The sequence below is a fragment of the Oryctolagus cuniculus genome, chromosome 17, assembly GCF_051225735.1.
Source record: "Oryctolagus cuniculus isolate XC-2025 breed Fujian yellow rabbit chromosome 17, ASM5122573v1, whole genome shotgun sequence".
In the NCBI taxonomy this organism is placed as follows: Eukaryota; Metazoa; Chordata; class Mammalia; order Lagomorpha; family Leporidae; genus Oryctolagus; species Oryctolagus cuniculus.
In genome coordinates this window covers 1,178,844-1,307,250 of record NC_142883.1, presented here as the reverse complement: position 1 = coordinate 1,307,250, position 128,407 = coordinate 1,178,844, and the positions used below count along the sequence as shown (strand labels likewise).

The 128,407-nt window shown below is 70.1% G+C and overlaps 5 protein-coding genes and 1 long non-coding RNA gene across 12 annotated transcripts in view; 3 read left to right on the top strand and 3 right to left on the bottom strand.

Moving 5' to 3' along the window:
• Positions 1–30,757: 30,757 nt before the first annotated feature.
• On the bottom strand, positions 30,758–42,261 carry LOC149121056 (uncharacterized). The gene is made up of 2 exons (XR_016224406.1): positions 41,993–42,261; positions 30,758–36,075 (listed from the first exon to the last, which is right to left on the bottom strand). It is a non-coding gene; the product is annotated as an uncharacterized LOC149121056 (long non-coding RNA).
• Positions 42,262–42,962: 701 nt separating this feature from the next.
• BAHCC1 (BAH domain and coiled-coil containing 1) lies at positions 42,963–88,765 on the top strand. Of its 3 annotated transcripts, none has more exons than XM_089318587.1 (28): positions 42,963–43,121; positions 45,935–46,313; positions 62,966–63,145; positions 69,707–69,829; positions 71,510–73,204; positions 73,316–73,421; positions 73,509–73,684; positions 73,772–73,930; positions 74,007–74,173; positions 74,260–74,593; positions 75,054–75,851; positions 78,529–78,725; positions 78,827–78,963; positions 79,193–79,321; positions 81,067–81,178; positions 81,690–81,964; positions 82,334–82,512; positions 82,583–82,884; positions 82,976–83,083; positions 83,164–83,305; positions 83,456–83,570; positions 83,658–83,733; positions 83,820–83,928; positions 84,308–84,427; positions 84,521–84,697; positions 84,815–86,004; positions 86,151–86,387; positions 87,267–88,765. In XM_089318587.1, the coding sequence occupies exons 2-28, from the start codon at positions 46,136–46,138 to the stop codon at positions 87,471–87,473; spliced, it is 7,728 nt and encodes a 2,575-aa protein (XP_089174713.1). In that variant the 5' UTR covers positions 42,963–43,121; positions 45,935–46,135; the 3' UTR covers positions 87,474–88,765. The 3 variants fall into 3 exon arrangements, with proteins under 3 accessions (XP_089174713.1, XP_069916265.2, XP_069916263.2); XM_070060164.2 differs by having other exon boundaries at positions 78,526–78,725; XM_070060162.2 differs by lacking the exons at positions 42,963–43,121; positions 45,935–46,313 and adding an exon at positions 59,700–59,901 and having other exon boundaries at positions 78,526–78,725.
• Positions 88,766–109,915: 21,150 nt separating this feature from the next.
• On the bottom strand, positions 109,916–112,610 carry ACTG1 (actin gamma 1). Of its 2 annotated transcripts, XM_089318586.1 has the most exons (7): positions 112,543–112,610; positions 112,060–112,188; positions 111,739–111,978; positions 111,614–111,654; positions 111,055–111,493; positions 110,689–110,870; positions 109,916–110,588 (listed from the first exon to the last, which is right to left on the bottom strand). In XM_089318586.1, exons 5-7 carry the CDS (start codon positions 111,488–111,490, stop codon positions 110,445–110,447), a joined length of 762 nt encoding a protein of 253 aa, XP_089174712.1. In that variant the 5' UTR covers positions 111,491–111,493; positions 111,614–111,654; positions 111,739–111,978; positions 112,060–112,188; positions 112,543–112,610; the 3' UTR covers positions 109,916–110,444. The 2 variants fall into 2 exon arrangements, with proteins under 2 accessions (XP_089174712.1, XP_069916262.1); XM_070060161.2 differs by lacking the exon at positions 111,614–111,654.
• On the top strand, positions 112,181–118,101 carry LOC138845981 (uncharacterized). The gene is made up of 3 exons (XM_089318005.1): positions 112,181–112,397; positions 112,504–112,992; positions 117,324–118,101. The coding sequence occupies exons 1-3, from the start codon at positions 112,181–112,183 to the stop codon at positions 117,962–117,964; spliced, it is 1,347 nt and encodes a 448-aa protein (XP_089174131.1). The 3' UTR covers positions 117,965–118,101.
• A 3,987-nt stretch (positions 118,102–122,088) lies between these two features.
• On the top strand, positions 122,089–125,950 carry FSCN2 (fascin actin-bundling protein 2, retinal). Of its 3 annotated transcripts, XM_051829497.3 has the most exons (5): positions 122,089–123,053; positions 124,930–125,086; positions 125,172–125,293; positions 125,393–125,560; positions 125,648–125,950. In XM_051829497.3, the coding sequence occupies exons 1-5, from the start codon at positions 122,228–122,230 to the stop codon at positions 125,851–125,853; spliced, it is 1,479 nt and encodes a 492-aa protein (XP_051685457.2). In that variant the 5' UTR covers positions 122,089–122,227; the 3' UTR covers positions 125,854–125,950. The 3 variants fall into 3 exon arrangements, with proteins under 3 accessions (XP_051685457.2, XP_051685455.2, XP_069916261.1); XM_051829495.3 differs by having other exon boundaries at positions 125,393–125,950; XM_070060160.2 differs by having other exon boundaries at positions 125,172–125,560.
• A 926-nt stretch (positions 125,951–126,876) lies between these two features.
• FAAP100 (FA core complex associated protein 100) overlaps positions 126,877–128,407 on the bottom strand; it is a 6,567-nt gene continuing 5,036 nt past the window's right edge. For both annotated transcript variants that reach the window (XM_051829494.3, XM_089318585.1), the window contains 3 exons: positions 128,102–128,218; positions 127,491–127,577; positions 126,877–127,362 (listed from right to left, as the gene is read on the bottom strand). In XM_051829494.3, coding sequence (XP_051685454.2) covers positions 127,231–127,362; positions 127,491–127,577; positions 128,102–128,218 — 336 coding nt within the window. In that variant the 3' untranslated portion in view covers positions 126,877–127,230. The remainder of the gene's footprint in view (positions 127,363–127,490; positions 127,578–128,101; positions 128,219–128,407) is intronic.

The window sequence follows — 128,407 nt, the reverse complement described above, 5'->3', positions numbered from 1 at the left end:
GGTGCAGAGCCGCGCACGCGCCTTATAACCCGCTGCTGGCTTAGCGGGTAATTTTAGTGAAATATTGTATTTCAACGAATAATTCAGAGCTGCCTTGCAGCCTTCGGGGCCGAATGTTCTAGAACTGCGGCTCCTCCCCAGGTGCACCTTCCTGCCCCGTGTCCCCCGGGGGGACGTGGCCCTAAACGGTCACGGGGTCCAACATGGTCACCTATTTCATCTCCAGTTCCCTCGTGGTCCGGCCTGCCTGTGGCTGCTCTGGACAGGGTGCCTGTCCTGGCCTCCCTGGCACGCCCACGTGAGCCACACCAGGCCTCCAGGCGCCTCCCACGTCCCCCACCCCATCTGCAGCCTCCTGGCCCCGCCTGGGCTCCTTCCCCACCCCGTGGCCCTGCCCTGCAGGTGTCTTAGGCCTGGAGCATCGTGGGGTGGAGGGAGCGCTGTGGCCATTTTCTACCCACAATACCCAGGAGCCGGCGCACCTGAGCACCAGGGCTCTGCGGCTCCGCCTGTCCCTAAGGTCTCTGGGGCGAGGAGGGGGCTGCAGAGGGTCCGGCACTGGGCGTCCGCCCGGCCTCCCGGCAGGCAGGGCTTGCAGCCCCTGTGTGTGTCCGGGTGGGTGCCGTGCCTCCACAGTGGGCACCGGGACGGCACCTGCTCTCGGGCAGTGAGTCCCTCTCTCGTCCATCACCTTCCCCTCCCCCCCAGCTCCTCATTGGGGAATGCCAGAGCCACAGCCCCATTGGAAGAATGCCCGGGAGATGGCAGGGGTGCCAGGAGAGCCCCTGGCTGGCAGGGCTCTGCCCAGCCCAGTGTACCGGGGAGGCTGAGACCTGTCCAGGCCTCAGGGTCTCGCCCCTGTACCTGCAGCTCGCCTCCAGGTCCACTGAGCAGCCCTGCCTAGCGGTCACTCCCCCGAGGGCCATCCCCACCTCTACTTATGGCTCTGGGTCCTGTGGGCAGCAGGACCAGTGTCCAGGATGGCCCTACGGTGGGTTGGGTGATGTGGGTGTCAGGGGCCTGGGGCCTGGTCCCCATCACCCCCCAGCCAGCCGGACATAGGGGTTCACACCAGCCAGATGTAGGGGTTCACACCAGCCGGACGTAGGGGTTCACACCAGCCGGACGTAAGGGTTCACACCAGCCGGACGTAGGGGTTCACACCAGCCGGACGTAGGGGTTCACACCAGCTGGACGTAGGGGTTCATACCAGCTGGACGTAGGGGTTCACACCAGCTGGTGCCAGCAGGCCCTGATGTCACTCTTTTTTGTTGGGGTCTCCTTGGTCACAGCAGGCTCGAGGCCGCCCCTGACCCAGGGGAAGGAGGGAGAGAGCCCAGGCCTGTCACCTGTCGCCTCCCAGTGCCCCCCCACCCCCGCAGAAGCCCCAGCCTAAACTGACCCAGGGCTGGCAGGCGGGCGAGGGCCTCGGCAGGTTCACAGCTGGGCTGAGCCTGCAGGGGTGGCATTAGTCGCCAGGCTGGCCAGTGATGGCCCCGTGGGGGGCAGCTGAGGCCACAGGGAAGGCAGGTGTCCTGGGCAGGGGTGGGGGGTGCTGGAGCCTTCGGGGGTGCGAGTAGCAGGGAGAGGCGGCTCCCTCTCAAAGTGTCCTCACAGGGTCTCATTGGTCCCTGAGGGGGTGGGGGCCAGGCTGGCCCTGGAGCGGTGTGGAGGACAGAGCTGGCCTGGCATAGGGGCCAGATGGGCAAAGCTCTGGAGCCTTGGCTGAGCTGGAGAAGCCGCTGTGGCTGACGTTCTGGGAAGAGGGTGTGCAGGGCAGGCCTGGCACCGGCAGGTGCTGTGGGGACAGGAGTGGCCGGCAGAGCTGCTGGAGGGCACTGAGCTGGCCGTGCCCGGGAGAGCCGCCGTGCCGCCCTCTGGGCTGGTCACCCCTGGCTCAGAGGCCTCTCCCTGGAGCCTGGTGGCCACGAGACCCTGAGCTGGAGAAGCCCCCAGCCCTGACCACACCTGCACCCCAGCTGTCCATCCTCCAGTGCCTGTCCCAGGGAGACAGAGGAGACGTGGGCCCCACCCAGCCCTCTCCAGAGCCTGGGCTGCCCTCCACCCACCCTGGGAAGGGCCAGCAGGGCGGGGCCCAAGCAGGGCACCCAGGAAGGCCTGCCAGGCCCCTTGCTGGAAGCAAGAACGGGGCGCAGGGGAGGGGCCAGGCCCAAACACCCCTCAGCCACTCCCGGGGAGTGAGGGATGGGCCAGGGCTGAGGGCTGTTTCCCACGGGCATTCAGAAGTGGCCGGGGCAGCACCCGCTCTGCTGGTCCCAGCCCTCACGCCCACCTCCACCCACGCAGCCCCCAGGGCCCCTCCTGACCTGCAGTCGGGGGGCAGGCTGTGTCCCCCAAGTTCCCATGGGGAGTGCAGGGCCTCAGAAGGCGATCCCACCACTTGCCAGGACGGCCACGCAGGAGCAGGTGGCCGGGCCCCGGAGGGCACAGACGCTCATGGGGGAGACGCGGGTGAGGCCCTGAGAGCGGAGGCAGCGCCGGCTGCTGCCCCTCCGCGCGGCCGGGAAGGAGTGGTCCTGCGTGCGGGCGTCTGGTCCCCGGGGACTCTCATGCCCTCCAGGCCACCAGATGTGCAGCTGCCACGTGTGCCCATGCCAGGCCTTCGGCACGGGCGGCACCTGCCCCGCCCCCGCCGCCTCTGTGCCCGCACCAGCTGCCAGATCGCTGAGAGACGACTTCCAGACGCCCAGGAGCCCACAGCCCTCACGCCGGAGCCGCGTGGAGCTGCTCCGTCACCATGCGGGTGGGGAAGGACAGGCCCAGTGTCCCCGGGCCCGCTGCTCATCAGCAGGGCCTGGGTCTCTTCCTGCCAGGGCAGGGGGCTGGGCCCTGTGCCTGGGAGAGCCAAAGGCAGGAGCCCCACCTCCCCAGGGGGCCCCCAGCCTCAAGGCAGAAGCATGGGGAGTCGGCTTCTCGCCCCCGCCCCCGCCTCGTCTCCCGGGCAGGGGCGCAGTTACAGAGCCCACGCAGCAGCGGGGGGGCGCCCTCCACAGGGCTGGGCCTGGGATGCAGCCCTGCATGGGCCTGTTTGGTGGAGCCGGAGGCCAAGACCCTCAGGCGGTCCCTGTTCCCTGCCCAGGGACCCTCTGCCCCGCCCCCCAAGAAGCGTGCGGGGTGGGAGCACGGAGTGCGAGGTGCTGCAGACGGGGTCGGTGCTGCAGACGGGGTCGGAGCTGCAGGGTCGGGCTCCTCTGGGAGAGGCGGCAGTGGGGTCCCAGGCGCCTGGGAGGCCTCGGCGGGAAGCCGGGGTGGGGAGGCGTCTGCAGGCCCAGCCCCCCGGTGTCCCCCACACTGCCTCTCCAGGGCAGCAGCCGAGCAGTGGAGGCACCCAGACAGGGCTTGTGCAGACGGCAGCCGGCCCCCCCCTGTCTGGGGATTCCTCGCCGACAGCCGTGCGGCCTGCGGCCCTGAGTGATGGATTGCTGGGGGGCGGGGGGGGCACGCGGGGCTGAGGGAGACGCAGCTGGGAGTCCTGGGGCAGGGCTGGGTTGTATCCAGGTTCCCCCGGGCAGCTGCAGGCCCGGCTCACTCAGCAGCCCGGCAGGCAAGGGGGGTATGTGTGCAGGAATGCGGTGGAGGGGAGGGCAGGCAGGTGACAGGGCTCTGGGAGCACAGGTGGGGGCCCTGGGGCGGCGGCCCTCACAGAGGCAGGGGCTGGGCTAGAAGAGAACGGGACAGGGGCAGGGCGGTGGGTGCGGGAGGAGCCAGCTGTGGGTCCCGGGGCCAGGTCTCCAGTTCACACCCAGACTCGTCCTCAGGACCCCTGGTGTGGGGCTTCCAGCTTCCTCATCTCCCCTCAGCCCCGGCCATGGGTCTCCCGGGGACCCCCACCCCTCCCCACCGTCCCGAGCACCTTCTGAGCCTGAGATTCCCCGGCCAAGACACAGCCACGGCAGTAAACCAAGTGAGGCCACGCAGCAGGCGCCTAAACAGTGGGGCCCTCGCCCACAGCAGCACCAGCCACAGGCACCTGCCGGGCTGAGGGAGGCTCCCTCAACCGCTCCCGACCGCCGAGCGCCTGGCAAGGCAGCCAAGGTACGCACGAGCGCAGCCGGGCCGCCCTCCGCACGCCCCCCCGTAAGTGCCCACGCCGGGGCTGAGGCCCTGCCACGGCTGCACAGCTCTGCCCCCGCCCGCCTCCAGGCCCTGCCCTCTGGCCCTGGGAGCCTCCAGCCTGGGGCAATCCAGGCCTTTCCTGGCCTCCCACGCCAGCCCCGACCCTCCATCTGACAGCCCCTTCCTCCCTACCTATCCCAAAACCCAGCTCCAGGACCTCGTCCTCCTGGAAGACTGGCCGTCTCCCTTCCCCAGGTGGTCACGCACGTCCACCCCCGAGCCCGCAGGGCCCTAGCTTGAGGCCGTCTCCACCAGGCCAGGACCAGCAGCAAACCTAAGGCCCTAGTCAGCTCAGTGCTCCAGCCACAGGGGTGCTCGGTGAGTGGGCGTGGGCGGGGGGATGGTAGAGGGTGGGTGCCTGGGTGAGCAGAACGGATGGGAAGGTGAAAGGGGTGCGGATGGATCGGTGGGTGCTTGGCTAGAAGGGCGGGAGTTGGTGGGGAGGTGTGTAGGTAAGTGCATTGGTGGGTAGATGGTCTTGTGAGTAAACTGTGGATGGACGGATGGACGGATGGACGGATGGGTGGGTGGATGGGTGGGTGGGTGGATCAGTGGATGGAAGGATGGGTGGGTGGATGGATGGATGGGTGGGTGGATGGGTGGATGGATGGATGGATGGATGGGTGGGTGGGTGGATGGATGGGTGGGTGGGTGGATGGGTGGATGGATGGGTGGATGGATGGGTGGGTGGGTGGATGGGTGGGTGGGTGGGTGGATGGATGGGTGGATGAGTGGGTGGATGGGTGGGTGGGTGGATGGGTGGATGGGTGGGTGGGTGGATGGATGGGTGGGTGGATGGGTGGGTGGATGGATGGGTGGATGGGTGGGTGGGTGGATGGATGGGTGGGTGGATGAGTGGATGGATGGGTGGATGGGTGGATGGGTGGGTGGATGGGTGGGTGGGTGGGTGGATGGATGGAAGGATGGGTGGGTGGGTGGATGGGTGGGTGGATGGGTGGGTGGGTGGATGGACGGGTGGGTAGATGGATGGGTGGGTGGATGGATGGGTGGATGGATGGATGGATGGGTGGGTGGGTGGATGGATGGATGGGTGGATGGGTGGATGGATGGGTGGGTGGGTGGGTGGGTGGGTGGGTGGATGGGTGGGTGGGTGGGTGGATGGATGGGTGGGTGGATGGGTGGGTGGGTGGGTGGATGGATGGGTGGGTGGATGGATGGAAGGATGGGTGGACAGATCGGGGGGTCAGGGAAGTTCAGGAAGGGTGACCTGCAGTGAGGGTCTCTCCAGGTGGAACCTCAAGTCCTAGCTAAGTTGTCTCATTTGCTGGTCTGACATCAGCCGAATGGTTTTGGCCCACAGAAAGTCAGACTGCTGTGCTGGGCAGGAAGCTGAGGCTGGGAGGTGGGCCTCAGGGCTGAGCTGGGCGGAGCCCGGGCAGCAGGCACTTCAGGGAGGTGAGAAGTAGGGAGAGCGCGCTCTGTCCCGCCCTGGCCACACTTCCAGGACTGCCTGTCCCTCCTGGTGACTTGGCCGGGAGCCAGGGCCCAGGACACTGGAGATTCTGCCGGCCAAGGTCTGAGTCACACCTGTCCCGGCTGCCAAGAAGGGAGACCTCGGCTCAGTGCTCCCCTGCCGGGGGCGGAGCCACACTGCTGCTGCAGGCACCATGCAGTCACCACGGCCCGGCCAGGCCCCGGGGCAGGCAGTGCCACAGCTGCAGGAGGGCGGTGTGTGTCCCCCTGGAGAGGCCCCGGTGCACAGGAAAGGACACCCCTCCCCCTTTTTAGACTTGCGGGGTCTCCACACATGCACTAGGCTGGCCAAAACCTGAGTGATGGGCGGGTCCTGGACCCCTGAGCACAGAGGGGTCCCCGGGCCCTGGTGGGGCGGGGTGGGGCGTCCGCCTGTGTGGTGGCTGCGGAATCACCTAGGCTGGCCCCCAGAGCCTGGCAGCTCCTGCAGAGTCGGGGGTGCACAGGGGGTGGGGCCCTGGCGCCGAGCTGCTTCCGCTTTCTCTAAGACCGACAGAGGTGTCTGGGGCGGGGTCCTGAGCCCTGTGGCCCCGCCCTCCCGGGGTGGGCCGCTGAGAGGGTCTGGGGCCCCCACCTGCCGCTGAGCCCTGAGCTCCGGACGACCAATCCTGTCCGTCCTTGTCCCCAGGCCCCGTGGGGTCCTGAGAAGCGGCTCCCCCGGCCTTAGGTCCTCCGGAGTCTCATGCAGGTGACGGGGACAGGAAGCCAGGTGCAGTGTCCGTCCCACCCTGGGCAGCCCCTTCACAGAGAGCCCACGGCCGTGTCCCTGGGAGATGTCCTCTGGGCCTGCAGCCAGGCAGGCGGGGGCCAGCGAGAGGCTCCTGAACAAAGACCAGGTAGGGACATCAATCAGCCGCCCGATCACAGCTCCTGCCCTGGAAGCCCCTGTAAAACAGGGCAGAAAATTGACCTGTCACGGGGATGGATGGGCGGCGATCGTGGCCGCGGCCGGCCCCACCTGCACCCGGCAGCCTCGTCCTGCGGGGGGCTGGGCCCCGCAGTCGGGCAGCCCTGGGGGAGGGGGCACTGATCCGGCCTGGGGGCCAGCTGCTGCGCCCGGCAGGCTATAAAACGGACGGAGAGCGGGAAAGTCGCCAGCAGATGGCTGGGGAAGATTTTAAAAACCGTAATCTCTTTTTATTCCCCTCTTCCCTGCAGACGGCAACCTCGCGGCACCCCTTCCTGCGCAGCGCCCGGGCTGGCGGTGACCTTGGTGCCTGGCCAGCGGCGTGGGGCGGAGGAGCCTTCAGGGACGCCCTGGTCACCTTGCAGAGCCGTGCGCTCAGAGCAGTCGGGGCAGGTGGGGGCGCGGGGAGACGGCACCAAGGTGACCCCTCGGCTCAGCCCTGGGCTGGTCTGGACACTCAGGGCCCCTGCCGTTGTCCACCCGGGCAAAAGGGCGGGGGCCTTCTGTGGCCGGCTCCCCAGGACAGTGGCTTCTCGCTGCCTGTCCCCTACCTGCTGCTCACTCTGGGGCACCTGTGTGCACTCTGTCAGCCCATTTTGCAGTCCAGCATAGAGGCCCGGGGTCCCGAGGGTGGACGGCCAAGCTGGGCCTGGAAGCTCACTCGGCTGTGGCCGGTCACTCTGCCCGTCCAGGCTCTGACCGGCCCTGCACCTGCAGGGAGGAGGCCTCAGCCCAGGAGCTGGGGTCTGAGCAGCCAGGCTGCTGGTGGGGGGAGCCAAGGAGTGCGAGGCCCCGGCCCTGGCCACCTGCACAGGATGAGGGGGCAGGAGAAGGTGTGGGGGCTGGGTCTGAGCGCCCTGCCCCTGGGACCAGTGAGCTGGAGGAGCAGAGCTGGGCGCTCGGGAGCTGGGGGCTGGGCCGGCCAGGCAGGGCCCTGGGGGAAGGGACAGGGGGGGCAGCGCTCTGCAGGGGTCACCTGTGCAAGGCTGGGGGGGGGACTGGGATGCAGTGGGGGCAGAGAAAAGCTAGAGGTGGAAACACCGCAGACATGAGGGAGAGAGCCCAGGCTCCTCCCCACTCCCTCCACTGAACGCGGCGGGTCTGCAGATGGACGTTCTGGGCCCAGCCCCAGAGCTGGGGCACGTGAGGTCTGTCCTGGTCACCGCCCAGACCCCGCACCTGGGCTGGCCCCATCCTGCCGCGCTAGCCGCACGGAGAGCCAAGGTGTGTCCTCCCTCAGGTCCCAGCTGGCCCTGAGGCCTCCTGGGGCGCTCAGGCACCTCCGTGCCCTGCTGCCAAGGCTCAGGCCGAGCTGGGAGGGTGGGCTCCCGTCCCGGGCCGAGGCCCTTCCCCTCACTCCCTGGCGCAGCCTTGGGTCTCAGGGGTCCTCTCAGACAAGGGCTCTGGCCCAGCGGGGTGCCTGTGGCAGGGTCAGCCTGTGACTGACAGCTGACGGAGGATGACCGACACGGCACATGCGTGAGCAGGGAGGCGGCGGCCTGGACACCCAGGGGTGGCGGACAGCCACCTCTGGGGGCTTGGGGGGCTCCGGGGCTCCCTGAGTGGGGAGGGTTGGAGAGGCTGGGGGCTGGCGTGCGAGCACGGGCCAGGTGGGCTGGGCTGGGGCTTTGCAGGATCCTGCGCACACCTTGGGCTGAGGCTCTGGGCGTCACCGCGTCTGTCCCCAGAGCCCCTCCCAGGCCTTGTCCATTCGCCTGGAGGCTGCCCCTCCCATACCCGGGGACCCCGTGTCCCAGGGCCACCCAGCCAGGGAACACACGCTCTCCTGCCAGGCTTCTCCCTGGGTGCTCCTGAAGCCGCCGGCGAGGGGGTGAGGACCCACCCAAGAGCCCCACAGTCTGTGTGGGGGCTCCCGGCGCTGGGGCACATCCTGGCCCTTGCGTGTGCCACCACCCTGGACGGAGGCACCAGTCACAGGAGCCGCTCTCCACCGGCCGTTCTGCTTGCGGGGGGAGGGGGAGCCCAGGGATCCCAGAGGGGACATTGTGCACCCCCGACCCTGGAGTGGCCTTTGCTGCTCACCGCGCCGGCACTGGCTGCAGCTCTGAGCCCTCAGCCACGGCCCCTGTCCACAGCTGGGAGCTGCACCCAGGGGCCCTCCGACGGTCCCACCCCCACCTCAGCCTCGCCCTTCCTCGGCGGCTCACGAGATCCAGGATGTGAAGTGCTCGTCCCACGCGGCCAGGCAGGCGTATGTGGGTCAGCCGCGGCCCTCGGGGGCCAGCTGACACAGAAAAGCCACAACCAGTGACAGCCAGCGAGCCTCGGGCCTGCACCTCACTGAGCCCCAGCCAGGCCGAGCGAGTGGACGCTGGGGCCGTGGGCCCCCCCATGGCGTGCCTGCACCAGTGGGGGGAGGGTGGGGGGAGTTGTCCAGTGTCGCCAGGGATCCCAGGCGGCTGCGTGACGGACAGCGATGGACACGTCCCCACTTAGTAGAAGATGACTTTGTTTCTCCAATTCTCCAAAATATTAATTTTTCTAACTACTGAGTCGGAGAAAGCCTCAGGGGGTCAGCGGGCTGTGGGTGGGCGGAGCCACGGCCATCGGGGGGCCGCAATGGGCAGAAGGGTGGGGGCCCTGGCACTGCGGGAGCACCTGGCCCAGCCCAGGCTCGAGCGGGCCCTCCCCGGGGTCCCCGCGCCTGCACCGGCTGCCTGCCGTGCTGGCTCCCCAAACACAACTCTGTTCCCCACAAAATAATTTAATGCAACTTAATGGCTTGAAGTTGATGTAAAAATCGCAGGCGTGTGGGGGCGGGGCGGGGCCTCGCAAGAAACCCTCGGAAAATATAATTGAGTTAATGGAGCCCTAACTGCCGCGTTCGGGGGTAATTGGCCTGCTTTCCGTCACTCGTCCATTTACATACTCCTGTTTCTTTTCGCCATTGATTTTTTTCTTCATAAAGTGGCCCACTTTACCGCAATGCTTAAAGCCCCAGTGATGAATAAAACCTCATCTTCCCACTCGTTAAAGACACAGGAATCAGCCCGGCTCGGGCCCCACGCGGCGATCTGCTTGACAATCCCAGGCTGCCGTGTTTTGGCGGAGCCAGGAGCTGGGGCAGGCAGCGGCCGCCTCCAGGCCAAGGAGCCAGGGTCGGGAGGCTGCGGAACCGGCCTCTGAGGCTTGGCCCCGGGACCTGTCCCGGCCCCCAGCCCACTGGAGCCTGGGACCCTCCAGCCCGGCCTGCCGCGTCCGCCGCTCCGCCCAGGACTGCAGGGCAAGGTCACTGGAGCTGCGTGTGTAAAGTGCACGCACCCGCAGCGAGCCAGGAACACGGTGGGCGGGAAGCGAGGAGCGGCTCTCCCCAGGCCCCGCCCCAGCCACGGCGCCTGAGAACAGCGCCGCTTGCCTTCAAGAGGTTCGTGGAAAATGGAATTAAAAGCTCAGCTTTCCGTGATGCAAAAAATTTGAAACCCGTGCAGGGAGTGTATTAAAAACGAAACTTCAGACCTGTACCTGCCAGCTGCCGCTTTTTTAAGCCGAACCTGGGAGCCAGGAACTCCATCCAGGTCTGCACGTGGGTGGCAGGGACCCCGGACCCTTGGGCCGTCCTCTGCTGCCTCCCCCGGCCATTGGAGGGGAGCTGGATCGGACGCAGAGCAGCCGGGGGATCTGAGCCAGAGCTCCGATATCGGCTGCCGGCGTGGCAAGCGGGAGCTTAACCCCCGTGTCCCCGCGCCAGCCCCCTGGGACGCCTTCCATAGCAGGACTCCTGGCGTTCCTGGTGTTGCCAGTGTCGGCATCAAGGGCTTCCCGGAACACTGGCCGACGCCGGGTCGGTCCCGAGCAGCTTCTGTGGCCGCAGCCAGCGCCCTGTGGGTGGACGGTCAGCTCAGCTCGCTCCTGGTTTTGAGCCATAAACATCACTGCAAGGGGCCTGTGCCTCACGCCAGCACGAGAAACGCCCGGGGGAGCGCACCAGGGTAACAAGGACGCACACCCCAGCTGCCGACCGTGGCTGAATGTCCACCGGGTGCGCCAGGACCACCCCTCCCACGCCCGGACCGGCGCCTGCCCGTCATCCTCGGCAAAGCTGCCCGTCAGCCATTTTGACCTTTGCCATGCGATAGGTGACAGATGGAGTCTTTTTTTTTTTTTTTTTTTTTTTGAGTTTACTTATTTGAAAGGCAGAGTGACGGACAGATCTCCCATCTGCAGGTTCAGCCCCCAGCGGCCTCGTCACAGCCAGGGCCGGGCCAGGCCCTCCAGGGTCGCCCTGGTGGGCACAGGGGCCCAGGGGCTGGGGCCGCCCTCTGCTGCTCTCCCAGGCGGTCAGCAGGGAGTTGGGTCGGAGGCAGAGCCACCGGCGCGTGTCCACCATGGACGCGGGCTCACGGGCGGCAGCCGGACAAACGGAACCTCGCTGGACTCTCATCAGCTTCACAGATAACTCAGACCAGAGAAAATGCACTCTAAGGGTGCGTTTTGGCAAACGGGTGTTTGTGCGGCCACCGCGGTGAGCACGCAGGACCCCCAGGCTCCGGGAAGCCCCTTGTCCATCGCTCCCCACCCAGCCGGTCGCGGCCGTCGCCAAAGGTGAGCTTGGTTTTCCTGGAATCCCACGGAGGACGATGCTTCAGGACATGTGTAGGAGATGAAATTTTAAAATAAGTTTATTTTGGTGCAAAAAAATTGGAAATCCATGCATAGCTTTTAAAAATGTGTCACCTACTCGACAGGCAGAGCAACAGACACGGACGGGGAGACCTCCGCCCCGCGGGTTCGCTCCCCGAAGGGCCACGACACCCAAGCAGGAGCCTGGGGCTCCGTCCGGTCCCCCGGCGGGCGCAGCGGCCCCGCACCCGGGCCTTCCTTCCCGGGCACGGGCAGACCCGGAGCCGACGTGGCCACAGCGCCTCCGGCGGGCCCCGGGCCCCTCCGAGGGTCTCTCCTGCACCGCGCGCCCGGGGCCCCACATTGCGGCTCCCGCGGGAGGAGCCCGTCAAGCGGGGCTGGGAAGCAGCGCCGACTCCTGCCCACGTCTGAGCTCACCGCCCGGGCCGGCGCCGGAGGCCCTGCACCCGAGGACCGCGGCGCCCGCCGCCGGCTCGGAGTCCTGCGGGCGCGAAGACCGATTGGTCCGGTTCAGTCACATGCTCAGTCACGTGGCAGAGGCATGGGCTCCTCTGATTGGCCATTCTGGGTCGTGGGCCCACCCCTGAGGGCGGAGCCATTACAATGACAGCCCTAGCAGGGAGGTTGTGGCGATGGCGTGCTGTCCACGCGGTGTCCCGTTGGTGTCAGGAGGCGCCTTTTAGCCTCTTAGCCCTTTGCTCCGGACCTCCTGCAGCCTTCACCCTGGAGGGCGCAGGTGCAGTCCCAGAGCCCCCCGCAGGCTGGAACCCCCGGGCCTGACCTGAGCCTGCAGAGCTGGCAGAGGGAGGCCCCAGAGGGAGGTGTGCAGCAGGTTGTGCCCAGGCTCACAGCTGCCAGCCTCCTGTTCCGGAACCTTCTGGAAGGGGGGTGGAGAGCGGGGGGGGGGTGGATGCTGAGGCCCCTCTGGCCAGGATGGCGGCAGGCAGGAAGTGGGCAGCGGTGATGTGTTGGGCCTCCTGTCCTCCCCATCTCTCCTGGGTCAGGACAGGACGGAGACCTTCGCAGCCTGGCCAGCCCTGGTGCTTCCTCTGAGAGGTGGGAACCAGAGGGCCCAGTGGGCTCAGTGAGGAAGAGGCCCAGGCTGGGAGCCTGCCGGCCACCCCCACGCCGGAGTCCCTGGACCTGAGTGCTCCTCCCTGGGGGGTGGAGCCAGCCTGTGTGGGGCCGTGGAGGCTGGGCGGAGCCAGCCCGTGTGGGGACCGTGGAGGCCGGGCGGAACCAGCCCGTGTGGGGCCGTGGTGGAACCAGCCCGTGTGGGGCCGTGAAGGCTGGGTGGAACCAGCCCGTGTGGGGCCGTGGAGGCTGGGCGGAACCAGCCCGTGTGGGGCCGGGGCGGAACCAGCCCGTGTGGGGCCGTGGAGGCTGGGTGGAAGTGGGGGAAATCTTGTAGAGAAAGCGCCACACCTGCACGCAGGCTCAACTGGAATGGGGCGTCTTTATTTGAAAGAAAAAGACATGCTCCACCTGCTGCTGCCCCCCAGACGCCCGGGACGGCCACGGCTGGGTCTCCCGTCACCTGCGGTCCCCCAGCATGCACATCAGTGGAGCCAGGACTGGACCCCAGGCACTCTGATGCGGGATGTGGCGTCCCCGACAGCGGCTTAACTGCGCCAGAGACCCTGCACTCACACAGCAAGGGGGCACGGGCACCCCAAGATGCCCGGGGCAGGACCCCAGCAGGCGAGGAGGGGGAGCTTTGCCAGAGGGGCGGAGCCAAGTGTGGCCCAGCGCCCAGCCTTAGGTCCCCTGGCACCAAACCCAGTCCCGCCCACCCCTGGGGCTGTCCCAGAATGCACCTGGCCAGGCTGGCTGCCTGCAGTGGGCAGAGGGTCTGGAGGGAAGGGAAGTCTGAGCCCCCCGCCCAGGGCCTGCAGGACTCTGCTCGCCCCACCCGGGCCCATCGGTTCAGAGGGCCTGGGAAGCCGGGCTTGGAGACCCTGCCCACATGTTGCCGGCATTCCCGGGAGCCTGGGGGGGGGGGGCGGCCTGGGGCCCAGCTGTGCCGCTGCGCTCAGGCCTCCTCAGCTCAGACACGCGCCTCCTGGGCCTGAGCCCGGCCCCCTTCCCAAGGGGGCGGGCAGGGAGTGAGGCCCCCCCAGTGAGAAGGGTGTCCTGGCATCGCCACTCCGCCCACGGCACGAGAGCGGCCACCACCCGGCAGCTGGCCAGGCCCAGACACCTCTGGGAGCGCTCCTGGAGGGCGGGGCCGTCAGCTAGGGGAGGGGCTTGGCAGACTTCCTGGGGGGCTGAGACGGGGGTGGGGTGGCTGTCTGGCCTCGCGAGCCCCTGGGCCGCCCCCTCCCACCTGCCCTGGAAAGTCTGGCAGCTGTTTTCTGGAACAACTGGAGCCCGGGGTCAACAGGAGGCCAGGAGAGAGTGGGGCCGGCGGGACCCCGCCCCCTCCAGCAGGCCAGGCCCCTCCCCGCTGCCCGGATCCCCGGAGGGTGGGGGTGGCCGGGCCGCCAACAATGTGGTTTCAATCTAATTGTCCCAAAATATTGTTACAACACACACCGCGTGCCGTCCACTCACCTGCAACTAATCAGCGGCAAAGCTACCGAAGAAATGGGTTCCACACCCGGGCAGAGCGCCCGGCCCCACCCCGGCTGCCAGGGCCTGTTTGCTGGCGGGGGTGCGAGCCGTCAGGACTCCCCCGCTGTGACCCCCTACCCCACATGTCACTGCCACCCGGAGGCTGTCCAGGACCTGGTGGCCTGTGGAGCCCGCGTCCTCTCTCCGGGGCCCCTGGGGATCCGTGGGAGTCATCTGCTTCTCCGTGAGGCAGGACGGCCTCAGACGCCACCAGGGGCCTCTGGTGACCGGGGTTTGGATGTCCCCACTTAGCCAGCGAGGACACCAAGGTCACAGAACACCCGGCCGTGCCGGCCCCGTGCTGGACACCGGGGTCCCTGACAGAGCCAGGTGGCCTGGACACAGGCCGCAGAGCCGGGGCAACAGGCTTGCCCAGGGGTGCCAGGGGCCAGCAGCCTGGCCTGGGGGGCAACAGTGTCTCTGGGGGCAGCAAAGGCAGCATGGCGATGGGTCCACTGGCCGTGGGCTGTGAAGGGCACGGTGGCCTCCACCACAGAGGGGCAGCTGGCATCCCAGGATGTGGAGTGCCCGGTGCCCACCCTCGCTGGGGGGAGGCCTGGGCTGCGTTCCCAGTGGCTGCACACAGGACAGCTCTGAGCAGACGCCAGGCCCCTGCAGCCCCACAGGCGGCGGCCACCTCCTCGGGTCTGGTCCTGGGGCCGTGGCTGCCCTCGGCCCTCACTGGCTCGGGCAGCGTCACTGCAGCCCCTCCCCCCTTCCGGGACACCTCATCCCAGGCCCTTAAGGCCCGAAGAACAGGGGACGTGGGTTCCGGTGAGGCCTGGGGGTAACCACAGGTGGCTCCTGCTTCTGAACCCAGAAACGCAGGCACGGAGCCCTGCGGGGACCCAGCCCTGCTGGCCACCGCTAGCCCTGGGGTCTCAGGCCAGTTCCTAAAGACGGGGAGCTCTCATAGACCCTGCAGGCCGGCCCAGAAGGGTTTGGGGCCTCACCATGTGGCTGGCAGTGATGAAGGGGTGCAACCCAGGCCCCTGCTCTGAGCCAGCCCCCCAGAGCCCGGGACCAGGGCAGCCCTCAGCCACAGCCACCTGCGAGCCACACCAAGGCCAAGGCCAGCCTAGGCGAGTGGTCCACACCTGGGTGATGGCGAGATCCAGACCGGGCAGGGGCGTGAGGCCACATGATACCGGAGGAGGCTCTGCCTGCACCCCCTGCGAGCCAGCGCCGGCACCGGAAGCCATGCCCGACTGGCCAGGCCCTGCTTGCCTAGGAGGCTCCAGCTTGTCCCTGTCCAGAGTGAGAAGCCACATGGACGGAATGGCCGTGTCGCCTGCTGAAGCGGGCAGAGCAGAGGCAGACGCTCGGGACCCCGGGCCTCAGAGGAGGCAGCCCCTCGCAGCCCCCTCCTCTCCCCCAGCTCACTTCTGTTGGGGGGCACAGAACACACTAGGGCCATTGGCGCCCCTTTGCGCACTGTGCCGGCCTCCCCGGGAGTCGCAGTCCTAACAGAAATCTCTCGCCAAGCAGCAGACGCACGGCCCCTTCTCCCCGCCCCCGCGGGTCTGTCTGCCCCGGACGCTGCTCGCCAGGCACGACTCCTGCTCTCTGTGCCTGGATCTCTCCCCTGCGCTGGTTCTCCAGCTCCGTCCGTGGTGGGGCAGGCGGCCGGGTTCCCCTGGAGGGTGGGCCCGGCACGTCCACCTGCCCGTCCGTCCGTGGGCACTGGCCTTGCATCTGCCTTTGGCCGCTCCCGACGGTGCTGCCACAAACCCCGGCATGCTTGTGGGCTCCTGGGACCCAGAGGCTGCCCGCTGGCCCCTGCTTGGCACACACGAGCCCAGGTGTCCCCACCTGCCCTGCCTCTTATCTGGAGGGGCCAGCAGGTGGCAGGAGTGGGGTGATCGCCTCTCGGGGGATCCCCCGGGGGCTGGCTTCAGAACCCAGCAAGTGGCAGGGCCTGGGGGAAGGGTCCCGGCCGAGCAGTGCCAGGCAGCACCTGCGGGGCCCACCCAGCGTCTCCGGGGCAGCAGGAGGATTCCCACACAGCAAAGAGCGAACAGCAGGGCTGCTCTGACCAGCAGGTGCTGGCGGAATCTGGATTTTTTTTTTTTCAAATGTTTTATTATTTATTTGAGAGGCAGAGTTACAGAGAGAGAGAGGGAGAAAGACAAGTCTTCCATCCGCTGGTTCACTCCCCAAATGGCTGCAACAGCCGGAGCTGCGCCAATCCAAAGCCAGGAGCCAGGAGCGTCCTCCGGGTCTCCCACGTGGGTGCAGGGGCCCGAGGACTTGGGCATCTTCCACTGCTTTCCCAGGCCACAGCTGAGAGCTGGATCGGAAGTGGAGCAGCCGGGACTAGAACCGGTGCCCATGTGGGATGCCGGCCCTGCAGGCAGAGGCTCAGCCCAATGCGCCCCAGCACCGGCCCCAGGAATCTGGATTTAGAACCACGGCCCTGTGCCTACCCCCACCTCGAGAGCCGTGTCCAGCCCGGAGGAGCACGGGCTCCTGTCCTCCACAGTGGACTCGCAGGCGAAGGGGAGACTGCTCCTGGGGGGGACTGGCCAGGGCCTGCGTGGGGAAGGTGTGCCCGGGGTGGGTGTAGGCGGGAGGCCAGCAGAGCCCAGGCAGAGTGGGGCCCAGGGCGGCAGCAGCCTGGAGAGCCAGGGCTGAGATCGGCCCCTGAGGGTGTGGGCTCCCCGGCTTCCCAGACGAGGGCCCTGGGAGGGGCTTCTGAGCTCTTCCCCCGCCCCTACCCGGAGCTCCAGGGAGAACTGAGGCCACGGAGAGCCGGAGAGCCCCAGGCCTGGGCCCCTCCCCGCCCCTCCTTTCCGCCAGTGCCCAGGTCTTCCAAGCACTGGGGAAGCAAATCACGGGAGGCATCGGCCAACTCCCTGGAGCCAGGCTGGGCCTCCCGAGCTGACCAGCGACGGCGAGGGCCTGCTGCGCCCCTGCATCCTCCTGGGGATGGCGCCTTGACCTCCCGCTGGCCGCAGGGCTGTGGGCCCTGAGCGTGCGCCTCTGTGCTCACAACCGGAAACGCAGCAGCTTCCAGTCAGCCCAGAGCTCGCCCCCGGGAGCGAGGGAGGCCTCGGCAGTGACCGTGCGGGCCGGCCAGGCCCGGGAGTGTCCGTGCATCAGCTGGAAGTGCGTCTCTGGAGACCAGGCCGGGCAGCAGGCTTTGGGCTGACCTTGGGCACAGTTCCCGGTACCTCGGGGATGGCCCTGTGGTGTAGCCGGCAAAGCCGCCGCCTGCAGTGCCGGCGGCACCCCACGTGGGCGCCAGCTGGTGTCCTGGCTGCTCCTCTCCTGATCCAGCTCCCTGCTACGGCCTGGGAAAGCGGCAGAAGACAGCCAAGTGCTTGGGCCCCTGCACCCATGTGGGAGGCCCAGAGGAAGCTCCTGGCTCCTGCCTGGCCCAGCCCGGCTGTTGTGATTTGGGGAGTGAACCAGCAGATAGAAGACCTTTCTCTCTCTCTCTCTCTCTGTAACCTTGCCTTCCAAATAAATCTTTTTTAAAAATCCCTGGCACCTCACCTTTCCCACCTGAGAAATGGGCACAGATGGTCCCAACTCACAAGGGTCCCTGATCGTCCCTCTCATGGGAAAGCAGTGCCCATCTGTGGAGACGAAACCTGGGGCTTTGGGTGTCTCCCAGGCTCCTGCGGGCCGGCCCGCCCTCCCTGACGTCCACACAGGCTCCCTCAGCCCACGGTCACTCCGCTGTGCAGGGCAGCTTCCGGGGCGCCCAGCGCGCGGCAGGCTCACCCTGCCCAGGGCCCAGGAGCCCAGCCTTTCCTCGCAGGAAGGTCAGGTGTCCATGGGGACGTGCCACGGCCATGGGCCTGGACCAAGAGAAGCCACCAGGGCTCCCTCCCTGCTCTGTGCTGACTCAAGGGGCGCGCTGCCCTCAGCCCTGGCCCTGCCTGCCACGTGGTGGGCATGGCGGCCTCTTCTCGGGCTCCTGGGGGACAGGCTGCTGTCGGCTCGCACCTCTGTCCCTTCTGTGGGCTTGGGCCTCTGGGGAGGGCCTGCCTGTTTCACTCTGAGCTGGCCACGGGGCCGGCAGGGAGCAGCCAGGATGGGACCCTGTGTGGGTGGGGCTGGGGTGCAGGCAGGAGTGGGGGAGGGGCCTCGGGCTGGGGCTGGGCGGTGAACCTGCAGGACCCGCCCCGCTCCTGCCCTCTGCCCCTAGCCTGAGGTGTGCAGGCCCCAGTCCATCTATAAATCTGTCTGTCCAACCACCCATCTGTCCGTCCACCTGTCCTCCCACTCATTCAACAAACGCTTCATGCAAGAAGAAACCCTGCCCCCCCAGCGTACGACTCCCGGGGGTCACTGGTCAGGGCCATCCCAGGGCAGCCAGGGACACGGCCTCGGGGCACAGACCCGAGCAGAGGGAGGCCCGGCTGCCCGGCTCCGGCTCGGCCTCTCACCCCACCCCGCAAGGCCCCTCAAGGCTACGGCTCTGGGGCTCCCAGCTGTACCTCCCTGGACTAGCACCGGGAGTCAAGGTCCCCAGCACCGGTGCCCTCTGCCTTGGAGGACCAGAAAGGCCGGGCCGCTTGTCCACAGCAGGGCTCGCGCGGGGAGGCAGGCGGCCCTGGTCGCACCCCAGCAGCCCGCCTTGCTCCTCCAAGGCTGCAGCCCAGCTGACCCTTCCCGGCCCAGCTCGCACAGCCGGGACTCTGGGGTGCTGGGCCCGGGGCTTGCCCAAGGCTGATTTTTCAGGGGTCCTCCCCTGCTCCCAGGCCCCCTCCTCCCCGCTGGCCTGATTAGCACGGAGTGCAACACCGGGAAAATTATTAATTTCCACCTCTCTAGTTTACTTCTGGGAAAGTTTGCCAATTAACTCAGCGTTCGGAGGTTCCTGGAGTAAGAGGGGAGGGAGGGGAGGCCCCGGGCGTCCTGGGGGTGGGCGGCGGCAGGTGGAGCCCGCGTGGTCAGGCAGGGCCCAAGCCGCGGCTGGGGGTGGGGGTGGCCCCAGGAGGGACTGGCACGCTGCACCCTGCCCCTCAGCCCACGGCAGCCACCCTCCTACTTCCGCTGCCCTTGCCCAGGTCTGGGGTGGGCCGGCAACTCTGGCCGAATAGGAGCCTGGTGCTGGGCCCCGGCGGCTGCAGACCCGAGACCACCAGGGCCAGGGTCTGGAGGATGTCCCGCCCGAGCCCCCAGCTCCGGCTCTGCACGCGGCGACTTCCTGTCTTGAGGGAAGCCAGCACCTGCCCTACCCCGGCGCTGCCGCCCCCACCCCCTCTGTGGCTAGGCTGCTGGGGTCGCTGTGCAGCCACAGGGGTGGACGCCGGTGCAGAAGGCAACCCAGCAGCCGCCCAGAGGGACGGCGGGACCCACATCCACGCGGGACTGCTCCCACGGCAGCCGGGCCAGCTGCCCTGGGCACTGGGGCGGAAAGTGAGCTGCTGTGTCCCACAGCCCAGGGACCCCGGGGGCCAGGCCGCCCGCAGGCCCAGAACTCCACGTAGCCAGGTCCAGGAGTCCGGCAAGGCCACCCAGTGCCGTCACCACCACTGCCCAGGAGGGCTGAGCGCCAGCCTGAGGCCGGGGCTGCCCCACGCGGTTCACCCCCCACCCCCTTCCCACCAAACCCAGGGGCTGCAGCCGCCCCTACCCCAGCAGCCCCCCTCAAGCCCCAGAAGTGCTCAGAGACGTCCACTGAACACGTTCAGGCTGCACACGGCCATGTCATCGGTTTTTACTGCATCTCAGCACGCGCGTCCCTGGAGACAAAGGTTCAGTTCCTGTTGGCCTTGAGGGCCGGGTGGACGGCGTGTGTCACGTCCATGTCCCTGGCCTGACGTGTGTGCAAACAGGAGGCAGGGCGGGGGCCGGGCTCTGCTGGCTGGCCAGGGGGTCCAGGGGATGCCTGGACAAGAGGCCTCTCCCGCTAGAGGGGGTCAGGAGGGGGCTGGCCACGGGGGCCCACTAGGAAGGACGGGCAGGAGGGAGGGCGGGCCCCGGCAGCCCCTGCACACGCACACCGGACCCCCAGAACCCTGAGGCCCAGGCCAGCCTGGGCCCTTCCTGGCCACGGCCACTTTGCAGGGTTCTTGGCCACGCACGGCAGGAGCAGCCAAGAGGCCCGAGCCCCTCCTCTTGCCACGGTTCTCCGGGGGCCCAGGAGCGAAGCCAGCCGAGCAGGTGGTGCCTGTGGTCGCTGCCAGGCAGCAGGCCCAGCCACTGCCCCTCCCCCTCCCCCAGTCCCAGGGCCAGAGTGGGGGTGGGGAGGGGGCAGCAGGCCAGCGCTCAGGGGCTGAGTCCCTCCCCAGGCCCCTTAACCTCTGAGGGCCTCTGGGCTAGCACAGAGGGGTCAGATTCCAGGAGGAGGCGGGAGGGGTGTCTCCAGGCTCACAGGAAGTGGCTTGGGGAGGGCGGGGAGCGCAGGCCCCTCCCCCACCCGCCTTGGCCCTCCTGCCCTGATGCTGCGGGAGAGGCCAGCCTCTCCCGGTCCGACACCACCTGTCCCAGGAGTGTCTAGGGACGGAAGTGGCCCCCAGGACCCTAAGGTGGACGTGACAGGGCGAGGAAGGGGCTGGGTGCCAGCGGAGGAGGGGGCTCCATCCAACAGTCGGTGGGCGCCAAGGAAGGTTCCAGAAGGCTGTGACAGCCAGAAATAATACTAGTGCCCCTCCCCCAGCACCAGGGGCTCTGGGAGACACTAAAGAGATGCCATTAATAAGCTGTCTGGGAGCCCACCGCACCCACCCGGCTGTCCCACAGGCTGGGGACAGGCCTCACTGGGAGGCCCAGGGCTGCCTCGGGCGCCCCAGCCGCTGGGGCTGGCGACCCCGGTCGGAAGTGAAGCCGGCAGGGACACCAAGCCCCCGGTGCAATGTGGGCCCAGGCTGCTGCAAGGCCTGGAGAGGAAGTTCCCAGAACCGACGCCCACTCCGCGCGGGCCACGTCCGGTGTAGGGTGGACAGAGGCCCGGCCAGACCCGGGAGAGGCCCCCGCGCGGCCCCCCACCCCTGCGGCCGGGCCCATCTCCCTGCAGAGTCCACGGCGGCCCTCACCGTCCCCGACACCGTGGAGCTGGGCAAGTGGAGAAAGGCAGGTTGGGGGAGGGGACGGTATCGAACCCTGTTTTTTTTTTTTTTTTTACTTTAAAAATTATATATTTTATGTCACAATCGCTTTTCGTTAAGACCGCAAACATCCAATTTGGCTGGGCATAATAAAATGAGCCGGAGCTCCCTTGGACGGAGCCATTCTGGTGAATTAAGTCGCGAAATCGTCTATTATATCCTTAAAGAGGAGCGCGCATTGTAAATTCGGGTTATGGGGAAGCCATACCTGGCCCCGCGGATCACCCCAAGCGGCCAGGGGCAGCGGCCACAGCAGGGGACGTAACCAAAAAAAAAGCCTACACACCCCCCCCCAACGCCACCCCGGTCTCCCCAGCTCAGCCCAGTTTGAAAAAAATCGCTGCGGACGCCCGGGGCGCAGCTCCCGGGTGGATCGCACGCAGACCGCAGAAGACGGGCCGCCACCTGCGCACCTGCGCCCCGGGGGCGCCGCGGGCGCGGACAAAGGAGCGGGCTAGGAGGGGTCCCGCCGCCCCGCACCCGTCTCCGCGCAGCCCAGACGCGGCCCTCCGGCGCGACTCGGCTTCACGCGCAGCCCCAGCTCGGACGAGGTCCGGCCCGGGGGCCTCGCTCCTGCAGAGGGGAGTTCGCGGCGGCGCGGAAGGAGGCGGACTTGTCTCAGCCCCCCGGGGAACCGCGGGCGCCGGCGGAGTCGGGCCAGGCCGCCCGAGAGCCCCGTGTCCGCTGCGTCTCCCGCCACCGCCGACTCCGTGCGTCCGGAGAAGCGAACAAAGGGAGGGGGAGGGGGCGGCCAGGGACCCCCTTCCCGTGGGGCCCCGCTCTGCGGCCGGGGCGGAGGGACCTACCTTCGCGCGGACAGCGCCCAGCACCTTGGCACAGCCTGCAGGAAGGACTCCCTGAGCGGAGGGGAGGACGAAGGACCCAGGGCCCCTTACATCCAGTTAAGGAGACCAGGAGAGGGGTCGACGGGGGACGGCGAGACGGATCGCCCGAGCGGGGAGCAGAGGGGCGAGGCTGATGTTTCTCGTGTTGAGGAAAAAAAAATCCTAAATGGAAAATGATTTATCGGTCACCACCCACGAACCGAGTAAAAACAGGGGCACCGGGGTCGGGGGCCTCCGCGGCCCGCGCGGCTTCACCGAGGCCGCGCGCTTTGGTGCACGCGGGTCTGAGCCCTGGCGCCGCCACCCGGACCGCGCGTCTGCCTCCCAGCCGCGAACTGCACACGTGGGAGGGTCCGCGCGGGGGTCCTTCCTCCGGCACCCAAGCCCCAGCCGGACACTGGGAGGCCAGGCCCGGCAGGAGGGAGGCGACAGGGCGCGCCCCGCGCCCCTCGGGACCGGGAACCACGGCCCGCCGTGCGCCCTGGGCCCTTTGTTCCAGCGGACGGGAGCGGAGGCGACCGCCGCACACGCTGGTCAGGGCGCTCGCTCGCGGCCTCCGCCCTCCGCAGCCCGGCGGGACCCGCTTCACTGCACCGGGGTTTCTCCCCACGCGGTGCAGGCCGCACCCGGGGACGGCCTCCTTTCCCCCGGAGACGTCTCCAAACGGAACCCTCCAAACGCCAGCATCATCGAAAACCCCGCTGATCCGCCAAGAAAGCGGGGCCGGAGCTGCCTTTAACCGGGGGGAGGCAGAGCCCCCCAAAATCAAGGCGTCCCTCCCCTCCCCCCACCGTCCCCCTGTGGGGAAAACCCAGTCCCTCCTAGGAGTGGGCGGGGAGTCCGTCCCCCCACTACAACCCCAGATCTCCTTTTGTTCCCAGCGGCCTTGGGGGAGGGGAGCGGCTCGGGCCAGCCCCGCGCCCCGCAGGCCCTGGGTCCCCCGAACGGCGCACGGCCGGGGCTGCTGCGGCCAACAGGGGCTCACTCCGGGGGCGCGGAGCTGCCCGCGCAGCACGGGGCCAAGCGGGCCTCCTCACACCCAGCGTCCCCCCAAAGCTGAACGTCCCTGCTGGACAGGGAACGCGGGCCTGGCGGGGCAGGGGGTGGCAGCGCGCGGCCGTCCCAGCACTGTGGCCGGGTCGGCGCGCGCGGTCTCCAGCGGAGTCCCCGGGACAGCGCCGGAGAACGGTGCGAGCGTTTCCACAGGCCCTCGGCTGCGCCCCGGCGGAAGCTTCGGGGACACCCGGGCCAGGGTCCGCCCGCCTTCCCCGCACCCCGCAGAACACGCGTGCAGCGAAAGGCGCCTACACTCCACCCGGGTTTGCGCCCGCTCCCCACCGAGAGCTCGCCCCGGGCGCGCGGCAAACAAGCAAAACGCACGTACCTGGCGGGTCTCCAAGGGCGGACCCGTGGGCCCACCGCCGGCGAGGGTGCCCCCGCAAGCCACTCCCTGGCCCGGCGGGTCGCCCCCCGCATGTCCTGCCCTCCCCGGCGACGCGCCCGCCGGGCCGCCTCTCCAGGAAGCGCGGGAAGCCGGAGACCCGGCGCGCCTTTGCCTGCGCTGCGTCCATCTTGCGGCGCCCTCCCCGTCCGCGGTCTGTGCCGAGGAGCCTCGAGGCCCAGCAGCTCCGGAGGGGGCTCCGAGGCCCGAGACGCCGCCTCCGGTCGCGGGGCCGCGGCCCCGGCCGCAGGTCCGGTCTCCGGCGCGTCCTTCTAGCTCCGGGCTCCTGCGCGCCCGGGTTCCCGGTCGTGCCGCGGAGACGCAGGCGGAGCCCTCGGGGAAAGACCCGGCGGCGGCAGCGGCCCGTGCGGGCGGGAGGGGTGTCGGACGGGGTGCCGGGCACAGGGGCGCGCGGGCGGGCTTCCCGCGCCCCGCGGCCGTAGCCCTCCGGGGGCGCCCGGCCCCGCCCACGTGGAGGCGCCGGCCCCCCGCCCGCCCGCCCGCCCTCCGCGCCCAATCGCCGCCCGCCGCAGCCGCTCCCTTTGTCTGGGCCGCGGGCGCAGGCCAATGGGGTGCCGCGGAGGCGCGGGCTGCTTGCGGCCTGGCCAATGGGCGCCCGGGGGCGTGGCGGGCGGGCACGGGTCCCGGGGACTCCCCGGCGCCCCGGTTGGCGCTCCGAGTCGGGCATCCCGGGGCTAGCGGAGCCCTCTCCGCGGTCACTAGGGCGCCGGGAGGCGGGAGGGACGGCCCAGGGCACTCGGTTCGGAGAAGCCCTTCGGGCCCCAGGCGTGCGTTTCTGCGGGGACCCTCGAGGGGAAGCAGGCGACGCAGCCATCGCCCCAAGGAGCCGAAGGCGTCGCGACCCAGCGCGTCGTGGGGTCCGGAGCTGCCCTGCCGCGCGTCTGACAGCGACGTGGCCAGGAGCGGGGCGCTCTCCGCTGACCCCTGGTAGCCACAGGGCGGGGGTCAGGCGATAAGCCAGTGTTTGCGCTGCGAAGAGCGAGTTGTGTCCGTTTTGCTCCAACAAGCCTGCAAGAGCAGGCCTGCCTGGTCCCAGGTGGAGGCCTTTGGTCACCCCGGGCCTTGTGCATCTTCCCGGTACGGTTGTCTGGAGTCGCTGAGAGGCAGGAAGCTGGACGCGGGGGTCGCGGGCGTCCCAGGAATCAGGGCAGGTTTTTCCAGCTTCCCTTGCTTTTCAAAGTTGGCCCAAGAGTGAAACCAGAAATAAACCAAAACAGAGTGGGAAGGAGAACCATCGGGGGGCGTGGGGGGCGCAGAGCTGACCCCCAGAGGTGGGTGAGCCGCTGTGTGCGGGACCAGGACTGGGACCTGCCCCGTGGCCCCTGCTGGCTGTGGCCCTGGCTGCGAGTGCAGACCCAGGCCACCTCGGCTGGAAGGGCCAGCGCCCGGGCATCGGCCTGGTCACAATCACCCCTAACAACCTCCCCTCCCGCCCTGGATCCTGGAAATGATGGAAGACTTTGAAAACCCATTACAACCAGGGAGCAAGGGCCTGGCGAGATGGGGGCAGGGCGCCAGCTGGGGCAGCCAGGGGGGCAGTGCGGGGGGGGGGGGGTTAGCCGGGTCCTGGTGGCTCTCAGCAGCTGTGGCAGACATGAGTTCTTGGCACCAACACCACCAGGAACGAGCAGGCGTCCCCGGGCCTTGGGCCTCACGTGCGCAAGGGGACCGGGGAGTTGGAATGGCCGCAGCCCACGGAAGCACCCGCGGAAGCCCGGAGGACAGGAGGCGAGCTGGGCTGCGGTCTCCTGGGGGTGGACTGCATTTCCCAGCTCTCCACGTGTCCAGCTCCTCGGGGGGGGGGCCTGTGCCCCGACCACAGCAGACGTATGGTGGGCCTGGGCCCCTGAGTGACCACAGGCGCCCGGCGCTGGCCAGCGGCAACCCTGGCCGCAGTGCTTGTGGGCACATCCACTCCACCTGGGGCTGTCCGGCCAGGGCTCGCCTGGGACGGGTCACCGCAGCAGCAGTTTATCTTAGGCCAAGTAACTGGCTCCCGACCCTTCTACCAGGATGGGAGTCACCCCCTGGCTGTGGCCTCCGGGTGGGTGCTGGGCGCTGGCCCAGGATGTCAGCAGATGACCGGGAATGTGGCGGCGAGGTGGACCTTGTCCTCGGGACGCCAGGCAGCCCCATCCCGGGAGAAGGAAGAAGTGAAGCGGCCCAGGCAGAGCTGGGCGCACTCTGCCTCCCGGAGCCGGCCCCCGCCCGCCCCGTGGAGTCCAGCCGGGCCCTGCCGGGGCGCAGTGACCCTCACGCCTGTGCTGTGGTTCGAGCCGCTGGACTTGGGAGCAGCTCCTTGTGTGGAATTCTGGGGCAGCAGCGGGCGCCCGTGACGCTCGGGAGGGTGGCGCTGGGTGGGCGGCTGCGAAGCCGAGGTCAGGAGCTGGAATCACCAGCACCCTCCTCCTCCTGGGCGGACAGGGGAAGGGGGCCGGGCTGGTGTGTGGCGGCCACTCCTGGAGAGTTGGAGCCGTGGGTCTCGGACCTCCGGCAGAAGGAGGAAACGCTGGCTCTGCTCCCAGGCCTCAAAGATCAGCTCAGGGTCAGATCATGGGGTGGGGAGCAGGAGACTCCATGCCGGGCCTGCCGGGGGGGACCCAGACGAGGCGCCCAGCGGTGGGCCGGATCTCCCCCAAAGACAGGGAAGAGGCGTGAGGACCCATGGGTCTCCAGAGGCCCGAGGCACAGCGGTAGCCGCCCAGCTGTCCCCCAGAAGCAGCTTCCGCCTCCCAAGCCCTGGCTCCTGTGGGTAGGTGTGGCCAGCTGCTCGGCCGTGACCAACAGGACGCAGAAGAAGCAACGTGTGTCCAGCCGGTGGCTGCAGGGGGCCGTCAGAACGGACGTGGAAGCCACTTGTTGAAGATGGCTGAGCAGGCCGGCGCCGCAGCTCACTAGGCTAATCCTCCGCCTGCGGTGCCGGCACCCCGGGTTCTAGTCCCGGTCAGGGCACCGGGTTCTGTCCCGGTTGCCCCTCTTCCAGGCCAGCCCTCTGCTGTGGCCAGGGAGTGCAGTGGAGGATGGCCCAAGTGTTTGGGCCCTGCACCCCATGGGAGACCAGGAGAAGCACCTGGCTCCTGGCTTCGGATCAGTGTGGTGCGCCGGCCGCGGCGGCCATTGGAAGGTGAACCAATGGCAAAGGAAGACCTTTCTCTCTGTCTCTCTCTCTCACTGTCCACTCTGCCTGTCAAGAAAAAAAAAAGCAAAAAGCAAAAAGAAGAAGAAGATGGCTGAGCAGCCAGCAGCCCAGGGAGCCTAGATGGCTGTGGGCTTAGCACCCCACCCTGCCCCCCCACACATACAGGGCACCTGCCTTGGGCGGGTCAGAGACAGAAGCCGCCAATCCTGGCCAGCAGTTGTGCCCGGGGTTTCTGTCAGGGTTCAGCCTGCACTCACTCCTGAGGAAGCCAGGGTTTCAGAGCACATGGTCTTTCAAAGCAGCATCAGTGCGGCCGGGCTGTGGCACAGCAGGTGCACCCACCGCCTGCAGTGCCGGCATCCCACGTGGGCGCTGGTTTGCCATGTGGGCGCCAGTTTGCATCCCGGCTGCTCCACTTCTGATCCAGCTCTCTGCTGTGGCCTGGGAAAGCAGCAGAAGATGCCCAAGTCCTTGGGCCCTGCACCCGCGTGAGAGACCTGGAAGAAGCTCCTGGCTCCTGGCTTCATATTGGCACAGCTCCAGCTGTTGCGGCCATCGGGGGAGGAACCAGTAGATGGAAGACCTCTCTCTCTCTCTCCCTCTCTCTCTCTCTCCCTCTCTCTCTCTGCCTCTCTCTCTCTCTGCCTCTCTCTCTCTGCCTCTCTCTCTCCCTCTCTCTCTCTCTCTCCCTCTCTCTCTCCCTCTCTCTCTCTCTGCCTCTGCCTCTCAAATACATAAACAAATCCCTTCTGTGGTTGTTTCTGCTTCCTCTTGAATCCATTTTGTATTTTTTTTTCTAGAAAATAATCTGTATTTCTGTTTATGCTGTTGATGGGGTTGTACCTGGGGTTCTATGGTTTAAACAGAAGACTCTGCCCGTGTGCCCTTGGTCTCCTCATTCCCTGCTCACACGTATGCACGCACACATGTACCCGCGCACACACACACATGCACCCATGCACACACACATGTACCCACGCACACACATGCACCCATGCACACACATGTACCCATGCACACACGTGTATCCATGCACACATGTGTACCCATGCACACACACGTGTACCCATGCACACACGTACCCATGCACACACATGTACCCATGCACACACGTGTATCCATGCACACATGTGTACCCATGCACACACACGTGTACCCATGCACACACGTACCCATGCACACACATGTACCCATGCACACACACGTGTACCCATGCACACACACATGTACCCATGCACACACATGCACCCATGCACACACACGTGTACCCATGCACACACACATGTACCCATGCACACACACATGTACCCATGCACACACATGCACCCATGCACACACACGTGTACCCATGCACACACACATGTACCCATGCACACACATGTACCCATGCATGTACACACGCACAAGGGTCTCTCTGGATTTCTCTCTTCCCACTGTCAGTTGCCTCCCCTCTCTGCTGGATCCTGTCATTGTTTTCGGGGTTCACCCCCCAGGTGGCCACAACGCCAGGAGCTGGGCGGATCCGAAGCTGGAGCCAGGAGCTTCTCCCGGGTCTCCCACGCGGGTGCAGGGCCCAGGACCTGGGCCGTCCTCCACTGCTTTCCCAGGCCACAGAGAGAGCTGGAACGGACGTGGAGCAGCCGGGACTCTAACTGGCACCCATATGGGCTGCCAGCCCTGCAGGCGGTGGCTGCACCCGCTGTGCCAGGGCCCCGGCCCCTCTCTCACCTCTGCTGGTGTTTTCTCGGCTGGCTCTTCCTCCTCCGGAGGTGACCGCTCACGTTCCTCTTGTGTGAGAGCGTCCTCGTCCTCGTCCTCGTCGTCCACACCCAGCTCAGCTCCCCCACCCCCATACCCTCCCGCCCGGCCCCTCCCCTGTGCCCTCCCGCCCGGCCCCTCCCCTGGTGCCCTCCCTCCCGGCCCCCTCCCCCGTGCCCTCCCAGCCCCCTCCCCCGTGCCCTCCCTCCCGGGCCCCTCCCCCATGCCCTCCCTCCCAGCCCCCTCCCCCGTGCCCTCCCTCCCGGCCCCCTCCCCTGTGCCCTCCCTCCCGGGCCCCTCCCCCATGCCCTCCCTCCCAGCCCCCTCCCCCGTGCCCTCCCTCCCGGCCCCCTCCCCCGTGCTCTCCCAGCCCCCTCCCCCATGCCCTCCCTCCCAGCCCCCTCCCCCACCGGTGCCCTCCCAGCCCCCTCCCCCGTGCCCTCCAGGCCCCTCTGCAGCGCAGCCTCTGGAAGGAGCCCTGCACCCACGCTTGTTTCGCTTTTCCCGATCCACCATCGCCCGAGACTTTTGTAAAACAGAACAAAACGGAGCAGAATCCCCCGCACCGCCCTCCAGGCCGCCCTGGTGCGTCGTGATTAGACCACTGTGGACGCTGCTGACGGCCCCCCGCCCCGCTCCTGAGCTGCCCTCCTGTGGACTCTGGCCAGGGGTCTGTGGCCTCAGGCGGGGAGGGCTGCTCCGCGGATCCCTGGCGTCCTGGGCCACACACTGGAACCTGCAGCCTCGCACTTCTGCGTCCACCCCAGAGACCCCCAAGGACGGGCTTCTCGGCCCTTACCTGGACCGGCAGCTCCTCCCCTCCACGGCTGCCACCTCTCCCAGCCTCCTGCTCTTTCCTGGGGTCCCCAAGGGCCCCTCCTCCTCTGTCCTGCACTGGGGCTCCTGGCCCAGCGCTGCCCCTGGGTTTCCAGCCACACCGTGGAGAAGCCACCAAAGCCCCCCCGGCCACGCCTCCTCCTCTGCGTCCCTGAGCCTGGTCACCCGCATGTGGACACTAACCACCTGCTGGCCAACGGCCTGCACGGGTGAGGCAGGCCCTGTGGAAGGAAGCGGGTCGGCTGGCAGGGCAGAGGGCAGAGCCGCGCACCCAGCGTCTGGCGGGAGCCAGCAGGGCGCGCTGGAGACAGGCAGTGTGGACTGGGGCTGCACTGGCGCAGGCAGCCGACTGCGTCCCACGGGTCAGGAGGTCATGCAGGGCCCCTCCTGGCTCCCGGATGTCTGAGGCCCGGCAGGGAGCAGCCGACAGCCGGGGACGGCTTGAGCGCCTGTCGCAGCTGTCCGGTGGCTGACTCTGGGCTTGCGCTGGGAGCCCTGGGCTGTTGCCTGGAGCCACCAGGCCCCTTCCTCTCCACGTGGCAGCCCAAGGCCTCCCTGGAGGAGGGGCCCTCGGACCCACCCCGTGCTGGGGAGTGTGTCTTGTTCCCAATCTGCTTCAGGAAGGCAAAGCGCCCCAGTTTCCGTGTGGAGTCCAAGGCCCCCGGGGTGGGGCGTGGCCTGGGCAGCATGCCCGGGAGAGCACACTTTGGGTGCTGATGTCTGGGGTTTGGGCGAGCGGTTAAGGCGTCCCTGGCCCGCTTCCAGCGCTGAAGTCCCTGATGCCACGCGAGAGACCCAGGCAGAGCCGCGACCCCCGGCTCGGCTGTCAGAGCATCCCGGGAGTGAACGAGTGGGTGGGAGGCGTCCTCTCCCCCTCCTTCCCTCTCCTGCCTGTCAAATAAAAACAGAGCTTTTTCAAGAAACCGTAAATAAGTAAATAGGTTCTGATTTCTGGCCCGGAAATTCAATTTCTTAACTCGAGTGGGTCCCAGAAAGTCCAAGTATGGGGCATATCGGGCTAAGTCTCTGCCTGCGGTGCCGGCACCCACATGGGCGCCGGTTCAAGTCCCGGCCGCTCCACTTCTGATCCAGCTCTCTGCTGTGGCCTGGGAAAGCAGTAGAAGATGGCCCAAGTCCTTGGGCCCCTGCACCCACATGGGAGACCCGGAAGAAGCTCCTGGCTCCTGGCTTCAGATGGGTGCAGCTCCGGCCGGTGCAGCCATCTGGGGAGTGAACCAGCGGATGGAAGGCCCCCCTTCCCTGTGTAACTCTGCTCCCTCCGTGACAGCCAGGGAGTGCTGTTCGCTGCAGCCAGCCTGATCCAGCAGTGGCCTGAGGGTCTGGACCCAGCAGGCCAGAGCAGCACTTCCGGGCTGGGGGAGCACGGGCAGCAGCTGGCGGAGGGGGTCATAGGCCTCCCAGTGTTGGCACTGTCCGGGGCGAGAGCCTGCCGCAGAGCCGGGGCCCCACCAGGTCGGGCTCCCACTGCCTGCACACGGCTTGGAGGCTGCTGTTGGCCCCGTGACCCCCAGACCTCGGACACCCCAGCCCGCAGGCACCCAGGCGGCTTCCAGAACTCGGCCTGCGCCGGGGCCGGCCAGGGTCCCGTCAGGTTTCAGCGGACACCAAGGAAGAAATCAGGGCTGGCGCGAGGCCCCGGGGGGAGGCGCCGGCGTCCCCTGTCCGCCTGGGCTCAAGCCCCAGCCCTGCCCTGAGCCCAGCCGGGGGGCAGCAGTGGGGGCAGGTGTCAGGGCCCCGCCCCCCACGGGGAGACCCGGGAGGAGCTCCTGGCTCCTGGCTTCGGCCTGGCCCAGCCCCAGCCGTCGCGGGCTTTGGGGGAAACGAATACTGGATGTGAATGAGACCTCTGCCTTTTCCCTCTGAAATAAACACGGTCGATTATTTTTAAAATCATGATGACTGAGCTGCTCACGGAGGTGGTTCTCACGAGAGAGCCGGGGAAACTGAGGCAGGGGCCGTGGACCCACCCAGGAGCTGCGGCCACCTGCCGGCATCTGCCCGGCGGGGCTCCGGCCCACGCGGAGGCTGGGAGCACGCCGCCCTCTGCGCGCCCGGTCCATTTGTTTGATGAATTTGTCATCACTTGAAAGGCCCGGGTTTACTCGCTCACTTCCTGTTCCAGTTCTGCTGCCAACATAACCGCAGGCAGGTTAATTGCACGTCCATCAAATGCCCGGGAGCAGCAGGGCCCGCCCCTCGGCAGGGCCCCGCCCCGCACCCGGGAGCCGCTTCCCCAGGTCCTCTTGGCCGGGTCCAGGCGGGGGTCCAGGCGGGGGCGGGAAGGGTGTTCCCCGCCAGTTCCTGCGAAAACGACGCCCCGCTGGGGAGCCCCACGGGGCAGACACGGTAGGGGTGCGTGTGCGGCCCCTGCGGCGGGAGTCGGGCTCCGTGGCGGGGACTTGCGCGCTGCGGCTGCGGCTGCGGCCCTGTCCCGGGGCGGCCGGGGCCTGGACGTCGTCCACGCTGCAGCCTCTCCTGCTCCGGTGTCCCAGGGCCGCGGTGGCTTCAAGCAACAAATATTTACGCTGCGTCCGAGGCCCGGGCATCGCCGTCTGTGGCCGCCTGGCTCCAGCTCTGGCTCCTCCCGTGGACTGAGTCCCACATCTCCCTCTCCTGTCTCTAGGACATCGCGCTGTGGCGAAGCAGGCTAAGCTTCCGCCTGCGACACCGGCATCCCGTCGGGCGCTGGGTCCCGGCCCGGCAGCGCCACTTCCGTCCGATCCGGCTCCGCGCCCGTGCGCCTGGAGAGCAGCCGAGGATCCACAGGTGCCGGGCCCTGCACCCACCTCGGGGAGGAATTCCTGGCCCGGCTTCTAGCCCAGCTCTGGCCTTTGCAGTCACCTGGGGAGTGGATGACCTCTCCCCCCCCCACACTCAAATAAATAAAATCCAGGGGGTCCTGGGGCCCCCAAAGGGGGCAGACTGGAGGCTAGCGGTGCTGGTCCCCAGCCTCTCAGGCCCCCAGCCCTCCCTGCCGGGGCCCCTGAGAAAAGTTGCCGGCCTGCACCCAGGGCTCAGTTCCCCACACGCAGGGGCTCACGGACCTGGGGGTCCCCTACTCCCCTGGCCCCCTGAACCCCACCTGTGTCTCAGTGCCCATCTCCTCCCCCAGCCATGCAGAAGTCGCCCGGCGCAGGGTGGACTGCGGGAGGGGGCGGGGCTCTGGGGGGCGGGCCCTGGCTGATGCTGCCCTGAGCCCCCCCCACGCCCTCGCGCCTGCAGGTGGGAGCTGTGTTCTCTCCTCGCTCTGGACACCCAGGAAGCCACAGCACCTCCACTCTCGGCCTCTTGGCTCCTGGGATGCAAGTCCACCTGGTACAGGTGCAGCGGACACCCAGGCACCTTCCTCCTGCTGCCCCCCGGCTCAGACCTTCACAGCGAACCCCAGGAATGCCCACGGGGGCGGGGCCAGGGAGCCTTCCCACCCTGCACTTGGGGCGTCTGTGGCTCCCCACAGCCGGACTCAGCCCCGGTCCTGACCCCGTAATGCACCTGCCTTGGAAGCAGGGTCTGTGCACACAGCACCGAGTTGGGGGGACATCAGCCTGGGGCACGGTGGCCCTGGGTCCCCGTGAGGGTGACACGGTGATGACGCTGAGATGCGCCAGCTGCACCGTGCAAAGGTGCTTAACGCCACCGAGCCGGCACCCGACACCAGCGAGGGGCTTCAGAAAGTTCACGGAAAAGTGGAATCGAAAGGTGCGTTCCACCTCCGAGCAACGGTTCAGGTCCTGGCTCCGCTTCCAGGCCGGCTGGGAGGGCCGCGGGGTCACCCGCCTGGGAGACCCTGACGGGGCTCCTGGCTCCTGGCTTTGGCCTGGCCCAGCTGCTGTGAGCATTAGGGGGGTGAACCAGCGGGTGGAAGATGGATCTCTCGCTCGTTCAAATGAATTGAAAATAAACTTTTTGGCCGGTGCCGCGGCTCACTAGGCTAATCCTCCGCCTTGCGACGCCAGCACACTGGGTTCTAGTCCCGGTTGGGGTGCCAGATTCTGTCCCGGTTGCCCCCTTCCAGGCCAGCTCTCTGCTGTGGCCAGGGAGTGCAGTGGAGGATGGCCCAGGTCCTTGGGCCCTGCACCCCATGGGAGACCAGAATAAGCACCTGGCTCCTGCCATCGGATCAGCACGGTGCGCCGGCCGCAGCGCAACAACCGCGGTGGCCATTGGAGGGTGAACCAACGGCAAAAGGAAGACCTTTCTCTCTGTCTCTCTCTCTCACTGTCCACTCTGCATGTCAAAAAATTAAAAAAAAAAAGAAAAAAGAAAAGAAACTTTTTTACAAAAAGAATTCACACAGAGCCCACTCTACCCCCTGTGGCCAAAGCTCCCACTGGCCTCACTGCCACAGTCCCAGAGCCCGAGGGACCTCCGGAATCGAGCCGCCCACCCAGCCCTTCCTGTCCCCACTGAGAGCCCCCAGCCCCTCGGCCTCCAGGGGCACCCTGCTTCCCCTTTAGAAGGGCGTGTCCCACGGGGAGCCCGAGAAGACGCTCCTGGCTCCGGGCTTCAGATCAGCGCAGCTCAGGCCATCGTGGCCATCTGGGGAGTGACCCAGCGGATGGAAGTCCTCTCTCTGGCTCTACCTCTCTCAAATAAATAAAATAAATATATATATATATAAAAAAGGGTGGTGCCCCCCAGCGCCTCACATGTGCTGTGTGACCGACACGTCCCTGTGGGGTTCCTGGCTTGTCTCTGTCCCCACTCAGCGCCTGGCTCCACTCCCTGCCCCCACACTGCGCCCCAGACACCTGTGCCATGACTCGAGGGTGGGGTGCGCAGGGCTGGTGAGTGGGGGTGGGGCGCCGGCCTGTGGGTCCCCCCTTTCCTGGGAGCTGCGGCCTCGTCTCGGGGCCCTGGGCCACCTACTGCCCTTGGAGGTCAGCTGGGGCAGCTCTGCTGGGCAGACCGTGTGGAGGAGGGAAGGTCACCCCCGGCAGAGAGAAGCCAAAGCGGACGCGGGGGGCCGGCGGCGCCGCAGCCCCAGCCCAAGCCCCCTCTGAGCAGCGAGCAGAGGCCGCGATGATTGGCAGGTGAAGAGCCAAACAGACCAATGGAGAGGCGAGCAGGCCGGCGACCACCCCTCCCCCAGGCCTGATTTATAACAAAGGCCCCACGGCGCGGGCTGCGTCGGTCAGACGTCGACAGAGACAAACGGGCCCTCGGCCCTCCATCACGCCACATGTAAAAAATAATCAAGAATGGATCGCGGACCAGAATCTGAAAAATAAACCCCCGAGCTTCCAGAATAAAGCAGGGGAGGCCCTTCCAGGCGTGGGGGTCAGCAGGGGCGTCTGCTGCAGCTGACCGGGCCCTGTCCTGCACCTGTGGCCTCCCTGGGGGGGGACACCCCCAAATCCACACCACGCGAGAACAGGCAGCGCCCTGAGAGACGTGGGGTGGCCAACTGGACAGCCTTGGGCCGGTGGCGGCCGCTCCATTTCCAATCCAGCTCCCCACTGACGCGCCCAGGGAGGCAGTGGCCGGGTATCCCACCCAAGCACTCCAGGCAACACAGGCACGCAAACCACTAGGCTAAACGCCCACCCCCAAGTTTGACCTTCAGCTCCACCCCACCGTGAGCCTCCTGAAGCCCCATGCAATGCGCGCGACAGGCGGGCACTCGGGCCGCTGGACGGAGTGAGCGCGCCCGGCTGTGCCCTTTCCAGCCCAGGCCGCACAGCAACGGCTTCTCCCACAGCCGTGCAGGCCCCAGTCGGAACCAAGGTGTTGGCTGCTTCCTCGTGGGAACTCAGAGAGGCAGTGCTTCCCACGACCCCTCCCAGCTTCCGGGGCGGTGGTGGCGGGCCTTGCTGCCCCCTGGCCGGGTCTGACTCCCGCTCCGTGCTGTCCCCCGGCTGGCCAGGTCTGACTCCTGCTTGTCCCACATCGGCCTGGAGCTGCCATTGGCATCAGGGTGGGCTTCCCTTGAGACCCTTCACGTGTGCGCAAAGCCCTCTCCCCGCTCAGCCCCGGCGTGCACGGACGTCTTGCACTGCGAGTGCGGTTTGTTCCTCCAGGGGCATGGCTGGTGCAGGCCGCAGCCCGGAGCCAGCTCAGGGGGAGCCCCAGGCCAGAGAGGAGGAACAGGGGGCCCTGGTCGGGCAGGAACGCCGCGGGTGGGCGTTATCAGATCACTGGCTCCGACTCCAGCTCTCTGCTAAGGCAGCCCTGGCCGCCGCCCGCGGTGAAAACCCGCCCTGCGTTGCCGGCTGCAGCTCCGCCCTGGCTGCGGCAGGCGTCTCAGGAGTGAGCCAGTGGAGAAGCTGCGTCTCTCTCTTTATTTGTTATAAATAAATAAAAATCAGGAGGAAGACAGGAAGGGCGCGGGGCGGGCGGGGGGACCTGCGCGGCTGGATCACACAGCTCCCGGCGCGGTGCACGGCACAGGTGTTGGCACCTTAACTGAGAAGGCAACGCCCCGAGACCCGAGCTGAGGGGAGCCCGCGGGCAGAGCAGGTGCTTGGGAGAACATACGTGTGCACACGGATGCGCACACACACCCGCAGTGCCCGAGTCCGGCCCTTAAATCCTTCGCAGTCTTCGAACCAGGGGCTCCCCGCTTCCCCCTTGCAGAACGTGCCGGCAGGTGTCAAGACAGGGGACCCCAGGGGCTGGCCGGGGCGCTCCAGGGGGCCCTGGATAGGGCCTAGCCACAGGCCTGGTGCCCGTCTGTATCTCCCCGTCTCGCAGCATCTGACGGCCGCGGCCTCACCGGTCACCCAGGGAGGTCTCGGCTTTCTGCTCCCGTGGCTGCCCAGCATCCCCCGCCCTCCCCGCCAGGCCCCAGCTGGACTCCTGCAGCCCGAGCTATAGAAAGGAAGCTGGGGCCAGGGTGGGGGACAGCAGCAGGAAAGGTGGGCAAGGACCTCAGCCCAGCACCGCGCGTCCCCAGGGCAGAGGAACCCTCCCACCTGCCACCCGGCCCTGACCCCTGGGGTGGCCAGTCTCCCAGGGACAAGACACCGAGCCCCCGGACTCCACACCCCAGGCCTGCGGGGCTGCCTCTGCCGGCTCCAAGGCTGTCGCCTCCCCTGCCCCTCGCTGTCCTGCTCGGCTGGGCCTGGCCATCTTCGCAGCTGCTCCGTCCTCATGTGGCCCCGGCCTGGCCTCCTCTGGGGCTGGAAACCTCCCGGTCTCCTCGGAAGGCCAGAAGTGAGGCGGGCAGGTGCGTCCTCACCTCCTCCCCCGCACACCTGGCAACAAAGAGCACCACGCGGCCAGCTCGGCCACGGTCCTGCAGCCCGGCCCCCCTCAGGGTCCGCCCAGGTTCCAGGTTTGCCTGGCTGGGGGCTGGGGCAGAGCAGCGGGCGACAGAGAGGACATCTGGGAAGGAGCCCCTCTGGGACCCTGGTCTGGCCGGGCCGGGACAGGAAACACCGTGGGGCGACGCCGGGATCTGAGGGGGCAGGGGAGGGGCCGGGACGGAGGGGAAGCTGGCGGTCAGCGTCCCGGGTGGCGTGGGTGTTCCCGCCTGTGGCCCCATTGCAGGGTCTGTCCTCAGGAGGACACTTGTCACGGACGGCCTCGGTGGCACCTGCCGAGCTCCCTTTGCAGGGAGGGTCACAGTCATGGGGTCCCCGTAGACGGAGCTGTGGAGGCGCCATTCAACCCACTGCAGGGCAGCCCCAAGGTCTCGGGCAGAGCTGGGCAGAGGCGGGACGGAGGGTACCACCCAGACGTGGGCGGCTCGCGGAGGAAGCCTGGTCTCGATCCCTGTGGCTCCTGGGTCGGGAAGCGTTTGCCTGTGGAGGTGGGGAGGTCCCCGGCCTGGGCCCCCTGTGCAGCTGTCCCTGGGGCCTGGGTGCTGTGAGGAGCTGTGTGGGGGGGGAAGGGTGCAGGGCCAGCCTCCGGTCCCCACGTGGCTGGCAGGTGGCACAGGGACCCAGCCTTCGGTCTGAGTTTCCACCCCAAATCTCTGACCTCTGGACCTTGGGTTTTATTCACAGAGGGTCGTCCGCCTGTCCCCCACCCTGTTCTCTCCCAGGCACCCCTCCTGAGAGGCCTTCCAGGGGCGGGAGCCTGCAGGGCCACGCTGGCAGGGCAGTGGGGTCTGTGAGGTGGGGGTGGGTGGGGCTGCGAGGGCCCAGCGCTCTGCAGGGTCCCCAGGGCCACTGATGGAGGCTCTGCCCATCAGGGCCCAAACCCCGCCTCTCTCCAGGTTCTGGGGCCGGGCAGCTGGGCCCTCGGCGGCTCGGCTTCCTGCTGCCCAGGTGGCCCAGCGGCGACTGCCGGGGCTTCCTGCTGCACCTGGGGGCTCTCAGTGCCCAGCTCTTGCTACTGGTCCAGAGAGCAGGTGACCAGCCCCCAGGGGCCTGAGGCTCCAGGCCACCTCGGCCCGTGTGACCCCTGGAGCGCAGCTGTCACCAGGCCCTCCGCTTGAAGTCCTCAGGGCTCAGCCCAGGGCAGGGGTGCCGCAGCGCTGAGGGTCAGGCGGCTGGCTCAAAGCCAGGCAGCCGGGATGGCAAGAGGCCCTGCACCCCACACCTCCCTTGGCCAGGTGCCCCGCGCAGCAGGGGTGCAGCCACTCACGGCCTGGGCACGTGGGGAGCCACAGGGGTCTGTACGGCATGGGCGGCAGCCCAGGGCCATCAGAGACCACTGCGGGGCCCGTGGGCAGGGAGGGACAGGACCCCCGACACAGCCGCTGCCTGCAGGCCGGGACACGGCGAGGGTGGTGTTTCCTGGGTGCTTTGTCTCATATCTGATGACACAGTGCGCGCTCTGCAGAAGGGGCTCTGAGCACAGAAACACGGCCAAGGACCCCGGCCCTTGTGCCCGGCCCAGCTGGTCTTCCCCGGGCGCAGGAGGGTCTGGACCAGGCGCTGCCACCCACTGCCCACAGGCAGTGCACGAGGACCCCTTCCTGCCCGGTCCCCGCCCCAGGAAGCGCCCGTGATGGCTGAGGGGGTCCCTCCGTGCCCCCAGCCTCACCTCCTCCTCCACTCGGGGCCTGGGGTCTCCCCAGTAGGGGGGACCTCCTCGGTTAGACAAACTCGATGGACGCCCAGTGCAAGCAGAAGCCAGACCAGGTCGGACTGTGTGGTCAGCTGGGCCCGGCGCGGGAGGGGCAGAATGGGGTGGGGGCCACCGTGTCTGCCAGCAGCCCCCCCCCCCCACTATTCCGGTACAAAAGTGGGGCTCACACAGCCGCCTCAGACCCGGACTCCAAAGCAAGGCCACCCCTCCCCCGCCTGCCCCCAGGCGCCAGGCACACACACAGCACCCACTCAGGGGTTAACCCAGGCCCCAAAGCGGCTCTTGTTCTGAGGCCCCCGTCCCGTGGCCACCACGGGGTGTGGGTGCGGACAAAGCCGTGTTCACGGAAGCCCGGGGCCGATGACAGTGGCACAAGGACCCCATTCTCTGCCTCCCCAGCTGTGTCCGCTCCTCTAGCCTGACATCACAGGCACCGGGTCAGACGTCCCGGGAGCCCCCAGCCCCGCCCAGGGGGCCTGCGGGGCGGGGGAGGGGGGCGGGGCGGACCTCGGAGTGGCGCGGACAGCAGCCCGCGTGAGCGCCGGTTGTTGAACCCGAGCCCGAGGGTCAGAGCCCTGCCGGCCTCTCGTCCACGGGCCGCAGCCTCCAGGAGCCGCGCCTGGAGGCCGCCCGGGCACCTCCGCCCCGGGCGTGACCCGAGCCCCCAGACCCTGGGTGAGAACGAGGGTCTGACACGCTGTGTTGGCCCCCCAGCAGGGGCGCGGAGCCGGCCAGGGGCTCCTCCCAACAGGTCCCCACACCCAGCAGCCCCGGGCCCCACCTGCAGAAAGCCCGCCCTGCGCTCGGCCGGGCCGCAGGAGCCAGGCCGGGGTGGCCGCGGTGCAGCGCCCACCCACCCCGCCGAGCGGACACCGGCACAGGGCAGGCGGCGCCGTGTTCGGGGTCAGCAGGCGCGGGGAGCCGCGGCGCGGGGAAGGAGGCTCGGCCTCGCTGGCCTCCATCGGTTTTGTTTAACGTCACCGGGCCCCGTTGTGGCGGAGCCGGGCGCTTCCCCGGGCCCTGATTTCGCGGTGCGGGCGCCCCGGGCGGGCAGGTGGGCTGCGCATTCTCCGGACGCGGGTCCCGTCCGCGCCCCGGCCGGGCCTTTGTTCCCGGCTCCCACCCAGGGGCTCGGGCGGCTTTTCCTACGTTCCCCCCACGAGGCTGCTTCCACGGAAAAGTCCTATTTAAAAAAAAAAAAAAAAAGAGGCAGAGCAAACAGTTCCCGAGAAAGGAAACCCTAGGTCCGCGCCGGCGGCTGGAGCGCGGGCTGGGGACGACGCGGGGGCGCGGGGGTCCTGGCCGCCGCCCTCGGGGGCCCTTCCCCGCCCGGCTGGGACGGCTGCACCGTGAGTCGGGGTGCATGCGTCCGTGTAGGCCAGGAACAAGCCAGACCTGCTGGACAATTTCTCATTTAATGGGGCAGCTGTCCTGCTCACCAGACGCAGGCGCGGGCGGGCGGCCGGCACTCGGGGGTCAGGTGGTCGGCCCCCGCTGCACTCAGGGGTCAGGTGGGCCCCGCCCGCCGCGCTCCCTGGATGGTTTATTTTTGGTCCCTAAGTGCTGGAGGTAACCAGGCCAAGAACTGCAGTCCCCGGAAATGCCGAGGAAGAGGAGGGGGGAGGGGAAGGAAGTGGAGGAGGGGGAGGGGGATGGGGAGGAGGTGGTCTGTGTGTCCCACCGGGAGGCCAGTGCAGGGCCGCACGAGCCCCTGGGCTCCTCTCCCGCATTCCGCATGGGACCAGCCACCCCCACCCCCGCCAGACGCTTCCTCCACAGCCGGGCCTGGTCCGGCAGGGGCAGAGGCAGGTGGCCCTGCACTTGCTAACTGGGCCGGTGGGGAGGCTGTCTCGAGGGAGCCCCTGGCGAGGGACCAGCTCCTCCGTCAGGCAGACCCCAAGGCCAACCCCGGGCCCCACCCCCAGACCCGGCAGGACCCACTGCTGATGGTGGGGCAGGGGCCGCCCCGGGACCGTGGGGGTCTCCCCAGGGACAGGACATGGGGCGCGGTGGGGGAAATCCTTGCGCAGCCCTGGGGTCTTGGGCATTTCCACCTCCTTTGGCCCCGGCCACCGGGCCGGTCACACGTCACTAATCCAGGGGCCGGGCTGGGGGGGGGGGCCTTCTGCCCTTTATGTCAGCCGCTTCAAGTGAACCCAGACGGCCCTGCCGCTACCCTGCGAGGGGCGCCCTGGTCAGGCGCTCCTGTGAACATGCGGCCTTATATTTAGCCACAAATTATGCCTCCGCGTTTAACAAGCAGGCGAGCGGGAGGGGGCTGGGCTGACCTGGTTGGACAAAACCAGCAACACAAACTCCACTCCACGAGGGCGCGGCCGGGAAGCTGTGTGTCCAACTTCAAAGGCTCCCGGCTCAGCCTACTACCAGCCAGGTCCGCACGGCCTGTCCTGCAGGCCCGCCCATGCCCCCCACCCCTGGGGAGTGCCGGGGGAGGGGGATCCCCGGGGCACGGGGCCTCCCTAGGGCGCTGTGTGACCAAAGCAGACCAGCAGAGGACAAGGGCCTCTCCACCTCTGAGGGTCCTGGGGGCTTTTCCATCCAGCCACAGCCCGGCTGGGGCAGGGGCGGTCTACAGTCCCGTCCAGGATGAGCTGGTCAGCCCGGGGAGCGACGCTGGGCACTGCTCGGCCAGGGCCAGGGCTTTCTATGGCCCTAGCCCCCAGGCTGGGGTGGGGGCGGACCTGCTCCCCCCACCCCCAAGCTCCTGCAGCGGGTGGCTCCTGGGACCTAGAACCCCTCCCTCGGGCTGGGGCACCCCCTCCCTCCCGTGGACCTGGGTCCCAGGTGCCCCGGACGGCTCAGTTCCCAGGCAGGCCGCAGCCCACTGGCCACCCGTGCCCCCAGCCTCAGCACCCATTACCCCTCTGTACCCCTGGTGGGAAGAAGTAAGACGCAGGTTTTGTCTTCAAGAAATTGTTTCTAATTTGCCCTTTGACTAATGGCCCAGGGAACAATGGCGGGGGCCGGCTCCCAGCGCGGCTGGATTTCGGGGAAGGCCCCCACTGCCTCCTATTAAAATGCGATTATTTACTTGACGATTTCCCGGTGGCCAGGGCCGCGCTGCTGTGCCCAGGAGCGGCCGAGGGGGCTCCAGGGCTGGGAGAGGCTTGGGGGTGCAGGGGCGTCCGGGCTGCGAGCGGGAAGGCGGTCTGGAGTCTCCTCCGAGGCTTTGTGTGCGCGCGGCCACGCACCTGTGACTCCCGCGTGAGCCCCGCGCACAGGCGGGGCGAGGTGCAGGGGGCCTGCCCGGCGCGGGCGGCCTCGGGGGGCGCCCGCTTGTCTGCTGCCCTGGGCACGGCCTGCGCTCGGCTCCCGCCGGCTCGCGCCCCCGGGCTGCTCCCGGAGTGTCCGCGGACCCAGCCCCACCACGGAGCCCTCTCGGCTGGGAACGCGGCCGGAAGTCGCCGCCCCGCCCGGGTCCTCCGCCCGCGGAGAGCGGGTCCGCAGCTCCCCGCGCCGCGTTCCTCTGAAATTAGAAACACGCGCAGCGCCGGGCGGCGGGGACGACGAATGCGCGGGCGCCCGCTCGCCGCGGCCTGCAGGCCGGTCCGGGCGCCGCGCTGGAGCGCACGGGCGGGGGCTCGGAGGCGCTGGGGGTCCCGGGCGCGCTCTCCATGCAGTCCCCCTCTCGTACAAAGGTTCCTAAAAGCGAAATTCAAAGCGGAGCAAAAGGCCCCCGGCCGGAGCGTCACCAGCCGGGCCGTCCGGACCGGCCAGGGGCGCCCCGCGCCGACCCCCGCGGGCCGGCCGCCCCCGCCCAAGGCCCTGGCGGCGCCATTTCTCCGGACCCGGGACCCGGCTCGGCGTGCGCGGGAAGCGGGCGGGATCCCGGCTCCTCCGTCTCGCCCCGGGGCGGCCGCTCCCGGCGCCGCCGCGCCAGCCCGGTGGTCCGCGCCCCCCGCCCGGCCCGAGCCCCCGCCCGCGCCCGCGCCTAATTCAATCGCCCGGGGCTTAATGAATAGCCGCGCGCTAATCGGATCTCCGGGCGCCTGGTGGGATTGGCGCGCCCCGCTCGCCGGCCCGGCCGCAGGGGGGGCCCCGGCCGCGGCGGGACTCGGGGCGCGCGCCCTGCCCCGCGCCCCAGGGCCGCCGGCCGCCGAGCCCCGCGCTTACCTGCGCACCCCGCGCTCCCCTCCCGGCGGGCGGGAAACCCCGGAGTCCCCGCCGGCGGCCGGGGCCCCCGCCCCAGGTCAGCGCCGGCCGCCCGCGCCCCCTCTCCCCGCCGACGCCTTTGATCCGCGGGCTCTCGGCCGCGCCGCGGCTCCCGGGCTGCCGGGGTCGGCCCGCGGGGAACCTGGAAACGGTCCCCGGCTTATCTCCTTTCATCGAGCGGCCCGGGGCGGCCTTGAAACCGCGGAGCCAGTAATTGCTTTTTTCGGGCGGCCCAGTGCGGACTGGACGACAGCCAATCAGCGCCTTGTTTACACTCGGCGACGGACAGCCCCCTGGCCGAGAGCCAGCCAATCCGAGCGGTCCCCCGGGAGCGGGGGGCGGGGCGGGACCGGCGGCGGCGGGTTAACCCTTTGCTGCCCGCGCCGGAGCGCGCTGCGCCGCGCCTCTGGTTCGCGTTTTTTATTTTTATTTTTTCTCTCCGCACCGCGGGCAGGAGGAGGAGCGCAGTGACGCCCCCGCGGCCTCGCCGCTCGTGGGACGGGAGCCGGCTGCTCCCCGCGACGCCCCGCAGAGCGGCCCGCACCCGGCGGGTGGCCGGCTCGGCCCCGCTCCCGCAGCCCGCGTCCGAGCGGGGCGGCCACCGCGGCTGCGGGGCAAGCTGCCACCTGCCAGGCGCGCGCTCGCGGGATCCCAGGTCGTCGCGATGAGGAGGAGCAGGCGCCCGCGCGCCCGCGCCCCTCGGCCGCCGCGCCGTGCGCAGAGCAGCTGCGCAGTCGCCCGGTTGAATTCGGCGCCATCGGGCTCGGGAGCAGCCCCGCGGCGCCCTGATTGGCAGCTCCCTGGCCCCGCGCCAGCCAATCGGGGGCGCTGTTTACGCCGAGCGCGCGGCACGAGCGCCGCGCCGCGCAGGGCCGGCCGGCCAATCAGCGCGCGGGCTGCGCGGGCCCGAGTGGCACGAGCTTATTAGTATGCAGGGCCGCGGCGCGCGGCGCGGGGCTGCGGGCGTGCGAGGCGCTCGGCGCGGGGCACCGCCGCAGTCGGCGGCGGGCGCGCCGACAGCCGCACAAAACAAAGTCAGACTCCCCGGGCCAATTGTGTTCCATTCACTTGTGCCCGGGACAAGCCTCCAGTAAGTAGCTGAAATTGCTTTCTTTTTTTTCCCCATTTTTATTAATTTTTTTTTATATTTTGGCTTTGGGGATGTACAATATTTTAAACAAGAGATTCAGAATTGCAATGCTGAGAAATATTTTCCCTTTAAAAAATTCCGTTATTATGGCGAGAATTTTTTTTTTTTTTTTTTTTTTTTTGTGGACTATAGGCGAGTGGTTTTGCTCGCTCTGAAAATTCGCATGGATCGGCGCAGGGCCCCCGCTACGCGCCCGAGCGCGCGCCGTCCGCACCGACTCGGGCGTGAGATAAATGATGGGGAGGCGCGGAGGTCAGCGCGCACCCCGGCCGTGCGCCCCCGGCCCCGGGCCCTGCCCGCGGGTCTCCCCGGCCGGGGTTCTGGGTTTCGTTTGGCAGACCCTAATTCACTTCCGAACCTTTTTTTTTTTTCTTTTTTCTTTTTTTTCCGGAGGACGGGACGGGAGAGGGGCCGCGCGGGGCCGGCGCCTCCGGGCGTCTTCGGGGCGCGCTCCCCGGGGGCCGCGGCGCTCGCTGCTCTCCCGGGGGCCGCACGCGCCGGTTTCGCAGGGAGCGGGTTCAGCGGCGGCGCCCCGGCGCGCGCGGCTCGGGCTCGGCCCGCAGGCCCCGCGGAGCCGCGGCCGCGGGCAGCTGCAGGGGCCGGGGTTGGGGTCCCCGGTGGGCGGCAGAAGCGGGATCGGGGCAGCTCCGGGCAGCCGGCGGGAGGAAGGGCGCGCGTCACGCCCCGGCGCCCGAGCGGAGCGCGCGGCTGGAGGCTCCGAGGCTTCCGAAGCGCGTTCGTCCGCGGGGCCGCGGGTGCCCCGGCGCTCTCGCTCCATCCCTGGCGCTGCCCGGCGCGGCGTCCCGGCCCTCGGCGGGTGGCGACGCCGCAGCTCCGGGGCTGCGTGGCCGGCGCCGGCGGGCGAGGAGCGCACAAAGGCGGGCCCCGGTGGGTCGCAGCGACCGGGCCGGGCCACAGCGGTGCCCGCGCTGCGTGTAGAGCCGGGCGGGCTGCGTCGGCCCGCAGGGGGCGGGAGGCGGACGCCGCGGCCGAGCCCGCGTCCCGAGAATCCCCGGCTGCTCCGCGGTCTCCGCGGTGCCTCCCGTGCGCCAAACAGAAACAGAAACGGCGGCCGCCGGCAGCCCCAGCCCCGCTCCGGCCCTCGGGGCCTTTGGAGCCCGGGCTGCCCGGCCTCCCTCCCTGCTCCCTGCCCCTTTGTCTGGGTCGCCGCCCTCTGGGGCTCCGAGCTGCGCGCGAAGCCCCCCGCCCCGCCCCGGGCGGCCCCTGCCCGGCGCCCCGCGGGCTCTGGCGGCCTGGCGCGCCGCGCAGGCCCGGGCGGCCGCGAGCCGGGCGGTTTGTTGGACCCGGGGACTGTGGGATCCCCGGAGGAACGGGAGCCCCGAGCCCCTTTGTGCGCGGCGGCGAGACAAAGAGGCCTCCGCGCGCAGCCCCGCGTATCCTCGACGCGAGAGCTCTGCGGATAAATATTAAAAAAAAAAAAAAGCTTATCGGCTGAGCAAATATGTGTTCACTCCGTACATAATGTTTTCGGTTATAGATTAAATCAGACAAAGCAGTCTGCAAATAGGACGCGGGAGGACCCGCTCGGCGACTTGAGTCGGTGTTTGCGAAGCGCAGACCGCCTCGGCCGCTTTGTTGCGACGGCAGCGCGGGGCGCACGCGGGGTTTTCCGCGCGGGGCGCAGCCGGCGGCGTCCAGCCTGCCCGCGTCCCTCCCGCGCTGCCGGCCGCGGAACAATGCGCGCTTAGCCGGGTAGAAAGCGGGCCGGAAGCCGCGGGGGCAGTCCTCGCGCCGATCGCGCCGGCTCCGTCCCACTGGGTCTGCGAGTGTCCCCGAGTGGACGCTCCGCGCCGCGCGGGGGTGGAGGACGAGGGAGGCGAGGGTCACTTTCTGGCGGCCCTGCCGGAGCTGGGCAGGGCGTGATGGAGGCCCCGGGGGTCTGCCCGGGCCTGGGCGGGGGCGAAGGTTGCGCAGGGCCGGGGTGGGCCTCCGCGGCTGGAGGGGCGAGCCGGGTGCGGGCCACGCGGTGACCGGCCTTCCGGGGAGCCCGGGCAGGCGCTCGGAAGACGGCCCTCGCGGCCAATTTGCGAGGTGGAAAGAAAACAATTCCTGGGTCTTGGAGCCCCCCCACCCCCCACAAAGCCCCCAATCCGCAGAGGAAGAGCCTGGGCGAATGTGATTGGGGGGCGGGGTGATTGTCCCAGCTCGCCGGGGAGCGCCGGCTGGGGGACTGCGAGCCGGGCACTGCGGCGTGGCGGCCCAGGTGATGGCCGGGGGCGGGCGCGGGGCGCCCGGGGTCCCCGCCCGGAGCGGGGGTGGGGGCGGGGGCGGTGGACTCCAAAGAATGGGCCGAGGGACGCATGGGGGGAGGGGAGGGAAGGGAAGAAGGTTATTAAAAAAAAAACTCTTGAGTTACAATCAATAAAATTACTCGCTTAATTAGCATGGTTATTCGGTTAAGCAGAATGCAGTAAAAGCCGGACCTGGGAATGGCTCGGGCGGGGGAGGGGGCGCGAACGAGGACCCGGGCCTCTTCCTCCAAGACACCTTTGGGCGGCGGGGGAGGGGAGCGGTGTGAGTGCGCGCGAGTGTGCGTGATGGCTTCGCAGACTGGGGTTTTTATCGCCCGGCGGAGCCAGTGGCCGCAGACTCCGCGGGGCCGGTGCGGGTGCGCGCGGGGCGGCGGGGAGGTCCGGCCGGCGGCGGCGGCGGCGGGGGATGGGGGAGACGGGCGGGGACCCCCGGGCGCGCGGAACCTCCGGTCACCGAGCCTCCTCTGTTTGCCTCCGCAGACCATGGACCCGCACGGCGGCCGCCCGCCCTGCGCGCGGCCGCCCGCCGAGGAGCCCAGCCCGCCGGCGTGCTGACCGGCCCGCCGCCGCCGGTCACCCGGGACACCAACGCCTCCGCGCCGCCCGCGCGCCGAGCCGCCCCAGGCCCCGGCCGCGCTGCCCCGGGGAGGAGGCGGCGGCCGGCCGGGGCCGGGGCCCGGCATGGATGGCCGCGACTTCGCGCCGCCGCCGCATCTGCTGTCGGAGCGCGGGAGCCTGGGCCACCGCAGCGCCGCCGCCGCCGCGCGCCTCGCCCCGGCCGGGCCGGCCGCGCAGCCCCCGGCGCATTTCCAGCCGGGAAAGTACTTCCCGTCGCCGCTGCCCATGGCTTCGCACACAGGTCAGTGCCCGGCCGGGGCGGGCGCGTCCGGGGCGGCTTCGGTTTCACTTCCCCGCCGCGGCCGGATCCTGGCGGGTCCGAGCGGCCTTCCGCGGGGCCTCGGCGGGGCGGCCGGAGCCGGCTGAAAACACCGCGCGGGCTCCCACCGGCTCCTGCGGGAGGGTTTTTCCGTCTTTGGTGTTTTTTTTTTTTTTCTTTTGCGTTCTACGTTCGCCTCCTTAAGGTGTCGGGGCCGGGACAACGAGGCACTTTTCTGCGGGGAACAAAACGGCTGTTGTGTCGGGGGAGGGGGCCGGCGGCGCGCGCGCGGAGGAGCAAATCCCGTTTCTATATAAAGCCCCGAAGTGTCAGGGTGAGAATGGGTTTGCAAGGGATGCGTTTGCTCTCGCCCCCGCCTCCGGCATCCTGCGAAAGCCCGCGGGGCGCGGCCGGAGCGGGGTGCGAGCGCCGCGCCCGGGACTTCGGTGCAGGCGAGTTCGCTCCACGAGGAGGAGCGCGCGGGGCGCCCCGAGCGGGAGCGGCCGCGGAGCCCCCGGGCCGGCGGCGGCGCTGGGCCTCGCGCCGAGGGCGGACGGGCGAGGGGCGGCCTGCGGGGCGCGCCCGGCGGTTTGCGGGGGGCGCGCGGGGTCGCCGCGCGTCCGTGCGCGCTGGGTTCGGAGCAGCAGAGGTGTGCTGCTCGCCGCCTGCCCTCCCCGGCTTGGCAGTACCGGTTATTATTGCTAGCTTGATGAACTGTGAATACTAATAAAATTATATCTGCTTTAATGGGATTACAATTAGCGTGTGGATTAAAACGGATGGCAGAGCGCGGCGCAGGGAGACGGTGGCCAGGGAAGGCAACCGGGAGAAAAAGCAAACTTCCTAAAAATAAATAAGTAAGCCCGAAACACAAAGGGCACCAAACCTCTGGACATTGCTACATTACTCGTGTTCCGTCAGCGTGGACCCCGGCCTGCGCGGCTGCGGCCGGTGCGGAGGTGCCGGGGCCTTCCCGGCCGCGCGGCCCTGGCCGCCGGCGCGTCTCTTTCTCTCCAGATTTACAGCTGGGAGGAAGGTCCTGGCCTGAGCAACTGGGGACTTAAAAATGTCCCCCCGCCCCCCCCCCGGGGTTATTAAGTGCGTCTTCCTGCCTGAGCCTGGGCGAGCTGCCCCTCCCCCACCAGCCCCTCCGCACACCGGGCCTCTGCCAGCGCCCTTTGTGGGGTGGGGAGGCCGGGCCTGCAGGGTGGGGGCGGGGAGGGAGCATCGCTGGCCCCTCCCGTGGCTCGCTCTCCGGTCACAGCTTGGGGGGTGGGCGCTGACCCCCCGAGGCTGCAAGGGCAGGGGATGTCTGCCTGGGGAGGCCACGCTGGAGTCCCCTGTCCAGGTCACGGCTGCCCGCCCGCCCCCGCGCGCCAGACCGAGGTGACCCCAGTCAGGTGGGGACGCCGTGGTGGCCTGGACCTTTGTCTGGCTTTTTCTGAGTGTGGCCACGTGGTTTTTGGAGCGCAGGCCACAGAGGGCCGGGCCTGCGTCCTGCCTCGGCTGCTCCTGGCCTGGACCCTCATGGGGGCTCGGGGAGCCCTGGAGGGGCTGGAGGGCCACGTGCCCCCTGCAGCCAGAGGACGCCAGGGCCCTGTTGTGCGGGGAGGCGGTCAGCCTGTCCGGGAGCCTGGCCGAGCGTCCAGTGGGAAGCCCCTGCTGCTGCCGGGAGCTGGGTTGCGGGTGCACGAGCCGTGAGGAATGGCCCGGACCCCGGACCCCAGACCGCGGACCCCTCGCTCGTGTGTGGTTCAGTGCAGAAAGGAAAAAAACTTCGTTCAGTTACTTTATCCTGTTGACTTCGCGTCGTGTGTGTGGGCCTCCACACGGCCAGTGTGCCAGGCTCCCCCCACTTCCCAGGACGGCCTGGCCAGGGGCTTCCCCTGTGTGCGGCTCCCACACGGGCCGACCCTGCTTCTCCCGGCCGAGGGATTCCCGCGGCGGCCGCTGGCCAGCACGTGCCTGCCGGCGGCCCCGGGAACCCCGGCGGGACCGAGTTTGTGTTTGTAAAAATGAAAGTGCCGCCAGCCTCGGCCTCGCCGCGCTGCTCAGTAACCTTGTCACCAAAAGGTGCCGCGAAAACGTGCGTATTTTTAGTGCAGTGTCAGATTCTGTGTCTAATGCAGATGGTCGGGAGCAAAGCTGTGAAATGGGGGGGGCAAAATCCAGGAGCACCCGGCTGCTGGGGCCCCGCCCCGCCCTCCCCCTCCCCCGCCCTTTGATCGGGAGGTGGCCCGGCCTCTCCCCCCTTCCGGCCGCCCCTGTCGGTGCATCTCTGGATGACCCCACGGTGCTGGGTGCTGCCGCGGGTCTGGTCGCAGCCCTGTGGGTGCCCCGCCCCCTCTGGTGGTCCCTGGGGCGTCAGCGCCCCCCGCCCCGCCGTCGGCTCCTGCTCAAAGTGCTTCCATCCAGAAACAAAACCAGGAAAGCCCTGGGAGGGATCCAGGTAGTTCCTCGCGGGGAGACCCCGCGAAGGCGCCGCGCCTCCTCCCTGGTGGTGGCGTTTTGTGTGTGTGTGGGGGGGTGCATTTTCGTAAATACCTCATTAACTCGGTGACACGGTGACGCGCCGTGCGGAGTCACCGACGTTAAGTAGGTGTGAAAAGCGTTGCTCGTCGAGGGCCAGGCCCACCCTGCTCCCGGGCTCCCGGCCACCGAGCCAGACATCAAAGCTCCGCCCGGGGCCGCCATCCCGGCCTCGTGTGGAATGCGGGTGCTCGCTCCGCGGGGCACGGTGCTGCCACCACGTCTGCCCGGGGTGGGGGGCGGTTCCCGCCCGAGGATCCAGGTCACGTGGGTAATGAGGCAAATTAGTGTGGCGAGCGGCCTGGTGTGCGGCGCACCCCCACACGACGCCCGGCTATTCTTAGGCGTTCCGTCTCCCCGCCAGACAGGGTCCAGCAGCCCGCACAGACAGGACGCGACTCACGGGAGGCTGCGAGAATGACATGGGTGAGGCTAAAAATACCCCTCAGAAACACACATAAAAAAGCCAAATCCAACAACAGAACGAGCTAAAAATATTCCAGGCTTTGGCAAGGAGCACGGAGTTAAATAAATTATCCGAGAGCCATTCATGGGAGCGAGTTGACTTTCTCTCTTACGGGAACTTGGTTCAAGCTAATAAAAATAATAATTTACTAGCCACTGAGCTTTGCATGAGTTTAAATTTAATTGGTGGGGCTTCTGGCATTTGTCACTTCTTGGCGATTAGTGGGCTTGCCCCGGCCTGGGGCGGGGAGGGGAGGGGTCGCCGAGGCGGGGTCCCCCAGGAGGGAGGGGAGAGGCGGGAAGGGAACCTGCGAGGCTCGGCTGTTTTAATTTGATAAATGGTCGTACACCTTTAAGAGTGTGTTTTAACAATCAAGATACACTCCAGCAAGTTGATAGGATGTTCGCTGTCAACTTACATATGTCATCAGCGCGGCTGTGAGCATAAATAACGTGCCGTCGAGCCGCACCGGGCCTCCCGCGGCACCCGGCAGGCGGCACCGCTCTCCCTCCCAAAGCAGCACGGCAGCGGCGAGAACCTGGGGCCTGGGTCTTGGGGGAGCCCGGGGTCTCCCCACCGGGACTGGGGCCTCCGAGGCGGAGCCCCGCCCAGCCGGCCTGTCCAGGCGGCAGGTGTCAGCGGGCAGCCGCTGCCCGCAGAGCTGTCCTTGCCCCCGGCGTGGGGTCCCGGTGACCCCCTTGTGTACTTCCCTTATCCTGGGCTGCTCCCCAGCCAGAAGCCCACCTGCCTCCCCTGACTACACTTCCCAGAATGCCCCTGGACTGGGCCCAGGGTCCCAGCACCGCCTGCATCCCTGAGCAGGGCCTGGCCGGGACAGATGGACAGATGGACTTCTCCCCCGGCCTTGACCCCAGCGTCCCCTTGCCCTTCCTCCTGGAAGAGGCCTGCTCCTCCCTCCCGTAAGTGTGCAGGCCCCCACCAGGGAGCCGCCCTCTGCCTGGTCGTCCCAGCCGGGGGCACACAGCTGCTGCAGGCGTCCCTTCCAGGGCACCCGTGGCTCCACGGGCTGTGAGCGGCTGCCCCGCGCGCGGCCGGCCCAACGGGTGACTGCCTCCTGGGGCTCCCCAGCCCCCGTTAACTCCTGGGGCCCGTTTCCCCCCACCAGAGTGACGCGTACCCAGCAGAGCCCCTAGCCCCAGGCAGCGCGCGGTGTCCGCACAGCTGGGCGAGGAAGGCCTCGGGTGTGGGGCCGTGCCGCGCCTCGGCTGGGCCCTGCTGCCGGCCGACGTTTCTATGGGATAATGTACCGTTCAGATCACGCAGGCCTATTTGTCAGTGGGCTGCCCCTGGTGTGGTCGTGTATAATACCACTGCCTCCCTCAGCCCTGCCAGCAGCTGCACCCCAGCACCTGGGGCTGGGTGGGTCCCGGGTGGCGGGGAGGTTGGCCCTGGGCCTGCCCCAGCCTCGGGCCTGGAGGGGAGGCGTCCAGGGCCCAAGCTGGGAGCCAGTGGCTGCAGCCGTCTGAGCCCTTAGGTGCCAGAGTGGACCAGCCGGGGATCGGCTTCTGCAGGCTGACCTGGGACAGTGGACGGAGCGGACAGGGTGTCGGGCCCCCCACGCTCCGGGGTCTGGGCTGGGGGCGTCGCTTCCCCGAGTGTTCTCGGAGGACCCGGTGCACCTGGGACCAGAGGCAGCCCCTCCCCCGTCTGTGCAGGCACAGACGTGGTTTTCTTTTTTCTTTTTTTAAGATTTTATTTTATTTGAGAGTTAGAGAGAGAGAGGTCTTCCTTCCGCTGGTTCACTCCCCAGATGGCCGCTATGGCCGGAGCTGCACCGATCTGAAGCCAGGAGCCAGGAGCCAGGTGCCTCCTCCTGGTCTCCCACACGGGTGCAGGGCCCGAGCACTTGGGCCATCTTCCACTGCCCTCCCGGGCCACAGCAGAGAGCTGGCCTGGAAGAGGAGCAGCCGGGACTAGAACCAGCGCCCACATGGGATGCCGGCGGCACATGCGGAGGATTAACCCAGGGCGCCGGCCCCACAGACGTGGTTTTCAGGACGTTTCCGGAGTGGGGGAGGGCAGCGGGGTGGTTTGTGCTGCGGTAGAGGCCTGTGCGCGGGCGGGTCCCTGGCAGGGGCAGCGCTGGGGGTGGCTTGTTGGGGCGCCCCACCGCAGAGAGGGTCGACGGCCGCGGGAGCTGAGGAATGAGCCTGCTGCTGGGGGGAGCCGGGGCTTGGGGTCCCCCCACCTGCCCGTCCTGGGGCATTTGGAGGACTTCCTTCCTCTGCTGGAATGGCTCAGGGGCAGGCGCCATGGACAGGCCACTGGAGGCCAGCGTGCTGGGAGCAGAGCTGGCTGGGGGTGGGGCGGGCAGACCCCAGGAGGATGGGGCGGGGGCTGAGCCGGGAGGACTGGGGGCAGCCGCACCGGAGACCCCAGGGACCCGAGCTGCACACGGGTGTGGGTGGGCGTGGCGGCCAGCAGGGAAACTGGCCCAGTTGTGCCCCCTGCGGGACAGCGGCCCAGGGGCCTGTCCGGCACCACACCATCTTCCTGGTCACGCGCACGCACCCTGGAACCCGCGCTCACAGCTGGTGGCCGAGGACTCCGATTCTGGCAGCCCCACACAGTGGAGTGTGTCCCTCTCCACTTCCTGGCCACCTGTTCCGTCCTTCAGCCCCTGGCTGCCCGCCCGAGGGAGTGGGCGCAGGAGCCCGGTGACCCCGCAGGGCACACACACACACACACACACCCGTCGCTCCTGTTGCCGCAGGACCCTCCGGAGCCTCCGCGGAGCTCGGCTCTGCACTGTGGGAGCTCCTGCTTTGCGTGCCGTTCCCACATCAAGTTGAGCCCTCCTGCAGGTGCTGGGCCAGCCGCAGGCCTGGCCGTGGGGCTCTGCTGTCCCTGGAGGTCCCCAAATACTGAGCCACCCTGGTCACTGGGCCCCCACCTCTCAGCTGCCCCCAGTCCCTTCTCCCGGAGTTCTGGGTGGGCTCTGAAGTCCCAGTGCCCGAACCCAGGTGGGCATGGCCACTCAGACCACATCCCCTGACCCCTGCTCTGTGCTTCCTGGGGCTGCCCCAGGGGATGGCCAGGGATGGCCATGGACTCCAGGTACCCGGGCGCCTCTCAGGCGATGAAGGGAGGAGGGCTCACAACCCGGCCCCACCGCAAGTCTGCCCTGAGCAGTGGGGTCTCCCGGCCCTGGCCCCCACCACCAGTTTGCCCCCAGAGACGTCGAGTAGCTGCAGGCTGGCCACCCTGACCATGTGCCTAGGGCTGGTGCCCGCCCCCCGTCTGGGCCCCCAGCTGCCAGCTGGCCTCCCCCTGGAGGCTGGCGAGAGTGCCCGGACTGGGGTGTGCGTGCACACGTGTGTGGGCATGGGAGGCTCCGGCCCCCGAGCCACCCCCATCCTGGAAGGACTCCAAGGGGGGCTTGGGGGAGCTGCCTTAGGAAGCAGGGTGGAGCGAGCCTGACCAGGCAGGGGTGGGGGAACCCATGGGGGTCGTGGGGCCTGCCTGGCCAGGGCCGCATTGCCGTCAGGGGTTTGGAGGCTGCTGGTGCTGCCCTCAGGAGGTGTTGGCTAACCAGGCCGCCAGGCAGGCGCATACACGGCCAGGGGGTGTCGGGGGTGCCGTGGCGGAGCCGCCTGACCCCAGAGAGAGCCGCTGTGCACCCTGCCATGGCGGAGGGACCTGGTTGGGCCGGGACCCAGCCCTGGGATGTGGCTCATTTCTTGTCTGCTCGGTGCCCAGGCCCCACCAGGCCCCCTGACCCCCGGATGTGTCCCCAGCAGGACCCTGACCCCCGGGTGTGTCCCCAGCAGGCCCCCTGACCCCCAGGTGTGGCCCCAGCAGGCCCCCTGACCCCCAGGTGTGGCCCCAGCAGGCCCCCTGACCCCCAGGTGTGGCCCCAGCAGGCCCCCTGACCCCCGGGTGTGTCCCCACCAGGCCCCCTGACCCCCGGGTGTGTCCCCAGCAGGCCCCCTGACCCCCTGTGTGGCCCCAGCAGGCCCCCTGACCCCCTGTGTGTCCCCAGCAGGCCCCCTGACCCCCGGGTGTGTCCCCAGCAGGCCCCCTGACCTCTGGGTGTGTCCCCAGCAGGCCCCCTGGCCCCCAGGTGTGTCCCCAGCGGGCCCCCTGACCCCCGGGTGTGTCCCCACCAGGCCCCCTGACCCCCGGGTGTGTCCCCAGCAGGCCCCCTGACCCCCAGGTGTGGCCCCAGCAGGCCCCCTGACCCCCTGTGTGGCCCCAGCAGGCCCCCTGACCCCCAGGTGTGTCCCCAGCAGGCCCCCTGACCCCCGGGTGTGTCCCCAGCAGGCCCCCTGACCTCTGGGTGTGTCCCCAGCAGGCCCTCTGACCCCCGGGTGTGGTGTCTGGCAGGGGCCGGGGCATGCACACTAGGGCCTGGAGAGGGACCGTGCACCTGCTGGCATCAGCCAGTCTCTCCCTGGAGCTGGGTGCCTCTGCCCGGGGTGCCGGCGGTGCCGGCGGTGCCGGTGAGGTGCCGGTGAGGGGCCACGGCCCTGGAGACCGAAGCCCTCCCTGCTGTGCTGCTTCGCTTCCTAGACCTGAGTGGCGGGAGCCCCCCCAGGCCCCTGCAGGCGGTGCCAGGCCTGGTTCAGGGCGTGGTAGCCCGCCCCCTGGGGCCAGCAGGCAGCAGTGGTGGTCCCCGCCTGCCTCTCGCTTAGAAGACAGGCTGAGGGTCCCAGCCCGCCGGAGGAGGAGTGGGACTCGGCGGGAGGCGGCCGTCCTGTGGGCTGGTCCTGGAGCCTGGCGGCGCACAGCCCTGCCCAGCACAGGCCTGGAGGTCTGGGAGGCCGTGGCTGTCCCCGGGACTGGGCAGGCGCTGCTGGCAGTGGGCGTGGTCCCAGGGAGACCGTCCTCCCTCCGCTGTCTCTCTTGGGGTCCTGTGGCCTTGAGGCCTCCGTAGTCTGGCCCCTGGCTGCTGCCCCTGGCACCAGAGGAGAAGCCACCTGTCACCCTCCACGTGCGCTGGCATGAGGGGGACCAGGGCCGCGGCCCTGCCCGGAGGCTGTGTCTCAGGGGGCCTCCGAGGGTCCCCCGGGAGCAGCCCAGGCCGGCCCAGGGGAGATGCCGCAGGTGAGCCCTGCTCCCTTCATTGCCTGAGAGACACCGCGTTCCCTGGAGTCCACGGCCGTCCCCGGCTCGCTGCTGGGTGGCCGGGGCAGGCGGTGGCTTTGGCTGTGCCACCCCGTGCCGTCTGCTCCGCTCTGCCTGCAGACCCCAGGTGCTGCCTGTGTCTTCCTGCCCCTGCGCTCCTGGTCCAGCGTGGTGCCCGCTGTCGCTGCCGCGTGCCTGTGGGTAGCCGAGCTGTCGATGCAGTGAGGTGGCCTGGGGGCTGATGGTGGAGTCGGGGTGCGCGGCCTGGGCCGGGGAGCTCTGGCCTGCACGGCAGGGCCGCCCTGAGCAGCTGCCCGGCCTGTGCCGTGGTCACCCCGGGCCGGGAGGTCACCTGTGGCCAGTCTGCCTGGAAACCAGCCCCTTTTTTTGAGACATTTTACATCCCTTTGGGTATCCTAAAAATAAGCTTTTAATTTACTTTAAATTAATGTTAAAATTAAACCTAAATTAAATTGCAGCGCATCCTTAGGCTAACCCTGAAGAGCCGCTACGACGTGAGGACACGCAGCAGGGGTGCTGGGGGCCGCCCTCGGCCAGGCCCAGGGCCCGTCGGGCGGGAGATGGACGCGTGAATGCTGCCGAGGCCTCAGCACCAGGCCTGGGCGGCGGACAGCAGGGCTGGGCCGCGGGGACCAGGAGGCCGCTGCTGGCCTCGGGCGTCCGCTTCGCCGACTTCTCTGGCGCTCGGGTGTCCCTGGGTGGTCTCTCCAGGCTCCCTTCTCTCTGCCCCCTGCCTCCCGGGTGCCCGTCTCCCCTGGGTGTCTGCTGTCCAGCCAGCCCCATGTCCAGCCCAAGGCAGCAAGCACTACGTCCCTCTGCAGTCGGAGATCTGGGGCAGGGTCTCACGGCCCCGCTGTGGGGTCCCCTCCAAGCCCCTCTGGCTGTCATCGGCCTGGGGCAGCTCACGGCCCCCAGCCGGCTTTCTGTCCCCTCCGGGGCTGTGACAGGTCCTCACCGCGGCATTCTGCCCTGTGGCTGGAGGCCGGTCCCCTCGCTGCTCACCGGGAGGGGCCTGGGGTGCTCGGCGCTGCCTCAGGCTGCCCAGCACGGCCACAGCGGCCCCTTCCCCGAGGCCTGACCACTCCTCGTGCTGGCCACACCCGGGGCCGCCGCCTCCCCTCGGCCTCTTTCTGCGAGGCCTGGCCAGGTTCAAGCTCCGGGCTCACTGCAGCCTCTGGCCCTTGGCCCTGGGCGCCGGGACTGGACGCTCCCCACCCCCTCACGTTCCCCCCGCCCCGTCCTCCACGTCCTGCCACACTAGCATCCACCCCGGCACAGGGCCCCTCCCCGGCCAGGGCCAGGGCCCTGCTGTCCACAGCAGACGCCCATTTTGTCCTACCCCTGGGAAGGGAGCCTGTTCCTGGACATGCCACTAATGGGTGGGGCCTGCTGGCCCCCAGAGTCCCACAGGCCGCGGGGACCCCCAGGAGAAGGAGGGCCAGGGTCGGAGTCCGGGGTGGGTGACGTGGCAGACAGGAGGTGACCGACGTGTGAGCTGGGGGCGTTTCGTCGTCTGGGTGGAGCTTGGGCATGGCTCGGGCTCTGGTGGCCAGCCAGCCGCCTGCTGGTCTGGGCCGCTCTTTCTCCGGCCGTCCCTGGGCCAGCTGCCTGCCTGTGTGGGGTACCGGGTACCTTGTGCTCACCTGTGTGCCCCTCCCCCGCTTGCCGTGAGCTCTGCCAGGCTCCAGGGCAGGTACAGTGTACCTCCCTCCCCTGGCCCGCCCTGGGTCCCCGTGGGAGTGGGGAGCTGGCCCTGGGCCCGCTGGGTGGATACCAGCGTGCATCCAGGGGTCAGCAGTGGGCCTGCACCCGGGGAAGCCCTTGCTGCCCCCTGTGCAGCCCCAGCAGGGTCCCCGGCCGCCCACCCGGATGAGCCCTGTCCCTACTGTGCCCCTGCTGGACACAGACATTGTGACTGGGGGTGTGAAGCCCTCAGTCCCCTCCTGCCCCTGGCCCTGGGGCAGGGGGCCGGCGGGGGGGGTCCTAGAGGGTGGGGCCTGGGGGAGCTGGCAGCCTTCCCGCTGGGTCTCCCTCCAGGCTCCCCATGGGCCTCGTGGCTGCCCCCACCCTGCACTGTGTGGGGCGCCTGGAGTCACCTGTGCTCTGGCGTGGGCCCTTCGGCCTCCGTGTCCCCTCTGGGAGGGCCGGGGAGGAGGAGGGCGTGGCCCCGCAGGTGCCCCTGTCCTGGCCCCTCTGCCCCCCCCCCAGGTGGGAAAACACCTGAGCCGGGTGGGCTGGAGGGGAGGCAGTGACGGAATTGGGGTCCCTGCCTCCGTCCTCCCCCGGCCGCCCCACCCTGCCCAGTGTCACCGTGCCCTCCTGTTTCCTCACTGTGAGCCCATGGGTGGCTGGGGCGTCCCCACGGTCGCTGTGCCCCGGCTGCCGGGGAGTTACCCCACTGGGTGCTCCCAGAAACGGGCTTCCCAGAGGACGCCGGGTGTGAGCCGGGAGGTGAGGGCGGCGTAGGGGGCTGGCTGGGCCCCGTCACCCCGCAGCTCCTGGGCTGCCCGGGCCCTGCTAGCCCCCCGTCCCAGTGAGCCCCATGGCCAGAGCTGCCCCGCGCTCCTTTCTGGCTGCCGCAGACCAGTCTCCGCCGCTTGGGTGCTGGGTGCTGGGTGGGAGCCTTGTCAGGTGGAGGCGACTGGTGGGTGCTGAGACCCCCCCCCCCCCGAGCCGGCCCAGCCTCCAGGCCTCGGGTGACGGCGAGCCCAGGGCAGACGCGGTGCCCGGGCGAGTCCGGCTCCCAGGGCGGCGGAGGGGCCCCTGTCCCGTGGGGCTGGGCTGGCCGGAGAGGAGCTGAGCCGCGTCCGTGCGCCCTGGGCAGGGGCTGTGACCTCTCAGAACCGGGGGGGGGTGTTGGGGGGTGCCCGAGGATGTGCAGCCCGGCCGGGGGGGGGGTCGGGGGAGCCTGAGGATGTGCAGCCCGGCCGGGGGGGGGGTCGGGGGGGGAGCCGCCACCTGCAGCCCGGCGGGAGGGGGGTGGGGGGTGCCCGAGGATGTGCAGCCCGGCCGGGGGTCGGGGGGAGCCGCCACCTGCAGCCCCTCCCCACCTGGGTGCAGCGGAGCAGAGGCTCCCACAGGCCTTACCCCAGGGCCACCCCCGCTCAGAGTGGCCATGTGTGCTTGTGTGCACTCGCGTGTGCGTGTCCTCACAGCACAGAGCACTGGTCATGTGTGCACGCGTGTAGTCGTGTGTGTGTCCTCACAGCACAGTGAGAGCACCGTGGTCATGTGTGCACGTGTGTAATCGTCTGTGTGTCCTCACAGCACAGTGGGAGCACCGTGGTCATGTGTGCACACGTGTAATCATGTGTGTGTGTCCTCACAGTGCAGTTAGAGCACCATGGTCATGTGTGCACACGTGTAACTGTGTGTGTCCTCACAGTGCAGTGAGAGCACTGGTCATATGTGCACATGTGTAACCGTGTGTGTGTCCTCACAGCACAGTGAGCACCGTGGTCATGTGTGCACGCATGTAGTTGTGTGCGTGTCCTCACAGTGCAGTTAGAGCACCATGGTCATGTGTGCACATGTGTAATCATGTGTGTGTCCTCACAGCACAGTGAGAGCACCATGGTCATGTGTGCATGCGTGTAAGCGTGTAGTCGTGTGTGCGTGTCCTCACAGTGCAGTGAGAGAGCACTGGTCATGTGTGCACATGTGTAATCATGTGTGTGTCCTCACAGCACAGTGAGAGCACCATGGTCATGTGTGCATGCGTGTAAGCGTGTAGTCGTGTGTGCGTGTCCTCACAGTGCAGTGAGAGAGCACTGGTCATGTGTGCACACGTGTAATCGTGTGTGCGTGTCCTCAGTGCATGTGAGTGGCCGTGTGTGCAGGTGAGCGACGTGTGCTGTATATTACATGTGTGTGAAGTGCGTGTGCCTGTCCTCACGTGTGCACCTCCTGCGTCTGGGCCCGGGGGCGTGACCGCGTGCTCACTGAGGATGATGCTCCAGCCCCGGCGCTGGGTGGTGCTGACCGCCCAGTCACCCTCCCACACCCCCACCGCTTGCCCTGGCCGCCCTTGGGAGCGTGGGGACCAGGGCGTGTCCTGGCCAGGGCAGGGCTGGGGGTGGGGAGGGGAGGGCCCTGTGTGCGCGGTCGGAGCCTGGCGGCCTGTCCCCTGAGCTGGACGGCTCTCTAACGGGATCCTGCCTCTCCCTCCCGGCTGCCGGTGGCTCGGCCGCAGAGTTTCCTATTATGGCCTGACTGGCACTCCCTGTGGGCCATCAGGGGCTTCTGGAAGGTTCTCTCGGGCAGGCTGCCCCGTCCCTGCCCACGCCCACAGCTCCACATTCTTGGCCGCCTGTCCCCCAGCTGTGGTTCCGACCCCTTCCGCCTCCTGCCCCTGCTTTGTTGCCTGTCCTGTCCCCTCCTTGTCCAGCTGCCTTCGTGAAGCTGTGGGCACTGGCTGGGCCGGGCTGGTGGCAGTCAGGCCTGGGCCCAGCAAGGTGCCAGTGGGCAGAGCTGGACACCTGAGCCCTGGGCTGGGGGTGGGGCTCCGGGGGGAGGGGGCTCCCGGGATGGCACGGGGCCCTGTGGTGTCTAAGGAAGGCCAGCCTGCTGCTTGGTGGTGGAGGGGTGGACGCGGCCTCATGGCCTTCGGGTCTGAGGTCTGTGGGCGGGGGCTGGGGTCCTGGGGCTGCCGTTCGGGGCAGGCTGGAGTTCACCTCGTACCTGAGTGAGCCTGGCTCTGCCCCTGATGCCCCCGACCTCCTGCTGCCAGGGGCCAGGGGCAGGCCAGCGCCGACTCCTAGACAGGTTCCTTGAGGTCCTGCCCGGCCTGTGTGTGGCCCCCGGGCTCTGCCCCGGCGGGAGCACGCCCTGCCCGTCGGGTCCAGTCTCCGGGTCGGGCAGGGTCCCAGAGCGGCTCCTCCTAGCAGGGCCCGCTCTCCCTGGCCCACCCCCTCCTCCGGGCAGCCCCGCGGTCAGCATCCTGCAGGAAGCCCAGGGCGTGGACTGGCTGCTCCCTGCTCTGGGTCCCTGGAACGAGTGGAATGTGGGCAGGGCCCTGGTGGGCTGCAACCCTTCCGGCCGCCTCCCTCTGGGGCCCCCCAGGCCGGTCGTCCAGCTGTCGGGCCGCCCGCGTCTGCTTGGGCGGCTGGAGCGGGCGCTGGTGCTGAGCGGGCGGGGAGGGAGCTGGCGCGGGGAGGGAGGCCGGTGCCAGCAGCCGTCAGCTGGGCTTCCGGGAGCAACAGGAGCCGGGAGCCTGGGAAGGGGCTGGTTTCCCGGGAGCGCCGCCGCCATCTCAGTGAGCGCTTTTTTTTTTTTTTTTTACAACCCATTTCACAGCTTCCAGAACGGGAGGCCGCTGTCTCCCTGGCTCACTTAACTCAAAACAAATGCCTGTCACCGCGCCCGGCTCCCGCCACCCTCCAGCTCACGCTGGCGTCCCCACGTGGAGCCGGGACCTGGTGGGCGAGCCGGCCTCCTGCACGTCCCGGCGCCCAGACCTGGCCTCTGGTGGGTCTCCTGGGGACACCTGGCGGGGGCCTGCGGGACGGGGTGGGGGGCTCCGTCTGCGTCTCAGCCCCAGTGGCGCTCAGCACCCGCGGGCCGCCCCACACCTGTTGCTGGGCCACGCGGCGACGCCTGTGTGTGCCGTGCACACAGAGGCCCCTGGGTGTCAGGACCGGGCCCAGCTCCGCCCAGCTGTGCTCCTCGCTGTCCGTGGTGAGGCTGCAGCCTGGCTCCCTGTGCGAGGCCTCGGGCCTTGGGCTGTGGCCACAGACTGGCCTCCCCGCGATGGGGCCTGCACCTGCCAAGCAGGGCCACCTGGGGGGTGTCGGTCACCCTCCCAGCGTGCTGGCTTCCGGAACATTTTCTCAGCCAGCCTAGTGCCTGGGCCAGGGCTCTGTGGTGTCCTGGGCAGAGCTGAGGTGGCCCTGGAGCTGGGACCGGAGCCTGCCCTGTCTCGGCAGCGGGGGCGGCTGGCTGGGGACTGGTGCCCAGCACGGAACGGCCTGTCGGGCAGCAGTGACCCGCCCAGCGTCAGGTCCCTGTCCTGGGAAAATTCTGGACGTGCTGCCAGTCTGGGATGGCGAGTAGGGCAGTGGCGGCCGGGGCTGGCTTCGCGGTGGGGCCCCGGTGCCCACGGCTGGGGCTCCCTCAAACCCCCACCCACCCTCGTGCCCCGTCCCCGGCTCGTCACGTCCACCTGGGGTCCTGGTGGCGTCCAGTCCGGGGGGGCCGGCGGCCTCTGCCCTGCATGGGGCTGCCCGCTGCCCCTCCTGAGCCGCGGTAACCACGGCACCCAGCAGGCAAGCGCCTTGCCAAGAGGAAAGAGCCTTCGGCCTAGTTCCCGGCCGGACTTGGCCCGCGTGGCTCTGGCCCTGGCCGGGGCCCAGGCTGTGCCCCGCTCCCAGGCAGCCGCCGCACCAGCTCTGGGGTTGGGGGCTGGGGGGGGCGGGGGGCCGTGGCTCCAACCTCAAGGTCGGGGTGACAGCAGGGCAGGGATGCTCTGTCCTGAGGTTTCCCGAGCTGGTGGGCGGGGAGGGTCTCGGAGCCAGCGGTCCCCTCCCCCACTGCCCCCTTGGCAGGGACAAGCAACCGACCATGTGCCCAAACCAAGCTGGCAGCGCCCAAGGCGCCAGCCTGTTGGCCAGGGAGCCTCCTGGGGGTCTCTTCGGGTGCTCTGGGCCCAGGGACCCCGTCTGTGGGATTGGGGCTCCCCAGACACTGCCGGGGGTGTGGCCTCGGGGGACGCGCACCACGTTGGTGCTCTGTTCCCAGCACCAGGAGAGCAGAGTGGGGCAGCCCCCAGGAGCCCCTCCCCCTCGCCACCCAAGCTCAAGGCCAGGGGTACCCAGGTGTACCCCAAGAGGCGGGTGGGTGTGGGGCGCAGGGCGACCTCCTGGGAGTGCTCCCACCTTCGTGGAGGGGGCTGGGGGTGTCTGGGAGCCCCGCCCACAGCCAGCGTCCGTCTCCTGAGGGGGGCTTGTTGTCTTGAGCCCCCCACGTGGGACTCTGGGCTGGAGGCCTGCTCCCCCTGCCCGGGCCCCACGTGGACACCCCAGGGGGCCGCCCCCGCCTGCCTGTGGTGTGGGAGAGCTGAAGGTGTGGGGTTCCCAGGCCTGGATCCCCGGGAAGTCCTTCCCCGGGAAGGGGCAGGCAGGCGGGACTTCCCTGGGAGGGGCGGGGGCGGGGGCCCCGAGGGACGAGGCGGGCCTGGGCGGGGCTCAGAAAGCGTCCAGCTCATCCCGCAGGCATGCCCCCAAGGGTCCCAGAGCCGTCCAGCCCCGGAGGCCGGCGCGGGCGCTGCTCCCCTGGCTGGACGCCTGTGGTCTGGCCGGGGCCACGGCAGTCCCAGCCCTGCTGTCCGGAAAGTCCCTGGCTCCCGGGCACCTCCGCCGGTGTCCCGGGCCAGAACTCTCCCTCCTCCGACGGCCACGCTTCCTCTCCCTGCCTGTGGCCCTGGCCAGCGCCCCAGCCCCTTCTCTGCGGCTGGCGGTGTCTGGGAGAGGCCGCTCGCCCGGGCCCACGCTCCCACAGGCGGGCCCTGGGCTGGGAACTGGTGCAGCGCGGCGGCCGCTGCCAGGGTCCCATGGGGCAGCCCCTCCTCCCTGGCTCCCGTGGCCTTGCCAGCCCCCTGCTGAGTCACCCTCTGTCTGGGAAGCTGCCACGGGCAAGCCAGGCTGAACGAGGCATCGTAAATCCATGAATGCTGGGCCCGCGGGAGCAGCTGCCCTGACTCACCTTGGGCTGGGCCTCGCGCTCGGCCCCACCCCCCCAGTCCCCGGAGGGTCCCAGGCCAGGCTGTCTGCCCGTGGGACGGGGGTGACAAGGTGCAGTACCAGAGAGCCCTGCCCGGGTGGGGCCCGCAGTGCAGCCCAGACCACCCACGGGGCGGCCGCCTCGTGCACAGCCCTGTGTGTCCAGCGTGTGCGAGAGCCAGTCGCCATGGCAACCCAGGGAGGCTCACTCGGCCTGGCCTTGGCCGCTGGACTTGGGCACACGGCGGGCTGGTGGGCAGGCCGGAGGCTGGTGCTGCCCGTCTCCTGCCAGGTTCCTGCACCACCAGGGAGAGACGGCGGCGCGAGCCCCTGCCAGGCCCACAGAACTTCTGGTGGGGGAGGGGCGGTGAATGGCTGACCCTGGGCAGCCCTGAGGGGTCGTGAGCAGCGGGTCCGTCCAGTTCCAGTGCCCGTCCTCCCTTCCTGCGTCTCAGACTCCCCCGACTCGGTTTCTCCCCTCGCTCATGTGGCACTGGGGCCCCCCAGTCTGACGAGGGAGGAGCCTGCAGACCCCAGCCTGGAGAAAGGCCAGTCTCGCCAGGGCTGCCGAGGCGGGGCCGGGTCCCGGGCCCTGGGGGCAGACACCCCGCACGTCCTGGCACCCGAGGGGCCTGGCAGCTGCCCACCCCCGGCCTGGGAGCCCAGGACAGGGTGGTGGTGGCGGTGACGTGGTGGCACTCACGGGGGTGTGCAGCAGTGGGGGGCAGGACCCCGAGGTGGCCGTCAGGCCCGAGGGCAGGTGTAGCTGGGCTGGGCGGAGGCTCCGCCGCTCACCCTGCCTCTTGTGTCCACAGCCAGCAGCCGCTTGATGGGAAGTTCCCCGGCCGCCTCGTTCATGGGCAGCTTCCTCACCAGCAGCCTGGGCACAGCGGCCCCCTCGCACCCCAGCGGCCCCGCCTCCTCCCCCGCGGAGCAGGCCTACCGCGGCCCCCACCCCGCCGCCTCCCAGATCTGGTTCTCCCACTCCCACGAAGGTGAGTCGGCAGCGCCCTCAGTGCCTGGGCCGGGCCAGATGTGCGCTCCAGATGGGCAGAGGGAGCGGGGGCTGGGGCGGGAGGGCTCTGGGGAGCCAGGGATGTGGAGCACAGCTGGGCCACGCCCTCGCCCCCAGACTCCGGGAGGCGTGGGCTCCAGATGGGCCGGCAGGCGGGCGGAGCCGCAGGCTGTCATCCCTGGGCCGCGCCTGGGACAGAGGCCCTCCCGGGCCCTGGCCTCCCCAGAAGCCGGCCCCCGGGCACATAGTGGGTGCCTTATAGATACTTGTCCTGAGGCCCTGCCCTGCCTGGAGCCCCACTGCGTCCTGGCGAGGCGGCTCCTCCCAGGCAGGGGCGACCCCAGCAGGAAGAGGGGCTGGGGCCCAGCTCCCCACTGTTTGCTCGGCCCCCGGCCGTCCCCTGCGGCGTGGGAGGGGTGAAGGCCCCCCCACCCTGGCTGGCACGCGGAGAGGTAATTGCAGCTGGCGGCGGGCGCGCAGGGCTCTCCACTCCTGGCACCCGGCGCTGCGTAACTCACCGAGTGCCGGGCGGCGGGCGGCGTGTTTACAGAGCCGGGCCCAAGGCGTGCGCCGCCCAGGTTCCAGGCAGGGAGATTAGCGCCCGGCACTGCTGGAAGCCGGAGAGACCTCTCTTTGTGCATCGAGAGAGGGGCTGTTTTCCAAGCAGGACAGGTGACGAGTGACAGTTGTTAAAATAGCCTGGGCTCTGGGCGCCCCGGGGGCGCACGTGTTGGGCAGTACTTCCTGGGCGGAGGGGGCCCTCGGCCCAGACTGGCCCGGCCCCCGCTTCCGCCTCTGCACCCCGGCTCCTCCTGGACCTGCAGGAGGCTCCGCCGCTGACCCTGGCACCCCCACCCCCGTCCATCCGCTGGTGTCTGCTGGGAGTGGAGGTGCTGTCGGGGCAGCGGCCAGGGACGGCCCCAGGACGGAAGTGATGCCGCCCCAGCCACAGGTGCAGAGGCCTGGGGAGCCTGGGACGTGGCTCCTGGCAGCGGCAGCCCCTGGGCAGAGCCTGGGGCCGGGGGCTGGGTCTTCGCTTCCCCTCTGTGCCGCTGTGGGGGCCCCACCAGCAGAGAGGGTGGTTTGTGGGTAGCACCACCTGCCCGGGAAGCCCCATCCCGCCCCCTGGGGCCTGCTGGGCGGGCGGGCGGGCGGGCGGACAGCAGCTCCTGGCAGCGCCGCAACGGCCTCCCACCACTCGTTTCCCGTGTGCCAACGGCTGCCTTGGTGGGGTCGCTGACAGCCCACCTGGGGCTTCCGTGTTCCCACCCCTGCCCACTGTCCAGGGGATGTCCTGAGGGCTGGGCAGCCCTGGGCTTCTGGGCGGTGCCTGTGCCTGTGCCTCAGCCCCGGTGCGTCCCGGGGAGCGTGCCTGTCCCTGACACAGCCCGGCTGCTGGCACCACCTCTGCGTGGCCCCGCCGAGTCCGCCAGGCGAAGCTGGGGCCGGACGAGGGGAAGTGGACGCCTGCCTGGACCCCCGACCTCAGGACAGGGCGTGGGGCCACCTGGGGCTGAACCTGGGCTTGGGGGGGCGGGCAGTGGCTCCTCCCGGCCCGGTCCCACCTGGGGGTGCCAGGGTTCCGGGCGCCCGAGGGCCACAGCCTCCTTTGTGGCCCGTGCCTCAGTTTCCCTGCTCTGGCTCCTTTCCCTGCCTGCAGCTGGGCTGTGCGGCCTGGGATCCCCTCTGTGGGGTTCCCTGCCCCCGCCCTCCGCCGTCTGCAGCCACGTGGTGCGTCCGGCGGTGCGGCCAGGGGCGGGCGGGCGGTGCGAGTGGCAGGCTGGCTGGCTGCCCTGGCAGCGTGCCTGGCTGCTAGTTTGACTGGGTGCCAGCTGGCTCCCGCGTGCCGGGGCCCGCTTCTGGGCCGTGTGTGCTCAGGGGGAGGGGCAGGGCGGGCGGGGGCACGCGACACGGCCTGAGAGGGGGCTGCGGGCGCAGTGGGCTGCCTGGGCGGTCCCCTCCCAGGCCCGGCCTCGCCCGGTCTGCACTTCCTCGGCTGCCGGCAGGATGGCAGGGACACAGGGAGGCCAGGATGGGGTAGGCGAGCCAGGGTCCTTGTGGGGGGGTCAGCCAGGTGACCCCACCCCAGGCAGGGCCTCCCAGCCAGCCGGAAGACCCCCCCACCTCGCCATCTGCAGGGCAGCCGCTGGAGCGGGGGCGGGACTTCCTGCATTCCCCCCACCAGGACCAGCTGGGGATTTTGGGGGGGCGCCCTAGAGGGGTGGAGCCACCCAGAACATCTGTCCTGGGCCCGAGCTGAGCTGCCTGTCCAGTGCAAGTCCGGGATGTGGGCTCCACCTCTGGCGGACTGCCCCAGGGTGGGGTGTAGTGAGCGGAGGTGACCAGTCACTGTCCAGCCAGCCTGTGCGGGGCGCGGGCAGGGCCCAGCCGGCCCTGTTGTCAGGGAGCCCAGTCCCCCCCGCCCCCGGCTGCTGGCTGAGACCACCCACAGGGCTGATGAAAGGGGACGCTGTTCCTGGGGGCTCAGCTAGGGGAGCAGGAGCGGTGAGGCCCCCGCAGCCGGGGCCCCTCCTCGTGGTCTCTCGTGCCACCTGGAGGGGAGCCGTGGGCGGCCATGGGTGCACGTGCCAGCGCTGGCTGTCGCCAGGCCTGCCTCTGTCACAGCCACACCCGCCCCGGGGCCTGGCCGCCGTCCAGCGGGGCCGGGGCTACACGCGAGAGCGGCCAATGGCTCCCTGTCCCGAGCCTGAGCTTCCTTCGAGGCCTCAGGGCTCATGGGGGCTTCTCGGGGCTGGCGGGAGCCGGGACGGGTTCCCCCCACGCCCACCCACCATGGGGCCCAGAGGCCCCGAGTGCCCCGAGGGGGGCCCCTGCAGCAGCCCCTGCTGGTGTCCCCCAGCAGTGGCCGTCCCTGCACGGCCATGGCACGGGCGCGGGGCAGCCCCTGGGGAGGCCCCTGCGGCCCGGTCCCCTCCAGAGGCTCCACGCTGACCGCCGGCCGGAGGTGGCTGGGATGAGACACACACTGGGGAAGGCAGCGTGGGACGGGGCATCCCGGCCGCAGAACCCTAGTGAGGTGGGGAGGTGGGAGTGGGGCCCTGGGTTCCCGCCTGCCTGGCCCGGGCCCCACAGGTGCGGGGGCCCCTGACGAGGGTCCAGGCTGGATGCCAACTGTCTTGCTGGTCCCTTCAGCAGCACGGCTATGCCTGGCACACCGCCTGTTCTGCAGGCGAGGCACCCTCTGTAGTCCAGCCTGGAGCCTGTGGGCTCTCGTCCCCTCTGAGCCTGGGCATCCCCGCTGGGCGGATGCGGGGGTCAGGGCTGTGGTGGGCCAGGCACTGCAGTCCACACCTCCGCTGAGCCACACTGCGAAAGCCCATCAGATCCCGCGTGCGGCAGAGCAGGCGCTGGCGGCTCTGCCAAGGGTGCCCCTTCCACGTTGCCTGTGGCCGCTGGCCGTGGCCCCCGGAGGGGTGGAACCGGCCGGTGGGGAGCAGCTGCCGGTCAGGTGTACCTGTCCGCTGCGGGTGGGGGGTGGGGCTGGCAGAACAGCAGCCCTGGATGCCCGTGGGGGGAGGTGTGGGCTCCAGGGACAGCGTTTCCTGCTGACCAGAGCTGCCCTCCAGGCTGTGCACAGAGGTTAGCTGGGGTGCCCAGGGGTCTGCGTGCGGGCCTGTTGGCTAAGCTTCCAAAGCCTTGGGGTCCCCCCAGTCAGAGCATGGTGTCTTTAAAGATTTATTTGAAAGAGTTACAGGGGGTAGGGTGGACAGAGAGACCTTCCATACGCTGGTTCACTCCCTGGATAGCCACAATGACCAGGGCTGGACCAGACCAAAACCAGGAGCCAGGAGCTTCCTCCAGGTCTCCCACGCGGGTGCAGGGGCCCAAGCATTCGGCCCATCTTCCACTGCTCTCCCAGGTGCATGAGCAGGGAGCTGGGTCGGAAGTGGGGCAGCCGGGACTGGATGTGGTGCCCGTATGGAGTGCTGGCACTGCCGGCAGTGGCTTTGCCTGCCCCCTGAGGGGCTGGGCCTCACGCGGCAGCCCCTGCTGGGCTGAGGCAGCCGCCATAACCCAGGCCAGTGCTGCCTGGAGACCTGGATCTGTTCTCGGCCCTGCGTGCCAGGAGTCGCTGTCAACAGAGGCGCCGCTGACCGCCAGGAAGGGCGTCTCGTGGGAGGGGGCGGGGCCGCCTCGGGTCTCCTGGGAGGGCTCCATGGGGAGCAGAGACGCTCACGCCACCCTGGGCTCCTCCCGGGCGCCTGCCCTAGCCTGTGGCCGCTGTGCCCCTCGGACACTGCCCCAGATGTCAGCTGCAGCCAGCTGTCTCCTGTCCACTCTGCACACCTGCTCCCTCCCTGCCCCCGCCACCCTGGACATGGCCAGCAAAGGTGCCCGGCCATGTCCGCCGTCTGTCAGGTGCCGAGCTGATGGTGTGCGTTACGGGACTGGCCGCAGGGCCCTCTGGAGTGGCAGCCGTGACCTGCACCTGTAGTTCTGTCCTTGTCCCCCGGGGCAGCTGCCCAGCCCAGCTCTGTGGTCCACCCATGGCTGCAGGGGCACCAGGCTGGGAAGTCTGGCCCTGGGCTCCAGCCCCCAGCCTCCGGGGCCCTTCTCGTGTCTACCCCGCTGGCTATGCCCTGGCCAGGCCGGGACCCTCGGCCCCCCGGTCCTCAGAAATGCCCCCACCCCCACCCGGCCACACCAGCCCTGCCTTCCAGCTTCGGAGCAGCTGCTGACGCATGAAAGTCATTTATCTTCTTCATCGTTCAAAAACACGGTGTTGGGAGAAGCAAAGGGTCTCCCTCTCGCTGGGGGACCCTCCCCCGCCACTCTCTGCCCCCTCTCACCCCTCTCTGCCCCCCCCTCCCCCCGCCCCTGTCCACCACCCAGGGCCTCAGGGGCTGGGGCTGGGGCAGGTGAGCTGGGGAGCCAGCCGGGCCAGGACCCCAGCCCAGGTTTGGAAGTGGAGGGGTCCGGGGGGCAGAGCGGCTCCTCTGGGGCGAGCGGGCAGGAGGCCCAGACCTCCCTGGGGCACGGGCCCTGCCCTGGGAGGGGGATCCACAGCACAGCCCAGGATTAAGGGGACGGCTGCAGGAGCTCCCCGGGGCCGCTCCCCTGCCCCGCCTCGTATCCTCCCGAGCAGGGGCCGGACTGGCACACAGCTGCTGGGCTGGCTCCCAGGAGGGGCCGGCGCAGGGCGGGGACGCCTTCCCCGAGCCCGGGGACGTCCCGGCGGGGGCGGGGTGAGCTCTGGGCCAGGGCAGGTTTCTCAGTGGAAGGACTTGCGTGTCCCTGGTGTGTGTGGCTCCGAGCCTACGTTGTGGGGAGTGTCCGGGGCGGGGGCTGGGCTCGGAGCCAGAGGAGGGGGTGGCTCTGGCCCAGTGTCTGCACGGGGGCGGGACCACCGAGCCAGGCCAGTCCGCCACCTGGCCCCTTGAGCACCTGCGCTCTCAGGGCGTGGCTCAGGTGTCCATGGGTCACGGGGCCCATGAGTTGTACCCCTGATGGCACGAGGATCCCGTGATACAGGGACTTTGGGAATGGTGGAGGGGAGCTCTCTTCTGGGGTCCAGCTGCCTGGGGGAAACTTGGGGTCTCCTGCACTCTCGTCACCACCTGGGACAGGGGGAACTCTGGGACAGCCGGAGGAGTCCTACCTGCCCCAGTTTGTTCCGGGTGGTCCGGTGAAGTCGGGGTGGGGGAGGGGCAGGCTAGCAGCTGCCATCCTTAGAGTCGACGCCTCAGGGGTCTCTCAGGACCCCTCTGAATTGCCAGCCCCTTGACGCCCGCTGAGAGTGGCCCTGTCCCTCTCCTACCTCAGGGAGACCCCAGACCCGGTTGACAAACGGCAACCTGGCGTCCAGCCAGGAAAAAGAGACACCTGGGGTGGGGGTGTGAGCCAAGCTGGGGAGGGGGCTCCTTCAGAGGCAGCAGGGCAGGCCCCAGAGGGTCTAAGCCCGGAAGCCCCTGTGGCTGCTGCCCGCCTCCTGCTGACAGAGCAGTGGGCAGGTGGCCTCCTGGGGACAGGGTCAAGGGCGCCGTCCTATGTGTCCTGCAAGCCAGGGACACGTCCTTTCTGGACGGGGAGGCAGAGTGGGCGTCCTAGGAGGCCAGGGCTGCCCAAGGTCCAGGGCCGGCTCTCAGAGCCTTGGTGCTGGGGAAGGGGTCGGATGGACCCCCTCGGGCCAGAGCGGGGCCTGGCTCAGCCAGAGGGGAGGGTGTGGCCCTGGGGGCCGCGATACCCACCACCTCAGGAGGGCCGCCACGGGCCCCACTGGGAGTGTGGGCCGCTGACCAGCACAGCACAGCAGCGTCCAGGTCCCGAGCTCGCCTGGGAGCCTGTCAGACGGTGTGGGCCGAAGGCTGGGAGCTCTGCGGAGCGCACGCCCGCCGTGCCCCCTCCCAGGACACACGGGGGCCCCTCCGTGGCCATCGGCGACTAGGCTTGTGCCCAGCGGGTCGGGGTGCAGGCGAAGACCTGATGTGCCATTCCCCGTGGCGCTGGGGGTGGCCGGTGGCCTGCCAGGGCTGGGCAGGTGCGAGCAGTGGTCTCTACAGCCGGGTCCCTGCTTCTCCAGCTCCAGGGTACCCCAGATTTTCGGGGAGTCTGGCGTCTACCTTCCTACCCGTGAGCCACTTGGATCACCATGGGAACGGCAGCGTTCTGTACGGGCAGCCTCCTTTCTATGGAGCCCAGAAAGGCAAGTGCTGTGTGGGCCCCTGGGGGGCGGAGGAGAGGCTGGACCTGCCCCCCTGCCTGCCCAGCGCCCGCGTGGGGAGGCACTTGCAGCAGCCGTGCCAGGGGCACCTGAGGGGCTGCACTGAGGCCCCAGCGGCCCGGGGGTCCCGGGGAGGCTAGGAACAGGAAGCCTGCACCTCCTGACCGGATTGGCCGGGCAGAGTGAGGGCTAGCGCCAGGGAGGGCCAGCTGTTCCCAGGGCAGGCACCCGGCGTCGGGGGGATGTGGGGAGGGTACAGAGGCCCCAGGGGTGGACAGGACTCATGGGAAGCCTGCAGAAGGCAGCCACTGGGGGAGGCACAGGCGTGGGGGCGGGGCCTGCGTTGCTGGGTTCCCCAGAATCCGTGGCCGGGGAGTGCAGACTGGGGGCAGGAGGGGACAGAAGCTCCCAGGTGGCCCCGGCCCTTGGCCGGACCATGGGACAGGGAGCGCCTGGGGAGGAGGGGCTGGGGGAGTAGGCCCGGCTCCCTCCAGAGGCATAGGGAGAAGGGGTCCCCGGGGGTGCCCAGCAGGAGTCCGACCCCTCAGCGCCTGGAGCCTGTGGCCAGCGCTCCCGCCCGCCCTCACACCTCAGGGTGGTGGTATGTCCATCCGGTCTGCGTCCCGGACCGGGAACAGCTGGTGAGTCCCTGAGGCTTGGTGCTGGCGAGGAGCGTGGGGTGGGGCCGGGCCCGAGGGGTCTGGCTCTTAGCCCTGGACGAGCAACTCCAGTGCGCTGGCCCAGCCCCTGGGCTCAGCGGCCAGGGCCGCCCCGCCCGGAGGACCGTCCCCCACGAGCCCCCGGCAGCCCGGGCGGCCAGAGCAGCTGCTTGGACACCATGTGGCAGGGCGGGCAGGTGGCTGGCTGGTCCCGGCCCCAGAAACCCGACCCCCTGAAGCAGGGCCCGGGACTCCCTCGGGCGGCGCTGGCCGGCCTCAGCTTTCACAATATTGTGGTGCAGCCTCTTCCAAGAACATTATTTGGTTTTGGAAATTGAACTAATTAGGTTTCTCCTGGGCTACCCGGTCCCCTCGTCCCTAATTAGCAGGAAATTGACAAGGGATTTACATGACTGAGGACAGTTTTACAAGTTCCAAATGTTTCTCCTGGGTCCCACCCTCCCCCACCCGCGGGAGAGGCGGGGAGCCCCCTCCCTTGAGGGCAGCCGTGTCCCCCGCCCTGCTGGCCGGCCCGGGTGGAGAGCCAGACGCAGAGCCCACCCGGCAGGAAGGGCTGTCCCGGGCCACAGGCCCAGCCAGGGCAGCAGCGGGAGCCCAGCAGGGGAGGCCCGGGCGCTGGCTTCCTTTCTCGCTGTTTGGTCCCACCCCTGCTCCCGCTGTCCGTCTGGGGGCCTCCCCCGCATGTTCCCAGCCACAAGTCCCCTGGGGGTCTCAGCCCTGATGGGGGAGGGGCACCTGGGGGGGCCAGGGCTGAGGCCCAGCCGGCTCCTGTCTCCTGGGGGCCGAGGGCAGGGGTGGTGCTGGGGCACTCGCCCGTCAGTGCCTCTGTCTCCCGTTCCAGGTGTTCTTGTGGGTTTGTGTTTAAGTGGGGGTGGGGGAAGTGCCCTGGGCAGCATGTGGGGTTGAGGGAGGCACCTGGGGCCCGAGCCCTTTGGCCGCCCCCCTGCCAGGCTCCCCGTTGACCCCGGCTCTTTGCACACAGACAACTTCTACCTGCGCAACCTGCCCCCCCAGCCCGCGCTGCTGCCCGCCAACCACAGCTTCCCGGGCGTGGCCCGCGCCGGCTCCTGCAGCCGGGACCGGGGTGAGGCCGGCTCCCTGCAGAAGGGCCCCAAGGAGTTCGACCGCTTCCTCATGGGCAAGGATAAGGCCGGCCAGGCGGCCGAGGGCAAGGACGAGGACAGCGGCAAGGATCGGCACAGGCTGGTGCTGCCGGTGCCGGCCGACGGGCACTGCAAGGAGGGCGGCCCCGTGCCCCGCGGCGCCTGCGAGGGCCGCCCCAAGCACCTGGCCTCCTGCCTGCTCAACGCCAAGGTGCTCAACGGCGAGGCGGGCAAGGCCGCGCTGCCCACCTGCGCAGGGGCTGTGCTGGGGTGGCCGGGCGCGGGCCCGGTGCCTTCTGGACGCTGCGCCAAGGAGGCGGCGGGCCCCGCCGAGCCCGGGCCGGCCTTTGGCGAGTGCCTGGAGCGGCGGCAGATGCTGCACCACGCCGTGTCCTACACGGTGCCCTCCGGGCCGCCCCCGCCCCTCAGCTCAGCCAGCGGCTCCTTCCCCTGCCTGCAACTGCACGCCGGCCCGGACGGGCTCTGCCCGCTGCAGGACAAAGCCCCCCGGGACCTGAAGGCCAGCGGGCCCACCTTCGTGCCTTCCGTGGGACACCTGGCTGACAAGAGCCGCCCCTGCCAGGCGGCCGAGGCCTGCGCCGTGGCTGGCGAGGGCAAGGAGAGGCACCTGGAGGGGGCCATGGCGCCCGACCACGCCGTGTCCTACGGTGTCTCCTACGCCCAGCTGAAGGCCGAGGGCAAGGGCGAGCGGCGGCCCGGGGGCTTCGAGACCGGCCCCAATCCGCGCCTCAAGGGCCTGGAGTATCTCGGCGGCGCCGGCCCGGAGGACACCTTCCCTGGGCTGCCCCAGGGTGGCCAGGACAAGGGCAGCTATTTTGAGTGGCCCCCCACCGCCCCCTCGCAGGACTGCGCCCGGTCCAGCCACCAGGACCCGCTGGTGGGGAAGGCCACACAGGCCTGCTGCACCTTGGACAGAGCCGCCAAGGAGGTCCCCGCGGGCCCCCCCGGGGTCCAGAAGGTGGCCCGCATCCGACATCAGCAGCACCCAGCGGCCCCGGAGGCGGAGCCGGGGGCGGTCGGGGCCGAGGTGAAGCGCAAGTCCCTGGAGCTGGCGTCCCTGGGCTACGGCGGGCCCCACCTGCCTCCGTGGGGCGTGCAGGCCGGCCAGGGCCCCACGGCGGCCGTCGGCGAGGAGCGCAAGGGCGGCGCCTACCTGGACCCCTTCAGCAGCGGCCTGCAGCCGGCGGCCCTCCTGTCCCAGGAGCTGCCCGCGCCGCCCGACGAGGTCTCGGCCATGAAGAGCCTGCTCAAGTACAGCCACCAGGCTCTGGCCGTGGGCCAGAAGCTGCCCTTCGTGGGCCTGGGTGGGCTCAAGGCCAGCTGTGTCCAGCAAGAAGCCAAGTTCCCGGCCCCCAAGGGCTCGGGCCCGGCCGACAGGCCCGACTGCGCCCGCAGCCGGGAGCTCGACACCGGGCACGGAGACGGGGAGGTGCGGCAGCCCCCTGTGGGCATTGCCGTGGCCTTGGCCCGGCAGAAGGACACGGCTGGCCGGCCCGAGGCGGCCTACGGCACCAACACTGGACGGCAGGGCCGGGCCGCCCCCACCTTCAAAGGTACGGCCCCACCCCTGCCCTGCAGCCCCCTCCCCCAGCTGCCAGAGTGGGGCCCCTGCCTGCCCGCTCCGGCTGCTGGCTCCCCAGCCTGCGCCCCTCGCCCCCGTGCAGCTGGTGCTGGGCCCCGTGCCACACACGCGCTGGACTTGGAAGCCGAGGAGGAGAGGACGCGGCTGTGCGATGACCGCCTGGGGCTGGCCGGCCGCGAGCTGCTGCAGTAAGAGCCAGGCTGAGCCCCGGGGGGGGGGGGCCGGGGTCTCCCGGAGCCACCCCCAGCTGACGGCAGCTTGCCGTGGTTTCGCAGGGACAGCAAAGACCTCGTGGAGTTCGCCCGGCTCCGCCCGGCCAGCAGCTGCCCGGGAGACCTGGCCCCCCACCTCCTGATGCAGAGCGGCCAGCTGGGCGGGGACCCCGCCCCGCACCCGCCCTGGCTGCCCCGCACCCGCAGCCCCTCCTTGTGGATGGGGGGACACTCCTACGGTCGGTGCTCGCCGGTGGGCCGGGGGCTGGCTCGGAGGAGTGACCCCCACCCCGCCGCCAACCCGCTGCTCTGCCCTCCCGCCACAGGCCTCAGCCACCCTGCCCTGCACCAGAACCTGCCTCCCGGCTTCCCCGCCTCCGTGCCCGGCTCCGTGCCCTCCGTGTTCCCCCTCCCCCAGGACGCCCCCACACAGCTGGTCATCCTGCCCTCGGAGCCCACGCCCCACGCCGCTCCTCACGCGCTTGGTAAGGGCCGGTGGGGCTGTGACGCGGCGGGGGCGGGGCAGGGGCGGTGGCTGACGGCTCTCTGCCCCGCCCGCAGCTGACGTCATGGACCAGGCCTCGCTGTGGCCCCCCATGTACGGGGGCCGCGGCCACACCTCGCACATGCAGCCCCCGGGCCAGCTCCCCGTCTACGCGAGGTCGCAGCTGCTGCGGCAGCAGAGGGCGGCGCAGGCGCTGGAGCTGCCTCGGGCCTCCCAGTTCCAGGTACTGACCCTTCCGCCCGGCCCGGCCCCCACAGTGGGGCGCAGGGGCGGAGCCTGGCTGAACCTGCGTCCCATCCCACCCGACAGCGTAAGCCGGAGGATCACCACCTGGAGCCCGAGGTGCCGGCCGCAGACAGGGCCCCGACGTCCACCCACAAGCCAGTTGCCTTAACCCCCACGGCCAAGGGCGCCTCCTTGGCCGCCGCCGCCGCAGGCCCGGCCAGGCTGCCACCCTGCTGCCACTCGCCCAGCCCGAAGCCCCCCGCCCGGTGCCCCAGCCCACCGCCGCACCCCAGTGCTCCCTGCACTTTAACCGTCTGCCCTGCCAGCAGCCCTGGGCCCAGCGCCGAGGTGCCCGGCGCCGAGGACAAGAGCGGGGAGGGCCAGCGGCCCGGAGCTGACCTCACCACCTTGGAGCCAGGTAACAGCAGGCGGAGCTGGATAGGGAGGGGCTGTGCAGCCTGGCGCCCCCCCGCTCCCCTTGGTAGGGCCCACGGGGGAGGCCAGTGGCCGGCTGGCCTAGCATGGCCAGCAAAGGGAGTGCGGTCCACGGCCCCGTGACCTGGGCCTGAGCCAGAGGGGTCTGCAGCAGCCCCCCGTCTGCCGCGCCCTGGCATGGGGCAAACCCCAAACCACCCCAGCTCCAGTGAGGCCACAGAGCCAGCAGAGGGTTTGTGTTTTGGGGTTTTTTTTTAGTTTTTCTCTAGTTTTTTCCTATTGCAGTTAATGGGGCGTGATGCCTCAGACCCACTGCCGCTGGTTCTGGGTCAGAAAAACTGACTGGGCCTCGTGCTTGCCTGTCCTGCCTGAGTCGGCCCCCGGGGACCCCAGAGGCCGAACGGGAGCCTCCTGCCCTCTCCTGACACGCCCCTCCTCCACAGACCTGCCTCCTGGATGCCCACGCCCCTCGGCCGGCATGGGCTTCGCCTCCCTGCCCGCGGACACACTGTCTGACCTCGTGGGCCCCGAAACTATGCAAACCGCCCCCCGGGGGGCCCCGCCCGAGCCCGCGGGGGCCTTCCTGCCCATGGGGCCGCCCCCCTGCCGCCCCAGGAGCCTGCAGGAGCCTGGGCTGCTCTCGGGGGCCAGGGAGCCCACCCAGGACCTCACCACGCCCCACCCTGCCGAGCGGGGACCCCCAGGGAAGGCGGCAGCCCCCAGTCCCCGAGAGGGGCTACAGGAACTGCAGTGTGGGGCCCTCGTCGAGGCCGGCAGCCCCGAGGCCCCCGGCCAGGCCTGTTCTACTCAGGGAGGGGGGCAGGAGGAGAGGACCGCGGAGCAGCAGCGGGAGGAGGGGGAGCAGGGGCCTGCGTCCGAGGCCCACGCCCCAGCCCCGGAGCCGCCAGCGGGGAGCCCGGGCACCCTCGGGGGGCACGAGGAGGGCACGTGCCAGGTGCCCGAGGCGGCCAGGTCGGAGGAAGGAAGCGTAGAGGACTTGGGGGACTGGGCAGCGCCTCCCGAGAGCAGCTGTCCGCCCAGGGTGCTGCCAGGCCTGGACGCCCTGGTGGCCGCCGCCGTCGACCTGGGAGACCTGCCCAGCGTGGACCCGCCGGGCGCCCGGCCCCCCAGCGCCACGCCCACGCCCACGCCCTGCAGCTCGGGGATGCACGGGATCGCCCTGCTCAGCGAGCTGGCCGAGCTGGAGGCGCAGAGGCAGAGGAGCGAGCGGGCAGCGCACGGTGAGCCGGGGCGGGGCCCGCAGACCCCGGGCCTGGGCGGTGGTCCCTGAAGCGGGCCGGGGCCACTCGTCCCCCCTTCCTGGGGAGCCGTGAGCAGGGACCGACACCAGGTCTGCTCCCAGGGGAGGTGAGCAGAGCCCTCAGGACCCAGGCCCCCTCCCTGCTGGCTCCCCAGGGACCACGTCCAGGGCACAGCTCCGACAGCTGTGGCCGTCCCGGTGTCACACTTGAGATGAGGGGATCGCGGAGGCCTCGGGGCAGGAGGGGAAGGGGCTGTCGCTGCCCCTGTCAGGCCCAGGAGGCTACGGCCAGGCCGTCCCTAGGCCTTGGTCCCCACACCGTGGACCCCAGGGGCGGCCTGTGCCGGGGAGGCCCCAGCTCCCCTGGAAGCCGCCCCCTGGCCGAGTGGCAGCCGCCCTCCCACTGGACCCCCGGGGAAGCCCCCGCTGCATGGGAGCAGCCCACCAGGCGCCCGTGCAGATCCGTGCGTTCCCACGACGCTGATGTCCTAGAGGGAACCGCAGTGCAGGGACGGTGGCCAGGGCTGCCTGCCCTGAGGGCGTGTCCAGGGCCCCTGGAGGGCTGTGCCCAGGAGAGCAAGCCAGGGGTTCCTGGCCAGGGCAGGTGCCCAGCCGGACCCCCAGGGAGGCCGTGCCTGGGCCCAGGGCGCGTGGATGAGGCGCTGCTGGGCCCCGACCCTGTGGGGGCTGCGGTGACTCCATCTGGGGCGCCCGTCTGGCCGTTGGCTGGTGCGTGCGTGTGAGTGACAGCTGGACCAGAGCCCATTTGCTGAATGAAAGCGTGAGGCTCACGTGTGCGGTGTGGGGGGCCGTGTCGGTGACCCGGCGTGCTGCAGCCACTGGCGGCGTGCGTCCAGCAAGCTCTGAGCCACGCCCACCCTGCTCTGCAGGTGCTCAGGCCCCTCCCCCAGGAACTGTCGGCCTGAGCAAGCCCCGTGGCCGCTGTGGTCGGTTTCCTGCTGCCCAGGCAGGATTTGCAGAAGGGGCAGGCAAGGATCCCTGAGTGTGGCCTGGGTGGTCCTGGCCTCCAGGGGCCTGGGGCGGGGCCGGAGAGGGGCCCATGAGCCAGCGGAAGCTGGGGGCTTGAAGCACCGTGGGCAGGGGGCTGCCCGCCCTGAGCCCAACCCCGCCCCCGGCCCCTGCTCCTTCCCCTCCTCTGCCTCTGAGGCTGAGCCTTGAGGGGGAGGACTGGGGTCTTGGCCCTGAACTTGAGTCCAGAGACTTGGGCGCCTCCAGGCGTCGGGAGTTAACCCTGGGTGTTCTGGGCCTGCTGCCGCCTTGCCCTGGGCTTGGTTTGCTGGGGTCTCCTGGGTGGGGCGGTGCTAGTCTGCGCGGGCCAGTGGGCCTGGCATTCTGCGGGGGTCCCGGCAGCTCCAAGTCCGCCTGTTCCTTTGCTGCTGCGGGTTCTCCTGGTGATCAGACACCTCCTGTGGGAGCCCCTGTGGCCGACTCCTGCCCGTCCTCCCTCGTGCACTGGAGTGACCGGGTGCCCCGGTCGGCCCTCGTCAGCCCCTCCTGTCAGGACGATGCTGGGCAGGAGCCGTGGTCGGGCCTTGGGGGCCCCTGGCTACGGGGGTGACGCCGCCTCGGCTCTCCCGCCCAGGCCCTCCTGGCTGGGACCCCGTGACTTCCCCCAGGTGCTTGTGGGACAGACGCCTCCCTGGGGGCTCCAGGCCTCTCCCCGGACGGCCATCCCATTCTGCTGGCTCAAGCTGAGGCCACAGCGGCCCCGCCCGGGCACACATGCAGGCACAGATATACACACGCGTGTGTCACACACACACCTGTCCCCCCGCCCCGTGGGCCCTCTCCTCTTCTTGCAAACTGTTTTGTTTAGAAGGCAGAGCGCTTCCGTCTGGTTCGCTCCCCACTGGCCATGATCGCTGGGCGGGGCCGGGCCGAATCCGGAACCAGGAGCTCCATCTGGGTCTCCCACGTGGGTGGCAGCTTCTGCTGCTTTTCCAGGCCAGAGCAGGGAGCTGGAGCAGCCGGGACTCGAACCGGAGCGCCCGTGGGATGCTGGCGGCACAGCGCCGGCCTCGTGTGTGCTTCCCTGCCTAGCCCAGGGCCCGAGTTTGCTAGAATGTTCTTTGCTGGGGTGTGGCCCTGAGGGGAGGAGGGGCCCAGACCTCAGAGCTGCCCAGACGTCAATACGCATGCTGGGTGGGAGGACACGGTGGACGGGCGGAGGACGGGCGGGGCAGCCGCTGGCCTAAACCAGAGCCCAGAGCCGCACATCGGAGTAGCCAAGCGCACGGGCTCCTGACGGGGGCGTCCTGGGCCGGGGCCACGCCCGTTTCGTGTCCTCTGTCCAGGGCGTCCACTCGTAGCAGCTGTGAACCTCCAACACCACCCGAGTCCACCACAGGTCCCCGGGGCGCTGCAGGGAGCTGGGAGGAGCCCCCGTTGCCACGGACACGGTGGGCTGGGGGAGGGGCAGCAGGCCCCACCCTGCGGCCAAGGGGGCTTCTCTCCAGCCAGGCGCCAGGCCTGGTGGCTGCGTCGCTCCCACCCCCTGCCTGGCCCTTCTGGGTCCCCACGTCCTGGGAGCTGTGTGGGCTCGGGCTCAGGGCTGCGCTGAGGCGGGTCGGGAGCCCCTTGAGGGCAGTGCCGCCGCCTTCCTGTGCCTGTGCTGACCCTCCTGTCCCCCCCAGCAGCGGAGGACGTGCTGGCCTTCAACCTGCAGCATCTAGCCACGCTGGCCACGGCCTGGTCTCTGGTGGAGGCCGCCGGCCTGGACAGTGCAGCCGCCTCGGCCCGGCCTCCAGCTGCCGACCCCCGCGGCGGCCCCAGGCTGACCCCTCGCATGCAGATTCTGCAGCGCAAGGACACCTGGGCCCCCAAGACCAAGCCTGTGAGTGGGAGCCTGGCCCGCACTGCTCGGAACCGCGCCGGGGGGACCCCCTGCACCCGGGCTGCCACCCCGTCCTCAGGCCCCTGTGCCCCTGCCCGCAGGTGTGCCCCCTGAAGACCGCCATCGACCAGCTGGACACCCAGGAGGTGGAGCTGCGCGTGCGGCTGGCGGAGCTGCAGCGGCGCTACAAGGAGAAGCAGCGGGAGCTGGCGCGGCTGCAGCGCAAGCGTGACCACGAGTACGGGGGGGCCCTGGCGGGAGACGCCCCCGCAGAGGCTGGGCCAGGGGGGCCCCTGGGCTGCGGCACGGCCTCGGGAGCTGTTGCTGTGTGTGCAGGACGTGGGCTGCGGGGAGCTGGGGGCAGGAGGGACCTGGCCGAGCTGGCCGCCTGCCCGGCTCCTCAGGCCAAGTCTTGGCACACGCCCACCCGGTCTTGGCCCCTCTGACGGCCCCTCCTGCGCCCCCAGGAGAGACGAGCGCTCCCGCAGCCCCGCTCGGCGGGGGCCCGGCCGGCCCAGGAAGCGCAAACACTCCAGCTCGCTGCCCGCCCTGCGCCCCGGGGCCCAGCTGGCCCGGCGTGACAGCAAGAAAGTCAGGTGAGCGCCCGAGGCGGTGGCGGCTGCAGCCAAGGGCAGGCGTGGCCAGCCGGGGCGTGGGTCTGGGCTCCCGCAGGCCCCGTGTGCCCGCATGGAGGTGGGGGTGTCCCTTGCTCAGCCCCTCCCTGCGCCCCACCAGGGGGCTCCAGGCTCCCGGCCAGGGCGTCATGGTCCCCCGGGGGCAGGCCACGTTGGGGGGGCCCCGGCAGCGTGGGTGCCGCGCGGCCGCTGTGCCGCGTTATTGCCCATTACGCGCCCGGCGCGCTCGTCGGCACGCTCCGGGCCCGGCGTAATTGTCCTTCTCGGCTACAAATTGCCTCTCCCGGCAGGCCCATCTGCATAAATCCTCCGGTGCCTCCACGCGCCCGGCATCAATCCTGATGATTTGGTAATAATAGTTAAATCGGCACTAAATGGTTCCTTCAATTAAGACAGAGGCAAAAAATTAATCTCAAGGCTTTATGTCACAAAACGTTAGCAAACGCCGAGAAGGTTGCGGGCTGGGGGGGGGGGGGGTCCTGCGTGAGCTGCCTGTGTTCACCATATGGCCGGGGGCCCTCCCTGGCGGCCGCTCTGCCTGCCCAGGTGCCGCTCGGCGGGAGGGGCCGGGCTGTGGCCAGGGAGGCAGGGTGGGCCCTGCAGCTTCTCCTGGCCCCAGGTCTGTGTCTCAGCCCTCGTCCCGGGCCTGGAGGCAGCGGCCTTGGGACGGGAGCAGAGCCGCGTCCAGGCTTCCGCGTCCTGAGGAGCAGGCCTCTGGCCGCGCCCTCCCCGCCTCCCTGCAGGCCGGCACTCGCAGCGGGGGCGGGGGTGGGGGCTCCTGCCTGTAGGAAGTGGGGGTGGGCGTGCAGGGCCCAGTGGCTTCCTGCCCGGCCTCCGCCAGCCGAGGCCCAGCCCCCCCCCCCCCCGACAGGAAGGTGAAAGGGGACACAGCCCCGCGAGGCCAAGGTCGGGCCAGGGTCGTTCTCCGTCTGTGGTTGCCATGACACCACGGGCGCCTCTGTCCCCCACAGGAAATGGGGGTGGGAAGGGACAGGAAGTCACGCTCCTGGCATGGGGTTGCTGGGGAGGGGCCCCGGCAGAATCTGGGTGCCTGGGGGGTCTGCCCCAGGCCGGAGGAGACAGCACCCTGTGGGACGGTCTCAGCCTCCCCGCTCCTGGGCCCTGCGGGGGTGTGAGCGCTGGGGTGCAGGGCTGGCAGGTGGGTGCAGGATGGCACCCCTGGAAGGGTCTGAGCCGGCCCCTGCAGACGGGGGTGGGGTGCGGGGTGATCCGGCTGCTGCCAGCACTGCCCTGGCGGGGGTGGAGCCTCAGGAGCTGCCCCAGCCCCCTGGCTCCCCAGACTGGCCTTCCTCAGTCCCCACCCCACCCTCAGAGGGTGGCCTGTGTTCCCGGTGGAAGGAGTGGGGCTGAGACCCAATACACGGGGTCCAGGAGCCGGAGCTGGGGGCTGCCTTCCAGGGAGCCCGGGCCTGGCTCCGACCCCGCCTCCACGGCCTGGCCGCTGGGTCTTTGGGGTCACCGTCGGACAGCAGCTGAACGGTGTCCTTCCCGGCCTGGTGGGAAGACGGGGCACAAACGCCCCCTCCCAGCGAGGCGGGGCAGGCGGGGTGGGGGTGGCCACCAGGACCCCGGCTGCCAGCAGGTGCGGGGGGCTGGATGCCGGCTCCGCCACCACACTGCCTGCTCGGGGCGGGGCCCTCTCCGGGGACCACCAGACAGCAGGCTCCTGTGCCCCACGTCCCCAGGGCCGTGCGGGCCAGCCTGAGCCTGCTGTGCGCGGAGCTGCGCGGCTCCGGCGAGCCCCCGAAGAAGCGGAACAGACTGGAGAAGAGCGTGTACGCGGGACTGCAGGCCGCGGTGAGCCCCGGGGGCAGGAAGCGGGGTGCACCGGTGGGGACCCCGAGCCGGGGCTGCTCGCCAGCGGGGCCTGGCTGTGGGCTCCGTGGTGCTCCCCCCAACCCAGCTCTACAGGTTCTTGCAGAGACGTGGGGATGACCCCACGCGTGGCCACAGCACCAGGTGCCCGCGTGGTCAGGGAGGCACCCCTCTTTCCCACCGTCCTCCTTCCCAGGGTCCCACCTGGTGTCACCCAGTTCCCTGCCAGAGCAGGACGCGGCTCCTGGGCCTCCCCTTTACCAAAGCAAGGGCCCCGACCCCCAAGTCCCCCGGGCCCTCGTCCCCAGCCCCTGCCTGGGCACACAGTCAGGGACCGTGGGCTGGGGTGGGCAGATGTCCCCGCTGCCCTTTCTGAGGTCACCGGCCTGGAGGCGCCACTTCCGGAGCCGGGCGGCAGCAGCAGGGCCGGGGCCCAGAGTCCGGGGCCGCAGCGGGGGGGCCCCGTCGCGAAGCTGCCGCCGCCCCCTTACAGGAGAAGGTGCGGTGCAGGAAGCTGGGTGGCCAGCGCGAGCTGGCGTCCGCCGTGGCCCAGCTGAAGCCCAAGGCCAGGGCCCAGGCGCTGCCTGCCGGCCTTGGCCCCTTTCAGCGGAAGGAGGCCGCGCCGGGGGGACGCGTCCCCAAGAAGTTGTCCCGGGCCAAGAGCGCCAGGGCAGCCGCTGGGCACCCACGGGCTGGCGGCGACGGCGGCAGGGAGGCAGCCACATTCCCCGCCCCACCGGCCACGGCCCGGACGCCCGACGCAGGCAAGTGCTTTGAGGGCTGGGCCCCGGGAAGGGTCAGGCAGAGGCCATGACCACCCCAGACCCGGCAGGGAGGTTCCAGGGAGGGCGTCCTGGAAACCAGGGTTAAAAATAACCACCCCTGCCCGGCCGGCTGACCCCAAGAGGTTATCTGGCCCCCAACGAGCACGCGTGTCCGCAGAGCCTGGAGAGACCCGCTTCCTCCCCCAGCCCTTCCCCGGGAAGCAGGCCGGGCCTGAGCTCCAGGGTGGCTGGGAGAGGGCAGTGGGCGGGGACCCTCAGTCCACCGAGGCCAGACCCCCAGCGCCCAGGCTGCTTCCTGGGCAGGTCCCACCCAGACCTGGAATCAGTGGGTGCCCGTGACTCCCCCAGGCAGCGGCTACGACAGCGAGGACTGCCAGGCCCTCCTGGGAACGGACGCCGCCCGCAAGGAGCCCGGGCTGCTGCTGCATGCGGGGGCCGGCGCAGCCATGCTAGGGCCGTCCCCCTCGTCCGTGGTCAAGATGGAAGCCAACCAGAAGGCCAGGAAGAAGAAGGAGAGGCAGGGGCTGCTGGGTAAGCAGAGGCCGGGCGCCGGGGTGGGGCCACAGCGGGACCCCCGTGACGGCCTCTGCTCCCCGTGCAGGGGCCTGCCGCCTGTCCAGCCCTGAGGGCGAGGTCAAGATCAAGAGAAGGACCGGGAAAGTGAACGTGGGCGCCCAGCTGGAGCGGGCACCAGGCCGGCGGCCTCCAGGAGCCGCAGGCAAGGAGAAAGCCAAGGGGAAGGCCAAGGCCGGCCTGCGTCCAGAGCCAGGGGCCGCCCCCAGCAGGGACGGACTCTTCGGGCCCACCCGGGCCTTCCCCTGCCGCGGGGAGGGCAGCAAGCTGGCCAGCGAGCGGCTCCAGAGGGCCACGCGCAGGAGCGCCGTGCTGCAGCCGGCACTAAGGGTGAGACGGCACCCGCCGCGGGGGGCGGGGCTGGGCCAGGAGGCCGGGGCCCCGCCCTCATCCCCCACCCTGTCCCCCTCCCCTCGCGCAGAGGAAGAACGGTGCGCTGTCCATCACCCTGTCGGCCCGCAACGCCAAGGCCGTCCTGGGGAAGGGCAGGAAGCCGGGCAAGGTGAAAGCCAAACCCTCCAGCAAGCAGGTAGCAGCCCCCGCCCCGGGCAGCCCCCGCCCCAGCCTGACGCCCCTGCCCCCACCTGACGGCCGGCCGCGCCCCTGCAGGGCCAGGGCCGGGCCATGAGCCGGCTGCTGGAGAGCCTGGCCGGGGACGACGACTTCCAGGTCGAGGACGACAGCAGCCTCTCCGAGGAGGACGAGGACCAGGAGGCGGGCCGCCTGAGCGCGGAGCAGAGCGCGGCCCTGGGTGAGCGGCGGGCAGCGGGCGGGCACCCGGCCTGGGCGGTGGCAGGGCCGGCGGGCCCCTGAGCACGGCCTGGGCAGTGGAGGGGCCGGGGCCCCTGAGTGCGGCCTGGGCGGTGGTGGGCCGCGGGCGCTGACCCTGTGCCGCCTGCAGCGCGCTCCTGCACCATTCACAAGGAGGACCTGCAGGACGGGCTCCCCGTGCTCATCCCCAAAGAGGACAGCCTGCTGTACGCGGGCAGCGTCAGGACCCTGCAGCCACCGGACATGTGAGGCCCTGCGGGTGTGGGCGCGGGCGGGCAGCTGGGCCTTGGCCCCTCACCCCTCACCCCTCACCCCTCACCCGCTCCCCCCAGCTACAGCATCGTCATCGAGGGCGAGAGAGGCAACCGGCAGCGCATCTACTCGCTGGAGCAGCTGCTGCAGGAGGCGGTGAGGGCGGCTCTGCCTCCCGGCCAGCCTGGGGGGACAGCAGCCGAGGCCTGCCCGCTCCCGCTCACCGCGGCGCCTTCCCGCAGGTCCTGGATGTCCGGCCGCAGTCCAGCCGGTACCTCCCGCCCGGCACACGGGTCTGCGCCTACTGGAGCCAGAAGTCTCGGTGCCTGTACCCAGGCAACGTGATCCGAGGTGAGTCCGCCCAGCCCCCGCCCGCCCTGCCTGGGAGGCCGTGCCCATGCCCGCGCCGGCTGCCGAGACAGAAACGGCTCCCTGGTGCCCAGGGCGGGAGGCGGCAGCTCCCGTGGGCGGCTGGGCAGAGCGGGAGGGGCCCGGAGCCCTGTGTGTGCAGCTCCGGTGGCCCTGCCTCCCGACGCCGGGAGCTTCAGTCGTCTGAGGCTGGCGCAGCCAGGACGGCGGCACCTCCAGGCGTGGACGGAGCGACAGCTGTCCTGGCACACATACCTGTGCATGGCGGGGGGGCGCTGACAGGGCGGTGACGTCCCGGGCTGTGGACAGCGAGGCGCCAGCCCCGTGCCCAGGCCGCGCTCAGGGCCCGGGCCGTGTGCAGGAGCCTCGAGCGACGAGGACGAGGGCCTGGACTCGGTGGTGGTGGAGTTTGACGACGGGGACACCGGCCACATCGCGGTCTCCAACATCCGGCTGCTGCCGCCCGACTTCAAGATCCAGTGTGAGCCCACAGCCCCAGCGCCCTCCCCGCGGGGCCCCGGCAGCCGACGGCGCCCGCGGCCACGGCACCAGCCCCTCGTCCGCTCTAACGCAGGCACAGAGCCCTCTCCAGCCCTGCTGGTGCCCGGCAGCTGCCGGAGGCCCAAGAAGGCGAGCAGCGAGGCGCCCCCGCCCGGCGAGGCCCCCGCCCCCAGCCTGTCGCCCAAGCTGCAGGACTGCCCTGACGCCCCCAAGACCCCTGGGAAGAAATCCATCGGCAAAGACAAGGCCGGTACGGGCCGGACCTCCGGGCTCCTGGGAGGGAGGGGGCGGGGTGCTCCCAGGAGGGGCACATGGACAAGGCAGCGCCGCTGACCACTGCTCCCTGCCCTGCCCCCACCCCCCCCAGGCAAAGCCGAGCTCCTCACCTCAGGTGCCAAACCCCCCACGGGGGCCTCGGAGCACTTCCTGGGCCGCCGGTGCGGCCCCCTGCTGAGCTGGTCGGCCGTGGCACAGAGCAAGCGCCGGGCAGCGGCGGCCGGCAGGGCCCCCGGGCTGCTGCAGAACCTCTTCCAGCTGCACGGCGGCGCCAGGAAGCTGCGGGCCCGCGAGGCCCTGTTCCCCGTGCACAGCGTGGCCGCGCCCGTGTTCGGCAACGGCTTCCGCGCAGACTCCTTCAGCAGCCTGGCCAGCTCCTACGCGCCCTTCCTGGGCGGTGGGGCCGGCCCGGGGCTGCCCGGCGGCGCCCACAAGCTGCTGCGGGCCAGGAAGGCGGAACGGGCGGAGGCCGAGCGGGCCGGGCGGCGGCGGGCGGGCAGCGAGTTCCCGGTCAAGCTGGACCACGAGGGCGTGACCTCCCCCAAGAACAAGAACTGCAAGGCGCTGCACGCGGGCGACAAGGACTGCGGCCCCCGGCTGCCGCGGCCCCTGCCCGGCCCCGGCTACGCGCACCCGGCCCTCGTGGGCAAGGACAAGAAGGGGCGGGCGCCCGTGCACCCGCTGCCCGTGGGGCTGGCCCTGCGCAAGTACGCGGGCCAGGCCGACTTCGCCCTGCCCTGTGACAGCGACTGCCACAGCTCCTACTCCGACGAGGACGAGCTGGGGCTGGCGGCCGCCGTGCCGCCGCGCTTCCTCGCCCGCCTGCCCACCTCGTCCTCCTCGTCCGGCTCCTCCACCTCCTCCTCCTCGGGCTCCGTGTCCACGTCCAGCCTCTGCTCCTCGGACAACGAGGACTCCTCCTACAGCTCGGACGACGAGGACCCGGCCCTGCTGCTGCAGACCCGCCTGGCCCAGCCCGTGCCCGCCCTCCTGGCCCAGCCCGAGGCCCTGCGCTCCAAGGGGGCCGGCCCCCACGCCCATGCCCCGCGCTGCTTCCTGTCCAGGGCCGCGGTGGCCGGCGTGGGCGCGGGCGCCGGGCCCGGCAGCAGTGGCGGCGGTGGCAGGGCCAAGTTCAAGCGCAAGGAGGCCCTGAGCTTCTGCAGAGCCAAAGAGGCCTCCCGGAGGCAGCGGCTGCCGTCCGCGTCCGCGGAGAACCGGCCAAAGATCTCCACCTTCCTGCCCGCCCGGCAGCTGTGGGAGTGGTCAGGGAACCCCACGCAGGTAGGAGCACCACCCTGCGTCCTCACCTTCCCCTCGCGCAGGAAGGGGAGGGGGAAGCCTGCCCGCGAGGCCCCGCCCCCGGCTGCTGGGCCCTCTGCACCTGCAGCCGGCAGCCCCTGGAGCTCCGCCCCCGCTGTGTCCCGCAGAGGCGTGGCATGAAGGGCAAGGCCAGGAAGCTGTTCTACAAGGCCATCGTGCGAGGCACCGAGACCCTGCGCGTCGGGGACTGCGCCGTCTTCCTGTCGGCTGGGAGGCCCAACCTGCCCTACATTGGCCGCATCGAGAGCATGTGGGAGTCCTGGGCCAGCAACATGGTGGTCAAGGTCAAGTGGTTCTACCACCCCGAGGAGACCAAGCTGGGAAAGCGGCAGAGCGACGGCAAGGTGAGGGCCCGGCCCCCGCCGAGAGGCCACGCCCAGCCAGGGCCCACGGCAGCCCCGCCCCACCCCGCTCCGCCCATGGCCCTGAGAGCAGTTCTCACGGAGGGCCCTGCACGGCAGGCCCAGGCTCCCAGACCCCGCCATGGCTGCCCTGGGCCCCACCCACGGCTGCCCCAGGCCCCTCCCAGGGCTCCCCCAGGCCCCTCCCAGGGCTCCCCCAGCCCCTCCCAGGGCTCCCCCAGGCCCCACCCAGGGCTCCCCCGGGCCCCGCCCAGGCTCCCAGGCCCCGCCCAGGGCTCCCCCAGGCCCCGCCTAGGGCTCCCCTAGACCCCCCAGGCCCTGCTCTTGGCTCCCCCAGGCCCCACCCAGGGCTCCCCCAGGCCCCACCCAGGGTTCCTGGGCCCCACCCACGGCTGCCCCAGGCCCCACCCAGGGCTCCCCCAGGCCCCACCCAGGGTTCCTGGGCCCCACCCAGGGCTCCCCCAGGCCCCTCCCAGAGCTCCCCTGGGTCCCACCCAGGGTTCCTGGGCCCCACCCAGGGCTCCCCCGAGCCCCACCCAGGGCTCCCCTAGACCCCCCAGGACCTGCTTTTGGTTCCCCCAGGCCCCTCCCAGGGCTCCCCTGGGCCCCACCCAGGGTTCCTGGGCCCCACCCAGGGCTCCCCCAGGCCCCACCCAGGGCTCCCCCGGGCCCCGCCCAGGCTCCCAGGCCCCGCCCGGGGCTCCCCCAGGCCCGCCTAGGGCTCCCCTAGACCCCCCAGGCCCTGCTCTTGGCTCCCCCAGGCCCCACCCAGGCTCCCAGGCCCCGCCCAGGGCTCCCCCGGGCCCCGCCCAGGCTCCGCGGTGGCCTCCAGCGCCCGTGTGCCCGCCCGCCCGCCCGCAGCACGCGCTGTACCAGTCGCAGCACGAGGACGAGAACGACGTGCAGAGCATCTCCCACAAGTGCCAGGTGGTGAGCCGGGAGCAGTACCAGCAGCTGAGCCGCAGCCGGCGCGGCCGGGACCGCCAGGACCTCTACTACCTGGCGGGCACCTACGACCCCACCACCGGCCGCCTGGTGACGGCCGAGGGCGTGCCGGTCCTCTGCTGAGCCGCCGGCCCGCAGTCCTCGAGAGATGAGAATCCAAGCCATATTTCCTAGTACCTCGGACCGGCTCCCGCCTGGGAAGCAGGGATCAGGTGTGTTATTTATTTCTCTGTACATAGCGTGTCGGGGGTTTCATGGACACAGTGGAAACGGACTTCCCCGCCCTGGGGACGAGGTGCGTGCGTGTGCGTGCGTGTGCGTGTGTGTGCGTACGTGTGTCGGGGTTCTGTCCGGGGTTTTCTTTGGAAATGCACTGTTCTCGGCCGCTGGGGCGGCAGGCGGGGAGGGGCGGGCCCCAGGGGTCACCCCGGGGGACAGCTGTGTGGGCGGGAAGTCGCTCATCCGTGTAGACAAAGGCTTCCGGAAGCCAGAGCAGAGTCCCCGCAGCAGCCACAAGGATCTTACCTCTGTTTCCTACGACAAAGACGAACAAATCCCTCCCGGCGGCGGCGGCGGCGGCGGCGCAGGCGCAGGCTCCCCTCTCGTCCCTTGAATATTCCAGGTGTTGCTGGGCCGCTCGGCCAGCTCCTGCCCCTCCCCCCGCCCTAGCCCAGGCTCCGAGCCCCTTCCTGGGCTCCAGGATGCTGGGCCCCCTTTACAGGGCCCTGGAAAGAGACCCCTCCCCACGCGACCCCATCCCAGCCCCCGGGAGGGCCCTGCCCTCTCCTTCTCTTCCCCCCACCCCACCCCACCCCGGGAGCCGTGGCGGGGGGGCAGCTTGGTGGGCTTGCGCCGGGGGCGGGGACCCCCATGCCCACATGCAGGGCCCCCGGGGCTGTGGACTGGGCCCCCCACCCCTCCCCCAGGCCCCCCTGTAAGCCCCAGGACCAGCTCTGTGTGGACACGGCCTGGGAATGGCAGGTGTGGGTGGGTGCCTGGCCCCTGCCCGCAGGCCGGTTCAGGCCGACCTGGAGCCCCTCCCACCCCTCCCCGCTGCCCCCCATTCCTGCGGCTCCACGGGAGGGGCCGGTGGGCGAGTGGGGTCCCGTCTCCGTCTTGGCACGAGTGCAATATTCATTCCTGGTGGCGTCGGGGGACGTGGAGTGCAGGAGCCGGGCCGCGTGGCTGCGTGGCCGCCGCTCCGTGCGGGGCCGGCCTCTGCCCTCCGTCCGCCCGCCTGAGCCGGCAGCCGCGAGACGTGTAAATGTGTAACTAAGAGGAGGGTTGGATTTTTTTTCAATGTAAACACTAAAAACAAACAAAAACACAGGTTTTATGAACAGCAAACTATGTAAAGGCATTTTAGTATTAAATTTTTTATTGATAACTTGCTTAAGAATAAATATATAAACTATTGTCAGGCCCTCCCTCCACCGGGATCTGCGCTGCCCCGGCCCGAGACCCCCAGGGCCAGGGCCCCTCTCCTGGGCAGCCTCCCGAGGGGGAGGGGACGCGCCTTCCCCAGGCCCAGCTGCGGGGTCAGGAGCGGCTCAGGGTAGGGGGCGCCCCAGACAGTCCCGCCCCCAGCAGGCTGCATCCCGGACTCCCGGGACGAGGCCTGGCTGGGATGGGAGACCCCGAGTAGGGGAGCCAGGACACGGGGGGCCCCCCGGGGGTCTGCTCGCCTTCTCAGCACCCCAGCACTTCCTCCGCGGGGCCCAGCAGGAGCAGGCGGTGACCCCGGTGACCGCTGTCAGCCCAGCCCCTGGGCGGAGGCCCCTGAGCGCAGCCCGTGGTGGCTGAGGTTGGGCTGTGCCGGCGGCCCGGAGCCTGCGCCAGTTGGGAGGGCGCCCTGGGCTAGGGAGGTCCAGGCTGGGGCTCGGGGCGGGAGGCCGACTGGACCCGGCTTCTGGCTTCAGGGACCTGCTGTGGGCCTGGGGGACTTCAGAGCCTTTCTAGGGAGCGTCCAGGCCAGAACAGGGCCAGGGCCACGGTCTGAGCCCCGGGGGCCCCTGGGCCAGGGTTTGTGATGAGCCACCACCTCCTGCCGCTCCAGGGGCAGCTTCTCCGAGCTGGAGCCGCTGGGCCTGGGCTCAGGGTTCCCAGCTGCAGGCTGGGGCAGACTGGGCAGGCTTCCCAGAAGAGGCGATATGCAGGCCTGCACTATCTGCTGGACAAGGGGGTGCCCCTGAGGGCACCAAGGGGCCACAGACTGGCCCAGGGCCAGGCGGTCAGTCTGGGGAGGGGTCCTGAGGTGGGAGGGCCCAGATCAAGGCGGGTGCTGCACACGGGCAGGAACGTGGGCAGGTGGGTGAGCCCGGGAGGCAGGTGCACACTGGGGCAGAGCCGTGGGGGCCCACAGTGGGCGTGGGTGGCCCCAGCCTCAGGGTTCCCACCCCCCCATGCTAGGAGCTCAGCAGGGGCATCCGTGGGCCCAGGGGTGGGACTCACAGCCAGGCCACAAGCCCTCCCCCACCTCATCTCAGACAAGGTGGTCTGGGCTGCAGAAGCCCCTGCCCTGTGAGGGGCTTCCACTGTCCCCAGAGCCCACAGGTTGCTGGGACCCACTGGACAGTGGGCTCAGGCCAGGCACAGGGAGGGGCCCAGCTCTGTGCCACGGGGGGCCACTGGGCAGTCTGCTGAAGCCGTGCTGAGCCCCTGGGGAGGGCGCAGCCACCTCCGGCCCCGGGGCTCCAGGCAGAGCCAGGACCGTGGCCCCGTGGGCCTCCTGCCCAGCCCCGGCAGGAACCAGTGTCCTCTGCCTGCACCCCCCACCGCTGCCCTGCGCCTTCCCCAGGGTCCCAGAAACAGCCCCAAAGCCACCACCACCTGGATAAAAGCCCCAGGAGCCGCCTAAGCCCCCGGGCCCACCGGCCACCTGCACCTTCCGTTGGCCACATCAGGCCGCCTGCCCAGGCCTGGACCATGACAGGCGGGCCAGCGGTGGTTCCTAGGGGCCTGGTCCCCGTCAGGGACAGGGGCTCAGCAGCACCAGGACCAGGTGGCCTGAGTGACCGGGCCTCCAGCCTGTCCCCGATGCAGAGGGGAAGTGGGCAGAGCCGGAGCCTTCCCCATGCCCCGGGGGCTGGTGCTGTGGCGCAACGGCCGCACCGTGCAGCCCAACCAGAGCAGGTTTGCGTCCCGGCTGTGCTGCTTCCTATCGGGCTCCCTGCGAAGGTGGCAGAGGGGGTCCGAGTCCCTGGGCCCCTGCATGCACGCAGGAGACCCGGACCCAGCCCTGGCTGTCGTGGGCATTTGGCAAGTGAGCAGGGAGTGGACATGGGCAGGTCCAGTTGGTGCCTTTCCCCGGGCCCACAGCTGCCCTGGACGCCCTCCCCAGCCCAGGTGGGAGGTGTGACCCCAGCTCACTGCCTCGGTGCCCAGACCGCGGGCGTGGCGCAACTGGGAGGAGCTGGATCCCCCGCTGCCCAGTCGGGTGCACGGCTCCTCAGGGCCCAGGTGGCCGCCGCTCCCCTGGGCTTGAGGGTGCTCGTGGAGCTCACTGACAAGGCGGTGCCTGGCAGGCTCCCCAGCACCGGGGCGCTGGCCTGGGACCCCACAGGTGAGGTTGGCAGGAGCAGGGGGCAGCGCTCTGGGGGGGCCGGGGGGCCGGGACGGCCAACTCCAGAGGCTGTGAGCCGGCTCCACACGGGCAGCTGAGTGGGACTCCCCGTGCTCGTCTGCCTCCCCCACGCCCACCCACACCCCAGAAGGCACCCAGGGACCCCACCCCAGGGAGGCGCCGGGCCGCAGGGGCCGCGGGGGTGCTGGGAGCCGCCGGGCTGCCCCTTCCTCCCCCTCACCGGCAGCTCTGGTGGCTGCAGAAGGCCCGGCCGGTGACTCAGGCTGTGGCTGGTCTCAATCTGAGCGCCCGGCATGGGCGGGGCCCACGCGGCATTGCCACCCACACCCGGGGGGGTCCTGAGGGGGCCCAGCTCGGGCAGCAGGAGGGGCAGGACCGGCCTCAAAGCCACCCCATGTGCTTGGCGCGAGGGTTCGAGCCTGTGGTGGGCGCTGTGGGCACCCGCGTTTGCCCTCGAGCCACGGGACCCCGAGGGCCGGGCAGAGGCGTCTGGGAAGTTGCCGGAGCCGGGGCCGGGGCCGGGGCAGGGCTGTGGTGCGCACGGCGCAGAGCACGCTCAGGTGCCCCCCTGCTCACGGGGTCCTCGTCACGCACCCTCCCAGCCCCACCGGGTGTGGGGCCCACGCAGACACCTGTCTCGCGACCAGAAGGCGGACCACGCCCATCTACGGAAAGTCGAGGGGAGGCCACCGCGGCCCCCGCCCCGTCTCCCTCAGCAAGGACACAGCAGGTCCCGCCTGCGGGGACCCGTCCACACCTCCAGCCTCTGGCCGGAAGCCTGTGCTGTCCGAGCAGGGCTCAGGGCACAACCCTGCTGCCCCGCTCCCGCCGGTCGGTCAGCACGGACTCCACCTGTCTCCCCTCGGCCTGGGTCCGTCCAGCAAGTCCACACTAAAGACCTGCTGTGCGCTGGCACCAGGGGTTACCCAGCCCCCACCCCAGAAGCTCAGAGCGGCAGGGAAGGCAGTGGGCACAGCAGCCCCGGCGTCCAGCAAGCTGGAGCGAGGGGCAGGGCCCCCCACAGAGCAGGTGCGGGCCGGGGTCCCAGGGCAGGGACGGCGCTGCTCGCCCGGGAAGCTCAGCCGCTGGCAGGCTGTACTCTGGGCGCACCCTCGGCTGGTCCTTGGTTGGTCGAAGCCACAGATCGCAGGGCGCGCTCAGCGGGAGGCAGCTTCTTCCACGCGGGTCCCTCCTGGTGACAGGGACGTCGGGCCCCAGGCGGGGCGAGGCCGCGGACCCAGATCACTGAGCCGAGGCTGGGGGTGGGGCGGGCAGAGCCGCCTCCTCTCAGTTTGGTTGGCCGAGAGGGGAAAGTTAAAACCACTCTTTTTATTTGGGAGCCTTTGAACACGTTTATGATCTCGCCTCTTGTCAGAGGGCAATCTGTTTTCACTTAGGGGAACGGCTCGGGCTGCAGTGGCCGGCAGCGGGGCCGCTACACTGACAGGCTAATGACGTTTTCACCACTGCGCCTTCGGCTGCCCGCTCAGATCCTCGGCGAGACTCGGGCCTGGGGCTCCCAGACGCCCCAGCATCGGGGGGTCGCAGTAGGACCAGAGACGGGGGGCGGGACCGGGACCGCAGGGGCAGCTGTGCCCACTGACGAGGGCTGGTCAGGGAAACAGGACCACGAGCCGTGCGGCAGCAAGGAAACCAGGCCCCTGCCAGCCGCAGCCCCGGCCCGGAGCCCCTGGAGCCCCTCGGGCGTGGGAAGAGCCGCCTCTGCAGCCCGGGGCGCGCGGCCGGGAGAGACCAGCCCTGCTCGCACGTGCCTCACTGGGCGGCCATGACACTCTCCGGTCACATGACCCAGGCCGGGCCAATCGCAGCACCTCCGCTCCTCCCCACCACAGTGATTGGCTTTAAAGCCGGCACGTGGCTCGGGTGCCGCCAATCAGTGCCCAGCCCTGGGACGCGGGAACCCGGCCCTTCTCGCGAGATTCCTGCGGTGTCCTCGCGTAGCGCTGGGTTCTGGTGGTGACCCAAGCCGGACCCCAGAGTGGAGTTGCCGCGGGCGCCTCGGCTACTCCAGATCTCAGACGAGGGATGGCTGCCGTGCCCGGGTGTGCTCTCCACCATGTTTGGGATGTGCCGATACTAAAAGTTACGTGTTTTTTAACTGCTGACAGCCTGTTTTATTTGCTCAGTCTGGCAACCTGGAACCCAGCGGTAAGCAGGTGCACCCCGCTGCCCAGGCCGAAGGCCCAGGAGCCCCCCAAGCCCGCCCTGCTGACCAGGGAGCCAGCGAGTGGACAGCTGCGGCCTCACAGCTCGCTTTGCAGGACAGCGCCAGCCACTGGCCGGACATGAGGGGCTTGGAGAGAGCCAGTGGCTACGGGAGGAGGGGGAGGGAGGCGTGGGCCGTGGGAGACCCCGGGGATGCCCACCGTCTCCCCTACCCAGCCGGCATGGGACTTCCTCCACGGGCTCCCAGGGCAGAGGAGGTGACCCAGGGCCTGCCCTGATGCTTCCCTCCCTGCGTCGGGCCAGGGTCCCCGCGGGCCAAGGCTGGGTCATTAGCGGCCGTGGAAGAACCTTGCATCCCAGCGTTGCCGACCCAGGCCCCGTCCTCGGCCTGCATGGGTCCTGCGTGGCGCCCTGGAGTGTCTGGACCCTCTGGGCTCCCACCAGGCCTGCAGCCAGGGGACACTTCTATGCCGGCGCACAGCTGGGGTCAGCGTCCAGGCCGAGGGGGCTCCCGCAGACCAGCACAGCCCCCACCCAGGAGGCAGGAGCCGGGGGAGGACTTGAAGTTCCACGTGGGCATCCCTGGGTCGGGGGTCTGCCCTGCCCGGTGCCAGGTCTGAGCTGGGCCACACCGTGGGCCCACCGGGCCGCCCGCCCCAGCCGTTCTGGGCTCCGCACGCCCGAGTGAATGGGAGGGAGCGGGTGGGGGTGGAGTCAGGCCTGCAGTGGGAGTGCAGCCCCGACCTGCCGAGGCGCTCACAGGAGACCCCTGCAAGGTCAGGAGGGCAGAGCCAGGGGGCTTAGATCCCCCCCCCCCGGGGAACAAGGCTGGGGCGGCGTCGGCCGCAGAGTGCCCCTCGGGAAGGCCAGGGCGGGACTTCGGCTTCCTCCTTCGCTCCCCTGCAGGGCCACACGGGCGGCATCCAGGCCTGCTGGTCAGACCCCGCAGGGACACAGGGACAGGCGCCCCCCCCGCTGCCACAGCCCCCTGGGGAGGGAGTCAGAGTTTCACCGACCCGGATGGCTGCGCTGTGCGGGGCAGGGCGCGCCGGAACCTGGTTGACTTAAAGGTGACCGTGGCTGCCGCAGGTGCCACTGTGTGCTCATGGGTCCTGTGGCTGCCCCCCACCTCCTGTCCCCTCCTGCAGCGACAGGTGCCCTGGCCACACCCACACAGCACAGTACAGCGCGGCCCCTGGCCCTGGGTGTGGGGCAAGGACACAGCGACCAGGTCGGGACGTGGCCCCTCCTGCCCTGGGCCCCTGCCACGTCTGATGGCCACAGGCCCCGCTGCGCTGCCGGCCGCCTCCATGTCCTTTTTCTTCATTTAAACATGGACTTGCTTCTCTCCCCTGCTTAGAGGCAGAGGCAGAGGGCCTCCATCTGCTGGGTCCCTCCCCAGATGGCCACAACAGCCAGGGCTGGGCCAGGCCAGAGCCAGGAGCTTCTCCCGGGTCTCCCACAGGGGCACAGGGGCCCAAGCACTTGGGCCATCACCTGCTGCCTCCCGCGCCACAGCAGAGCGGGATCGGAAGTGGAGCAGCCGGGACTCGAACCAGCGCTCATGTGGGATGCAGGTGTCCCAAGCCCCACCCCGGGACCCCGTTTCTCTGAGAGCATTTGAGTCGGCCTCCAGTCCCTTTACCGGGGGAACCTCTGGGAGCCCAGGCCAGGCCCTGCTGTGTGCCCAGCAGCCAGCGTCACCGGGCCTGGAGACTGCTGGCCGCTTCAGAGGCCCCAATGGATGGAGGCACGTGGCCGGGTCCCGCCCCACACCCACAGCAGTGGCCGCCATGCTGGCTGGGCCCGGAGGCGCCCAGTGCCTTCTGCAAGCTGCCCCCTCTTGTGAAGGTCACAGAGGCCAGAGATGGGGGTGGCGCCCCAGGGTCCCCAGAGGCTGGGCCCGGGGAAGGGCAGCGGGTGGTCACTGTGCACCCAGGCCCCCCACCCCATCCCTGCCGGGCTGCTGTGCTCCGGGGGAGGGGGCGTTGGGGGGGTCTGTGGCCACGGCTGTGTTCCACTTGGAGAGGTGGTGGTCCTGGTGCCGGGGTCTCAGGAGGAGCCGGTCAGGGAAGGGAGTGGTGCCCCCACACGAGAGGACGTCCTGGCCAGTTCCCGGGCAGGCCTGCCCTCCCTGGCTGTCCCCCGGCTGCGGGCCCCTGAGCCCGGGTCTCCTGCCAGGACGGTCGTGAGGGCCGGGGCCTCCGCCACCCCGGCGCCGCTCTCTTGCAGCTGGGCACCGGGCCGTCCCCGGGGAACTCGCCCTCCAGCTCCCGGGAAGGGCCGCCTGGCCTGGCAGCGGTGGTCCAGCCCCGCCCTGCCTTCCCCCAGCCCAAGCGCTCACCACGCCCGGGACGGGACTGCCACCTGCCATGAAGCCCAGGCCTTCCCCACATCCCCCGGCATCCCCACGCCCAGCGAGGGGCTCGGCACAGGTGCCCGTAAGCCGGCCCTCACGCCCCCCACCCCGGCCACGGGCAAAGGGTGGCACCTGGGATTCAGAGGCAGCTCCTGTACCTGCCCACGCACGGAGTGACCACAGCTGACCCCGGGAGCCAGTGGGACAGGCAGCTGCAGAGCAGAATCCGCTGTTAACGGGAGCCTTGGAGCGTAAGCCGTGCCCATCCACACCACGGCCGGCCACGTGGCGAGCGTGGTGGAGAGCAAACCGCAGAGACGGCCGCGGGAGGGACTGGCGGCCCCCAGAGTGGCTCCATCCACAGGGACGCCGAGCCGGGCAGGGCAGGGCCCCGGGTGGTGCCCAGCACGCCCGTGGTCTGCGCCAGGGCTGGGGGCTGGGCCGGCTGCTCGCTCTCCCACGGTGGTGGCGGCCGCACGGGGCCAAGGCCACTGACCTGAGTCGGGGAGTTCGCAGGGTCCGAGGACCGCCACTGGCACCGCGGCCCAGCCCCCATCCTCCTCCTCCTGGCACACTGGGCTCCACGCCGCCTCGCCCTGACAGGTGCCACCCTGACCCCTGACCCGGGGCAGCTCTGCTCTGCACCCGCTGCCCTCCTAGGGGGGAACGAGAGCAGCCCTGATGTCCCCAAGGCCCCCCGGAAGCCCTGTCCCCACACTCGGGCCGCCTGCATCCCACCAAACCCACCACCCCACAACTACGCAAATGCTTACAAAACTTTGTATTTCAGAGTTAGAGACAGAGGCACAGGTCTTCCGACCGCTGGGCCACGGCTGGGCCGGGCTGAAGCCAGGAGCCAGGAGCTTCCTCCGGGTCTCCCACGGGGGTGCGGGGGCCGTCCTCCACTGCTTTCCCAGGCCATCGGCAGCAGCGGGATGGGAAGTGGAGTAGCGGGGGCTTGAACTGGCGCCAGAGGCAGTGGCTTTACCGGCTGCACCACAGCGCCGGCCCCACAGCAAATGCTCTTGCCGGCGGCTCCCAGGTGTGCACCGAGCCTGGCGTTACCCAGTTCAAGACACCACAGTGCACACGTCACACCCACGTCACACCCACGCCACACACGCACATCACACGCTACATGTGCCACATGTGTTGCACATACGTCCCGTTCTGTCCGCGGCAGGCCAGGTGGGGATCAGACGGGCAGGCGCCTCCCAGGCCCTGACTCCCAGCTGCGCACGGAGCTGTGGGTCCCCGGTGCCACCCCCGCCCCTTACCCTGGCCCCCGAGCCGGGGTCTCGGCCACAGGACAGTCGCGAGGGCGACCTTGCCTCCGCCTTAGCTCAGCGGCGGCTGCCCCTCCTCTGCTCTCCGTCCCCCGCCTCCTCCCAGTCCCCAGCTTCTCAGGGGTCCTCGGCTCCAGCCGCAGCCCCTCCCCCAGGGCCTCCTGCAGAGCTGAGGGGAGGCGCCCACCCCTGAGGGAGGCCCTCGTCTCCCGGGGCTCAAACTCATCCTCTGCCCCACCCACCCCGGCCACCCAGGCCACAGGCGGCCAACAGGGAGCCCGGTGCTGCCCACTGCCCTGTGCGGCCGAACAGCGGGTCCACCAGAGCTGGCTGGTCACGCCCACCCGCTGGGAGCCCGCCAGGAAGGGCCGTGGGCCTGCGGAGGTTCGCAGTGGCTCTGCAGGAGGGAGGGTCTCGGCCTAGCCCCTGCCCACCCACCTGGCGCTCACACCCCAAAACAGGAGCTGGACACCCCCTGCCCGCCGGGTGGCTGCAGGCGCCCTATCGGGGCTTCCTGTGCCGGCCCAGCCCGCTCGGCCCAGGGCCGGTGGGGGCGGCCTGTCTCCAGGCTCTGGCCTGCCGCGTCGCCCCCGCTGCCCTGGGCCCTGCGGCCCTCCTCAGATCCACGGCGCTCCCACCTGGTCGCTCTCAGACACCCGGGCCGGGGTCGCCGGCGCAGGCGGGGCCTGCCAGGCGCGCGCATCCGCCACCCCGCAGGCTCCGCTCAGAGCCGTCGGAGCGGGCCCTGGCGGGCGCCTCCCTCCGTGCACGAACGCGGCCGTCCCCGCGCCACGCCGCAGCCGGCTCTGCCTCCCGCTCCCTCCCGCGGCCCCCGGGCGGCGGGCACGCACGAGCGGCGCAGAGCCCCGCCGCCTGCGCGGGGCGCCGTCGGGTCCCCGAAGCGAGCGGCGCGCGGCCGAGCCCCGCCGGCGGCCGCGCGCGCCGCCCCACGTGGGCCCACGCCGGCTCGCGGCCCCGGCGCCCGATTGGCCGCCGCGCAGCCAATCAGAGGGCGCCGGCGGCGGCGGCCGCGCCGATTGGCCGCCCGGGACCGGCCCGGGAGGCGGGGCTCCCTTTTGTTCTTTCCAGCCGGCCCGCCGCCCCCTCCCCCGCGGCCGCCCGGGGTCCGCGCGGGTCCGCCCGCGGCCGAACCTTTCCGTTTCTGTCCTCGGCCTCCTCGCCCTCGTGTCCTCCCCGTCACCAAATGGGCTGGGGGTGCGGCGACCTGAAGGCTTTCCCGAGGGGCACGAGGTGCGGCTGTGCCGTGCAGATCTCCCTGAGCCCCCCACTCCCTAACCCGCCCTCCCTAACTCCCCTCCCCGCTCCCTAACCAACCTCCCCCTCCCCCACTTGCATCCGCGGCCTTGGCCTCCCTCTGGGCTGCAAAGTGGGGGCCCCTGGAGCCCCGGCGGGGAGAGGAGGCGCTCAGGGGTCCAGGTCCGGGTCTCCTGATCTCGGGGCCACCAGCTTCCCCTGTTACCGCCGAGCCAGGGCTGTGGCCGAACCCAGGGCTCCTGGGGGTGGGAAACTGCGGGCCCCCCGCCCAGCGCCAGGCCTGGAAAAGACCCGAGCCACGGCTGTTGGGGAAAGGAGACTCCAGAGCCCCAGGCCCGGCCGGCAGCTGGACCGCGCGGGGCCGTGGAGGAACCCCGCTCCCTGGGAGCGACGTTAGAAGGGCGGCCGAAGCCTGGCTCCCTGGGCCGACCCCGGCCCGGCCTGGGCAGGTGCCTGCAGCTCCCTGGGGGCGGGGGCGCGTGTTTCCACTGTGCAACAACTGAATCCATGAAGCGGGCCCCACGGGGTGGCCGAGAGCAGGGAGCAGAGGGCGGGGGTCTCCAGACACCCCTCTCCACGCACTCCTGCTGTCTGGGGAGAGCAGACCCCGTGCTGACGGGGTGGGGTGGGGTGGGGGAGGTGCGGCCGGCAGGGGCACCTGCTGTGGGTCCGCCGGCTTCGGGCAGGCACAGCGGGGGCCGGAACTCCCACTCCCCACCCTGCTCACAGGAGCCTCCGGAAGCTGGGGGCCCCCGGGGGGGTGGAGGCTGCCCAGCGAGGTCGGAGGGGCGGCAGAGGGAAGAGGAAACGGATTGTGGGGCCGATAGCCAGGGCCGGGGTCACCCACCTGGACCGGAAGTCTCCCCCCGGGGGCGGGCCCAGCGTGAGTTAGTGAGACCCAGCTGACCGCGCCGGCGAGGCCGCCGAGGACCGGCCGGGCGGGTCTGAGTCCGGCGGGACCGCACGGCCGGCCCACGCGCGGCCCTTAGCGTCCAGGACCGTTACTGGGCCAGCGCCCGCGGCAGGCGAGGGTCCAGCAGGGATCCGAGGCGGACGGAGCCCTGAACGGGAGCCCCAGGCCAGGGGCCAGTGGAGCTTCGCTGGAGGGTCCCGCTTCCTGGGCGGCACCAGGCTGGAGCCCCCGCCCTGCCCAGGCCCGGCTGCAGAGGACGGGGGAAGGCGACCGCGGCTCTCCCGGCGCCCGCCCGGGTGTCCCCCGCTGCGGACCCAGCTCTGCCTCTGTGCACAGCAGCACACGGCCCCGCAAGGCATGAATGGGGTCCCTTGGCCTGGCTTCAGCCCACCGGCAGGCCTGCGACGGGAAGTCGCCGCCACGTGGGGGTGGGGACGGCCGCCTGCTCCGGCCCTGTTGCGGCCCCGCCGGGAGCCCGCGCGGGCGCGGTGCAGGGGCGCCCCCCGGCGGCCACGTCCGGGACGGCGGCAGCGTCCAGGCCCCCGGCGGCGCCCCCAGTGAGGGCCGAGCTCCCAGGCCAGCGCAGGCTACCCGGGAGCCCCAAAAGGCAACGTGGCCCTTGAGGGACGCCGCTCGGGGCGCCCCGGAACCGGGGTGGTCGGGGCGGGGAGCTGGGGGCGCCGGCGATGCTGCGTCCGGGAAGAACCAGCGGCCCTGACCGCCCCGCGAAGCGGCCGGGCTCGCCCCGCGCCCCCGGGAACGCAGGCCCTGCCCGCCCCAGCCAGAACCCGCTGGCTGCGGTCACGCCCGGTGACCTGCGCTCTCCTCACGAGCAGCCACGGCCTCGAGCGTTCCCAGGACACAGCTGCGGCCAGGCGCGGCCGCCGCCTTTGTTCGAGGGCGCGGGGCGGACCCCGCGGCGGCCTGGACCCCGCTCCGGTGCGCAGGCCCGCCGCGCGGGGCGGGCGCGGTGGCGACTGGCCGCGGGGCTCGCCCGCACACGGCCGCGGGAGCGCGAAGCACGCGCGCCGCCTCAGCCCGCGCCCGCCGCCCGCCGCCCGCGCGCCCATTGGCCGAGCGCACGGCCGCCCGCGCCAATCAGCGGTCGGAGCGCGGCGGGCGCCGAGGGGGTGGCGCGTGCGCACTCGGCCTGCCCCGCCGCTGTCCGCGGCGCCCTCGGAGGGGCGGCGGCGCCCACGCCGCACTCTGGTCGTCCCGGCCCTGCGTGACCCGGCGGCCGCCCTGGAGACCCGGGCGCCGTCCTGCCTCCCCGGCGGCCCGGGCGGGGTCCTGCCCGCGCGAGGGGACGGCCCCCGCCGCGCGGCCGCCTGGGGCGGGGGTCGCCCTGTCCGCAGACAAAGGAGTGCGGGCGGCGCGGGCCCGGGCGCCCCCGCCAGGTGGCTCCGGGAGGCGACCGTAGCGGATGGAGAGGCCCCGGGGTTCCGCCCCCTCCCCCTGGGGCCGTGGTGCGCGTACGGCGGCCGGCGGGGCGCTCCTCGCAGGGGCCTCGCAGGCGGTCAGGCCGCGGGGATCGTGGGAGCCCCCGAGGGCGGCCAGGGCCGGCAGCGCCTCTCCCCGTGTGCCCGGTCCCTGCAGGGCCGCGGGGACCGAGCTGCCCTTCGCTGGGCCCCCAAAGGCTTCCTGGTGCGGAACAGGAACCCCAAGACCGGGAGAGGCGGGCAGAGCCTCGGCTGCCCCCCGCCCAGGGCTGTGCCCACCCCAGCCCCTGCGCTGGGCACCACAGCAGCGGCCCTGCTGCTTGCCCCGTGTGCGCGGCTGTCCTCCGGCCTCTGCGCCTCCTGCCCGGCTCCTGGGGGGCCCTGTTTGTGTGTGTGCTGACCACAGAGCAGTGGACGTAGACCCACTGGGACCTTGACCTGCAGCCGGGGTGGACCCTCCTCCCAGCCAGCGTCCCAGGAAGCCCACTGAGCTCTGCACGCTGAGGCCGCGAGCGCGTGAAAGGAAGCCGAAGCCGTCCACAAACAAAGAAATGCGGATTCAGACGACGTGGCCGTGGCCAGCAGGACGCGGGCAGGGGCTGCTAGGAGGGATCCGGAAGGCGGGCAGCCTGGGGCCGGCACCGGCCTGGCTGTGGCAGACCCACGGGGGAGGCTGAGACCTCAGAGGTCTCCCCTTTGCTGGAGAAGCCGGGACCTTGAGGGCGGGTGGGGCAGCGGGCGCGGGTGGGAGAGCGGGTAAAATCGCGCTCCCAATGCCCCGCCGCCCCCCCCCCCCCGCCTGACCTTATATTGATGCATTTGTCTAAAGATGGGCAGGACCTCCTGTGCGACTCCCAGGGGGCTGTGTGGGGCGGAGAGTGGACAGGTTATCTCCTGCGCTCGGCGGGCGCTGCCCCCAGGCGTCGGTCAGCCGGTGCGGGAGCCGGCCTGGTCCGCTGGGCGTCCACTCCAGCACAGGCCGGCTCCCGGGGCGGCGCTGAAGGGCGTGGGTGTTTTGTAGCACAAGAGGTGGAGAGGAGGGACCCAAGGGAGGAGTTCTCTGCCCGAGAGGCTGAGCCACCTGAGCACTGAGGGCCCCCGGGGAGCCGGGGTCTGCTTCCCAGCTGTGACCCCGGTCTCCCACAGCACTGGAGGCGTCTCAGGGCCAGAGCCGGCCACTGCGGCCGCCGTCGCCCCCATGTCGTCCCCTCCCACACAGCACCGAGGGCCCTGGGACTTGGCCCAGCACCTTGGGTTAGGGTCTCCCCCGTCGCGCCAACAGCAGCTTCAGCAGGTGCGGCCCCAGCCCACAGCTGGACCACAGCCTCTCCTGCCAGCCGCCTCCCGGCCCTCGGGCACCACGGCAGATGGCAGGTGCGTGCTGCAGTCCCCGCGTGTGGCCGGTTTCTTTCACAGCGCGGATGTGCCCAGGTACCCGCGAGGAGCCACACGGAACAGGAGGCAGGGGGACCGACGGCAGCAGGAGAGGTCGGGGTGCACTCTCCTCCCTGGGGCTGCGGCCCCTCTGTCCCTCACCGGCTGCTACAGCCCAGAGGCTCTTGGCCCTCCCACCTGCTCGCCTCTGGCGTTCCCTCCCCGCAGGGCCCTCTCCCAGGTCCCAGGGCTCCGCTGGGCACCAAGGCACACACCTGCCGCACGCCGGGCGCCCAGTGCCTGTGTGCTGGCTCAGAGCCAGGACGCTGGGGCGGGACCGACAACGCATCCCCGTCTGCACACAGGTGAACCCCCTGGTCCCAGGCAGGGGACCTCCACCACACCAGAGAGGGAGACTGAGGCACAGAGGGGTGGAGAAGCTGGGTGAGGCCACACAGCCATTAGGTGGCAGAGCCGGGGTCCCCGACCCGCCGGCCAGCTCCGGATCCGGGCTCTGAAGCACTGCCCTCGCTCTTCCTTCGGGGGAACCAAGCCCCCTGCCTCCCACCTGCCAAGTTAGCCTGTGCATGTGCTGGGCGGAGTCTGTCCCAGCTGCCTCCCCTCCACTACGATTGGTTCCAGGACCCAGGCCTCAGCCAATCAGAACACAGCTCTCTCTGACCCCGCCCCCAGCATGGAGCTGGCGACTCTTGCTCCTCCCCTGTGCCGTTGGGGTGGGATACGTGCCGGTCAGTTTACCACCACGAGGCCAGCGTGAGCTCAGAGCTGACCCCTGGGTCGGGTGGAGCTGAAGAAACGAGAAACCAACGTGGAGGATCGAGCTGTGCCTGAAGCCTGCCTTCCAGCAAGGCCCAGTCCTTAGAAGAAAATGAGAGAGAGAGAGAGAGAGAGAGAGAGAGAGAGAGAGAGAGAGAGAGAGAGAGGCTCTTCATCCGCTGGCTCACTCCCCCAGAAGGCAGGAACGGCCAGGGCTGGGCCGGGCCAAGTCTCTCACGCAGGTGCAGGGCCCAAGCCCCTGGCCCAACCTCCACTGCCTTCCCAGCCACAGCAGGGAGCTGCACTGGAAATGGCGCAGCCGGGACTCTGGGTGCCAGCGCCACAGTCGGAGGCTTTGCCGGCCGTGCCCCCCCCCCCCGCCCGCCAACGCCAAGGCCCACACTTGAAGCCCAAAGGCAGAACACAGCCACCCTCTGAGCGGCTCAGCCGGCGCCGGGTGGTGGCTGATCCTGCTGAGAGTTCAAGTCTCAAGATAATGAGAGAAAAGACTCGGGTTCCGGGGCCCACAGCAGGTGCGAAGCCAGCAGCAGCCCGACCGACCGCCCTGGCGCACCTTCGCTTCCTCCCCTTTGGACTGACTGATTTGGAAGTTGCAAAGAGAAACCATCTGCTCATTGCTCCCCAGACGGCAGCACCGGGCTGGGCCAGCTGAGGCCAGGAGCCTGCGGCGCCGGCAGGTGCAGGGGTCCGTTTCTGCCGTCCCAGGCCATGAGCAGGCAGCTGGATGGGAAGTGGAGCAGCCGGGGCTGGGATCGGGGCTCTGACGTCGGATGCTGGCGTTGAGCCGCGGCACCGCCACGCCGGCCCCCACGCTCACTTTCCGAGCAGGCTTCAGCGTCTCCCTGTGGCCTCAGTGAGCATCTGACCTCGTCCCAAATGCCTTTTCTCCGTCACTACCCCAGGGCTGGGCGTCGGCGTGCGTGGGTGACGTCACAAGTGGATTAGAGGGGAGTTCAGGGGCCAGCGCTGTGGTGTGCATCTCCTTCCCGTGTGGGTGCCGGTTCGAGTCCCGGCTGCTCCACTTCCCATCCAGCTGCCTGCTAGCGTGCCTGGGAGACCACTTCCCATCTGTCTCCTCAGACGGCCGCAAAGGCCGGAGCTGGGCTGATCCAAAGCCAGGAGCTCCATCAGGGCCTCCCACGTGGGGGCAGGGGCCCAAGCACTTGGGCCATCGTCCACTGCTTTCCCAGGTGCAGTAGCAGGGAGCGGCATCGGAAGTGGAGCAGCCGGGATGCGAACCGGCGCCCATGCGGGATGCCCGCCCTGCCGGCTGTGGCTTTACCCGCTGCGCCACGGCGCCGGCCCAGCTGCAGCTCCTTTTTAAGGGACTCTGAAGTAGTCTCATCCGCGCTGTTACGCGGCGAGGCACAGCAAGGTGTCCGGTGAGACCGGTGCTAGCTAGGTCCAGGTGCGGGTCATGGATGCCGGGACGGGAGGCTGCACTCACAGGCCCTCATGGTCTCCGCAACCAGAAATGGGGAGGAGGGGAGGGGTCCCGGCAGGCCCCGGGCCCTGTCCGTCTTTCTCTCCAAGCCCTCAGCTGGGGCCCAGGACGGCCCACACACTGTGGCCAAGGCCCCGAGAGACAGGTCCACCTGTCCCTGCTTCCGGCAAGAGAAGCCCCTCCCTGAAGCCCCTGCAGCCCCCCTCCCCCCAGCCTCCTTGCCCGGAACAGGTGCGAGGGGTCTGAGGCACGGAGGGCTGGCCCTGGAGGTCAGTCACGCCCACGCCGCTCCCCAGGCCGCCCACTGTGTGAAGACGCCAGCTGCTCCAAATCCGGGCACGCGGTGGCCGCACCGGGCGGGGAGGCTGGCGAGGGCTCCTGGGACACGGGTGCTTGCCTCTGTAGCCCGTGCTGCCCAGGGTGCGGCCTGACCGCTGGGGGAGGCGCGGCACCAGGCTGGGGAAGGGGAGCCCGCAGTGTGTGTGAACAGACCGTGGCTGTGACCGCTTGCCCAGGCCGTCCCCCGAGGCATGGCCGTCGGCGTGGCGGGGCGACCACAGCAGGGGAGCGGGCCCAGCGCCCACACGGGGGTTAGGGACCTACCGGGCGCAGGTGCAGTTACCGCGGCGACATCTTCCAAGGCACTGTTCACTTGGAGCAGGAAGCCAGCTGCACAGGCCCGCCCGCCCTGAACCGGGTGGCTGGATCTGCTTGGGAAATTCTCCGTGTTTTCTTTTTACAAAATATTCTGTGTGTTTGTAAGGCACAGTGACAACAGGAGGGATGGACAGGGGTCTTCCATCCGCTGGTTCACTCCCCCAGATGCCACAACAGCCGGGACCAGGCCGGGACTGGGCCAGGCCGAAGCCAGGAGCCCAGAACTCCACCAGGTCTCCCACGTGCTGCCGGGGCCGAGCACAGCCCCGCTGGGGAGACCGCGTGTTGGGAAGGCGTCGGGAAACCCTGGGGCGTGACTGCTGCTGCTGCTTTGATGTGTTTGTTTACTTGAAAGGCAGAGGGAGGAGGAGAGACAGAGAGAGCTCTCCATCCACTGGCCCACTCCCCAAATGGCTGCGCTGGCCAGCACTGGGCCAGGCTGAAGCCAGGAGCCAGGAACTACACCCAGGTCCCCCACGTGGGTGCAGGCCGAGCACTTGGGCCTCTTCCGCTACCTTCCCGGGCCGCAGCAGGAAGCGGGATGGGAAGGGACGTGGAGCAGCCGGGACTCGAACCAGTGCTCACAGGGACGCTGCTGTCAGAGGCAGCGGCCTCGCGGCTGCTCCACGGCACCGGCCCAGCTGGATGATTCCAAGAAAGCAGTGCTGGGCCGGCGCCGGGGTGCAGTGGGCTGCGCCTCGGCCTACAGTGCCGCGTCCCAGATGGGCTCCGGTCAGAGTCCCGGCGGCTCCACTTCCGACCCGGCTCCCTGCCACGGCCTGGGAACGCAGCAGGAGATGCCTGGGCCCTGCACCCACAGGAGGGACCTGGGAGAAGCTCCTGGCGCCGGGCTGGCCCAGCCCTGGCTGTCGTGGCCACGTGGGGAGCGAACAGCAGAGGGAAGACCTCTCTCCCTCTCTCTACCCCTGCTTTCAGATAAATAAATCTTTTTTTAAAAAGATTTTTATTTATTTATTTGAGAGCTAGAGCTACAGACAGAGGGAGAGACGGAGAGAGAGGTCTTCCTTCCGCCGGTTCACTCCCCAGATGGCCGCAGTGGCCGGAGCTGCGCCGATCCGAAGCCAGGAGCCAGGAGCTTCCGGGTCTCCCACGCGGGTGCAGGGCCCAAGGACTCGGGCCACCCTCCACTGCCCTCACAGGCCACAGCCGAGAGCTGGCCTGGAAGAGGAGCAGCCGGGACTAGAACCAGCGCCCACATGGGATGCCGGCACTGCAGGCGGAGGATTAACCTAGTGCGCCATGGCTCTGGCCCCCGGATAAATGAATCTTTAAAAACAGAGTTGTCTGGCCGGTGCTGCGGCTCACTAGGCTAATCCTCCGCCTTGCGGCGCTGGCACACCAGGTTCTAGTCCCGGTCGGGGCACCGGATTCTGTCCTGGTTGCCCCTCTTCCAGGCCAGCTCTCTGCTGTGGCCTGGGAGTGCAGTGGAGGATGGCCCAGGTGCTTGGGCCCTGCACCCCATGGGAGACCAGGAGAAGCACCTGGCTCCTGGCTCCTGCCATCGGATCAGCGTGGTGCGCCGGCCGCAGCACGCCGGCCGCGGCGGCCATTGGAGGGTGAACCAACGGCAAAAGGAAGACCTTTCTCTCTGTCTCTCTCTCTCTCACTTTCCACTCTGCCTGTCAAAAAATTAAAAAAAAAAAAAAAAAGAGTTGTCTGTCAACACTCCACTTCTGAAGAGGAAACCACGGATGCTCACAGCAGCCATCAGGCCGTGGTCACCGCGGCTCAAAGTGGGAGCCCTGGTGTCCGTCAGCGGCTACCAAACACCCTCCCGGGGGCCTAGCCCACGGTGGGGCGCCCTCCGGCCTGAGAGGTAGAGCAGCAGCGAGGACCCTGTGTACGCATCAGTGCCCGGGGCACGGTCCTGCCTCTGTCCTGACCCAGTGCCCCTGCGAAGTCCCTGCCACGCGCGGTGACCTCGTGGAGCTCCTGTCCCCGTCTCAGCCTGGTTCAGTTCCAGCCATCGCGGCACCTGGGGAGTGAACCAGAGGACGAGATCTCTGTCTCTCTCTCTCTGGCTTTAAATAAAATGAAAATAAAACATTGTAAAATATTTTTAAAGATGTATTTACTTGAAAGGCAGAGTTACAGAGAGAGAGAGAGAGAGAGAGAGAAGGAGGAGGAGGAGGAGAGACAGAGAGAGGTCCCCCACCCACTGGTTCACTCCCCAAATGGCTGCAACGGCCAGCGCTGGGCCAGGCTGAAGCCAGGAGCCAGGAGCTCCATCCGGGCCTCCCACGCGGGTGCAGGGGCCCGAGGGCTTGAACCGTCCTCCGCTGCTTTCCAGGGGCGTTAGCAGGGAGCTGGATGGAAGTGGAGCAGCTTTATCAGCTACACCACAGCGCCAGGCCCAACTTTAAAATGTTTAAAGGAAGGAGTTACCGAGCCAATACAAAAACCTGGATGAGGGACAGCGGGTTAAACCCCTGGCCTGCAGTGCCGGCATCCCACATGGGCGCTGGTTCTAGTCCCGGCTGCTCCACTTCTGATCCAGCTCCCTGCTGTGGCCTGGGAAAGCAGTGGAAGATGCCCAAGTCCTTGGGCCCCTGCACCCGCGTGGGAGACCTGGGAGAAGCTCCTGGCTCCTGGCTTCAGATCAGCTCAGCTCCGGCCACTGCGGCCATCTGGGGCGTGACCCAGCGGATGGAAGACCTCTCTCTCTGTCTCTACCTCTCTCTGTAACTCTGTCTTTCAAATAAATAAAATCTTAAAAAAAAAAAAAAAAAAAAAAAAAAAGGTGGATGAAGCTTACACGCCCGGCCAAGGGAGATCAGCCGGTCTGGAACGGCTGCGGGCTGTGTGAGCGCGGGCACGCGGCGCCGCGGGAAAGGCGGAACTCGGCTCTGTAAACACGGGCGATCTCCCGGGAGGAGGTCAGCACCTGGACTTCCCAGGACGCGGGCGCCTTTGACAAGGGTCCCGGGCTCCCGGGCTCCCTCGGCCCGGGCCCTGCGGTGCCACTGCCGCCCCCGGCGCTGCCCCCCACCAGCTCCTGCTGACCCCCGCCCCAAGGGCTTGTCAAGACTGTGCTGAGCCCAGCTGGGCAGGCCCTTGGCTGCCGGTGAGGCCCACAGCCCCGGGTGGGCACGTGGCCACCCCACTCCCATCACGGAGCCTGGCGGGCAGATGGTGAGTGGGTCCAGGGCAGCCCTCAGTGGCTACCCCACAGGCCCCACCCAGGCTCTGCGGAGTGGGGCCTCACAGTCGGGAGCCAGGCACCCACGAGAGGTCAGGGAGGCCCCACAGAGGGACACGTGGCCCCGCTTTCCTCTGGGACCTGCCCGGCCAGGTCGTGTGGAAGCCGGCGGGGGCTGGGGAGTCAGCGCCCACCCTCTGCGCGGCTCTGCTCCACCCAGACCCTGGACTCCCGGTGGACTCTGGACAGCGGTCGTCAGCTGACCCTGAGCCGCCCGGCGCCCAGAGCCGGGCCGGGCCGAGTTCTGGGGGAGCCGAGCGTGGCCCAGGACTTCAGCTTGTGCTCCTCTTTCCTTTCCTTCCTTTTTCCTTTTCTTTTCATTTTTTTATTTATTATCTGGGAGGCAGCGTTACAGAGAGAGAGGCCTACCATCCGCTGGTTCACTCCCCGGATGGCTGCAGCAGCCAGGGCTGGGCCAGGCTGCAGCCAGGATCTTGGGACTCCATCGGGGTCTCCCACGCGGGTGAGGGGACAAGGACCCGGGCCATCCTCCACTGCTTCCCAGGCCACAGCAGAGATGGGAAGTGGAGCAGCCGGGACTCAAACTGGCGCCCACATGGGATGCCGGCGCTGCAGGCGGAGGCTTAGCCCAGCAACTTCTATCTTAAAAGGCCTCTAACCACAGGCTCCGGCAGCCCAGGGATGCAGAAAAGGATAGAGGTCTTCCGTGTGCTTGTTCACCCCCCAAATGCCCACAACAGTCAGGCTGAGCCAGGCCAAAGCCAGGAGCCAGGAGCTTCCTCCAGGTCTCCCACGTGGGTGCAGGGGCCCAAGGTCTTGGGCATCTTCTACTGCTTTCCCAGGCCACAGCAGGGAGCTGGAAGGAAGTGGAGCAGCCGGGACCTGAACCTATGCCCCCATGGTGCTGCCCCCACACCACAGCGCCGGCCCCTCCCCAGACGTCTTTACACAGAGGTCGCTTGGTTTCTAACGTTCCCACTGCAGGTGGGCTGAGCTGGCAGCCAGACCCACCTCCCCGCTCCAGCTGGGGCTGTGCACCCCCAGGTACCCACCCCACCCTCATGCATCGGCCTGTGTACCCTCGTGGGGCGGGCGTGGGAGCGGCTACAGTGCGGGGGCGCCACAGCCACCAGCCTGAGCTGCCCTCATCCTGGTCTCCGCTCCTGTGAGCCCATGACCAAGTCTTTTCCCAAGATTTACGCATTTACTGGAAAGTCAGATTCAGAGAGAGAGGTCTTCCATCCGCTGGTTCACGCCCCAGATGGCCGCAACGGCCAGAACTGCGCTAGCCCTTGACTCGGAGCTTCCCGGGGCTGCAGGGGCCAAGCACCGGGCCGTCCTCTGCTGCTGTCCTAGGCGGTGAGCAGGGAGCTGGACCGGAAGCAGCGCAGCCTGGACCAGCACTGCCGCCCCCGTGGGACACCGACGCCCAGCGAGGCTTGGGGAAGCAGCTTCTCCTCCAGACCCCTGCGTGACTGGCCACGCCCCGCACCCTGCTGGACACCGGGGTGGGCTGCCACATCACACCTCGCCTGGTGAGTCCCGGCTGTGCCGGCGCCGGTGCTGGGAGACAGCAGACGGCAGCTCCAGGACTGGTCTCTGCCGCCTGAGTGGGCTCCCGGCTGGCCCAGCTGCGGCTACTGCAGGCACTTGGGAAGTGAACTGTGGGCGGACCCAGGGGCTCTGCCTTGCCAATCAACCAGCGGCCAGCTGCAGGGAGACAGGAGCTCCCGCGTCTGCCCCTGCTCAGCTCCCAGTGCCCAGGCACACCCTCAGCCCACTGTGCCTCCCCAAGCCCTGCCGGGGCTCCCTGCCCTCACCCTGAGCAGGGGGGCAGGGTAGGGGCCTGGAACCCACTGGGCCCCTCTGAGCCCAGGGTGGCTGTGGCTGTGGGCACACAGCCCGGCTCCTCCCAGGCCCAGCAGCCCACACCCTCCTGATACTGGAGCTCCTTCCACAGCAGCCCAGAGAGGGCCTTAGGGCCCTACCTGCAAGGGGGCACCTGCCACCCCCAGCCACCTCAACCCCGGCCCAGCCCGGCCCAGCCCAGCCCGACTCGGAGCCAGCCAGTGACTCAGCACTTTTATTTCTCCATACACGAGTGTCGCGGGGCCTGATGTTCAACTGTAGAAAACCAGGATCTGTCATCTCCTAGAGAATCCAGAGTTGTGTACAAAAACCTTACATAAATTAAAGGAGGAATAAATTTACAGGCGTAAATGCAGACCGTTTCCAACTCAAGGCGGGGGCAGCCCGCGGCGCTCCGGCAGAAAACCAGCTGGGAAAAGAAACGGGGTCCCCGCGGCGCGGACCCCACCCGCTGGCGGCGGAAGTGACAGCGGCTTCAGCCACTCCCGCCGGCCCGGCCCCGCCCCGCCGACCCCCGGGCGCGCAGCCGCAGGCCTGGGGCTGGAAACCGAAGAGCGCACGGGCACTGAACATGGAGGGGGGCGCACGGCCGGGGTCAGCGACAGCCCTGCGCCCGGTGCTGACGGCGGGGCCATTCCAGTATCGCGAGGCTAGCATGAGGTGTGTACATGTGCCGGGGCAAACAACTTCCGGTCAGCTCCGGCGGCGGGCGCGCGGCCCACAGTCCGTCTAGAAGCACTTGCGGTGCACGATGGAGGGGCCCGACTCGTCGTACTCCTGCTTGCTGATCCACATCTGCTGGAAGGTGGAGAGCGAGGCCAGGATGGAGCCGCCGATCCACACCGAGTACTTGCGCTCCGGGGGCGCGATGATCTGCGGGGGCAGGGCTCGGTCAGCACGGCGCGGGGCAGGCCGCGGGGCCCCCGCCCGGCCTCCTCGCGGCCCCGCCCCGCCTCCTCGCGGCCCCGCCCACCTTGATCTTCATGGTGCTGGGCGCCAGCGCCGTGATCTCCTTCTGCATGCGGTCGGCGATGCCGGGGTACATGGTGGTGCCGCCCGACAGCACCGTGTTGGCGTACAGGTCCTTGCGGATGTCCACGTCGCACTTCATGATCGAGTTGAAGGTGGTCTCGTGGATGCCGCACGACTCCATGCCTGGACGGGGGGCGGGGGCTCAGCGCGGCCCAGGGCGCCCCGCCCCCGGCCCCGCCCCGCGAGCCCGCCCCGCCCCCGGCCCGCAGCCCCGCCCCCGGCCCGCAGCCCCGCCCCCGGCCCGCAGCCCCGCCCCCGGCCCCGCCCCTGCCCCGCAGCCCCGCCCCCGGCCCCGCGCCCCGCTCACCCAGGAAGGACGGCTGGAAGAGCGCCTCGGGGCAGCGGAAGCGCTCGTTGCCGATGGTGATGACCTGGCCGTCGGGCAGCTCGTAGCTCTTCTCCAGCGACGAGGACGACGCGGCCGTGGCCATCTCCTGCTCGAAGTCCAGCGCCACGTAGCACAGCTTCTCCTTGATGTCCCGCACGATCTCGCGCTCGGCCGTGGTGGTGAAGCTGTAGCCGCGCTCCGTGAGGATCTTCATGAGGTAGTCGGTCAGGTCGCGGCCGGCCAGGTCCAGGCGCAGGATGGCGTGCGGCAGCGCGTAGCCCTCGTAGATGGGCACCGTGTGCGTGACGCCGTCGCCCGAGTCCATCACGATGCCCGTGGTGCGGCCCGACGCGTACAGCGACAGCACGGCCTGGATGGCCACGTACATGGCCGGCGTGTTGAAGGTCTCGAACATGATCTGCGGGCGACAGGGCGGCTCAGCGCGCGCCCGGCCGCGCCCGCCCCGCGCGCCCCATGCCGCATGCCACGCATGTGATGTGAGAGAGAACAGCACACGGGCAGGCACGCAAACAGAAACCTGGAGCTCCCGGAGGGACCCGCGCGGAGAGGAACAGAGCCCTGGAAACATGAGAGACGCGCGCGGTCAGCGGCGCCGGCGGGCGGCGGGCGGGCGGCCGCGCGCGGCGGGCGGCGGCGGCTCACCTGCGTCATCTTCTCGCGGTTGGCCTTGGGGTTCAGGGGGGCCTCGGTCAGCAGCACCGGGTGCTCCTCGGGCGCCACGCGCAGCTCGTTGTAGAAGGTGTGGTGCCAGATCTTCTCCATGTCGTCCCAGTTGGTCACGATGCCGTGCTCGATCGGGTACTTGAGCGTCAGGATGCCCCGCTTGCTCTGCGCCTCGTCGCCCACGTACGAGTCCTTCTGGCCCATGCCCACCATCACGCCCTGCGGGGACAGGCGTCAGCGCCGCGGCCGCCCCGCCGCCCCGGCCCCCGCGCGGCGCCCCCCGCCCGGGCGGGGCCTCACCTGGTGCCGGGGGCGCCCGACGATGGAGGGGAACACGGCGCGGGGCGCGTCGTCCCCGGCGAAGCCGGCCTTGCACATGCCGGAGCCGTTGTCGATGACCAGCGCGGCGATCTCCTCTTCCATGGCGGTCTGCGCGCAAACGCCCCAGCTCAGCGCGGCCGCGCAGGGGACCCGGCCCGCCCAGCCCCGGCCCCGGCCCGCAGCAACCGTCGGGAACCGGCGGCCCGGCCCCGCGGGGGACCCTCGCCCGCCCAGCCCCGGCCCGCAGCAACCGTCGGGAACCGGCGGCCCGGCCCCGCGGGGGACCCTCGCCCGCCCAGCCCCGGCCCGCAGCAACCGTCGGGAACCGGCGGCCCGGCCCCGCGGGGCACCCTCGCCCGCCCCTCCCGGCGGCGCCCCGCCCCCCCCCCCCCGGCCGCTCTTTGTTCCTGGGTTGGGGCGCAGCCCTGCCGCAGCCCCGCGGCGTCGGGCCCGGCCGCTTACCGGCGGCGGAGCAGGCGGCGGAGCGGCGAAGAAACGCGCAGCGCGGGCCGGCGGCGGCGAGTGAGACCGAGCGCGGCCTCCCCCGCCGCTATTTAAGCGGGCGCGGGGCGCGCGCGCGGGCGGGGGCGCGCGCGGCCCCAGAACATGTCCATATATGGCGATCTTTCCGAACGCCGGGCGCCCATTGGCCCGCGCCGCCGGGACACGTGGGGCCCCGGCCCGCCCCACCCCCCGCCCGCGCCGCCGCCAACCGCCCCGCCCGCGCCGCCCCCGCGCGCCCGGGACTCCGCGCGGGCCTGCGGCGGGCACGGCCAGGGCGCCCTCCGGGGGTCGCCGGGGGAGCCGCACGTCTGCCCGCCCCGGCCCCGCCCCGGGACTGCCGCGCGGCGGGGGAGGGCCCGGCTGCGCCCCGAAACTGCCAGGCCCCGGGCGGGTCGCGGCCCGACCCGGGTGAGTCCCGCCGCCCGCGCGGCTGCGGGGGCTTTGCTCGCCGGGTCGCCGGGGCCAGGCTGGGGGAGGGGCGGGCGGGGGTCGGGAGGAGCCGCCCCCCTAGAGCCACCGCCCTCCGCAGTTAGGGGCGCCGGCCCGGGGCTCCCTGGTGCCCGGCCTTTGTCTCCTGCTAGAGACCTGTGGGTGCACTGGGGAAACTGAGGCAGGAAGGTGTGCTCCCCACTCTGCCGGTCCTGGGGCGCGGGCGCAGAGCCCCTGCAGGCCCCCCCGCCGCGGTGGGCTCTGCGGGCCCCGGAAGCGCCCCTCCCCCAGGAGCCGGTCTCCTGGCTGCACCTGCCACCCCAGAGCCTGGCCACGCCCGGATGGGACCCGGAACTCTGGTGTAGACGCTCGGGGTTGCTCAGGAGGAAACAGGCGGCTGAGACGGGTCCCCGGGCACCTAGCGTGACCCCGGCGGGCGAGGACGGGGGGCGGGACTCGGCGCCCCGCAAGGTCAGCCCCTGACCCGCCCGTGGGATGACAGGTCAGAGGGCACGGGCTAGAGCGCCCCCGACGCCGAGGCCTTGGAGGCGGGGTCCCCAGTCGCGGGAAACCCCAGCTGCCCCGCGTCTGTGGACCGAACCCCCGGAGGTGCCGTCCACTTGGTGGGGTCCCCCGATGCGGTGCCACGCCCCGAGGGAGGGGGCGAGGCGGGTGGCGTGTCCCCCCACGGCCGCCTCCTCGGACCCGCCTTTGTCTGAGCTCCGGGCCGACCCCCCGCCCCGGCCCCTCCACCTGCAGCCCGGGGGCGGTGCCGGCGGGACGCGCGGGGTCGCGGGCGCAGGGGCGGGGCCGGCGCGGACTGCAGCCTGCGTGGGGCGGGGCGGGCCGGGCCGGCGCGGCGCGGCGGGGGTCAAGGTGCGGCCAGGTGCTCGGGCGCAGGGCGGCGGCGCGCGGCCTTATTTGGCGATGTCTGCGGCGCGGCGGCCCGGGCCGCGCGTCCTCGCCTTGAGTCACGGCCGAGGGGGCGGAAGTCGCGGCCGGGGGGCGCTCGGCGCGGCGCCTTATTTAGTCAAGGAGTCCGCCGATTGGTCCGCGGGGCGGGGGGCGGGGAGGGGGAGCGGGCGGTGGGAGCGGGGAGCCCCCCGGGACGGCCCGGCTCTCGCCCAAGGTCACGCCCGGGGCCGGTGACGCACGGCAGCCCCCTCCCTCCCGGAGCTGCAGCGGGAGGAGGGCGCCGGCGGGGAGGGGGCTGCCCTGGGGGGCGTGGCCCGGCCTTGCGGGAATGGAGCGGGCCCCGAGAAACGGGGGTTCCCCTAACCCCCGTCCGCGGCTCCCCAGCGCGCACTGCACCCGTCTGCAGCCGCGGGCAGGGGCGACCCAGGCCAGCCCGGCCCCTACGGCCCCCTCTGGGGGGACCTGCCTGGGTTCCTCCGCTCAGGGTCACCTCCAAACCCGGAACAGCCCCAGCCCACCCCCACCTGTCTCCCTGGCCTCCGCTGGTCACCCCGGGCCAGGAAGGGGCAGGAGCGGGGCCGCACCTCTGCAGCCCCCCAGTTAGGACGCGGCGCACTGACCGCCGTCTTTCTGTACGTCCAAGGCCCTGATGAGGAAGCCAACGTGGCTGCTCCCGTGCTGTCCCGTTGGTAAAACCGTCCAGGGCCCCGCACGCGCCCACGGGGGCCAGGCCGCCCTGTGGGCAGGGGATGGCAGCTGGAGCTTTGGCTCCAGTCACAGCTCTGCTCCGTCTGTCTCCGTCTGCACAGGAGGAGGGGTCTCCCGGGGCCCGCCCCCCCCCATGAAGGGGGTGTCCCTGTCGGGCTCTGGGCTCTGCAGGGGTCGCCCAGCTCCCCGCCTGGAGGAGGCCCAGGGTCAGTGCTGCCGCACAGGTGTGGCAGCAGGCGGGTGACGACCCGGGGGCCAGGGCCCAGCCTTGGAGGTGGGGGGTGCAGCTCCTCACACAGGCTTTGGGGTTGGGTGCATGGAGACGCCCAGGCCTACCCCTGCTGCACCAGGACTTCGGGGGACGGAACTCACACTGGAGCTGGGCCCGGCCCCTGCGTGTCCTGTCTCGGGGCTCGGGCTGGGGCCCACCTGCAGGCGCCAGCAGTGGCCCCCGAGCTCCCCCCAGGCCTCCCCTGCCCGCCGCGTTCATCTTCCCTGATGAGGAGCAGTCTGGGGGACTGGCGTCCCGCCACGCCTCTTCACCCTCGGCCGCGCAGCGTGGCTACCCTGCTGGTGGCGAAGATGGCTCGAGGGACCTGGGCTCCTGCCTCCGGGGGGAGACCAGCATGAGTCCCTGGCTCCTGGCTCCCCGCCCAGCCCTGGCTGTTGCGGCCATTTGGGAAGTGAACCAGCAGATGGAAGACCCCTGTCTCTGGTGGCTCGCGGTTTCAAATAAACCTTACCAAAAAAAAGCCCACTCTGTGCCTCTGCGTGCCAGGCCTGGTGCTGGAGTGGGCAGCCGGCTGCGGCGTCAGCGTCCACAGGCACCCCCAGGCCCAGCTGGGTCCCCAGCTCGGGCGGCCCCAGGGCCACCCCCGGCCTGCACAGTCCAGGCCTGACCTCTGCTCCCTGCCCAACCCCATCCCCGTCTCACAAACCGATCCTGGCTACCACATGGCCGCCCGCGGCCTCGGGCTGGACCCTGAGCCCATGGCTGTCCGGCCTCACTGCCAGCCCCAAGCCCTCTGCCCGCACGCCGCGGCCCGTCTGTCCTCTGCCCTTGGCGTCCTCGGCCGCCGGCCGCCGGACAGGCATCCCCACCCTACGCCCCAGCAGCTTCGCGCGTGAAGCCGGTGACCCCGTGCCTGGCGCAGCGCCTCCTTGTGGTCAGCAGACCCCAGCACAGGCGACAGAGACGGAGTGGCTGAAAGGGCGGGGGAGAGACCCCCGCCCTGACTGCGACAGGCGAAGGGGCGTGGCTCCAGGGCCCGGCCCGGCCCAGGGTCTCCCCGCCCGCTGAGCTGGTTGGGATTCTCCCACTGTGCCCCAGCGCCGGGGGACGGGGGTCCGGGAGGAAGGCGCCTGGCGCGGCCTGCCTGGGACGCAGCAAAGCTGGGCTAGGTCAGGTGTGCCCAGTCCAGGGACGGAGGACCCGGGAGGAGGCCGGCGCCCTGTCTTCCGGGCCACAGGTGGCCTGCGCGGAGGGGAGGGGGCGCGTCACGGCTGGACGCCCCCTGCTTCGGCCCGGAGTCCCCACAGCTCGGACCCGCTCCGGCTTTGCCCTGCGCCCTATGGGGTCCGCGCCGGTGTCTCCCGGAGACGCGGGTTCCCCAGCTGGGAAACCACAGGGACCTGGGGCGCCCCGACCCCCCGGGAGGCCGCCTTGGTCCGGACCCAGCGGGAAGCCTGGCGCCGGGAGGTGGCGCCCCTGGCGAGGGCCGTGCGGAGAGCCCGGAGCCACGCGCCGCTGCCGTTCCCAGGTGGGCCGCCAGGCGGGTCCCGCGCCGCGGGGGACCCCCGCGGCCAGGGCGGAGCCGGGCGCTCCCGGCCGCTGAGTCACCGCCACCCTCCGGAGCGCGGCCGAGCGGGGCAGGGCTGCGGGAGGAGTAGCCGGTGACCTCAGTGCTGACGCACGGGGACGCTGGGATCCGGCTCAGCCCGCACCCACGGCAGGGGAGCCGGGGCGTGCAGGGCCGCGGCCGTCGCGGACCCAGGCGGGAGCGCCGCGCTGCACCTGCCGCGCGTGGGCGGATGGTGCGGGAGCCGGCCGCAGGCCTCGGGTGCAGCCGGGCAGTTTCAGCGGCTCGCAGGGCACCGGGGTGGCCACCCTTGGCCGGCAGGGTGGTTCTGGGGCGCCAGGCCCGGCTGGCGGGGACCCGGGGCCGCCCGCTGCCCCCGCAGCCCCTTGCGCTCGCGGGCGTGGTTCTTACTGTTCGCAGGAGTTCGCTTTCCTCTTTCTTATCCTCTTTCTCCTGTGTGCCCTCTAGGTCGCTCCGTTAGTACTCTTATGTTCCCTTATCTCTGAACCCTTCAACTTCTGGGGTCTGACCTGGGCTTCTAGCCCGCCGGTGGAGCCCCTTTTAGTTTGGACGCTTCACACCCTGGCTTGGACACTGCCGCACCTGTCGTGTCTTTGTCGTGCGTTTCCGAGCTGTCTGGAGCTGGGTCCCGGCGCTGTTCCTGGTTCAGTGTGCTGTCCTAAGAGGAAGGACCTTGCCAGGCAGAACCGGGGCCGGCGCTGGTACCGCAGAGCTGGGAGCCACGTGGTTCCAGTCCTGGCTCCTGAGCCGGCTCCCTGCTCTGGGCACCCTGACAGCTGCAGCCTGGCCTCGCTCTGATTCGGGGAGTGAGCGGGCAAATGGGAGAGCTTCTGCCATTCAGGTAAAATCAGTGGATTTTTTTTTAAGACATAGTGGGAGCGGGTAAAGCTGCCTCCTGCAGCGCCGGCATCCCATGTGGGCACCGGTTCAAGTCCCAGCTGCTCCACTTCCGATCCAGCTCTCTGCTTATGGCCTGGGAAAGCGGTAGAAGATGGCCCAAGTCCCTGGGCCCCTCACCCAAGTGGGAGACCCCGGAAGAAGCTCCTGGCTCCTGGCTCCGGATCAGCCCAGCTCCAGCCGTTGCGGCCATCAGGAGAGTGAACCAGCGGATGGAAGACCTCTCTCTCTTTCTCTGTCTCCTCCTCTCTCTCTGTAACTCTGTCTTTCAGATAAATAAAATAAACCTTGAAAAAAAAAAAAAAAAGACGGGGGCAGGCCAGACGGGAGAGCTGGGGAGGGTGCCCGGGGACGCTGCACCCCACATCAGAGCGCCGGTTCCAGTCCCGGCTCCTCTTCCGACCCAGCTCCCTGCTGATGCACCTGGGGAAAAGCAGGTGGTGGCTAAGTGGCTCCTGGCTTCAGCCTGGGCAGCCCGGCCCGCAGCCGTCTGGGGTGAACCAGGGATTCACGGGTCTCCCTCTGCCTTTGAACTAAACGAACCTCCACAGAACCACGGTGGTTGGAAAGGGCAGGGACCGACAGCACTGCCCCGCCTGCAGCCGTGGTGACCCCGTCGGGGCCCCCACACCCTGGTCTGATGCAGGGACAGGGACCTGCGCTCTGCTCCCCAAGGCCCCTCCCTGTCCTCTGCGCAGGGCAGGGCGGCCCTGTCCCCGTGGGAACCGCCTGGCTCCCCACAGTGACAGGTGCTGCCGGGGGCGGAGTCAGCCTATGACTGACACGTGGAGGGGGCAGGTGCAGGGCTGCACCGGGGGCCACCTGCACGCCGAGGGCCCGTGGCAGCTCACGCGGCTCCAGTGTCTCCTGCTTGTGGCCGTGGCCCTGGCCGTGTCACCGTGAGCCCCGTGCAGCCTGGCCCTGGCTGTCCTGGTGTTGGAGGACGGCCCCATGACCCCCGGCACCTGGGTTAGCCGAGAACTCCTGAGCTCTGGGAGGACTTTGGGTCTTGCTGGGCCCAGGGTTCTCAGGCAGGGTCTGGAGGCCTCTGCAAGCCCCCTTCTCGCCTTCTGGCCTCAGCAAGGGGCTTCCGCGCCCCTCCCCCACCAGGCACAGCCCCTGCCTCGGCTGTCACGTCACGAGACAAAAGCTAGGGGCCTGCAGGGCCCTGTGTCCCAGAGGGGGCCACGGGCCACGCGTCCGGGAGCCACCGCGTTCTGAGGGGCGTGGGGCCGGCCTGCAGGCCCACAGGACCCCTCCCCACTCTCCACCTAACCCTGCCCCTGGCCGCGAGGAGCCCGTCACTCTACACCAGGCCCCCTCTCGCCGTGTAAATGGAACTGCCCGGGAGCGGAGCCGGGGCCTGAATTAGTCATGAGGAACAAAGCGCCCGCGCCGGCCTGCGGGAGGCTGGGCAGTGCAGGGCAGCCGGGCCCTGGATGGTGGGGTGGCCCTGCCTAGCTGCAGGCCCAGCCCTGGGGCAGAGGCTAAAGGGGACGGTGAGGCCCGGCAGGGCTGGCTCTGCTGGCGGGAGGCCCCAGCGAGGACCTGGGGAGGCCCGGGCTTTCCTGTGACTCCGCGGGGCCGCGGGGCTGGGCGAGGCGTGGCCCTGGCTCCGCTTCCCAGTTTCCAGGGCTCAGGGCCAGCGTGGGCCGGAGCACCCTGCACCCCCCCACACACGAAGGCCTGTGCCAGCTCACGCTACTGGCATTAGTGTTGCCCGGGCACCAGGCCGGGCCCACGTGCCGGTCGCCATGGCAGCAGGCATCCTGCCAGCAGGCGCCCGCGTTTGGCTCTTGGCATTCAGGGCTGGCAGCCTACACGTGGGTGGGGGCTGGGGTCCTTTCCCTGCTGGCCCCCAGGGGAGGGCACTGCCAGGTGGAGAGGGCGCAGGGGAAGGGGGCCCTCCAGTGGCCACGGTGGGTCAGCGCAGCGTCCTGAGGGTTCTGGGGTCTCCAAGGCCTCACAGGACAGAGGCCCAGCTGGGTGGGGGCGTCCACCTGCTGTGTCCCCCGGAAGTAGGGACTAGGGCTGCAGGCCCCAAACAGCCCCCTGCCTCCGAGCCGCTGCATGTGGCCATGTGATTATCCGTGGAAGGTTAACTTTTTGTATTCTTACTTGAGAGGTAGAGAGAGGGGCACACGGAGAGATCCGCTGGTTCACGCCCCAGACGGCCACAACAGGAGCCAGGAGCCCCATCCCGGTCTCACGCGGGTGCAGGGCCCGAGCACTCGGGCCGTCTCCCGCTGCCCTCCCAGGCCGTAGCAGGGAGCTGGATCGGAAGAGGAGCAGCCGGGACCTGAACCAGGGCTCCAATACGGTGTGGGCAGCCCAGGCAGCGGCTTAGCCCCTGGGCCTCCACTCCAGCCACACAGGTCGGATGCGTTAAATTGGGTGCCGGGGGCCTGGCCGCTGTGCCCAGGTCTTGTCCAGCGGTCACACGGGGCAGGTCAGCGGGAGTGGCGGCCCCTCCGGGCGCCTTGAGTGCGGCAGCGAAGTGGCAGGGCCGCTCCCTGTCCCCTGAGGACACGGCAGAGGGGCGGGGGCCCAGGCCCACCCGGGGCTTGTCTGCGGTGCCCTGCACAGAGGCTCCCTGGGGCCGTGCACGACCTCACCAGCAGCGCCGGGCAGCCGGGAGCAGGCTCAGGTTTGGGGCCAGGGACCGAGGCTGGGCAGTTGACCGTGGCAGCCTCCGCCCTTCACGCACACACACACACATGTGAACACACGTGCACACAACACGCATGTCCAGGCCTGCATCTGTGCAAGAGGGTCAGCCGTCTCGCAGGAGCCAGACCCCCCCAGTCACAGGCACCTATTAAGCACCTACTGTCTGCCGGACCTTGCTATGGATCCAGGTGGGAAACCACCCAGCAGGCAGGCGGGCAAGAGCCTTGGTCCCGAGGGGGAGGCTGGGAGGGGCTGGTCCCCTTCCTGCCCTGCCCGGGGCCGGTGGACCCTCAGTTCACACGCCCGGGGCCAGCCCAGCAGCCCCGTGCCTGCCACTTCCGGCTCTGCCATGGAGAGGCTGCCCAGAGCCAGGCCCACTTAGTACCTGGCGGCCAGGCCGGCTCCCGACACACCTGTGCGGCTGTGCCAGCGCCAGTCATGCTGATGAGGCCTCTGGGTGATCAGCAGGTGGGGGGGCAGCTTGGCCCTGGCCCGGAGCAAGGCTGGAGGAGCTGGGCCAGTGTCCTCGCCTCAGGGGAGTGGTGGGCACAGCTGCCCCGCGGGCGCCGCCCACCTCACACAGACCAAACCCGGGAAGCAATGGTGATGGGCGAAGCTATCACGGTGCGGAGCAGCCAGGAGCAGGCTCTGAGGTCTGGTCCGGGCACCTCCCTGGGGGCCGGGTGGTCCGGGCACCTCCCTGGGGGCCGCGTGGTCCGGGCACCTCCCTGGGGGCCGGGTGGTCCGGGCACCTCCCTGGGGGCCGCGTGGTCCTGGACACCTCCCTGGGGGCCGGGTGGTCCTGGACACCTCCCTGGGGGCCATGTGCTGGGTCATCAGACACAGCCCCAGGCCCCCAGGTGGCAGCTGGCACGAGGCTCAGCTGTGACACAGTCGGAGCTCCGTCAGCGTGTGTGCGTCACAGAGGAGGAGGGGCCGCTCGGCCGTGACGGGGGCTGTGCACCGGCCGCAGGAGGGATCGGCACCCGCTCTGGACTCCAGGGCGGCACCGGGTCCTCCCGACTCCTCTCCAGGGATGGGTGAGCCCATCATGCTCACTGCCCGGAGCCAGGCCTCCCAAGCCCGGGCTCGAGGCCCAGGGCCCAAGAGCACAGGGGAGCTCTGGAGGCTGTGGCTGGACATGGCCTGTGGCCCGCTGCCCCCTGTCCCCAGGGAGGCCGGAGGGTCACACGCTGTCATCAGGGAGGGGACAGCGAGTCTGGCCCCGGCCCAGGACGGGCAGCTCTGGTTTCACCACCTGGCTCCCGGCCCCCGAGGCAGGTGCAGGAGACAGAGAAATGGAGGGCGCAGCCCAGCAGGGCCCCGGGGGCCCCCGGCTCAGGAGGGGGGGATGCGGGGTCAGTGTGACCAGTCCCCAGCCCCTCCCAGCTGCTGGCCTCACCCTCGGGCCACTCCAGGATCTGGAGGTGGACTTTGTCCCCTGGCTGGAGATGAGTGGCAGCTCCGGGGTCCCCAGAGGCCCTGTGAGGTGGGCTGAGCACACAGGCTGTGAGCTTGGAGCCCCAGGCCCTGGTGTCCACGGCAGGGACCAGCGTGTGCCCTCCCTGCCCCGCCCCCGGCACCCACGTACCCGCTGGGCTCCCGAGACCAGGGTCTCTGTGCACAGGACCGTGCAGCCGGCACACCCGCTCGCCTCCTGCCCCTGCCCTGCCCAGGCCCGGGACCACGTGTGACGTGGGCTGCAGGCCCTGGAGCGGGGCCTCCGCGCTCCCGGCAGCAGGAATCAGAGAAGCAGTAACCAGATCCCGCCGAGGGTCTGGTGGCCGCCGGGGCGAGGGCTGCGATCGGGTTGCGTGCGCTGCGAGTTTCCACTGAGTGGCTTTTTCTACCTCGGGAAGAGCCGGGCTGGGCTGGGTGGTGGCAGCCAGGAGCGGAGCCTGGAGCAGCGCGGCTCACGCGGTGGGGTCCGGGCCTGGGACAACGAGGACCGGGAGAGGCCGGCCCGGGCTGGAATCCAAGCCCGAGGTGGGTGGGGGTGGGTAAGGAAAGGCGGTCGCTCCTAAGCCGCCCGTCTCTGATCCGCCCTCCCCGCCCGGCCCCCGCTGCCCGCTGGCCATGTAAGAGCCGCCCGGGCTGTGGCCGCTGGCCGGAGGCAGAGTCCAGGCAGGCAGTGGGTCCATGCCGCCAGCTGGGCCCGGGGTCCGAGCCAGACCCTGGGGCGCCGTGAGCACTCGCAGTAGAAGATGCCGACCAACGGGCTGCACCAGGTGCTGAAGATCCAGTTCGGCCTGGTCAACGACAGCGACCGCTACCTGACCGCCGAGAGCTTCGGCTTCAAGGTGAACGCCTCGGCGCCCAGCCTCAAGCGGAAGCAGGTGTGGCTGCTGGAGCCGGACCCGGGCCAGGGCGCGGCCGTGCTGCTGCGCAGCGGCCACCTGGGCCGCTACCTGTCGGCCAGCGAGGACGGCCGCGTGGCCTGCGAGGCGGAGCGGCCGGGCCGGGACTGCCGCTTCCTGGTCCTGCCGCAGCCAGACGGGCGCTGGGCGCTGCAGTCCGAGCCGCACGGCCGCTTCTTCGGGGGCACGGAGGACCAGCTGTCCTGCTTCGCCACGGCCATCTCCCCGGCCGAGCTGTGGACGGTGCACCTGGCCATCCACCCGCAGGCCCACCTGCTGAGCGTGAGCCGGAGGCGCTACGTGCACCTGTGCCCGCAGGACGACGAGATGGCGGCCGACGGCGACATGCCCTGGGGCGTGGACGCGCTGCTCACCCTGATCTTCCGCAGCGGCCGGTACTGCCTCCGGTCCTGTGACAGCCGCTACCTGCGCAGTGACGGCCGGCTGGTGTGGGAGCCCGAGGCCCGCGCCTGCTACACGCTCGAGTTCAAGGCCGGCAAGCTGGCCTTCAAGGACTGCGACGGCCGCTACCTGGCGCCCGTGGGGCCCGCGGGCACGCTCAAGGCCGGCCGCAGCTCCCGGCCGGGCAAGGACGAGCTCTTCGACCTGGAGGAGAGCCCCCCGCAGGTGGTGCTGCTGGCCGCCAACCGCCGCTACGTCTCTGTGCGCCAAGGTGGGCCTGCGTGGGCAGGGGCCCCGGCCTTCCCCGCGACAGCAGCCCAGCAGCCGCTGAGGCCGTGGTGCAAGGGGGCGGGCCTGGGGGTGTGCACGTCCCCACCTCTCCTTCCTGGAGGAGGGGGCTGGGGCAGGGCAGGGACCTGGACGGGTGGGCTCAGGGCGGCCCTGCCAGGTGCCTGGGCAGGCGGCTCCCTCACGTGGCGGCAGGAAGTGGGGTGGTTTGTGGTCACTGTCAGTGTGTGGGGCCTGGCTCTAGCCATCTCCTGGTCACTGACCATCTGCCTTGTGGGCCCTCAGCTGCTGTGGGCAGGGGGCTGCAGCTGAGTAAGGCGCTGCCTGGCCAGCAGCCACGAGCCACACACGGCGGAGTGGCCTGGCGATGCAGGCATGGGGGGGCTGCTCCTGGCCAGCAGCAGCCAGGCGACAGGGAGCTCACCCAGCTCCTGGCCCAGAGAGCCCATGGCCCCACTGCGACATCCTACGGGGGCCCGGGCACAGCCGCTCAGGTCCAGGCAGTGGAGGGCCCACTGTGAGCACCGAGACGGGAGCCCAGCCAGGCTCGGGTGGCCCCGTGCAGGGCGGCCCCAGAGTCCAAGGCACCTCGGCGGTGCTGGTCCTGGTGTGTGGCCGTGGTCGGGGCCTGGGCTGCCGTGGCGAACGCAGCCAAGGTCCCTCCTCCCCACACGGCGCCAGGTGCAGCTGCCTGGCCCCACACAGTAGCCTGGGCTGAGGCTCCCTGGGACAAATGACAGAGCTGCCAGTGGGGCAGCGGCGTGGGGAGGCGTCCTCTGTGGGAGTCGGAGCAGCGAGTGCCAGCCCACGAGAGGCGCCCCGCGGGCCGCGGTGGCGGCAGTGATGTCAGTTTCAGTGGGACAGGTGAGTGGCGTGACGCGGAGCTGGGGGCCAGGCTGGTGGCGGAGGTACAGGTGGGGCCATGGTGACAGAGGTACGGCACCCTCTGCTGTGAGCTCAGCCCCTAGGATCGGCCAGAGGCGGCCCCTGCACGCGTCCTGCCCGGAGGAGGCCACGGGAGCAGCCGCATCCCGGGACAGCCGCAGTGGCAGGGGGCCCCAGCACTCCTGCGGGCTGGACACACGTCGACCCCTCGTCATCTCTCGCTGCCCACTGACCATGCACAGGGCGAGGCCTGGGCGCTGGCCTCGGGACAGCAGGGCTGCTCAGCCAGCTGTCTGCTGAGGGGTGTGGGGATCCGGGCAGGGGTCAGTGCCTGGTGCCCACTTCCCTGGGACAAGGCTGCCTGGGATCTGCCCACCTCGCCTCCCCTTCTCCCGGGTGGACACACCTAGAGCCTGAGTGGGTGGTTGCCATGGGAACAGGGGGAGTGGCTTGTGGAGGGACCCAAGGCCTTGGTTCATGGAAGAGGCTGGGGAGGCGCCGCACCTGCCTGGTGCCCCCCAACTCGGAACAGACACACCCCTCCGGTCGCCTCGTCCTCCCCTGGGGCTCCTGGGAGGAGCAGGTGTGAGTGGGGAGGCTGCCTGGGGCCTGGCCGGGCCCTGGGCTCTGGTGGTGACCTGGGCCGCTGCAGGTGGAAGGAGAGACCCCCCGCTGGGCCCACCCAGCTGCTTAGGGGTGTTATAAATAGAGGTGGCGTAGGAGCAGGAGAAGCAGATTAGCCCCCGATTAGCAGAGTGGGATTTGCTGGCACGGAAGGGTCTGGCCCAGGGGGTGTGGGAAGAGCTGGGTCAAGGGTGGCCCAGGGCTGTGTGCAGGCCGCCAGGTAACCATGAGGCCCTGGGGCAGGTGCCCAGGCCCCTCAAGCCCAGGGGGTTCTAGATGAGACCCTCTTCCTGCTGCCCACCTCCTGCCCCCGGAGAGGCCTGAGGGGCCTCCGCACCTACTCCCTCCAGGGGTCAACGTCTCAGCCAATCAGGACGAAGAGCTGGACCATGAGACCTTCCTCATGCAAATCGACCAGGAGACCAAGAAGTGCACCTTCTACGCCAGCACTGGGGGCTACTGGACCCTGGTCACCCACGGGGGCATCCAGGCCACCGCCGCCCAAGTGTGAGCGCGCGCCCCTCTGCTGGCCTGGGGGTGGTGCGGGGCGCGGCGCGTGTGCCGGGCGGCTCTGAGCCGAGGCTGCCCGCAGGTCGGCCAGCACCATGTTCGAGGTGGAGTGGCGCGGCCGGCGCGTGGCACTCCGAGCCAGCAATGGTCGCTACGTCTGCATGAAGAAGAACGGGCAGCTGGCGGCCACCAGCGACTTCGTGGGTGAGCGACCCCGGGCTGCCTGGGCCACCGGCGCGCCCCCGCCCCCGCGGGCCCGGTGCAGCCGCCCGTTCCCCGCGCCCACAGCGCCCTCTCCCCCAGGCGAGGACGAGGAGTTCACCCTGAAGCTCATCAACCGGCCCCTCCTGGTGCTGCGGGGCCTGGACGGCTTCGTCTGCCACCGCCGCGGCTCCAACCAGCTGGACACGAACCGCTCCGTCTACGACGTCTTCCACCTGAGCTTCAGCGACGGCGCCTACCACATCCGAGGTGCGCGCGGGGGCCCGGGGGCGCGCGGGGGCGCGGCGGGCCGGGGCCGGGAGCCGCCAGCCCACGCCCGTCCCGTCCGGCCCCCAGGCCGCGGCGGCGGCTTCTGGAACACCGGCAGCCACGGCAGCGTGTGCAGCGACGGCGAGCGCGCCGAGGACTTCCTCTTCGAGTTCCGCGAGCGCGGCCGCCTGGCCATCCGCGCCCGGAGCGGCACGTACCTGCGCGGCGACGCCTCGGGGCTGCTGCGCGCCGACGCCGAGGCGCCCGCGGGGGCCGCGCTCTGGGAGTACTGAGGCCGCGCCCCGCATTAAACGTGTGTCACGCAGCTCGCAGCTCTCGTGGGCTCGCCGGGGGCAGGGAGGCGGGCGCGGAGGGTCTGGCCCAAGCCCGCAGGTGCAAGGCGAGGCGCAAGGCTGGCTGTCGCCCAGCGGCGCCATCCCCCGAGCCTGCCCTCTCCCATCCACTCCGCGGCCCCGCCAGCACCGGAGAGGCCCACGTCTGACCGGCCACAGCCTCTGCCCTCACGTGGGGGCCTTTTGTCCACTGTTCAAGTCAGCCGAGGCCAGTGCGTGAGTCCCGGGAGAGGGTCGCGGCCCCAGTTGCTTCCTCCACCTAGGGGCAAAGGCCCTGGCCTGGCTGGGCCCTCTCAGGTCCGTGGACGAGGCGGGGCCGGGTTAACCCCCGGAGCTGCAGGTGACTCCGGGGCCTGGCGTCTCTTGGTGTGGGCGTCAGGAGGTGCAGGGCTGGGGGGCCAGGGCCCCAGCTTCCCAAGGGCACCCCGGGGTCTCCGGCCAGTGCCCGCTCCCCTGTAGCGGCACCGGCGCACTCCACCCCCGCCAGCTGAGGGGACAGTGTGCCTCTCCTGCCCCCCCTCACCTGGGATGGACGACGGTGGCCACGGGCGGCTGGGGCACGCCTGGGTGTCAGGTCTGACCGAGGCCCTGCAGGTGCAGCCCCCTGCTCGCTGGGCGACGGTCAGAGCTGGGGCTGCCCTGTGAGGAGCCGCCCCTCCCACAACCAGGGCCTTGGCTTCAGAACTAGCGATGGTGTTGGGGAAACTCCAGGGGCCCCGGGAGGGCGGGGCCTGCTCAGACCCCTCTTCCCCGGGGCTGGGGCGCTCTGGGCAGGAAGCAGCCCCTTGCCTTCACGGCAGAGGCCAGGGCTGCGGCACGGGCAGCCCACCGTGAGGGCTCCCCCCACCAGCCCAACCCGGGGCTGGGCCCCTTCTGGTCCCGGGCCCCTGAGACCCAGGTGGGCAGCGGCTCTGGCCGGAGCTGAGAGAGTTGATAAAGAAAGACACAGACGAAACCCAGAGCTCAGCAGACAGGACCCGTTGTGGCAGGAAACACCTGCACCAGCCCCCGGGCCAGGGCACCGGGCCCGGCTGAGGGCGGAGGCTGGGGCACAGCCCGAGTGAGCGAGGTAGCAGCGCGGGGAGCCAGTGGCGGCAGCACTCAAACCCGCAGGCCCCGGACGAGGCCCGCCCCCGGGGTGGCTGGGGGAGGGGTGGCATGGGGGGCTCTGTCCCACTCCCCCTCTGCTCCAGGCGGCTCACGCCTGGCCGTGCGCCTCTTGTCCAGGGACGGAGACCGAAGTCTCGCGTGTGCTGGGCTTTCCTGCGTGCATCAGAGGTGGCCGGCAGTGGGAGCCGGGGGAGGGGCGGACGCCGCTCACAGCAGCACCAGGCTGGGCTCGCGCAGCTGCCCGTACACCTGCAGCAGCCTCCGGGCGGCGGCGCTGGACGCGGCTTCGTCCTCCGTGCACAGCTGGTCGCGCAGGCTCTGCACCTCCCGCAGCAGCATCTGCGGGTGCCCACGGCTCAGACCCCGCCTCCCGGGGCTCCCGGTCCCCCACTGACACACCGCGTTGGGACAGCCCCACGGGGCGCCCTCTGCACCGAGACCCCGACACGGGTGGGCGCGGCCCTCACCTCGTGGTTTGCGTGGATCTGCCGGAGGTACTGCATGCGGAGGTCGGGTGGGCTGGAGCCCTGGGCGGCCTGCCCCGTGACCATCGCCTGGAGACACAGGGACGTCCCCAGGTGTGGTGCCGACACCTGTCCCCTCGCCCCTCAGGGTAGGTGACCCCTCTGTCTCGGCCACGCCCCTGCCCCTCCTGAGCAGAGCAGCAGGGGAGAGCCACGCCCACAGCCAGTGCCTGCACACTTCGGGTTCTTCCCCTGCAGCGCCCGGCCCAGTCCTGGGCCCAGGGTCCCCCCCCGGTCCAGCCAGCCCACTGCCGGCCCTTCTGAGGGCGCAGAGCCCCTGTGGAGGCAGCCGCTGAGTGCGGTGGGGTCACAGGCTCCCCCCCCAGGAGAGCCGCACGCAGGTGGCAGGGGCTGACCCAGCTGCTGCTCAGAGCAGGCAGGCGCTGCCTTGGGCCAGGTCACCAGACGCCCAGAGGGCAGGGGGCTCAGGCGGCCCTGGGACCTGAGGGTGGCGCCCGGCGCCGGGTGGGCTCAGCCGGCGTCTCCCAGCGACCGCACGGTGCCCGGCAGCAGACACGGCAGGGACTCCCTGCGCACCCCTGGGCCCCACGCACCTGCAGGCGGCCCACGATGGCATGGTGCACCCGGCACATGCTGGCCAGACACGGGCACTCCACCTGGATCTCCACCGCCTGGATGGGCCCCGCCGGGCTCAGCTCGGTCAAAGCCACCTGTGGGGACAGTCTCGCTGCCTGCCCAGAGCCCCAGTAGAACCCACGGGGAGCTCCCAGGGCCCCAGCTCCCTCCCGTGCTGCTCAGGCGCCCCCTGTAGGCAGTGAGGCTCAACTACACAGGAAGTCTGCTCCTGTGCGAGGTGGGACCCTCACAGCAGGCCCAGGATACGGGTGCCCACTGGGGGC

Coding starts and splice junctions, on each gene's coding strand:
- BAHCC1 (XM_070060164.2), top strand. CDS start 46,136: ATGGATGGCCGCGACTTCGCGCCGCCGCCGCATCTGCTGTCGGAGCGC. Junction 74,174..74,259: donor CTCGGGCCTCCCAGTTCCAG/GTACTGACCCTT, acceptor CCCACCCGACAG/CGTAAGCCGGAGGATCACCA. Junction 74,594..75,053: donor CCTCACCACCTTGGAGCCAG/GTAACAGCAGGC, acceptor CCTCCTCCACAG/ACCTGCCTCCTGGATGCCCA.
- FSCN2 (XM_070060160.2), top strand. CDS start 122,228: ATGCCGACCAACGGGCTGCACCAGGTGCTGAAGATCCAGTTCGGCCTG. Junction 125,087..125,171: donor CAGGCCACCGCCGCCCAAGT/GTGAGCGCGCGC, acceptor GGCTGCCCGCAG/GTCGGCCAGCACCATGTTCG. Junction 125,561..125,647: donor CGGCGCCTACCACATCCGAG/GTGCGCGCGGGG, acceptor TCCGGCCCCCAG/GCCGCGGCGGCGGCTTCTGG.
- ACTG1 (XM_070060161.2), bottom strand. CDS start 112,182: ATGGAAGAGGAGATCGCCGCGCTGGTCATCGACAACGGCTCCGGCATG. Junction 111,979..112,059: donor TCGGGCGCCCCCGGCACCAG/GTGAGGCCCCGC, acceptor CTGTCCCCGCAG/GGCGTGATGGTGGGCATGGG. Junction 110,589..110,688: donor CCAGCACCATGAAGATCAAG/GTGGGCGGGGCC, acceptor CTGCCCCCGCAG/ATCATCGCGCCCCCGGAGCG.
- LOC138845981 (XM_089318005.1), top strand. CDS start 112,181: ATGGCGGTCTGCGCGCAAACGCCCCAGCTCAGCGCGGCCGCGCAGGGG. Junction 112,398..112,503: donor AGCCCCGGCCCGCAGCAACC/GTCGGGAACCGG, acceptor GTTGGGGCGCAG/CCCTGCCGCAGCCCCGCGGC. Junction 112,993..117,323: donor CGGGTCGCGGCCCGACCCGG/GTGAGTCCCGCC, acceptor TTTTTTTTTAAG/ACATAGTGGGAGCGGGTAAA.